The sequence below is a fragment of the Buteo buteo genome, chromosome 15 (assembly GCF_964188355.1).
Source record: "Buteo buteo chromosome 15, bButBut1.hap1.1, whole genome shotgun sequence".
Classification (NCBI taxonomy): Eukaryota; Metazoa; Chordata; class Aves; order Accipitriformes; family Accipitridae; genus Buteo; species Buteo buteo.
Window position 1 is genome coordinate 27,711,725 of NC_134185.1, and position 144,179 is coordinate 27,855,903.

The 144,179-nt window shown below is 37.6% G+C and overlaps 2 protein-coding genes across 3 annotated transcripts in view; one reads left to right on the forward strand and one right to left on the reverse strand.

Moving 5' to 3' along the window:
- Positions 1-5,300: 5,300 nt before the first annotated feature.
- Positions 5,301-94,217, reverse strand: TBC1D32 (TBC1 domain family member 32). 2 transcript variants are annotated; one of them, XM_075046849.1, is made up of 34 exons: positions 94,106-94,217; positions 91,641-91,795; positions 87,909-88,070; positions 84,888-85,065; positions 84,177-84,248; positions 82,832-82,957; positions 81,836-81,914; positions 81,590-81,690; positions 81,441-81,502; positions 80,827-80,971; positions 80,027-80,086; positions 78,461-78,560; positions 78,048-78,185; positions 76,564-76,656; positions 76,171-76,313; positions 70,426-70,553; positions 69,081-69,282; positions 66,002-66,084; positions 64,172-64,310; positions 63,380-63,467; positions 61,727-61,845; positions 60,986-61,102; positions 57,375-57,463; positions 44,554-44,676; positions 43,200-43,308; positions 42,249-42,342; positions 32,495-32,620; positions 24,770-24,853; positions 14,550-14,619; positions 13,702-13,817; positions 12,580-12,734; positions 11,260-11,400; positions 9,256-9,444; positions 5,301-6,014 (listed from the first exon to the last, which is right to left on the reverse strand). In XM_075046849.1, exons 2-34 carry the CDS (start codon positions 91,793-91,795, stop codon positions 5,895-5,897), a joined length of 3,906 nt encoding a protein of 1,301 aa, XP_074902950.1. In that variant the 5' UTR covers positions 94,106-94,217; the 3' UTR covers positions 5,301-5,894. The 2 variants fall into 2 exon arrangements, with proteins under 2 accessions (XP_074902950.1, XP_074902949.1); XM_075046848.1 differs by lacking the exon at positions 94,106-94,217 and adding an exon at positions 93,716-93,782.
- A 47,833-nt stretch (positions 94,218-142,050) lies between these two features.
- The window catches only part of GJA1 (gap junction protein alpha 1), a 9,343-nt gene continuing 7,214 nt past the window's right edge, over positions 142,051-144,179 (forward strand). The window contains exon 1 of the mRNA XM_075046850.1: positions 142,051-142,305. The gene's annotated coding sequence lies outside the window, so the exon portion shown is untranslated. The remainder of the gene's footprint in view (positions 142,306-144,179) is intronic.

Genomic DNA, 144,179 nt, shown 5'->3' on the forward strand with positions numbered 1-144,179 from the left:
TGACGGCCAGTCATGTACCTTTTTTCTCAAACATTGACAGACTCCCAGTTTCCTTCCTTGGGAAGCTGCTGCTGTAACTCACTGGTGAGCGAGGGACCTGCTGTAATCTGAGCATTGCTCTTAGAAGGGACAGAGAACACACGTATCCTGAAACTCTGCTGGTGCTAACTCCATTCTTCTTGCCAAATTTCTTGCCATCCTTGAAGCATCATCCCTGTATCAAGATTGCAAATGATTGAACCGAGTACCTGTTCACTGTTACTACCTGGACAAGCAGTAAAGGATGATTCTTGTGCCAGAGGTGATGAAATGCAAAGAGATTGACAACGAAGCACTGTGTCACCACTGGGCGTTATAAACACCACAGCTTTGCCTGTAGTCTGGCATTTTGTAACTTCCATCTGAATGTCAACACAGCAGTGCTTCTGCTTTTACTCTGTGTTGTGATCTCTTGTCGTTAATGATAACATTATGCTGAAATTCAGCCCATTTACCAGGATCTTTTAATGTTAATCAGACTTAGCTCCTTTCAAAATCTATGGAATATTGCTATGGATCAGCTAGAAGTTACTTTAAGACAACATAAAATAGTTTAGAGAAGCTGAGAATATTTGTTGACCTAGTGATTGCTTGAGTTGGACATCTTAAAAACAGTGGAAAACAGAGTTTAGAGTGTAACTACTTAACTTTGATCAATTTTTTTCCTACCAGATCTACAGGAGGTTATTTTTTTTAACCTTCCAGATGCTTCCACTGCTAGTATTTCTTTTGTTGCATGAACACTATATATGGTAATGGGGAAACCGTTTCCACCTGCAGAACTATCCAAAAGCATGTAAGTGTTACTTGTATTTTTTTAGATTGGTAGTCAAAGTTTTCAAAAGTAAAATAACTTGGCAAAAGGCAACATGGAAGACACGAATAGGTGAAAAAATATTTTGATAGATTATACATTTTATCCCAAAAGGCTGAGTCATGCTGCAGAGGCTGCTGAAGGAGGTGGCCTGGAATCTGCATGTCTCCCCCCCCCACCCCCTGCCATGGGATGAGGAGGAGAATTGAAAGAAAGAAGTAAAACTTGTGGATTGAGATAAGAACAGTTTAATTAATGAATGAAATTAATGAAAAGTTAGTAATAATGATGATGAAAAGGAAGATAACAAAAAGAGAGAGAAATAAAACCCAAGAAAAGACAAGTGATGCACAATGCAATTTCTCACCGCCCACTGACCGATGCCCGAGCAGCGATCTGCCCCCCTCCCGGCCAACTCCCCCCAGTTTATATACGGAGCATGACGTTCTATGGTATGGAATATCCCTTTGGCTAGTTCAGGTCAGTGGTCCTGGCCATGCTCCCTCCCAGCTTCTTGTGTTCCTGCTTGCTGGCAGAGCATGGGAAACTGAAAAATCCTTGACTTAGGCACTACTTAGCAACAACTAAAACATCAGTGTGTTATCATAAACCTTGTTCTCATGCTAAATCCAAAACACAGCACTAAACCAGCTACCAGGAAAATTGACTTTGTCCCAGCTGAAACCGGGACAGTCAGGACTGCTGACAGCTTATTTGGGGGGTGATGTCTTCCTACAACTGGCTTCTCAATTTTTCTAATTTGGGGTTTTATTTAGTGTTTGGGTTTCTGTTTTGATTTGGTTTTTTTCCCCCATTATGTTTATTTTAAATCATGTTTATTTACACATTTTAGGTACAAGCAAGGAATCACTTGTTATCCTTTAGTGCTTGGACTGTCACTGGGGATTGGGAACAATGAGACAGCTAAAAACAACAGAGAGAAAAAGCCTGCAAGAGGTAAATACAATCAAGATAGAAAGTAGGGAAAAAGAAGCTGGAAGAGGCAACCAGAAAAATATAGATAGATTTAGAGATAGAAAATGTCTACATCTCAGTAGAATCCAGTTCCCTGAAAGCAAATGGGGAGCTGAATGAAGGGACAAATTTACATATAAGCCAGCAAAGCTAGATGAGGGAGTCTTCAAACCAGAGGTAATACAGCATGTGAGCATGTCTTCAGGTATCTGTTGCTAAAATGGTCATTTGTTTTTAGACAGTGGTTGATCGAAAAAAGAGGTCATTGGTTTTCCTGACTGCCATCACTTCAGGCTCTGTTTCAGTCTACTTGTAACATGTGTCGCTGTCCTGTTTCTGTCATAGGGCACAACAGAATTTTATATTATAACCAGGTATTGAGATTTAGCATTTACATAGAATTTTCATGCAGTAAATGTTTTACAAATATTCTCTAATTAATCATCTCGGCACCTATGGACTGTATGAAAGTGTTGCTGTTTTGCAGATAGGGAAGCCAGCTGATTGAATTGCTGGAGGCAATGCAAAAAGTGCTTTTGTCAGTAGCAGCACTTGGTACTTGGGCTGTTTGGTTTATATTTGTATTTGACTTATCTTCCTGATTATTGTGTACTGTACCTCTTTGCATTGATTTGATGCAATATTGATGAAAGACATCCTTGTCGCTAAATTACAGACATGGGTTTGATGGATGGACCACTTGGTGGATAAGGAATTGGCTGGCTGGTCACATATACTGACCTGTTGGAGCGGGTCCAGAGGAGGGCCATGAAGATGATCAGAGGGCTGGAGCACCTCTCCTGAGACAGTTGGGGTTGTTCAGCCTGGGGAAGCGAAGGCTTCAGGGAGACCTTATAGCAGCCTGCCAGTACCTAAAGGGGGCTACAAGAAAGCTGGGGAGGGACTTTTTACAAGGGCGTGTAGTGATAGGACAAGGGGTAATGGCTTTAACCTGAAGGAGGGTAGATTTAGATTAGATATTAGGAATGAATTCTTCCCTGTGAGGGTGGTGAGGCACTGGGACAGGTTGCCCTGAGAGGTTGTGGCTGCCCCATCCCTGGCAGTGTTCAAGGCCAGGTTGGATGGGGCTTGGAGCAACCTGGTCTAGTGGAAGGTGTCCCTGCCCTTGGCAGGGGGGTGGAATTAAATGATCTTTAATGTTCCTTCCAACCCAAACCATTCTATGACTTTACGAGTCTATGACATTAAGGGTTAGCCCTGCAGTGCCTCTCTCTTCTTTGTTGGGGGATGAGGAATACAAAGTGGCAGCTATTTTGATGGCAAGAGTCCCTGGGTTATTCACATGCCTAGCACAAGAGCTAATTTTCTTGACAAATACCTGCTGCTGATAAAGGAACTGATGACTTCATAATTGGTAGCTTAATAAACTATGGTCTCTTTGAAAATGTATAGAATTTCTAGAAACACATATATATTAGTGTTCTATTGACCATCTGGATGTTTGTCACTTGGTTATTTTGAGGTATATGCCAAAAACATTATTTTAAAAATAGGACACTGCTATTAAGGTTAAAATAACAGACTTTATGGGAGTCTTAGCATTCTTTGACCCTGGTGTCAGGCAAATACTTGGTTCCATCAGTTGTCATAATTCTTTCCTCATACATGCCAGCCTCTTTTATTAATGTAGGTGAGCCAACACAGTTCACAAAAGTCCAAAAATATTTAAAACATTTTTTTTCTAGACAGGAAAAAAAGCTAAACCCATGAACTTATGAAATGCACAGTCAGGAAGAATTTAGTGGTAAAACCTTTGTCAGTGTTCACTCTTAGGTTGCATATAATTACAGAAATTTCACTGCAGCTTCTAACATATTTTATAATTTGAATTTGTGTGTGTGCTCACACATTCATTTTATTTAGTGAAGTTGTTTTTCCAAGAACTTTGCAGTAATGTTTAATTTGTCTCACAGGAATGCGGCAATGATATTGGATAAGTCTAAATTCAACATTTGTGGTTTCTGTTGGACTTATAAAACATTTATTGTATCACAAATTCTAATCAAAATATTTTGAGATTCCAGACATTCTGTAGAGAAAATGTTATTGCAGGTGTTGATAAAACATAGTATTTTCCCTACTTCTTTAACCAAATAAAGAACTACTCAATGCTTAACTTTCACTATGTAAAATCATCTGGTAATGTTGCCTACATACATAAGATGCATTTGTGGAATTTATACTGCTTAGTTACTAAACTAGCTACAGCAGGGACTCGACCAATTATGCTGGCTACCTACACTTCACAGTATAAAGACTTCTTCCTGTAAGAATACAGATGATAAGTAATTTTTTTGCTAGAGAAGCTGAATCTTGTTTCATTTGATAAAGCAGCAATGTCATTGGAATCATCAAGGTACTAGGAGTCTGGTATTACAATGCACAGGGCAATTTACCAACTTCCTATGCAAAATAATTATCAAGACCAAAAATCTCTTTAAAGGTAATTGCAGGAACAGGGCATGTCACTCTAAATTGAAGTGGTACAAATATTACTTTGGCTGAAATGAAACTGAAATCCTAAGAAAGAATAGATGTCCTAATAAAAAGATACTCTTCCATTTCAAGACATTAGTATAACAAATTTTAATAACTGTTCTAATTTCAGATTTTCTTTCCATGTGACTATGAATTTCTGCAGTTAGTAGGCTATCATCATAAATGTCTACTTTTCATCTAACCTCATGGGTGCATTGTAAAAGTTACATTTCTACTTGATATTTTCTTTTTTTGGAAATTTTGATGCAGATCTGACTGACTGTATGAAAAATATTAAATGGCCACAGGATAATACCTTGTCATTTGCCATTTACATCCTTCGATTACTTTCAAATACTGGGGGAAGGCCTCCTGCTTGCCAGTATCTATCATTTTATCAGCCATAATTTCAATCAAATAGAAATGCATTTATTAATTTTTGACAAGCCAACTGTAGTATTCATTTTAGGATGATGTTGTCATCTACTTGAGTATTATTTATTGACTCAACATCATGCCCAGTGTTTTGAAATTTGGATTAAAAAAAACAACTATTAACTGGTGCACAAATATATATTGATTTTTTTAATGATACTTAACAATGATATAATACGGAAAAGAAAGCTCCTAGAATGTTTCCTTAGCTGCCCACTGACTGTTACCTAAAACCTATCCTTACAGCAAATGGGATGCAGCACTCCTCAAGAAAACCATGTTTCTTGGGAATTTCGGTCAACTTCAACAATGTTGAAGTTTTACTTACACTGCACTGGTGTTAGAAAATATGTAGCAGCCTTAATTCTTGCTTTTCATTGATGATGAAAGGCAAACACAGATGAAGCTTCTTATTAGTTTTCCTGTCTGAATGAAACCAGAATCTTTAAAAACGATCATTTTCCAGAGATATGAAAACTAGGCCACTCAAGGACTTCTCATTCACTTATGCAGATAGAGACTGTATGTTACAAATAGATGCTTTATGACAAAATTATTTATTTAAAATAAAAAAAGACAGGAATATCAGTCTTTTTTCATTGCATGTGTTTGAACACCCCATTTTCTCAACTTTATCCACAAAGTCAGAACAGCTGCATAGAGGGAATTTGTTTTTCATTTGCTGACTTTTCATGCATATAAATATACACTAGGAGTTGTTTCTAAGAAAAATCACTTTGTCAGACCCTAGCAAAATATGCAGGTTTTAGGACTGTGCTACAAGGAGATGACAATAATGCAATGAGTTGGGAACAGGTTCAAGGCTTTATAAGGAAGACTTATGTTCTAAGGAAGACATTTCAGCACATCCTACAAGTGGGTTCTGAAGCTGCTAACGGAAAATGAGGCTGTGCATATAGTCTGTCTGAAAAAATGTGGTATTTTAGGTCATCAAACTTACTTAGATTAAGTCCTTTTGCAAAACTATATTCTGAAAACCCTCCTTACTTATTTTACAATATGTACATTTACACAGCATGACTTATTTTAGGTGAGACTGACATATCAATCAATCATCATCCTTTTAAAAGATGTAACCAAAACTAGAAAATGAAGTGCTTATTTGCTTCATCTATGTATTCTGCACTCTTATGCTCCTCATGTCTTTCAGCAGCATAGGTCTGTAGATTGCCTCCAAGCTTTCCATGTATTCTAAATAATCGCTCACTCGAAAACCATGGAGTGCTTCTTCCTGCACAAATACACACAGAAAACATGTATTAGCTAGGAAAAAAAATGCACAACTCAAATTTAATGAATTCCAAGCTTCTAAAGATAGCTCATCTTGTTCTGCTTGTCACAGCCTGGGTGTTTAAAATACTTTATTACATTTCATTTAGAAATTGGTAATAACTGCTTCCATACAGTTCTTTCTAATCACAGTCTTGGTAACAAATCTTTCAGGTGGACATTGTTCATGTCATTTTTAGAGAACATGCCATATAAAGATTTTTAAGGAAAACAAAGCAAGCTTTAAGAAGGCAAAGTCAGGTACTAAAATATTTTTTAAAAGATTTCTATACCGGCACATGGCATGCAAGAAGTTTGTTAATGTGGCTTTTATATCAAACTAGATTCTCAACAAAACCAGGAGAGTAACAGTAGATACTTGTTTTCAAAATCAATGATAAAGATCTTTATGAATTGCTTAAATAAAAACAGAATAAACACTTCTGCATCACCACAAACGATTAATTCTTACCTATTCCAAAACTTAGGAGTAAAAGAAGGTGCCCTCAGGAAAAAGAAGCCAACAGGCCATGTTCCTTCTCGTGACTACTATTTTAGAGGGAGAGGGAGGATGCACCGCAGAAAGCAGGGTCCTGAAGAACAGTCTAGGTAAAATGGGTGAATGTGTTGTTGCTTTGAAATGGAACAACTTGTGTGCCCACCACGTACTAAGCAGTATTACCACTGTTGGCAGCATGTGCTGCAAGCAGCTCTCTGGAGCCAGACAGTCTGTGTAGACACATGTTGTATCTGCTGGTGTATTGACTGTGCATCTCTGCTACCTAGAATTCTCCTGAGAACATCCACTCGGGCTTGGAAGGCTGCACTTTGGCATCTGAACAGGAATTTAAGATGGTCTTTATATTTCTCCTCCCCTACTCACCAGGGAAAGCAAAGGCATGATTTTACCTTCCAAGCTGCTCTTCATGCTCTGCACTGTGAGAAGGTTGACTACAGTGGAAAAGAAAACTGACTCCAATAGAGAACTGTAGCAGGTATTTAATTCTTTTTCTTTTTTTTTTTAAGCAGTCAAATTCTATATTGATTAAATGTGCGCATGTATTAAAGCATTAGTCAGCAACTTAGTTGTCAATAATATGGCCTATACTTACAGAAAATCAAGTGAAGAGTAGCTAAATTACTTACTGGTCTACACGTGCTATTACAACAAGTCACAAATCCTGTAGCCCCAGTTTCTCTAGCCGAATGAAACCAAGGTAGTCAAGACGGGTTTATTGAGGTGGCAGGTTACAGTATTCTTAGTTCACATATGGAAATTACAAAGCTATGCACATTCATCCTTCCATGAAAGGATTAATAAAAGACCAAGTAATAAATTTAAAATTCAGTTAATGCTGAAACTTCAAGATATCTCAAAGGGATCATAACTGTTAGTAACCCATCTCAGCTAATAGAAAGAACCAGAAAAAGGGAAAAAACGTTCATGGACAATTCGTTACTTCTACTTTTGTCTTTGCACAGAGGAAAGGCAAATTATAGACTAATAGATGATCTCTTTCACAGGTGGTCATCTGTTTTTTTATCACTAGAAGGACACATTGAAAGGGTGAATGTTTTACTTATTTGAAGTGCTAGGCATAATGTCATCTGAATTGACAGCAAAGTTGTCTCTCCAACTTCTTTTTTCATGTGCAAATGAAAGTATATTTATATTTTAAGAAAATATTTTTAATAGCTAGCCGGAACTACTTACCAGATAATAGCAACAAAGGTGTATTGCTATCAAATCATCATCTTTTCATTACAGATATAAAGCATTTTAGAAGCTTAAAAATAGAAAGTACTATTGGTTCTTGGAAGGAAAATAGGCAGCAGGACTTGTTCATATAGCAAATGACCACTGCTAGTATGAAGTTCGAGATGTGACATTACATTAAAAAAATATGTAATTAGTATTCAAAGGTTGTAGGTGTATTGTTTTTTTTCTTAACTTTGATTATGTTCTCAGCATAGTTTCTACTTCCACTTTTAAGAGAAACGCTCCACTAGAGTCATCCAAATTTGTGAATGTTGTGCTGAGAAACAGGCTAAACTTGAAACCGAATTTGGTTATTTCAATAAAAGGGCAGATGACTAATGCCTTTGCAAGTATTAAACCCAAGTAACCTCATATGAAACCCATAATATAGCTAAAATTGAATGAATACAATGACAGAATATTTTTTTTTTCTTTAGATGAATTAAGAGCTATCAAAACCAAGAGTACAGTTCAAGTATGGTATTAACTCCTCTTTATCTGCAGTAGTCACTCAATGAATTGTAAATACTCCAGTAGTGCATTAATATACAGTATTTTTCATTAATTTAAATTTTTGGCCTGTTTATACTGTAGGTGACAACATACAAATACTCTCTTCTATAGTTTACATAAACTGTCCCATCAAGATGAAGTAGTTTGTAAGCCACATTGACCAAAACCAGGTCAAACAAAACAATTGACTCATTAGACTGTGTACTAAACATTTTCAAGGAAAATGACTGAGCTGACATATTATTCATATTTAAGAATATCTAAGTTGGATGCAAACTAGTCAGAAAACTACTGTCGTTGGACAGACTAAGATGCAGATGTATAGCTCTCAAAAGAATTTTGACTAGAGGAAAAAACAAAAAAAGACCAGAGAAAAAACCAAAAACATCTCTGGAAAGAAGAGTCAAATATTTTTATCTATTCATGACTGCATTTATAGCTAAGCAGTACCCTGCAAAAACAATCCAATAACCAAATGTACTTTATAATATGGCAAAGAATGTGAAATTGTCAGGCTGGTGGTTGTACAGTAATTGGCCTCTGTTCAAAATAACAGCTCACTGAGCTTTGTACCACATCTCTTCAAACTTCAGTAGGAGACTACTGTGTAAACCCACCTTTCTGGAGAACATCTAGTTTAATGAGATTGAAGCCACATAGAACTGAATCAAATGCCCTCATGACTTAATGTGGCTATTTACTTTGCTTACAAAGGGAACTGATTGGGACAAAATGCAGGAAAGCTATTCTCTGGAAAAACCTATACCATGATTTCCTGCCAGGAAGTAAATAAAATTAAAGTATTATTTCACTCACTTAAAATCAGTAAGTGAAATTCAGTAAGAGCTTCGGATTAAGTAACATACCTATCTTCAGTATCAAGAGCTTTGCTTCCCATCAGCAATTGAAAAATTAAAAAAGAAACACTTACTTTAAGAAAAACCTGGAGATTTTGGTCTTCGGTGTGCTTCAGGATGTCTTGCTGTAGGTGTCTGAACACAGAAATACACATATATATTTGATAATCAGGACCAAGGAAAATACATATAGCAATGTAGTGACAGATCTCGCTCCAGTCCATGTAATTCCAGAAACACTGAGTTATCCATTGCAGACAAATCTAGATGAGAATGAAATTATATATAATTAAATTGCTGTAGACATTCAGTCATAATTGATCAGCTTTATGTCTTTTCTATACTATAGATCCTTTCTCCTACATTACCCTACTTATGAAAATAAAAGGGGTAAAGTACAAAAGCAGCCAAGAATCACCATTTTTTAAATCACAGACTCCTAATAGACTTTCAGTGAGTTCTGCTAAACATTAACACCCTGCATCCATGCATCTCACTTATCTGAGTATATTCTGGCAAATCCTGAGGTTGAGACATAAAACTCAAAGTCCAATGAAAGCGAAGGTGATTTTTTCAAGATTTTTTAAAAATATGGCCTGAAGGGTAATGAGGGTGATGAAGGTGTGTTGAACGTGGATTTTAAAGTAGTTCTTTGCCTTACAAATGAATGTTAGTTAGGTCCTTCCCTATGACATGTTTTCTTTTAATGAAGTGGGTATGGAACACACGTAGTGACTCCTTTTTCTAGTTCTAAATCACAATGTATTAAGATGTGTACAGCAGATTCCATTTAATTCTAGACCACAAATCTTCTGCTAATCAGTCCTTAAAGTGTTTAAAAATATGCAGCAGCAGAAGTTCCAAGATTCTAATTAGATGACTGCAGCCATACTCTGGCATTAAAACTGTTTTCAGGTATTTATTGATGCACACAAACACTTAAATACATCAGAGTTGTTTTCCCAGTTCAGGGTTTGTTTGGTTTTAATCCTGCAGAAGAACTGCAAAAATCACACAGAAGATACAGTGGCACCCACCAGTGGCATTTCAGTAACACATTAAATAAAAAAAAATAAAAAATCCCCAAACAAAAAATCTTTCAGTGGTTTAGAACACTAGTCTATTACTGAGTGCAAACAATAAAAAAAAAAGCATACTGTATAACTTATGCAAGAATAGTTGAGGAAGGAGCAACTGTCCCCGTGTGTTTTCCCATGCCAAAATGGGAAGCTTATTACAAGCACCTCACTCCTATCTCCTCTCCTCAAAGACCAAGCTGACTGTTTTAAGCAGTATCTGTACCACACTGGCATCTGGCCCCATTAAGAAGTCTCTTAAGCTGCAAATCTTGTGGCAAAAAGGAATTTTGAAGGCAAAAAATGAAAAATATTTTTCTTGCCTTGGAACAGCAATAAGCTTTCTTACTGTGGCGAGAGGTCCTTTGCATTGGCAATCTAACCTATTATTGCATGAAGCTATTTACGCTTCATCTTGACTGTAGTCTTTACAAGTAATGCTCCAAACATAGCATTCCATATTACCAAAGAATTGTGTTAAGAAGGTAAAATGAAAGCTAACATTATGGGTAAATATTCTTCTTTAGTAACATCTCTTTAATATAGAAGAATAGTGTGTTCTCTGATTGTAATAGTTATGGTAGCTCATATAAAATTAATTTTGCTCTAGTATCACCTGAACTGCTTCCTATTATACACCTATATCAAATTACTCATTTCCATCCTATGGAAATTTTAGAAAATTAATCCAGGGAATAAGATATTTTATTTATTTTTAATGATAAATCTGAAGTTTTAGTATATATTATTTTTGAGTTTTCTGCCCGAACATATAACGGAAGGTCATCAGCTGCAGTACACTGTCATTATTCTACCAAAGTCAGTTGCTTTCTATTTTCAGATGCTTTAAGTCACTGTGCATTCTATACTATCTCTTACCCCCAAGTTTCATAACTACCACACAAGTGCTGTATAGAAAAACCACAGTAGTTCCTGAATATTCTTGATTTTGTGGATTTCAGTAAAAAGTTGATGATATTTTGATATGTTTTCATCAGTTACCTGGGAAGGAGTGAAACCAGACATGTGGAAGGCTGAAAAGACAAGTGGCAACTCAGCTTTCAGCAACATTTCAATGTGGTGAGCACTGCAAAAATAGACTGGATGGATGCCAGATTCCACTGTGGTAATAGGCAGATGCATCTGATTAACAACAATAACATCATCAACAACAACAAAATTGAGGAAAAGGATTACAGACTACAAAAAAGTGTTATTTTAAAATACCTTGCCAAGAACAATATCTTACAAGTAAACGCATATATTTTTATATAAGTCATCCCAGTTATTTTAGAGACAGGAACTAGAATAAACAAAGAAGCTGGTGCTACCTACCATCAGGAAAAACATGTAGTTATTAAACGAAAGACAATTAAAAGTTAGAAGCTGTTATTAAATAGATCCTGACTATTCATTTGCATTAGCAATCTAGTTCTTTATTGCATGTAAGCTTTGTCAAAGCAGGGATGGAGAAACCGTTGTATTTTAAACAAAAGAACAGAAGGGAAAAAAAGACTACTTTCTGTTGGATTGGTTTTTTCCCCATCTACTGATGGATAGAACAGAACTTCTATGGTATTTAAAGTTGTTTTCTGTGTGCACATTTCTTTGTAGTATGCATGGCTGGTAGAATTTCACTATTTTGTGCAGCAAAAGGAGGAACAGAGGTTTTATCAGTATGGCAAGTTCTGGATATCAGTGCCTGGTTTCTAGGTAATGAATCCTTGGCTTGATGCTAGAAGGCCACGGTACATCCTTTGGAATTTTCCTCCTTCCTGCAGTAGGCAGCATCACAATCCACTGGCTGGGTAATTCCTCATTCATGTTTTGACATTTTATTTTAGTTTACATTCTGGTAGTTATGCAAATAGGTTAATTATTGAATCTTGTCTTTGTGTTTTCAAGGTACATTATGAAAAAGAAATCATTTAGGTATTGAGAATACTAATAATTTAAAATTGTCAAGCATTCAGTATTTGGGCAGTAATAATTTTTAAAATTCACTAAATACATTTTAGTGTATTTAGTAAATTTTAAACCTGATAGTTTTACTAAAAAAATCAAAAGGATGGACTTGCACACTGACTGTAGTAATAAAAAAAAGGTCATTCAACAGTATCGCAGCCTTCATACAGAATTTAATGCCACTAACAAAGTCTACTGCCAGCTTTAAAATTCAATAACATTGCCTTTACTATCAGCCTACCTGTTATCCCACTACTTTTAAACAACCATTTGAGCAAATGTCAAATCTATATTTTTCCGAGAGTATTCTTCAGGGTCATGTATTCAGTTAGAAAGAAACAGTTTTTAAATCCTTACAGATTTATGCAGTCTTGGGGGCCAGAGAAATGCTGAAACAAGAAGACGTGAAAATCGCTGAAGAAACATCAGTGTCTTCTCCCCGTCCCCTGACATTATGAGGAAGACAGAAGATGCAAACCAGTCGTAGCCAGCATAGCACTCCTTCAAGCAGCCTGCATGAAAAGGTTAAGGAACTCGGCCGAGATCTCCTCGCTGCCCTGCAGGAACTGCAGCCTTCCTCCTCCTCCCCAGGCCCATTCAACACAGACACAAGAGCTGGTTGGTTAGAGATGACACAAGGGGAATATAGCTGCACAGAAGGCAGCTTCTTGAGGCATGACTGCCTCGCAAACTGAATTAAGAGAAATGGTTTAAGCTATTTTCCCTATACACTACTTTTTTCCCAGTCCATAAGTAGTCAAGCCAAATCAACAAAAGTAAACAAAAGCCAAGTAAATGCAAAAAAACCCCGCACCAAAACAAGCGTGCTTATAGTACCAGAAAGGAGAATGGTGGAGGAGGAAAACACGAGTTGTGAAGATTATGGAAAAAAAACCCGAGGTAAAAGAAAAGCTTTAAAAAAGAGATTAAGCATATTCTGACTAATATACCTGAAGTGTATTTCAATAGTGACATGTAAGTCTAACACCTGAAGAATATAGCAAAGCTTGTTGGAAAGGGGTATCTGTTTTATTTTTTAAAAAAGTTCCACAGTAGATTTAAAAGAGTCAGAAGTCAAAACACTCCCGTTGATCAGATTACAGCCACATATCGTTACACAGGCAATACCATTAACAATGTTGGTATTGTGGGAGTACCACCAACGCTCATTAATGCTCAAAGGTGCATTGCTGCAGACTCTATCACATACAGAAAGATGTGATCCTACTCCAAGACAGTTTATGACAAAAATGAATGAGACTTACAATTTTAACAAAGTATAGGAACAAAAGGGTGAAGATTTTCTTGAATGTGTGGCGTGTGCGTTTTAAATTACCAAAATTTCAAAGTAAAAGTGCTGCTTTTTTTTTTCTTTCAGTATGTTTTACACATTTACACCACCATCAAAAGCCCAAATTGAGAGTTCAAATTCCACTGGCAATTTTAGGCAATATAATTTATGCCACCAAGGAAGGATACAAAGCGAGGATACCACAGTTCTTTGCTGTTTTTTCAGAAATTTCTCACAGTTCATTAACACAAAGCACAGCCCATTTTCAGCATGTTCTTTTAGCAAGTTTAGGTATTTTCCATATCTAGCACAAAAAGTTAAAAGCCAAAACTGTTTAAAGGTTAAATATTTAATTCCTAAAAAGCAAGAGCTCATATTTAATAGGCCTGTGAAAGTTAAGCTGTCATAACGCACCAAACATCTGCTACTCAGTGTTACAATTCCTCACCTAAATTCATTTTAGTTCAGTTTTAGAGACTGTGGTGGTAAGGACCAAGTACTCTAACAGAGACTACACATTTTCTTCATGTACCTGATTTAGAATTCCATCTAAGTATATTGTATGTGTAATTATTAGCATCTGAATTCAAATATTAATGCTAAAGATAACAATCTGTGGAAGTACAGATGCATTAGCTTTTCCTTCACCATGGCTCTGAAAATTACCAGCCAAATAAAATGTTGTTTAAATGGCATATAACTAAGCTTAGCTAAACAGAACCATTTAGAGAAGTAATGCGAGGAAAAAAAGGACACATAACTCATGATAATGTGATTTTATGGTAAATCTCACTAACAAGTTACAATTAGCCTTTACAACAATAAAGGATAATAACCTATATAATCTGTAAAGATAATTTAATTACGTACTAATACCTTTTTCATTTTCAAAGTTAGAATTCATTTTCTTAAAGACGATCTTTAGATTTAAACAGTACAAAGCATTGAGTTGACGGATTAAATATCATTAAAGTCACTCCATGAAAATCAAACAAATCCTAGAAATACACTAGGGAAATATTTTAATACCATGTACCTGACTGTCATTTCAACACCAAGCTGCTGCACAGATGAAAGGTTTTCACTCTTCATATCTGCATCCATGGCTAAAACAAAAGAAAAAATATAATAAAGTATTATCATAAATATGATTTTAACTGAATAGTAATGTAAAGCTTCTTTGATGTATGAATACCAAATCTGGAGAACTGTTTCTTATTTGAAATAAGTTTAGCAGTGTTTGCAAACGATGCGTCAGGAACCTGCATTCTTCGTGTACAGTTTGTCGTTTTGTTTGTTGTTTTTTTTTATTAAAATCACCTTCTTTATAAGGAAATCTTTGCTGTTAGTATGGTTATCAGTAGCTTTACAGCATGATGTAAACAAACAACATCTTTTTCAGTCCCATTTCTTAGTAGAGCTTTGTCCTTTCTGGCCAAGAAATCAGACAAAGCAGCATTTTCTGATCTACTTTCTTCCATTCCAGTGGTCTTAAAGTCTCCTAGCTGTAAAACCAACTTTATTAACAAAAACTCTATTTTGATACGAATCACAGAAAAGAAACTTTATAACTGATGGATCTAAAAAAATCCTGTATTTCTGCGCATTGTACTTTCACACAGTAATATATATCCCATTTTCTGCATTTGTTTAAATTAAAAATCCAAGTTAGACAAATTAATGAATCATGAATTAAAGCAACCTCTATTGTAATATTTTCCTCAAAATTTTAAATTCTAAATGCAATTAAAAATGGGGCATTGTTTCTCTCATGTACATATATCATCTAAGATAACTATACCTCAGGAAAAAAAATTACAGTCCAATAATATCACGTGTTACAAAGCTGAGGGTTTAAGACTTTAATATAATTCTTTCAAAGTGCTACTTAAAAAACAGTAACAAATGAAACAAATAAAAAAACCCTAACAACAGACATAATTTGTTAAAAATGTAAGTAACAGATATGGCAGCAGAAGTTAAGATATATTCATGTAAGTGATAAATGTAAAAATCTGATTAAACAGACACACAGTAACTTAATATGTATTTTTTTCTATGTCCTTCTCAGACAGATAGAGAAATCAAACTGAAGGATTCCCTGGTGTCCTGGTTTCAGCTGGGACAGAGTTAATTTTCTTCCTAGTAGCTGCTATAATGTTATATTTTGGATTTAGGATGAGGATTATGTTGACAACACATGGATGTTTTCAGTTGTTGCTAAGCCGTGTTTAGACCAAGTCAAGGGTTTTTCAGCTTCTCATGCCCAGCCAGCGAGAAGGCTGGAAGGGCACAAGAAGTTGGGAGGGGACACAGCCAGGACAGCTGACCCCAACTGGCCAAAGAGATATTCCATGCCATGTGACATCACGCCCAGGATATAAACTGGGGGGAGCCGGCTGGGAGGTGCAGATCGCTGCTCAGGGACTGGCTGAGCATCAGTCAGTGGGTGGTGAGCAATTGCATTGTGCATCCCTTGTCTTTCTTGGGTTATATTTCCCTCTCTTTCGGTTATCTTCCCTTTCATTGCTGCTATTATTATTATTATTATTTTATTTCAATTCTTAAACTGTTCCTATCTCAACCCACAAGTTTTAGTTGTTTTCAATTCTGGATAATGATCTAAGTGTTAGGGTCATGAGAAATTAACCCTGTATTTTGAAAAATACATTTATACATAAGAAAAATCAACTGGTCTTTGAGTAAAACAAATTTATTCAATAATCTGATGGGATTGAAATAGCAAACTCACATCAGAGAGGTTTTTTTACCCAAAGAACAGAAGTTCAAATACCTTCTGCATGGCATACCAGCAACACAATATTTGGAGGAATACATATAAAAATCACAAGGCATTTCAGTTAAAACCCCACAGAGATGAGTGACACAGTTCATATCTTTTTACAGCTCTTACTCCAAGTTACTTGTTTACTCAGGCTGCAATTACCATACTAAGTCAATTCATTTTCAGGTTTCTGTGTGCAACTGTGAAGGCAAGAGGCATACTTATATCCTAGAAACCAGGGGGAATTTGAATGAGTGGGCTACGACTGATGGCTAATTCAGTCCTAACCATATTTAATGGCAGGAGAGAGGCAAGCAGCGTAACAACCTCTAAGCCACATGGAAGCCCTGCACCCATTTTGAGGTGGATCCTCCTGTGGGTGGCAATGCAGGAACTGGTATCCCAGTCCAGCAAGGGTGTAATGAGGAACAGCTGTATCACAACCCACAACCTGACCCCAGTTTCCATTCTGTAATAGTTTACAGCAAGGACTGAATGCTTATTTCCCATTAACATTAAAAGAACATGACCGATTTCATTGATTCTCATTGCCTTTTCTTCTCTGTTGTAACAATTTCTTAGTTGCTGAAAAGAGTTTTCTCCTTATCAGTTTTCCTTTTGATATTTTCCCCTGTATTGTGAAAGAAGATAAAATTAACAGAGTTTGGATTGAATAATAATTCTATATTACACAGTACCTCATCAAGGCAAAAACTGGCAAGTACACCAGTGTATTTGATATAATCATAGCTTCGCATACTAGGCAGTCAAGTTGCTGCCAATCCACAACTCACAATGGGAACACACAAACTGTGGTTCTTTGTCCTAGGTCAAAAGTTTTGATTTTCCATTTTGTTTACCATGTAATACACTGAGAAGACTAGGCTTTAGAAAACTATAAAGTAATTAAGAATACACAAAGGACAACTTCCCACTGATTAAAAACTGGACCTAGAAACCATAAATATTCTATTAAGCTTAGAAAATTGTTATTAAGTGGAATATTGAAATACTGCATATTGCAATCCATGGATAAAAAGTTGACTAGTAAGCTTGCAGGAGTATGTTGTGATTGTACTATTGTAATGATGCTTATACCTCTGATTTAATACACTGAATTTAATTTTCTACAAAACTCATTTGACAGATATTCATCAATACACCTGATATAACTGTCTTGAAACACAATGGGTTTCATAACAAAAGGCATCGACAGATCAATTTTCTAAATAAGAATGCTGTTTATCCTCAAACAAAGGACAGAACACCTCTCTGAACTGTGAATTAGATAACAACATGATACAGCACTGTGGCTATTATTAAATGGAATGAGCAACATGCTTTGGCAACTTGCTTTTCATTTATCTAATAAAACAAAAAATTCTATGTTGAACAGGTATTTTACACTTCTTTCTTTAAAAATGTGAAACACTGTAAAATAGAAATTAAGCCAAAATTAAACTAGTGACTTGAAGGATATCAGAATTCTCTAGAAGCTGATTTACAATTAAACCCCCCCCCCACAATAGAAAGTTGAGTTTATCTCTCATCTCATTGTAAAATGCATTAAAAACCCCACAGCAGTAAGTATGGACCATTTTTAAGTATAAATGATATACTTTTTTTAGCCATGCAACTGCTGTTCATATTAACAATCTAACATACACACTTCAGATAAGCTAATCATAAGAAACATTGGCATGCCTGCTCTCAAATCTTTTTTTAAATCCACTATTTAACACAATCTTGTTCATTCAAAAGAGAAAATGCTTCCTTTGAAACACCAAGGACTGTAAACTATTAATTATCAGTGATAACTTTAAACAACAACAACAACAAAGTACACTACACATGAAAAATTGTAGAATATTATCTTTTTCTACAAGAAAGAAGTATTTCTTTTTCTGACTTGGTAATCATCTCCCTCTGGTTTCCAACCCTCCTACCACTAAATCAAATTCAGTGTTCCACAGAGAACCAAAAAGAGAGAATTAGGACCTCTGCTGCTTGAGTGGGGAAGCAGTGAGGGTCGGGAGCAGGGCAAAGGTGGCAAAGAGGGCTCACTGAGCAACTTGTCCCACCTGGTTCAGTTAGCCTAAATCTGGGATTCCTAGGGAAGGCATGCTTCACTGCCATTGCCTGTCTAGTCTTCATCTTTAAAGAGAAGCAATCCTGTGCATCCTGGATAGTTCCAGACGCAAATCAGGGGATCCTAGGGAGAGGTGAGGATTAACTTTGGCTTACAAACAAGCTCTTTCCTTATTTATTATTTATGCTCTTTCCTTATTTATTTATTGCAGAACAAAACCTAGTGGTGGAGAGGAATTAGAAGGTTTTCATCTTGTGTCAATAAGAAAAGATGGGCTGATTGTCCTCTGTGGTTTTTATCTTCCAGGTCTTCCTGCAAAACTCTGAGCAATCGTAAATCTCAAAAGTGATTAGGGGGAATGGGAAGAACAGGATGAAGGGAAGATGGGGAGCAGCTCTTTAATCAATCTTAGTGTTTCCTTGCTTCAGGGTCATGACTGATCATTCATACTAACTCTGATCATGCCCACTTCAAGCTCTCAATGGGCAGTACTTCTCAAAATGTTTTGTAGCATTCATGCAAAAGCACAGTCCCATAAGGCATGATTTGCAAAGGCAATTATTATTATTATTATGTATTATTATTAAACTCAATCTATAGCTACAGACACTATAGAGTAAGTTAACTGGCACGCACAGTCCAGTAGTATTCTTTCTGATCAGACTAGACTTCAATCGACTTTACAACTCATATGAAAGATTGCTTTCTTATTCATTTTCCCCTCTTACTACAAAGAAGCTTTTATGTGTTTAAGTCAGAAAATGGGCTACATTGCATTTATGCTGAAATGACAGGATGCCAAGCTGAAACAGCTTTACAGCATATTTCCTCAACTTGTATGGTCTTTAGGTAATAATTAATTTATTTCCCTGTTTAACGGCTGTTACCCCAAAGAAACTACTGGCTTCCCTTCTGTGTTAAGTGAAGAAAATTACTAAAGCTGTTGATCACATTATTTATTTAGCTTTTTCACTTCCCAGTGTCCAGGCCACATGTTTTTATGGCTATATAAATAATCTTTGCAAAATGTTAAATTTTAACTTCAGTGATGGTAAGTAAGATTAGTTTTCTTTGTATGGATGGAAAATACTTTTGATTCAAAGGAACCACGCAAGTAACAATACTGCAAACACCTGAAAATCCCATGATGGCCAGAGCTACCTGCATAATTCCTGCAGATGCTTCAAAAAGCTTTAAAGTACGTAGTTACATTTGCTATCAGATCTCTAGTCCTTGGCTTTGCCCATATAAACTGAAATTGTGGAACTCGCAACTTTTATTTTTACCAAAAAAGCAGGGTTTTTTACTTACTCTTCAACAGGTACCTAACTGTCAGTGGGCAGGTGCCCAAGCAGTGAGTATGGAACTTTTATATTTTGTCAGTACCTATCCTCTCTCCTTCTGATATCCTTATGAAAGTTTTCCATTTTAAAACATCACTTGGACTTGAGGCAGAAGTCATACGTTTCTCACTATATTCTCTTCTGCCATTTTGCTACCATTTTTTGATGGTGTCATCTCCTCCACCAGGCTAGTCATCTAGAGCACTTCTGACAGTCTGAATCTCATATTCATTGTTAGAATTGTCTATAAAAAAATCCTATTTTGAAGAAAATTATTATTATTGTTGGATTTGAACTGTGAATGGAGACAATGTAAATGGGATCCAAGAATAACTGCTGGAGAATGTTGTTGGCTTCTAATCAGAGCAAGATAATCTCATGTGCAATTCCACCTTGACTATTGAAAGTATCTGTTATGTCGTCAGTATGCTTGTCATAATACAAGATCAAAATATTCATACCTAGAACTTCTTCTTTATGTACTGGTCATCACAAAAACTCAGGCTATTTTTGGCAGCAGCATCATCAAGAATGAACCACTTTTTCAGTCCAGTTACATATAAACTGGCAAAGGGCAAAATGCTTTTTGCTAACAGCATCTTTAGAGTGGGCAGCCGTCTTTAAAGAATTCCACTCACCAAATGATGCAGGAAGAAGGGAAGAATGCCCTTCTTTCTCCTTCCCTTTCAGCCCAATTTGGGGTTGTAGTCCTGTATTTCTCATTTGCTACTCCTTCTGATCAGGTCTATACTGATAACTTCCCACTGGTGTTTTTAAAATTTCTCAGTTCATTACCCAACCCACCTGACCCTTAGAAGATTAAGAGCTCATTAAACAGTAGAAAGTTCCTATGAGATTTTGTTCAGTCAGAGAACTAAGCCTCATCTAGAGAGGGAACACACCGTGACTTCTGAGTTTTACAGCCAAGACCCAAAATCCCTGAGGTTCTGTCCCGTCGGCAGTACATGGCAGAGCTGTTTCAGAGACAAAGTCCAGTGGAAATAGAGAACTCAAATGCAAAGTCATCTGCGCAACCAGAGCTACGAAAAAAACCAGTTGATCCTGAAGGGTTGTAGCATTTCCAAGTTTGGGCAGTCTGCAACACAGGGTGGAGATCAATTAAGAAGTCCAGACACCAACACATTAGATGACTCTGCAAGTGGAATTCTTTAAGAAACGGGTTTGTTGGAACCTTGAGAAAACTAATACATTTCTGCAAAGCATTTATGTTGCAATGAACTGGAATTTGCTAACAGGAAGAGCAAGTGGCTATTTTAGCAACTTCATATCCCCAGTGCATCATACTTATTTTACCACTATAGCAAATTTCAGTTTCTTGCCATCGTATCGACTATTACAGCTAGACATCAATGATTTGGTTTTCAATGGTTCTGTTTTGTTTTGGGTTTTTGTTTGTTTGGTTGGTTTTTTAAGAAGAAAGAAAAATAAAAGCAACCTAGTAAGTATTAATTCTGGGAAAGGGGATAGCCAGAGTTCATTAACATTTAATATACATATTGTATGTTATTTCACTCATCTGAATCCACATCACAGCAGTATCATTGCTGCTAGCAGAAAGTAAACTTCAAGTAAGATTTGTGTTACCGTTTATAATTAAACACTGCAACTGCATAGTCGTTTATCAGATATCTTTCCTTCTCTCATCTCGAAAATGATAACAACCCAAACTAATTTGATTTTTCCATATTTGCAAATTTTATAATAGACTGAAATCCTGAGGGATTCCACAGCAGATGGATGACTGTGTTATTCTAATTACAACTACCGATGGGTTTAGAAAGCTGTCATTTTTTAAGATAATCAATTTCTCATTTCAAGAGACATGATAAACACTGAATATCTATGCATTGTACTGAATCCACTTTCATGAAAATCGTGGCTTCTCTTCATTAAAATGAAACAACTATTAGAAACTGTTTTTTCAGTTCCTCAGACCCAAATTTATTCAAGAGAATGGTGGACACACGCAATTGCCAAGTGCATGTTTGGCTTACTTAGATGTGCAGCTAGAAAGATGCCTCTGGAATATAGTTTACCTTCTAACAACTCATTAGCTTTACCTAATTCAGAAAAATGTCTCTACTGTAACAGCGGTTTTAGGATTTAGCTTAGATAGTGCTTACACATACATATATGGAAAAGATACTGTGAAATACGATGGCATTCAATAATTAATTGCTCTCCTTGGAGAAATTCCAACCCTTCATACACATCAGCAGAAAACCCAGGAAATGTATACAAATCTGATCAATCATTATTCAATCAGTGAGAAACCTAGTTTTAAGCAAATAAGGTCTAAAGATTTGAGCATGTTTTGTTTGTCCCTTCTGTACAAACATAGGAAGCATAATACAGACTTGGGTTCTCAAAGCGCATTCCCTGTCTTCATAGGAATGCCACACTGTATGTTTTGTGATGTAAAAAAGAACCCGAAATGAGTGTTAATTTAGCTATACAACTGATTCTTAGAATCAAGCCCTTTCACTGTTCCACAGAGAAGTATGATCATATATTCAATTTTAGAGCCAGATCTTTGTTTCACTTTCCTGTCAATCAGCATGAATTTATTGGTCTAAACTAGTTTCCCTGGACAACACTCATTGCTACACCTGTCTGAAAAAGGTGCTATGAAATTTTAGTAACTATTTTCCTATAAAACTTAAAGAAACCCTTGATGAAACATGCTGTTTGCCTGAGCAACACTCTTTACTGGACTGGAGAACTTCACAAAAAGCATCTGTGATCACGGTGTTGCTGGCAAGGAAAGAAAGCACTTAAGACAACACCAGCCCTTTGCCTACATTTCACATAAGTTTCTTACCACCAGACTACTGACTATCCTTGAGAAGGCTTCTCACTCTCCCATTTCCAAGCTTGTCTTCATTAAAGCATATGGAATATCAAAAGCATTTGTAAATGAAAATTGCTTATCAGCCAACCCTTCAATTTTGGAACTTTTATTTGAGAATTGAACAGGCAAATTTATCCAGAATTAATGTCCAATAGTGCCTGTATAAGACCGAATGAAAAAAATATTCATAAAACACAAAAAGGAGTATCATGCAGACTGGGTTATTTTATCATGGAAAAATCTGTCAAGCTCAAAAAAAAAAATCAAGAATTGAGGCTTTTATTATGTTATCTTTGTTTTGTTTCTGTACCTATTCTTTGGGATTTTCCATTCTAAAAAATTAATGTATACAATTGTCACAGGATTTTCAAACCTGGTGTTTCTTCAGAGTTGGCATTACATTTTAGATAAATAATGTAGCGTTGTTGCCACCTCCACCTAACCAATGGTTCATGGTGAAATCGCACATCAGTGAAGTGGAAGATCCAAGTTCAACCTTCCTGAACATGTTTTAAATCCTAGCTTTGACCAAAAGGTTGAGAAGAGTGGATTGAAACTAAGGTACTCGACATCTGAGCAAACAGAGTATGGACAACTGCTTCCCGTTGTTAGAGTTCTTCCACACTGGATGGAAGCACTTAGCTGCTATGATTAAGAAAAAGCAGGATGCTGTCTTTGCTGGACAAGGCATCCACTTGGAGGTTGCACAGTTAGACTTCTGTTCCTCCTCTAGTTAGTTTTTGCCTTATTCAAACCAAGCAGGTTTTCCTGTTTTTCTAACAGGAAACACTGAGATAACCTTGAACAGTTAGGTCTGCAGGCTATACTGTTCTCCAGAGAAATGCAACATAGGCATTCCCCAAGACAGAAAAGAAAAATACACCCAGGCCTTCTGTATCATTGGAGAATACGTGATACTTTGAACTGTGACTTAAAAAGAGAGATGTAAAGAGGGGCAGTCTAGGTTTCAAATAAATCACTTACATCATGAAGACATTATGTGGGCTTTTAAAAGGAACCATCAAAATCATCATTTGAATTGGGAAGTGTCAGAAATATGTAAATAGCAAGTATTATGAGTCCATGAAAAGATTTTTGTTGCTCATTATGCCTCCAGAGAAGTTGAAAAGTAAATGACAAACTAATGCAGGACAACAAAAAAACTCTTTAAGGATCTTTTAAGGAAAAATAAAATAGTGACAGAAAGAACTGTCACTTCAGCAACTCTCTTCATTACGCAAAGAGAGAGATTCTCAAATAAAATTAAGAGTATTCTGTTAGCAAGCTTTCAGAAGGTAAAGGCCACTACTTAAAAGAAAGAGATCCGCTAAATTACTAAGGGGGTTTTATGCTTTGAAACTTCAAAGGCAAGTCTGTGAAGTCTCCAAGGACACTATATTTGCATCCTATGGATGTGAGAATAAAATATCAGTATAAATAACAAACTGTCCCCAAAGCAGGCTTGGTTCTCCAGAGTTAGTGGCAGAATAAGTACTCTAAATGACTGAACTACAACCTCAGAGGAAAGTCCTGGACAGACAGTAAAGAAGGAAAGTGTATTTTCTGGCAGGTATTAACAATGCTTCTAAATCTTCTGATTTTGAATGTGCTTCAAAATATTAAAATGTATTACATTACACTCAGAATAAATTAACTTTATCATTCATCCTTTATTCTTGGCTCTAAGCACAACATCTGTACAAAACTAACACTCAGATTACTCTGCCAACAATAGCAGTTCTTTAATATATATCCTTTAATGCAATATAAATTGCATACCTTTGGGTTGATTATATATTATGGGGCTTTCAAAAAGTGAGGCAGATTGCTTACACCATCTTAAATGTTTATGCCACCAGGTTTGCAAATCATTCTATAATAGGTCTCAACAAATACTTTGAATCATATCCTCACCTGGTCTGCATCTCCATCTTTCCATTACACATACAGAAATATGAAAGCCCATCACTAATAATTATATCTGTACTGTTTACTCAAACACATCATCTTTTGCTCCAAAGTAAGGTACTTCCCACCAGTTAAGTAATGAATTTCTGAATTGTTAAATAACATATTAAACAATCCCCAAAACACTACAGATACATTTAAAAGGAAAGCAATTTAAATATGAAGAGGCTGCATGGCAAAAAGTTATTAGGAAACTGACCTTCATAGTTTCCTGTGCTGAAATAACAATCCGATCGGCTTTCAGAAAGATGTGACACGAACTTTTCAATTAATTCTGCCAAAACTGCAAGAAGTTAAAACATTAAAACATTAGAGGCAATGAACAAAATGTGGAACCACATTACCTAACAAAATGACAATATGTGAGAAACTAAAGCTATTTTAATTCCTGCATGTTTATTCATGTTTTTTATGGGGGAACAATTCAAAGCATGCATTGAGTTTTTGCATTCCTAACACCGTTCCAAATTAAATTAAATTTTAATGGCTTTACTGAGAATATATTCAGTGTAAACGGAAAGAAAATCCCATTTATATCCTCTAAGGATTACTTCAGAATTTGTTACACAGTTTCAATATGAAATGAAAATTAACTATAATTAAACTACAGTATCTTACCATATTTGTTGGTGTATGTAGACAGGAAAGAAAAAAACCCAAAACAACCCCCACACAACAAAAACCCCACACTACCCTAAAATGATGCTAACAAAAGTAAATGAAGTTTTAAGGGCTGTTTTAAAACACGATATAAAACTACCTATGCCATCCCAAGATAAAAATTATTCACTTAAAATTAAGCAATAGGAGCATCTCCTTTGGAAGATTCTGTATTTTATGACTAGGACCATTTCCATTGGGAAATTCTGTATTTTGTGATGACCATAATGTTCTTATTCAGTTCTTGCCATGGAACTTTGAGTCTGCAAATATTGCAAAAGTCAGTCAAATGTTGACATCTGGTCACTAGGTAGGAAATCGTATCTCCCAACTTAACAGCATGTTAGCCAGGAAGTTAGTGAGAACTCTCAGTAACAAATCATTAGCAAAAACTGTTGCCGATTCCTCAATTCTGCAAGTTTGAGGCTACTGCAACTGAGCACGCTACCAACCACCTTACAGATTTAAACAAAGGATACAAGGAAGCCTTTACGCATACTGCATGGAGGAAGCCCATATTGAGATGAGCCACATTAAGAATTTAAGAGAGCAACAACAAACATGTTTTGTACGTAAATACTATCCCAAAACAGCTGCTGTTGTAATGACAAATAGAATTTATAGAATACTGATATAAAATTCTTTTCACAGTAATGCATAGCAAGGAAATGTATGTGGAGGGTAACGAGTGCTGCTCCCCGTGGGATTTCCTGTTTTCAGTCGGCACGTTACCATATCCTTGGCAGCAGCTCAATTTAATTGCACTGAAGCTTCAGCCCCTAGTCACCCGCTCCTGCACATTTACTCCATGCACCTACACGTGGTATTGCCAGTTTTATACTGAATAATTCCACTTAACCATTTTAGTGGATAGCTGTAGGAGCAGCTGAATCAGCAGAAAGTGTAAACATCTGTGATGGAGGTGGCAATGGGGAAAGCTAGAGAACTCTTGAACTAGCCTTACTGACAGAAAAACTAACACAGGAGATTGCAGTGCAAGCTTTTTCGTGCATGAGGAGGAAGAGGAAGATGGCAGAACCTCCACTCACAGTCTGATGCTTCTTATGCCAGAAAAAAATGAAGAAAAAGATATCATAAAGGCAATTAACTCTTCTTCCAACCATTTTAAGCTAACATACTGGTATTAAATCATGATTTATTTTTTTTTTCTCGATTAGTTGTCTAAAACATTTAGAGAAATCAATTTATACTGAGAGAGTCTAGAAAAAGTTTTTAAAAGGTTGAGTTTTGGTAATACTATGTTGATGGGTAGGGCAAAGGAGAAAAGAAGTTTCACTGCAACAGCTAAACACGGATTTACAGTTAGAGGAGCCAACTCCAACAGTAACAAAATTAATTTTACATTGCAAAGGACTACTAAATCCAAACAAAAAAAATTACATATGTAATTTATATTCTTATGCATTTTTATGGAGACAAGAAACTGCTATTTAAATATAATATAGCTATTTTTAATCATGGTTAATAAACCACATGGGGCTAGCAAAAAGCAAATTATTTTATAGAAGAGTAACAGTTTATTCATTTTGTGAGAATAAACAACCTCACTAATCTTCACTAATATGCTTAGTGGAATTTGGTCCACAAAGAATATAACAAATATTTGTGTAAAATGAGAAAAGGTGTCTATACCTGGAGCTGTAGATTGCAAAAAGCAGAAATTAAACTTAAAATTTGTAACTAGCTAGATGTTTACTGTATGACTATTAGTATTGTGATTACTGAAATATGCCATACTATAATAACAAACAGGAACTATGTTAAAAAGAATAAAATACCACATAGTTCAGAAAAATTAAAACCAAGTCAGAACATTGTACATTTCTTCCCTTTTTGTTGGAAGGCATCCACACGCTTGACCTAGCAGTCGAGTATTTCAGTTCAGTGCTTGAGTTAATGGGAGAAGTGACAGCTCAACTGCTAAGCAATTTTTTGAAACTCAAGCACTAAATTGATTTCCACCATTTGAAAATATTTATCTAAGTGCCTATCAGGATCTTTGAAAAGCTTTTAATCAAGTTTGAGAGAGGAAGACACACATAAGAATTTATCAAAACAAATGTGGTTAATACATAAATAGAGGGTTTCACAGGACATTGTCTCTTCCAAAAGAAAGTCCATGTGAAATGACAAGTAGTTATTTTAATTTTTTTCTTTTAATACTAAGTCATTTAGCTGCCATTTGAACATTCCCTGAAAATCTTTATATAGGTGGAAATTGGTTCAGTGATTTTCATTTAATGGGAAAAGTAGACAAAAGAAATTTAGGAAAGTTCATTGCATAGTACAGTCAGTATTATAAAACCCCACATTCTCATGCAGAGGTTATATTCAGAGATAGAGATTAGGGCTGTGGCCTACCAACTCGGTGAAAATGTTGATTTTCTTAAATTATGGTAGCTTGGCTGTATTAACATTGAAGTTTTTGAGAGACTGGCAATTACCTCATGCAAATTTAATCCACAAAATTTTAATTTAGGAGTGTGTAATCATATACAAAATAAATGAGAGAGTTTTAAAATTCCCTAAATGATTGCAGTATGCTCATAAAACACCTGAATTCCTACAGGATGGTTTTTTTTCCTTGAGGAACTAATGTACAAAAGGAAGGTAATCAAAATGGCCTCTAAACTGTATAAGAGCACTGATTAAAAAAATCCATGTGATTAAAACTGTTTTAGTATGTAACCACCATGAGACGTTATCTAATTCCTACTCTTAAAGGCTTAAGCCAAAAAGGTAAAAAACTGCAAAAAGCATAAAATTTTTTTAGATCCTCTAATGTAACTAGTGTTACTGTATCATATTCTATACCAGTGCACAGATGCTTCAGAGGGGTTTAAAAGAAAAAAACCTTAATCTTAAGAGTTAACAGTAGTCTTGCTTGACTTGTGCTAGAGGTTAAAAATTCAAGAGTGAAAACCTTGGTCAGCTGACTTCTTTGTAAGAGTGGTGTCAGAAAATTTCAACTCCATCAACAATACTTCAGTTTAATAAATCTATGAAAAACACAGCTGGCAATTACACTCAATGGCAACAATAAGGAGGACTTTTTTGAATTCCTAAGATGATGGGAGAGACTTTAAATTATTGTACATTGAAATGGCAAAGGAACAACCTGCATTTTCTTTGAAAAGAAGAAAACAAGATCATAAAAATTCTGACAGTGCTTCCATTAGAGATGAAGGTCGCATATCTTATATACAAGTATCTTCCCTATTAATGGAAAAACCAGCCTTTCAAATCTTATTCAAATGTTGTAATCTTCACATACATACATGCACGTTCATGTGCGCTTACACTGCTTATGGGATATTCCTTTGGAAATTGCTCCAAACTGGTTTGGGAGACAGAAGTTTTTATTTGCAATCGTTCTTGCTGCGTAACATAAAAGACCCACTGTTCCACTCTAATTCTGAAACAAGCCTCCTTGAAAAATCAAGTAAGGACATAAAAAGGTAAACATCTTTTTTGTATTATTCTAAAAACCTCTTTTGTGAACGCAATATTTTTAAATTGTTCATACTGAAAAATGAGAGCAGACCACAGGCAGAATCTGAATGACTCCATGGAGGAAGTCACTTCAGCTGAGTTTATTAACCCTATCCATACCCACATACAGACATAAAGCTTGAGGAGAATAATTAGGATTTGGGGACTCAATATCTTTTGTTATGAAGGGAAGAATGTTAGCATATAATTAATTATATGATCCCTGCAACACCCTTAATTTCTCTTACTTGGGGTTTAAAGTCTCCTAAGAGAAGAAAGGATTATAGATGTTGAATCTGCCAAGACAGGAAAGCGGTCAGCTGCTCATACAACACTAACTGGGAACAGAAAAAAAACAAGTTGCTGGAGTTGAAAACAACAGAAATGCCTTCCGCCATGCCTGAATGACGAGAAGGGAGAGACAACTGAAAAAGGCATGGATGAAATAGTCAAGCTGAGATACTGGTTCAAAAAAAATACCTCCCAGTCATGTGAACAATTTGAACGTACAATATACTAAGCCTAGATACACACAGACTAATAATTTTCTACATAAATCTAAGCTATTGCTCAGACAAGTTGATTTGCCCATTTCTATTCCTGCCAAAGCTTAAATGCCAATACATAGAAAGCTCTTATCTAGATGTACTAAAGATGCTTCAGGGAGGCCACAAGTATTGCAAAGAGTAGTCCAAAAGAGGCCAAGACTTAACCTGACCAAGGGCTCTATTCGACAGTTCTCTAGCTGATCTAAGTGACCCAAAGACATAGGCAAAGCCACTCAACACCAAGCAGCTATATCCGTAGCATCCACAAACCTGTGGCACTTTAACAGAAGGAATGACTGGAAGAATGCCTTTGTCTTTGCTTATTGTGCTTAAAACCATAGAATGTAGAAGCTGATTGTCTACCATACGATTTGCTTTTAGATGACCAAGGAAAAACCCACGCTTTCAGTCCTGCCACACTAAAAGACATACAAGCCTAAGGAAGGTTTGTATCTCCTCTTAGCAGTTCAATAAAGCTATTCAAAACTGGATCTTGACGTTTGACCACAGAAATTACTTAAAAGCTACAGTCAGAGGTGATGCTTTAGCAGAGAAAACACCAATCTAGGGATGAAGATGGACATTCCCAAAAGTAATGCGATACCATAGCATTTTGCACAAAAACACTGATCAAGTCAATGTGATGGTAATCAACACCAGAAGAGTGAGTTAGAGATATTAATACTATATGGTTTGCTCAAGAATTTTCTGATGGAGTTCAGGCAGGTTCTATAGATTCAGCATCTGGTAATCCTGACACCAGATCAGAAAATATTTTAAAAATCAATACATGTTGCACTATACAGTCATTGAATCTAATGTCATCTTTGCTGATTATGTTCTGGCTCAACTGCTGTTAATATTAGTCTCCTTTAGAAATGGTGCAGTACATGAAGCGTAAGTATGCATCTTTGTCCTATAATCCTTGAAGTTTGTTCCATCTGTAACTAAAGAGAAAGTTTTGATTTCTTGGAATCTGGACAGAAGCCTCTCAGTCCTCTGAAATTTGGGAGAGCTTCACATGCTGCAAAAGATACAGAGCAGCACAGCTGTGTGTCATAAAATAGTTTCAATGATGTTGTCTCAAACCACACAGCTAGCAGATATTTTGCTGCTTCTGAAATATCTCCAAGCAGATATGCAACATTTGAACAGCTTCGCATCCACCTTAAATTACCAGTACTTAGACTGAATTTATAATATTACTACCCTTTTGTAGGGTGTTTTATTTATTTATTTATTTATTTATTGTGTCATTATGCTATTCTGTTTCTGTTTTCATACTCTACTTTTTTGTGTGGTTTGTGAAAGCACTTGCAGAAGTCCCTGTGAGGCTTAACAACAATTCCACAGATACTTTCCTGCTGACTTTTACTCCTGATTCCATCTCAGCTGGAAACGGTTATCCAGAAGCAAGCATAACGTTTTTATTTTGGGTTAACAAATCTTAATGACTCTCTCTAATCCTCATTCTAGCTTGTGGTACCTCCAACAAAGTTACAGAAAAACAACCTACACAGGTTTTGAGGCTGTGTATGGATACTACAAAGCACAAAAGGAAAGACTTTTTTTTCTTTGTAAGCCATCTACTTTAAATGTATGTTCCATTTTTCTGTAAAAATATGTTTTTTCAACAAATAATTCCTTTTAGATGCAGGAAGACAGACTAACAATTTTCAACAAAATTTTCATATAATCCAAGAAGAGAATAGTCTAGAAAATATGCTGCATTCAAACAAAACTGATTTTACAAAGACTAAATTTTTTGTGCTTCACAACATATAACACCAAAAAACCCCTCACTGAACTACTAGATCAGAGTCATGCAAGAAAAGTAAACATACAAGTTTTCCAGAAAAATCTAGGGTTTTTTTAATTGCTACTCCTCAATTTATTTTTCTTACACCAGCAGAAGCTCATATAAAATACATTCAGTTGTTTCTGAATGGTTATGAGTCTCTATTTGTTCACCTGTTTCACAGAGATGTCTGAATACATGCATTTGTGGACATGTACAATATAATGTATATTATAAGTACATATATGCATTATATACAAATATATATGTATTCTGTCTACACACACATTCTTCCAAACTGAAGGTAAAATTTCTGACTAGTTTACCATCACCTAAGACTATAGACTCAAGCTTGTTTCAAACAAGCAATAAGAACAAAAAGCTCAGAATTTAGAAACATTCAATAAGTACTAATTTTACCCACGTTATACAAATGACAAATTTCTTATTAACTATTTTAATACTAAATCAGTTCCTGTATAAATTACTTCCTTAAGGCTTCTGAAACCACCCTATAACTTTTATATTGCTATATAATTTATCATAAAATTCAGGTCTCTATAAAACACAAATGCTGGGTTACTTTGATCTCATATAGAAGATACTTCACCTGTCTTCACTCTCAGCTGTATTAATAGTTTACCTGAAGAATTTAAAGGGAAGCCTTTGGCATCTGTAAACAAAAAGTTCGACTACGTACTGACCATCTGACCATAATCAGAACTTATACAGAAATGGAAGCCAGTAATTTCTGAAAACACCTAGTTCTTTATTGCTACACAAGTTTATATGATATTACAAATTAATTATTGCATCTGATTTCTGATTATTTATGTCATATGGGTGATCACTGTTTTTGTTTTGGCTGTTGTTTTAACTGATCTATACCAATGCTCCTGCATGAGTGCACTCTTAAGTAGAAAATACATAAGAAAATGAAGATAAACCTGAATGAGTGGGTTCTTTGATGTTTAGTATGGCTTAATTCTGAAAATGTTTACTGAAATTGGCCATTAATGTTATTTCCCAACCCGTCTTAAAGTCATTCACTGATCTCTGGGAAATGTCTGTTTTCTCTCAGGCTCTCTTTTCCATTTTCTCAGCATCTCAGTAATGGACCCTTTAGAGATCTGAAACAAAGATTTATATTTGAGCCCTCTTTCTGTGTCAAATTTCACTGGAAACAGCCAACAGAGAGGGATGATGGCCATAAAGAGAGAAAAATAGGATGCGAGGCACAAACCTTGTTTTCTCAGGAAAATGCCATTGGAATAGTTTTTGCAATCAACACAAAATTATTGACTACTTGTATAGATAATGTAATCCTCAATGAAACTTTAAGAACGGTTGCTTACTAGTGGCCTTCTGTTTGCTTGCTTTGTTAAACTCAGTAAGTCATACTCACTTGTTCCACTGATGATATCTGGTCTGGCTTTCATGACTTTGCAGAACTGTTTTCTACAAATTTCTGTCCACCCGGTTTGCTTCTCTGGACTTTTAAATAGTGATAAGAGCTTGTCAAGATCTTTATCTAGAAGAAATTAAAAATGAGTGTTATTCTGTAATGATAATCTTGGCTCTTTTTTCTTTTTTTTTTTTTCCTTTCTTTTCAACTTACTATGTAAGTAATAAGAAGCTATTAGTTACAGAGTACCACAGAAACAAGTAGATGCATTCAGAAACTAGAAACCATTTTAATGAAGAACAGTAAAGTCAGATGCAGCTGAGAGCTCTCTTGTTTTCTGGTATTTTTGGCAGACCTCATACCTTAGGAAGAAAAGACTAAAAAAATACGCCTTATCCTATGACAATTAAACTGGAGAAGCAGTCCTAAAGCTGATGACATTCTACTTTACACAGAACAGAAATATTCATTCTACTTACTGCTGGGTTTTGAATATTTAAGATATTACTGAGGCACATTTTGTAACTGCCCTAAAGTTATTACTCCTCTTCTGAAATGGTAAGAATTGGAAAGACATTTCAAAGAATTACTACTACTTAAAGAAAGTAGTTTGGTATTTTCACGAAATTTCACCACTCTGAGAATCTAAAATAGAAGACAGGCAAAGATCCTCCACCAAATATCATTGGTTTAATAATAAAACCATGAGGTGGCAACACTATTGTAGAACATGAAATGAAACATGCAACATAACAGTGTTTCATAGAAAAATTCTGTTTCTTTCTATAAGCAGGTTTCCTTTAGATGCTTCCAATATGGACAGATTTTATGGCATATATGTGTATGCCTCCAGGTTGCTAGACAAACCTATCGAGTAAAATTTGCAAAAATACATTGGGCTGCCCATGCTATGAGAATTCTTATAATAGCTTTGCTGATAATCGCCAGCATTTCTCAACTTTAGCACAAGCACTTAAAACTGGGACAAAAGGTTACACCAAAGGTATGCTTTTGCTGTTGCTGAAATGTCACCTTGTAAGTTTTGTGTTAATATTTAGAGAAACTCAGAATTTTAAATTGAGTTTTCTGAAGAATTGAGGTGCACACAACATGCTCCAGTCCAGGGCCACAGGTTCTTTGTTAGTACTGTCAGAGGCTGCAACAATGTTAATTCAGGCATTTTCTAACTTCAGAATGCTTGACTTTTTACCTGAGCACTATTAAAACACAGTCTTTTGGTACAATTGCTATATATAAGGCACAAATATATCAGATAATGTTTCACATTATATGTTCAGCTTCCTTATAAAACAAATTTGTGGAACAGCTTACAAAAAGATCTTTATGAAAGATTCCTTTTAAATGCAAAGAAAGGATTTCAAAGATTGCTCCTTACTGCTACTCTTACCTTGTTATTAAAGAGACATTCTCCCTTTATAATAGGGAGACATGCCTTCAAAATTAAAATTGCCGTTGATGCAACGACAAAAGGACAGTAAGTATGTTCTCTCTCTTGGCTAAGAGTGATTTTTTTTTTTTTCTCTCTATTTTCTACTAAGGTAGAGGAAATTACACATACTCTACCAATTTTCTAGAATAAAATCTCACAGGCTGAGGCAGTAAATTTCACAACTAGCTGAGTCTCACAGAGGTTTGAAAACAGAGGAACCATAGCGACAAATGTAGAACCAGCATGTGTAATCGTAAATGAAAATGTTAAGTTGGCTTTCAACAATCAAAATGTCTATCTTGGAATTCACGCTGAACAATGAATACTAGCAAGCTACCATGACACATGATGACACAGCACACTGAATAATATATACAAGGTAGTGGTAAAAATAATGCATACATATGCTTTGGCAAATCAAAGAGAAATAATTTCTTTCCATATGCAACTTTTGTTAAAAAATGCTAATATATTGGGAGGGGATGACTATTCAAATTCTATCTGAAGGCAGAATAAATTTCAAGTTCAAATGCCAAGTCATTTTATAAAGCAATTTTGTGTAAGATAAAACTGATCAAATTCAGTTTTCTAACAGAAAATACTGACCCCTACAAAATGGAAACAATCAATTAGACTGCCTCTCCTCAGGCAACGTGCTTCCCAGAGTACTTGATCCTGCTATGAAATATTTTCTGGTCAACTCAAGGGGAACAATAAAAGGTGGTATCTGTAATAAGGTAAATGCAGATGCACTCCAGCTGTGCACAGTCCCTGTGCTGTGGGACCATACAGTTCCCATCATTACAAAAGGATCGTAGCCTACACCAATACTAACTATTCACTAAGGTGATAGAGGTTCTTCATACGTTGCAAGCCCTCCTTTGTTCTCTTTCTACATTTTGGACACCATGGAAATGAATTCTGTCACGAAAGGTGACTTCTGATTAAAGATTCAACATTTGTTTGAGCCAGCCTATGGCTATTTAGAATATTTGCAGTTACTTTTACTTCTTTATAGTATTTCAGTTTTCCAATAAAACTTGTTTCCACAAACAAAATACTATTTTAAAACTCTCTTATTCCTTTAAGATTATTAGAATAATTTCAACAGAATTACAATATTGCATATAATTTATTCCAAGCTGATCTAAAGACCTTAATGATTTATAATCAGTAAATTCTCTCCCTGTCATCAGAATTTATTATACAATACATAGTATTTCAAAAGAAGCTTATGATAGTAACTTAATTATTATCATTAATAATTATTCCAAATTAATTAACCTGAAATTCCTTTGTTATCCTCAAATAACTAAATTCTCAGTTAGTATCTTTCCAAATAACATGCACTGATGCTTAGAACAGCTTACATGAGTATGAAAACTTAATGAGAAGAAGGATTTACTCTTATAGTATTATCAGTAGGATTTCTAGTTGCTTCTCTGCCCTTTTCTGCTATTTCTATAACCAGTGAAGATTGAAGAAAATCTTAGAACTGCAAAGCAACATTCCTCTACAAGTTAAATAGTTATTTTACTTACTAAAGGATTGTAGTAATTCAGTTTGGCAGACAAGGATCAGCGACTACAAGCTGAGATTTAATCAGCCAGCTTACCAAAAAGAGACCAGGGTGAAACTTTGATCCCTCTGAAGGAAATAAAACTACTGAAAAAAAAATCCCCCAATAATTTCAAGAATGCAGGATTTCAAGATCATGGCCCATCTATCTCTGCTGCCTCCTTCCGTCTTCTTGATCTGACCCCTATTTTTCTTTGCACAGTTTGTCTCTTTAATATTCTTGCTCTCTTGCAGGTTTTACAAATTTAAATCTTTGGTTTGTGATTGCTGAAATGCACACATGCTAGTATCTAGCAGTGTCAATGCATCCAAAATTGTACTGTTTAAACATGTGACCTTTCACAATGTTAATTTATGCTCCAACAATAGGATAAGGAAATATAGATTACAGTACTACAGTCTTTTCTGAAATTTTGCTAAAGACCACGGACCACTGTATTTGTCTTAAGGTTCCTCTGGGAAGGTAGTATTTAATAAAAAAGGAACTTAAACAACTTAAAATATGTACCAAATGTAACTAATGCAGATACGTGTTCTGTCATCAGAATAGTGACAGGCAAGCAACCTACTGAAAACAAGAAATCATTTTTATCTAACCAGTGGATTTGCCCCCTCCCCCCCCCCCAGGAGGACACAAGACTTGGGATTCTCAGAGAGTGCACGGGAATTTTCAAACTCAAATGACAGAGAAACAAGCTTAAGATCCACGCAACCAAGATACTATAGCATAACCATGCATTTAATACATCCATTACATACTGTAACTGGTATCATATTGTGGCAACTTACAGCATCTTATTTTCTTCCAGCTAAACCACTTGCTTCTCTAACAGCTTGTCATTAACCATGGACTATCACTTTCTCCAGCAGGTCACCACAGTACCAAAAAAAAAAAAAAAAAAAAGAAAAAAAAAAAAAAGAAAAAAAAAAAAAGAGAGAACCTGGGGGGGGGGGGAGGGGGGGGATGTTGAATGAAAAATGCTTCCAAAAAACTCATACCAAATAAATGCCAGCTCACTTTCACAAGTTAGTAGGCAACTATAACTTGCCCAATGGTATTACTATACAGCTGGAACTACAACTACCACACAGTCCTGGGCTATGCACATTGCTTGCTACTGAGGGTGGCCTTTCACACTGTTGTTGGAGGTGTTCTAAACGCATGCCGATGCCAAAAGAGAGAAGTCCTGCTCTTCTTTCCTCTCTTTTCTGGTACGTCACTAAATGGGTTCATTAATTATCCTACATTAATGACTTGATTTTTTTTTTTTTCTGGAAGAAGTACCAGAACTGCTGAAGGACAGAAGGTGAGGGAACAGAGGAAGAAAAAAACCCAAACAAACAAACAAAAAAACCCCCAGCAATAGAAATTTAAAAAAAAGGTGAGGAAGGATATGAGTAAGATCTTCCTTTTCTGATGATAGTGAGCTTTTAAATATGCTCAACCCTAACAGTGTGATTGAAGAGAAGCTTATGTCAATTTAATTAATCTGCTGCAGTCCTGCCTTCTTCCTCGTATGTGGTTATATTTTGCCATTGCATCCCTTCCTTTGTGCTAGCACTGGTTGCTCTGTGTAACCTTGTCAAAAAAAAAAAAAAACCCAACCCAAAAAACCCAAAAAAAACCCCCAAAAAACCCCAAACCAAAAAAAACCCAAACAAACCACATTTACTAGTTTATGAAGCTATGGAACTGCACTGTAAATATCCTACAGTTACCTGCACGTATGAGATTTGAACCACCACACCATAACTTTCTGCAAGTTTAAACCGATCTCATTCCCTAAAAGATGCTGCTTTATAATTCTTCAAATAATTCTTCAGCTAGCTTTTATGTCTAAAGCAGCTAAGACCTAGGAAAATTCATAAAAGTTTTAGAAAATGTCAGAAATGCCACAAGCCTTTTCTCATCTGATTTTGTTTTGTGATAAAAGTGTTTTTCTGTGGATAAGAAAGTAAGATCTGTAAATCCATGTGTATCTTACTCAAAATCTAAATTTAGAGATAGTGAATAACCTGACTATATTATATTTGACTGCTACATGAAAACAAATCCAGGTAAGGATATATATATTTTAGCAAAGCCCATGTACATTTCTGATAGACCTGTCCACTTACTTCTCTTTCATTTTTCATTAATTGAGTGGACTTCTTAAAGAGTAGAAGACAACAGGCTTATACATGAATCCTGAGCCAAATATAAAAAGGAGGACAAGTCAAAGAAGTACATGTGATGAAAACATTCATGTGAAGTTCTAAGGGATAACAGGAAAGCTAATATAGCTGGTTCTTTGGCAGAGAAAGTTTAAAAAAAATTTAGAAAGACAGACTGCTAGTTTTAGGCAGATATAAAAGAAAAAAAAACAAAACAAAAAACAAAACATGGCTGAAAAGAAATTCAATTAAAAAAAAAAACAACAAAAAAAAACCCAAACAGAAACATGGCAGCATGTTCCCATTCAAGTTAAGAGTATAAAGCAAAGAACTCAGAGAATAGCGGCTGAGACAAAAAAATCAAATGTCTTTAAGAACATTATCACTTAAGATATTTGGTAGTAATTCTGGACTGTACAAGCCAGGAAAAGAGTAAGATTAATGAATGATGGGGTGCCTATGTATTTGGAAATGGTAAGCAGTGAATGCATCATTGCAGGACAATTATGGACACTATTCTTCAGTCACACTCATCATCAACTGTTGTAACTGCAGAGCTAGGAAAAGAAAAGGAAAACAGATCTGTGCAAATACGAGAGTGAATATTACAGTTTGATATGGTTCTAAAAAGTTTAACTTTTAATAACCTACAGTGTAGCTAATATTACAAGTAAAAAAATCATTATTTTTAATAGTTGTATCCTGAATAACAAAAGACTGTATCACTCTTTGAAAACCACTTAATATTTCTTCCTTAAATTATCTTACTGAAATAATAATTGAACAATTAAGACAAAAGAAAAGCAACAGGGTATCTTGCTGCAGTGTAAACAGGTGGTAATGGCATAATTAATTTCCACATGTAAATAATGATCCGCATAAATCATTTGAAGCTTCACTATAAATTATCTTTGGCAGAAGTGAACCATTAGTATACTGCTATCCAGTAGTTTTCCAACTCTAAATACTGGCTGAAATAATTAATGCATATTAACACACAATGAGGCAAGTTTATTTTTCCATATAACCTTTTCTACAGACACATATACCATACCGGCAAATGCCTAACATCTGCAAAAACAGGGCAGATATTTGTAAAGAGTGAAGCACTACAGATTTTCCTCAAATACAATATACATTTTGGGTGAGTCTACCCATTCAAAGTGTCATTGTGAAATGGAGGAATTACTCCACTACTCCAATGTAGTTACTAATTTTACCAGCATAAATTAAGATAGCTTCATTTTTGATCTAGTGAAGCAAAATATCCAGTTGCCAGTGTCTGTGAGCAAAAAAAGTTCTCTAAGATGCAGCCTTCAAGCCTTGGTGCTGGGAAACACATGTTCCAGACTGCAGTTAGCACTGCCCTTCTTTTTCTTACAGCTAATTAGTAACCTCCTCTCTTTCCCCCCTAAACTGAACAACCAAAAAGGTGCCAGTGATGCATGCTTACCACTGTCCTTCAACAGAATGTAGAGAGGGAAGAAAAAAAACCTATTTCTTGGGTTTTCTCCATAGAAAACTCAGTGAGAATAAGTCCTTTTCAGTGACCACCCGTCATGTGTTACTTTAAGCTTTGTCTCTGGCTTCCATTGTACTAGATGCAGTCACAGGCTACAGGAGGTCTAGGGCTCTGGAAATGAAGCTTCCTGTTCCCTGACCTCAGTAGTACATAAACTTTTCAGCAAGCAACAGCCACACTAATTCCAAAACATTCAGTGAGTAACATCAGTTTGCACTCAGAAAGGCAACTTCCATTAGTTGAGAGACATCCCTGGGAAACAAAGGTTCTCTTACTGCATCTGTCTTTCAATCCCATCTGAAGGGAGGGTCAGAAGAGAAACATGTTCAGAGACAGCAATATCGTATCTGAGTGCACACCTGTAATTACGCCCCCCCCCCCAGCCATCTCCAATATCTGTTCTACAGATATATTTAACAAAAAAAATAATCAACTCCAGTTATGTTTTTACAGCTGACATCACGATTACGTGACTGTCACAGGACCAATTTTCAAAGGAGAAAGAAAAGGTATGCTTCTCTTCAGGTGTCCATGTCACCTGGGTAATAAGAGAGGAGGTAAGAGATCAGGACAGACAGAATAAAACCTACAGTTACAGCCTTTTCAGCCAATGCAACTACGTTCTTTAACAGTACTAAGAATCCAGTAGTCTCAATTATTCATGTAATATAAACGCCCCAAAAAGAGGACAGGAATGATACCGCACAAGTTACATAATGAAACACCGCAGCACGAAACCTGAACACAGACAGCTTCAGGGAATCGCAGAAACATTGTGCTGGCCTTTGACCCTTGCTGACAGATACAACAAAGCAGTCATGCATTCCCACTCATAGGATGCACAGGTGTTTGCGTGGTTGCAGAACTCTTGCGACTCAGAAGACAACTGTGTCAACCCTGTCCCGTCTCCTTGCACTGAAGCAGAATTAAAATTTAACAAGTATTTGTCTGAACTGTTTTTAAAACCTCCAGGCAAGTTGTGTAAGTAACACACAACATAAATTCTGAATATTCACAACGTCAAAGAAGTTGTTCTTAAAACCTCCAATGATGATTTCATGACTTCCAGATGTAGCCTACTAGAATTTTTTTTAATTAAGTTGTAACAAACCTTTATTGCCAAGTAAGCCAACTATTCCTTTTTCTGCACAGGGACATAGAAAACAATCAGTCTGCCCTCCTTATAACTGCTTTCAACATACTAAGAGACTTGCATGACCTCTGTCTTTTCAGCATCAGCCAGTTCCAATTATTTCAATCTATACTTGCGTATTGCGTTTCAAAGTCACGATCTGTAGCTGCGCTTTAGAATCCCTCAGATGTATCTATTTTCTTTAGACTGCAGTGTCCATGCTAGAAGTACTCCAACCCAAGGACTCAACACCTTCAGCTGACAAATATCATCTTCTGTCTTGTATAAATGTAACTCACAGATCTTCCTTGTAATCACATTTTTAACCTCTTTTCTGAAAGAGCACTTCTATCACTGCCATACTGTAGTGCTGAAGAATACAGTTCAGATATTCCCCATCTTCTACTCATGCTCTTGATTTCTTTTTTTCCAAGCACTGGAAATAGCAATTTATGAATTTCATTTTCGATCTACTTATTCTGATACTTTCTTTCAAAATAATTTAGACTTCCTGAAAGCTGCAGTGTGACAAAACAGATATTCACAGTTTGGTGGAAGAATCTTTTTTTTTTTTTAATGACAACTGAAAAGGAAAACAAAACATTGAAAGTGGTGGGTTTTTTTTTTTCAAACAGCAAACAAAATATTTTGTTTTGACTATGAAACTAAATGTTCTGTTCATTTTTCAGTTATATAGTCTTTTACTTCAGTTACTGTTAATATAAAAAATGCCATTTCAAATTAAAATATTTCAATACTTCATCAAACATTTGCAAACCTTTGAAACTGCATTTCAGCAAACTCACTGTTTACCAAAAAGTTTTACCCAGGCTTTCCTAGCTGGTTGTCATCCACAAAAATGACAACTACAATCTCTATTCCATTATCCCACTGGTTAATGATGAGCAACAGAATTGCTCTGAACAAGAGAACAGAGAAATTCTGTGGCATATAATAAAATATGCTTTTCCAATTTAAGAGCAATACTACCTGCTTCCTTGAATACATATTTGAAACAACTGGGCATCCACTTTATACCAATTTGATTGTTGTCTTACAAAAATTGCCTTAGGAAGCCTGGAATGGTATTACTAAAATTAAGATACAGAAAACTCCCTTCTTTTATAACTACATGACCTTTCCTCTTGTCAGAGAAGGGAATCACTTTTTTTTTTTTCCCCTAGATATCTTTTAAACAGACTATTTTGTATGCTACAGTTAATGTAGAATTTCTATCACTTTTGAAAATCTCTATCTGCTAAGAAAATTCACAAATAATTTCTAGTAAGTACATCTCAAGGATACAGTAAACATGAACAAATAGAAACAATGATTTATTTACTATGAACCATTCATCAGATTCTTTTGCATTGTCTACTCAAATTAAAACCTTAAAACGGTTTCTCTGTATGAATTAAACTGCTTTGCCTAGATAGTTCTTCAAAGAATTCTTTAGTCTGCCCACATTCCAAATTGATGTTCAATGTGGAAACCAACTATCCTAAACGCTGTCTATTTCACACTCCACCAAGCTTTGTAAACAGAGGGATCTGAATCAGGGAAATAGTGTACAAAAAATTTGTAGCTTAACCATACTGTCTTGCTTCAGTTACTAGAGAGATGATATAAATGTATCTCATGAGTCACCCACCTGAGATGAGCCAAAAGGTTAATCTTGAAGTTTGCATAAGAATTAGATTACTAAACAGAGCTTTGCAGATTGACAGTTGCACAAAGCCAGACAAGCAAAACCAAACCAACTTATTTAGCTACAAATGCAGCCAACAATAAAAAATCCTTAAATACTTAGAAGATTATAATCTGGGGGATGGGGGACAGGGAGGAAGGGAAAAAAAAATTTAAAAATCAACAGAGATGCTTGTTTGACATCTGCACTGCTTGCATGCTTTGTATGTACCTTGTCTGAATTCAGCTTTCCTAGGAATTTCTGCAAGATAGCACTTTGGCAAAGGGAACGATGAAAACATTGGCCAAGGATATGGATCACTGCCCTAGAAACAGGAACAGAAAAAAATTAGTTTAGGAGAAGAATTAATAGCACTTGCTCGATTAACACACAGGTAAAGTTCCCAGAATTATTGCCTATGCACCAAAATTATGCTTGATAGTACAATTTGCAATGAGACATTCCATAACTAAAAAAAACAGTTGAAGGATACAAAATCCAAAAAGCATTTGAGCCAGATTTTTTTCCAGTATATGCCACTGACAGTTTTGATTTTACAGTTATTTTTTCAACCAAAAAGGAAATTGCAGTTTTTATAAAAACAAACACCCCCCCCCCAAATTCTATTTCCAACTTTATACATTGATCTAGCTGTCTTTGCTGTGCTGACATTAATTTGCATTTCATCTTTATGAGACTGACAGCTAGTGAGAAGCAGAACATTTAAAGGAGCTGCTTAACAAACACTGTATTGTTAGAAGATCGATGAAAGCTCCAGGTATTAGATACTGCAGATGAAAGCCCAAGCACAGAAAAAAATACCAAATAAAAGGAAGACACAAAAAATGGAAAGCTAATAAAAAACCCACAGAAATATAAAAGTAAAAAAGAAGACAAATTGCATTCACTTCTGTAGTAGGAAAAGTAACATTAAAATGGAGTGATATAAACATTTCATCTGAATACGGTATGTCCTAGACACATGCCAATCCCCAGATAGTGGGAACAATCTATTTTTTCAGTGTACCACTTCTTAAAAATTTTAGTCCTTTATAAAGCTAAAGGTGGACCGGTATTTCTTAATGTTAAATAATTTTCTACATGCTGAATTATCAGCAAAAATGTTCAATTAATGAAGGCAGAAGTTATGGAAAGAGAAACTGTTGAACTCTAGATTCTAACCTTATTTAGTACTCTCAAAGGCAAAATCCTTTCCTGTGGTCCTCCAATCAGATTTATCCTTACAAGAACATGGTTTCTCTCCACTGATAGACCATCAATTATAAAATCTCTGGGGAAAAAAACCAAACAAACAAAACCCAAAAACCTCCAAAAATCAGAACCACTTTAATTTACCAACTGTTCAATTCAGAAAACTTTAACGAGCACGAATACCTTGAGAGACATACTGGAGTTAAAACACAACCTGGAAAACACATAGGCATAAAGAAATAAACAGAAACATGAAGTATTTTGAGATGTCTCCAAGCCTTATCCTAACTTTGTACCTCCCTACCTACTGCTGATTGGAAACATCTGAGCAATTACTGGACACAAAGGAGTAGAAAACTTCGCAAGCTTTGTTATGCCCACGTGCTCAGTAATTAGGGCAGAGACAGTTAATGGACCATCACGATTTGCTCCTTATTTGGCCTACCACCAAATTTCTGCTGTCTCAAATAGAGTTATTCATAACTTAGCACACAGTCAACTTGCTGTCTGAATTCACTGTGTAGCCCAAGGTACAAAATTTCTTAAAAGGAACAAAAATCTGATTTCATATACCAAGTTTCTTACAACTTTTTCCTTAGTAAGGAAATAGTAGGTTTCATCCTTAAAAGGTAAACAACAATCATCTGTATCTGCTGAGATTTCACCCATACTGTTTGATTTAAACTCTGTACTGGTGCCATACAGCAAACAGTAAGAGGAAAGTTCTTAAAATTCAGCATGCTGAAAGAAAGGACAAAGTGTCTGTGACTAAATGACTGTCCACTTCTGTCCCCAAAATACACTTTTCTTTTTGAAAGGATGCATTGTGCAATTTTATTTAGAAGTCAGCAATGGAAAGTCACAGAAGTTGGAGTGTTGACTAAGTTATAAATTAATTAAATAAACCCAAAACCAAAGTACTGATGATGCCTTTACTGCATGAACATTAAAATAATACTCTAATTATATATTATATAGGTAAAAGAATAATATAAAATAAAAATTAAAAGGCATATTTACATCCACAAATTTTGCACTTTTTTTTTTTTAAGAAACAACTTGAGATTAATAGAAATAAAAATGAGAAAAATATTTCCTTTTTTATTTCTTACACTTTTGAGGTGGATGTGGGAAAAAGAACAAGCGCTGTCTCTTTACATAATTTAAGATTGATGACAAACCTGCATGTAAGTAAACTTATGCACATTAGAAGCCAACTTCAGTGAGAGTATTTGTATGTTTAAAGCCACTAAGGTATGCATGTGTTTGTTCTCAGGAGAAAAGTTTGATAGTTAAAATAACATTTACATCAGTCACTTCTTACCCTCGTCCTTCCGAAGTTTCTGTGACATTTTCCTCCTGAGCAGTTAGTAAAACTTGTGACACTTTATACTGAGACTCCAAGAGTAAAAGGGTATTGAGCTCACAGCATAGCACGTTTAACAACCTGCAGAAGGACACATTGACATGATAGTACATCAGTCAGGAATCCAGCAATGCAGAGTAAGACAAAGGTGAACATGTTTATGAGATCTCAAAATGGAGAAGAAGAAAAAAAAAAAACAAACAAAACCCCAAAAACTTAAAGTGTCTGAAAAATACCCAGACAGAACTGGGTCAGGAACACTCCTTTATATCCTTTTTAGCCACTCATGTGGCACAGCCTTGAGCAAACAGGGAATAGTTCCCAACAGATTTTTCATGTGCACTGAACAGGCAGAGAAAATATTCACTGGCCAGTGCAGTCTGCTTTTGAGTTCATATCACAGAATAACAAAAGTGACGCTAACTTAATACGACAATGTGAAGAAATTATACAATAATAGGCTGGTAAGGCAACTCAGAATCAGGTTGTCCAAAGCAAGGGGAAAGGGAGGGAGACAAAAATGCATCTTTCCTTTAGAAAACAGGCTTTTAGAGCACTTCCATATAATCAAATTTAACACAGTTCAAAAGCAATAAAAGATTTAACATATAACAAAACATGCTGTATTTTTTTATTTGAGAGAAACACAAAACAATGGTAAATGAAATTAATAATCACAAAAGCGCATTACAGCACATTACATACAATTTTCTTTTATAACTACAGGGCAAATTAACAATAAAAGTACTCCAATATATTTCATGTAACTCTGATGTAGGGCAATCCAAATCTTTTCTTTTTTATTTTTTTAAATAACCTATTCACTCGAACACAGCAACAGAGTAATGTCATTGAAGGCTTCCTGTTCATGGAAAATAATATGACTAAACATTCTTGTTGCTATTTTTATTTTCTATCACAGTCATAAAACACAATATAAATTAAGTCTGATCACCATTATATTTTGCATTCACGTAAGACTTGATAGGAACTAGAGAAGACATATTGTTTGAAGTTTGCAGTCTATTAGTCAATGTTTATTTTTTTCCATGTAATTCCCAATACACTTCTACTGACAACAGCAAAAATTTGCAAGCCATTCTCTGGATAATATAACACCAATTCACAGAATTGTGGCCAAGGATTAAATAGTCAAGGTGATAATATGTCTTTTTTTTTTTCTGTTGCTTTTTTAATATAACTTGATCTGTTCAGTTTCAGTCCTTTTCAAGTTTTATTTATTTTGCATTAACTGTTTCCTGACATTGATTTGTTCTCAGTACTTTTCTTAATCACAGAAGAAGAAATGACAGTTCAACTATAATTTTTTTTATGATTATATAGAAGAAAAATCCACAGAAAGAGCACTGAAACCATTATGAAGATGGACCATTTCTTCTGTTAAGTACGATGACTTTAAATGGCAAAGAACCTGTTTCCAGCAGTTAAAAACCACTTGGGAGAAGACTGATAGCTGAGAATGCTTATAATGTCTCCTCTGGTACACGAGGCAGAGCAAAAAATAAAACAAACCATGAGCAAATAAAATTAGGTGGAAGGGATAGTGGCAGGAGAAATGACAAAATATACGGGATCCAACATAAGCAGACTCTGTGGGGGCATTCAAGTGAAATTTTCATCTACATGGAAAAATCCATTTAAAAATACTGTCACTGAAGTACAGATATTTGGTTAAAGGTAATACTCCATTGCTTTACCTTCCAAAGTCATAAATGTATAGACTAAAGTTTGAAACTAAAAAAAAAAAAAAAAAAAAAAAAAAAAAAAAAGACATTTTCTGGTGTGTATATTTGTGAGCATGCTTGAATATGGCTGTGGAGTTTTTCCTTTTTTGTTTGTTTTTAATTGCACTGGGAAAATAAGAATTGGATCAGACTGTCCAGCTCAGTATCCTAAGGAGTGCATGCTTATGAAAAGGCATAAAACGTCGACAGACGTAACACAAGAAAATCAAAGCATATATGCTTTGACCTAAGGTCTTGTACCTTGGAAGTAATAACCCCATGCAACAGTACAGGCTGGGGACTGACCAGTTAAAGCAGCTTTTTCAGACAAGGACATGGGGGTCCTGGTGAACAATAGGTTGAACATGAGACAGCAAAGTGCCCTTGAAGGCCAACAGCATCCTGGGCTGTGGAAGGAAGAGAGAGGTGGCCCTTGCCCTCTTATCAGTACTGGTGGGGTCATCCCCAGAGTGCTGGGTCCAGTTCTGGGCTCCCCAGTAAAAGCATGACATGGATGCACTGGAGCAGGTCCAGCAAAAGGCCATGAAGATGATGAAGGGCTTGGGCCATCTGACATAGGGAAAGAGGCTGAGAGAGCTGGGACTCCTCAGCCTGGAGAAAAGAAGGCTCAGGGGCAATCTCGTCAATGTGTACAATACCAGCCAGGAGGGTTTGGAGACAGAGCCAGACTCTTCTCAGTGACACCCAGTGAAAGGACAAGAGGCAATGGGCATGAATTGAAACACTGGAAATTCCATTTTAACATACTGTGACGGTGGTGAAAGTGCAACAAGTTGCCCAGAGATGTTGCAGCATCGCCGGCCTTGTAGATGTTCTAAACCAGAATGGACACAGCCCTGAGTAATGCTGTCTAGTAGAACCCACTTTGAGCAGAGCAGTTGAAATACACTATCTTCAATCTCCCTTTCAACCCCAACTCTATAATTCAGTGAAAACTACTACTAAGATATACCATATTCCCAGGAACAAACTGCAATACATGTAAAATAAAAGGTTAGCTGAAGGCAGTTTTTATAGAACAGTAAGTTTAAACAAATTCAGAAAAATCAAAATACATATCATAGTTGTGGAAATATGGTAGTAATAAGTAATTTTGTTTGAATTCTGCATTTCCTGTCCGATGTCATCCCTGTCTTTCTTGGAGGGTGCTCCCTAGATTCTCCCACTTCAACTATAATTTCACAACTAATATTTCACTGCAGAAAACTCTAGTCTGAAAGAAGGCATGCTAACTAGTACTTGTGTACCTATGTAAACTGACTACCTCCTTAGTCTTGGTAGGTAGAATCATAATGACTTTTTCAATTATGGCAGAACAGAAGGTCCTTCATGGGATATAAAACAGCTAGTAAATAATTCTAGCTGCTAAAAAAAACCCGCTTGTTAATTTTTATGTTGCCTCTCTAAATTTTTTCATAATACAAATAATATATTTGAAATATGAAATATTGAAAAAATGAAAATAACTAAGCCACCTATGAATTTCTCTGAGTTGCTAAAAACACTTATTATGAGGATATCTTATTATCATTGTTTTCAATATTTTTTTCTACAAGTTCCTTTTAAGAACACAAAATAATATGGTGTTCCCTGTACTCCCATTTTCTCCGTTGTCTTGCCCTCCCTGCCCCCAACTCCAAATCACACCTCTCTCAAACACCACCTTTATTATGGTAAAGCCAATTCTAGTCTTCTGTAGTTCCCATAGACTATTCTTCCTTACTTTCATAACTTAACATTCTTTCCAAAGCCAATCTCTGTCCTCACTTCAGGGATGCCTGCAAATGCTTGCATCAGTGACAGATGCAAGATACTGTTCTTCGATACAGCAGCTGTAGTAGTCTGTGGTGGGTTGACACCAGCCAGCAACTAAGCACCCACCCAGTTGCTCGCTCACTTCCCCCAAGCAGACCAGTGCCCAGCCAGTCTCTGAGCAATGGCGACCTGCAAGACCACCGCCCCCTCCCCCCCAGTTTTTATTGCTGAATGCGATGTTATGCAGTATGGAACATCCCTTTGGTCAATTCAGGTCAGCTGTCCCAGCTGCATTCACCCCCAGCCTCTTGCACACCCCTGGTCTGCTTGCTGGGCAGTGGGGTAGAGGAAAAAAAACAAACAAACAAAGAGGAGAGCCCTGCTGCTGAGCAGTGCTTGCAGTGTCAGCCTAAATACAGGTGTATTATCAATACTGTTTTAGTCACACATCCAAAATACAGCACCACCTGGGCTGCTATGAAGAAAATTAACTCCATCCCAGCAGTACATAGTCTCAGCAAAAGAGAAAATTTCATGCTATAAGCCGCAGTCCATCCACCATAGGGAAGAATGGAACTGGCAGATCCAAAGTAAACTATACTGCAACCTCAGTAATATATGTGTCCAGGCAGTGTGCAATGGCTAACGAAACCTGAACTGCTTGCGTCTATGCTGTCTATAAGGTGTTGCAGTGATGTGACCCTGAAATGGAGGACTAAACAGGTCTTTAGTAAAAGGTTTTCTTCTGCCTTGCAGTTACTGCCTTCTATACATACAAGCATGGCGGATTCAGGCCAGTGCAAAACATACAGCATGACATTTGTAGAGAGCTCAGCTATGGGACAAGGTAAGGTCTTTCTTTTTCTCCCAGGAATTAATATTAAAAACATAAGTGGAAACAAACAAAGACTGGAACCTCTTTACAGTAGCAGGATCTCCTTGTTGCTAAATGCATATGTATAAAAACAGAGAAACCCAAAGCAAAATTTTCATTAAATAATTCCAGTGTCATCAACATGGGGGCCAGTCTCAAAACATTTAACATCAGAGCCTCTGTTACCAATTTGATTTATTCTTTATTATGCTTTGAGTAGCGGCCTGAGCTCCAATGAGAACACTGATCCAAACAGCAAGTGGCAATTACTATCATGTGTGCCAGACCAGTAGACAAAGGCAAATAGCTAGGGAAAAACAAACAAACAAACACCCCCCCCCCCCAAAAAAAAAAAAAAAAAGCCAAAAGCTACCTGGTCAGCATTACAACACAAAGGGCACTTGGAAGTTTCAGCCATGCAAAGCTTTACATGCTGCCTTTGCAGACTGAACAAAGGGTATTAGTAATCAACAGAGAGAACATGCCTCTGCGTGTAGTCTTGCTAAAGAATCAAGGCTTTTAATTGTCCCACTGAAGGCAATGCTCATAGTGGCTTTGAAAAATATGAGATCTTATGGATACAGAGTATTTATCAATACCCCAAGTACACCTCTGATGCCTGGGGCACTGGAACCTACTACCTCAGGGCAGTCATGTTTCTCCCAATAAGAAAACTCAGGGACTGATATGTTCCTTACGATGTTCTCTACATAAAAAGATTTTCAAAAGAGCACCTACAGCACTTTAGCTACCCAATGTACTTACAAATCACATGTAATGTGATTGCTAATGGTAAAAGAGTTTCCCTAGCTAAACAAAAATGCTTTTCATGAGCATCACTTGCCAGCCTAGAGGACTCAGAAATGAAGCAGATTTTAAATTGCAGGAAATGAAGCATTTTAATTTCCCTCAGTGAAGTAAAGAAGAAAAAAAATAATCAACAAATAAGTGTAATAATCCTATCACAGAACCTGCTGTTGCTATTTTATTAATTATAAATTATTTTAAATTAATAAGCCTCAAAAACTTCTATTAACATATAAACTAAGAAAAAACTGAACTAACTGTATAACTATATGATGTGGAAGCATGCCAACATAATCCTGTTGCAAATCCCCATCACTACTAATGTAGACTCTGTCCTCTTTTACCTTCCAATTATTAAACAGGGGTCAAAGATTTACAGGACACATGCACTCTCCAGCAATCACTACTGCAGAAGTCTTTTCCTCACACACATCCAGCATGCACACTTGCAAGGAAGAGGTTCATTTCCAAAGAACTGTATGTCACTTACTAAACACAAAACACACTTAAAAGAATAGAAAATGTGTCATTAATTAACTCAATCAAGTCTCCTTATTTAATTGAAAAAGGTTTGGTAGAAAATAACTGGAGGACTACATAGTCTTTCATGCTTCTAACATAAGATAATTCAAATCTGGCGGATTCGGAGAAAGAAAGAAATACTGCTAGGCTCAATTCCTCCCCTCTCTCACCATACTCCTCCCTCCCTTCGAGAGGAGGAACTCTATGAACATGGCTTTCTTCCATTCACAAAGACATAAGGGTGTTGAATGCCACAGGACGTGGCATGAGAAGGATTTCGTCAGTACATATCCAGTCAATAGCACCATAAATCTTGTTGCAAACGTACCAGCCAGTCGTTCAAATGTTAGTGATCAAAAAGATTCGTCAGTGACATTAGTTTTCATGGGCCATGACAATATATTTAAGATAAAGGTATGTGAAAAGCAAGAGGTACAGCCTTATTTCTGCCTCTGCAAGGAAGATGGAAAAGAAAACATGAAAATAGTAAAAAAAAAAAAAAAAAAAAAAGCACCATGTTTTCTAAAGGGGAAACTGAATTTGTTTAAAACCAGTGTTAAATATAAATAAAGTCTTGCTTCAACTTATAATGAATGAGATTTTAAAGAATTATATACAAACATTTTCAAAAAGCTTCTGCTACTCATAATGCTTTTTAATAAAGAGAAAGAGGGGACAAATCTAAACAGCATGTTGACCTGAGGAAAAAGAATGATCAGGATTCGTATCTTCTACCTTTAGAAAATACAATAATTAATGCTCCTTCCATTGTGTTGCAAATCACACATTCTCTTAATTAATGATAGACATAATGTAAGTACAATTAAGGGAACAAATTATTTCATATGCTGAAGCTACCTCATTATTAAAAGACAATTATATATAAGAGGGCGTGTTTACAATGCAGATGAAAACACAATGGAAAAGAACGCAGGGGTGTTTGTTACCTCTATTTCCTAAACCCATAAAGTTCTCTCTTGTCTATCGCATGCTGCTTCATCTCCCAGCTCCTGTAGGATTTAATTCATTCACCTGGATTTCACAGGAGTGCACTAGACAAAATTTTGACTAATACATACTGCTTTGAGGCAAATTTCAAGACACTGATTGATTTTGATGTCAGTATAGAATAAGCCATTTAAATTCTTTTTCCTAAATCTTTGTCTTACTAGTTTTGTAGGCCAACAGAAATAGATAGAATGCATTTTTATCATCTGCACCCATTCAGCAAGCAAGCAAATGAGTATTATAAGAAAAAACATATTCACCATGATATTTTATATGACAAAAAAAAAAGTCACTTAACAATGTAAAAATATTTGTTATCTAAATCTGAAAATAACAAGCCCATATTCTTTTTCTATCTGCAGGAGGCTCTGTAGCTCTACAGTCCAGGGGCTGATATTGATGAACATGCAACTTAGACTAATATTTACAATTTTCTATAATTTCAGAGAAACATAAATGCATTTAGACAATTCACAGAGCACTGTAATAAATACTATTTTCCAGCCTTATCTTACACAGGCCTAAAATAAAGCTATTTTTGATTGCAGTTCAAAATACGATTCTACAAAATAGGTTCTCTTCAGATATCTCTAATGCTAAGCAAGCACACTGTGTCTTTAAAATTGAACAGTCCCAATTTGCATATCTAAAGGAAAAGGATTTACTCTCAGTGTTCTCCAGGTATTTTCCTGCAGAAAGTCAAACTCTCGAACAGAGCGCTGTCCTTGTTGCTTGATTCCCATTAGCGTGAGGCGTTTCAGTGAACAAGTGTGGGACTAACAAAGATTTTTCCAATTCAGAATGTAAAATCACAGAATCATAGAATGGTTTGGGTTGGAAAGCACCTTAAAGATCACCTAGTTCCAACCCCCCGGCCATGGGCAGGGACACCTTCCACTAGACCAGGTTGCCCAAAGCCCCATCCAACCTGGCCTTGAACACTGCCAGGGATGGGGCAGCCACAACCTCTCTGGGCAACCTGTCCCAGTGCCTCACCACCCTCACAGGGAAGAACTTCTTCCTTACACCTAATCCGAATCTACCCTCTTTCAAAGCCATTTGTGTGCCTTTAAAGTCATTATCCCTTGTCCTATCACTACACGCCCTTGTAACAAGTCCCTCTCCAGCTTTCTTGTCAGCCCCCTTTAGGTACTGGCAGGCTGCTCTAAGGTCTCCCCAGAGCCTTCTCTTCTCCAGGCTGAACAACCCCAACTCTCTCAGCTTGTCTTTGTAGAAGAGGTGCTCCAGCCCTCTGATCATCTTCATGGCCCTCCTCTGGACCCACTCAAGCAGGTCCGTGTCCTTCTAATGCTGGGGGCCCCAGAGCTGAACGCAGTACTGCAGGTGGGGTCTCACCAGAGCAGAGTAGAGGGGGATGTATGTATGTACATACAAAAGATCTTTGGACCTCATAATAAAAAAAAAACAAAAACAAAAAAGAAAAACCACACCAAAAACTCTGTAGTGGCATATGTATAAGATAACCAAAGAAAAAATGGGGTTTTTTTTACTTTTTAAGCTGTTTGGATGCCTATTACTACCATATAAGTATATATCCATTTAAAATAAATAAATAAATACATAAATTCCAGGACAGTATATGTTATAAAATACTCTGTTAAACGACTGGAATTTTTTCAAAGTTGCCTGTAGACCAACTCTGATGCCCTCCCACTGCCCACAGTCTATGCCTATTCCCAGTAACGCTGTTTCTCCTGTTTTTTATGCAAGCCAATACTAATGGAGTATCTTTGAAATTTTTTTTGGAGTATTGATACTTTTTAGGGACAGGTGGTTGGTTACTGAGGGTAAATATTTGGTACTTTGCTACATTTTAATCCAGCTAACAAACACAGTGTCACTAATATTCACAGAAAAGTCAGTTTCTGAATAGAGAGAACAGCAATATGTAAATGCGTGAATAATGCTTTAGGCAGAGACTTTGAAAATATATATTATGCATATATTTTCTTGGCAGGCTGTAAAAGCTCACAATTCATGGATGTATTCACCATACTGAAATACTAGATAAGTTGTGATACCATATAATTCATCAGTCTGAAAGAAAAAGTATGTTACTGCTGTTTACTTAATTCCTTTGTTAATACAAGTTACAGAGATTCAAAGAGCTTGGCCTTGAAAGGGAGGTCATTAAGATCTCTAGTGTCACTCCTTTATGAGAATTGTTCTTTCTCACATCCAGTAACTTTTAAGATCAACAGGTACAGTTGTATCAGAGAAATAAAGCTGACCATTAAATTAAGAAAATTCTCTGTTTAGTATGTTAAAAATTTATTACTTTAATTACTGCTGTGAATTTCCTTTCTCTAGGATTTGTGCTCTGATGTCAATTTAAGTTCAGAATCTTCTAAAACAGAAAGACTATTGAGAATTTTTGCATTAGTTCCTGTGCATCCAGATTTTCAGTCTGCACAAAAGAGTGGCTGAGTCAGCCTTCAGTGTTCTTTTATCAACCAATATTGGCTGATGGAGAGACTTCCTGATTCTAAATAGGTGCAAATCTGCTTTGAAGTTGAAAGTTGAACTGACACTTTGAAAATCTTTCTATACACAAATTAGGAACTGTCTATATACTTTCACTTTTCTATTCTTATCTCCAACTTCTTGCCTAAAGTTTCTCTTTAATAATTAATAGTAATAGTAATTTTTTTTTAATTAGTTTAAAAGGACCTTCATGTGAATAAATCTTGTCTTCAAAGCATGCAACAGCTGCAATTAAAGGAATGCCAGATCAGTGTCTGTGAAACTACTAAAGAATCCTAGGCCAAGATACTTCCAAGTTAAGAATTACAAAAAAATACGTTTGCACTAAGCTACAGCTTGCCGTGGAACTGAGTATTTTACCTTGATCACAGAGGACCTAGTCTGTATGAATGCACTCTAGGGACCATTCTTTATAGACTGAGAAATATCGGCTATGTAAAACCATATCTAGCTTCCTTACATTTTCCTTTGATTTCTACTGCATAAACACCACTTTTCAGAGCGGGCAAGCTTGAAAAGGAAAGTTGACAGCAAAGTCTCTGCAGGACTGTCCTTCAAAATAATAATTCAGAATTCATACTTATTCAAAATTAAGACAATCATCCACCAGAAAATGCAATGTTAACATTAAAAACATAAATAGATACACCTATGGGTTTTGGATTAAACAGACTGTGGAAATACCTAGGTATTCTATACGTAGTTACACAGCTAGTAGCCAAAATAAATTTCAGTCACTGAAGCACAGTATACACGTGAAGAAAAATGTACATCTAAATTGCAGAAGTTGCTTAACATTCAAGTAAGCAAATCTGTAACTCTTTTGAAGAATAAAAGCAGGTTACAGGACCTCAGAGTATAACCTATAAGTTACAACAGATCTGAAGTTCAGCACTCAGCTTTGGGTGAGCCACATGTACAAATAACAAAGTATATGGCTGTGTAGATCTGTGAATGATTAAAAGAATGTCGGTCTGGCTGTGCTATTGGTATTCGGTCTAGCGGAAAGAAATGTTTCTAGACAAATATTTCACCAAAATCATTAGGTCACAAAACTGTTTGATTTTCAGTGTTGCAGTTATCATAAACATTTAATATTTTATTTCTACATAGCAGCAAAGAGAAATGTAGATCTTTTGCTCTTTCTAATTTACTTGCTGAATTTTCACATCTGTTAAGCATCTGATATTATTTGATCTAACTGCTGCTGAATTTGGTATTCTTGATGGAATTTGGTCAAGAAGCAAATCAACTACACAAGGCAAGGTTCACTTTACAGAACACAGATGTCTGTAGTCAGCAGCACTCACAGAAAAGCTCATGGAACTTGGTTTCAAAAGGTATTTTAAATGAATTGTATACCTCCCATATTCAGATAATATAGCCCAGGGTTTCTTGCAAGTCGATCCTATAAACAATACAGTAGGCATGACAAATTCCAGAATCATCCAGAATTCTGGCATCATTTTAATAGGCAACTTTGAATAACTATGTAAGAATAAAAATTCTCTTTGTGCAGGCAGTTGAATTAGTCCTAATAAAAGGCTTACATGTGCCAATTCTCCATTATTTCCAAAAAACATTTGTACTGCAAGCCCCACATGCTCATGAAAAGGAATTTAATCAATAAGAAAACATACTCTTACATTATCTGTGGTATACACAGGCCCACGTTAAAATCCCTCAAGCTGTATCTACCTTTCTTTTACAGGAAAGGCAAAGAAAGGAGGGGGGGAAGGGAACAGGGGTTTTGAACAACCTGTTCAAAAAAACAACAAAAAAAAGCCCACACAAACAAACAAAAAAGACGACTGAATCTGTTAAAAATGAAGTTAAATATGAGGTCCTAGGTATCACCAAGATTCCAAAAGTCCCTGCAGAACACAAAGCCTCTACTGAAAATGATATTTGAAAGTTTTAAAAATTTTTCCTTTACCTGATTACTACTTAATTATTACAATATCTACCACTTTTATGAGTAGGTTTCCACACTGAAAATACTACTTAATGTTTTCTTGAAATCTGGCAGTTTGATTGGATTTTCACTTGGTTTTTGACTTTCATTGTCCAGCAGAAAACGCGATTACCACAGTGAACAATAAAGCTCATCTTATCTGTGTAACAACGTAGCTTCTTTTACATGAAAACAGATGAGCTTTTTATATTTCTCATATGTGTACTTAGGGGTAGTTCTGTTGCTTCACAGGGTATAGGCCTTGTTAAAAATATTGTAAGCATTCAACACAACTTCCAACGCGATCCATGTATTTGTGTACCAGTCTCTGTCTTACAGCATGGGAGTCAACCACTTACACAGTCAGATTAAATAACTCATTTTTGCCTATACCTTACAAGGGTTCCTAATGTCATTGTAGGAGAAACCTGTTTTTTTACCTTATAAAGGTAGAACACAATCTAAAAGTAAATTATTATTTTAAACTGTAAAACATCTCACTTTCCCTTATACTTAATTAAATCAGTGGGACTTCTGTCAAGCTTTTTAAGGAGTCAGTATAACCTAAATGAAGAATAATACCTTATTTTTCAAATTTCATCTTAGGACTTCTCATTCCTATCCAACTAGTGTTTTCCTCCAAAGCAGCATTTACAACTTCTGATTTATACAACAAAATCATGTATCTCCCAACTCCAAATTCTGTCACTGTTCATCTCCTCCACGCTCAGCCTTATCAGCAAATTATACTGTATCTTATGGTTATTCACACATAGTATGAAATAATTTTACCATGATATCAAACTACAAATACCGCGCAGAAAGCTAACATTGCAGTACTTAATCAATTGGGTTATATCTTGCCTAAGCAAGGTTATCAAAATTTTCCATACTATGAAGTACAATCCAGCAAGATCTTTTATTTCAATTGCACAAAATATGTCAATAACAGAAATGTGAATTCAAGGATTTATATACTTAACTTTGGAAAACAGAAAAAATACAGAGACTAACTTCTGTGTTAAAATATTATAAAGCACTTAATATTACAAAACATGAGCATGATGGTATGAGCATATTGTAAGTGTTCCATCAGGTTCTAGAAATATTTGGGATCAAATGGTACTCTCCTTTGCAAAATAAGTTTTGGTAGAATTGGTGATAATTAAACTAACACATTAAAAAATAATTTTACCTACAGGGAGACTAGATAAACCAAACTCTGATATAAACATGGTAAAAAATTACTTTGTTTATTTTGCTATTTTGGTACAATTTTTGGTTTATGCACTACAATGGATGTACCACATGTACTTTTCAATCAACTAGGCAAAATAATAACATGCAATTTCTATTACTGCTTATCAGATTACAATATATCCACTTACAGGTAATAAGATTAGTTCATCACTATTCTCATTCTGTAGGCCATTTTTCATTTAATCTTCTTATGTTTAAATAAAGGGGGGAATTTCACCTTCATGCATAACAAAAACCAAACAATGTTATCTTATCAGAAGCAACACATTCAAGCATGTTACATCCTATTTAGTTAATGTGACCAGAGAATAAAAAACAAGCATCTTACCTGAGACCAAAGATATGTGATTGTTCATAACTGAATAAGGAATGAATTTTAGCATCTGAATTCAAAATTATAAGCCTGTCAATGATATCCTGCCAAAGGAAGACAAATGTAAAAAAACTCATGTATGATTTTATATTTTATGCACATAATGATTTCATTGGAATGTTTACTATAAAATCAAACCTATTACTAAAACACACATTGAAATTATTTCTGTAAGAAGAGGTGCTTTCCACCATAAAAGTCAGTAGCAAAAAGAAACCATACAGAAGGTCGGAGGGGGGGGGGACATAGGACAAGATGGAAAAAAAAAAAAAAAAAAACCAAAAAACAAACCATCACTAAACATACAAAAAGAACCTAGCATGTCAAGTATCCTACTTCTTATTTAGTATTAAACCACAACAAAAACGTTAAACTGGTTCTTTATATGTTTGAAATGTGTATACATCTATTTTAATGAAATGAACAGCAAACCCTTTAGTGTATTACCCTTTCTAACACTGGTTAGTACTACATGCTTCAAAACAAGGCCATTTATTCTCAGTGTAGCAAGGCTTGGCTTGGATGTTGAGGCTTACATCTTTCATCTTACAGCATCTCATGTAATAGACAATGAGCTGTGGCTGCTTCCCACTTCTTCCACAAATCCAACCTAATTATCTTTCCCTCTGGTTCACTGCATATCCAAACTGCTTCTGAAGAAATAATTTCATTAAAAGACTAAGAAATGCATAAAAACATTCACTGATGTTATCATCTGAGACAGATTGCTGTGCTATGGTCAGAAGAAACAAACTACAAAGTCCTTATGGGCTTTATTTAATCTGGATTAAATCCAAACTTTTATTTTCTCCATGTTTAAGAAGTATAGTTTCAGAGACAGCAGAGGGAGTTATTATTCAACTGGTTAGATCAATGAGTCATTTCAATATGATATGAGAGAAAAGTTAGGATTCATACTTTCATGAATCAACCAAAAATCTGGTTTTCAACAGACAGAAAAGTAAACAACACAAATAAAACTCCTAGTAGTAGAAAAAAAAATCTAGAACTTGTCAAAAGTAAACTGTCTTCATAAAATGCATTCTTATTTAAAATACAGTGAAACCATGTTTTCCCTGTTACATTTTTTTGGGCAGTAGGGGAGACAGCTGTGAAGAATGTACTTTTTCCACATAGTATGTTCACAATAAAATTCACAATAAAACAATTCAACTCAAACCTCAACGCTGTTCATAAAATCGGTTATGCAAGGAATTGATTTGTTTGAGGTTTAAGGCTTTTTAGATATTTACATGTACAAAGAGTTAAATGCCAAGGGATATTTCTCCAGCAACAACCTTATTCTCTCATCTATACATCAAAGCTTGGAGCATGCAAAAGAGTAGAAAGAGCAGGCACAGAGAGAGGACTATTGAGAAAGCAGACCAAGCTCTGATTTGGGAAATTAGGAAGGAAGATAATGAACTAGGTGCAACACAAGGTTTGATCGGAAAAACGTGCAGATAGACCTGCACTGCTCAACTACAGAGCATAGCTTAAATATTACAGGTAGGATGTCATCTACTTTGAATACCTAAGATACACCATCTAAATATAAGATTCTCCATAATCACTGGAGGGGAAAAAATAAAAAAAAAAAAAGAAGAATTTCACCTGCTTTAACATGTCTTTCAAAGCTACAGATCTGGAGGGTACCTTCCAAGCTAGATTACCTTGCATCCCTTGCATATGTGTACTGTAGAACCTCTCAAAGGAAGAGTGGAGGCAGGCAGAAGGACCCTGATTCATCTGCTCCACTTTCTAAAATATTTTTATATGGCAAACAGAGTAAAAAAAAAAAAAAAATCTGGCATGTATTAAGAAAAATTTTCCTAAGGACACAAAACAAAAACCTGAAAACCTGATTAGTCAACAGTTAAAAGTAGTAGAAGCCCAAATTATAATCTGTTCAGTCAATCACGCAACTAGTTAGCCAAAAATACAAAGGAGGAAAAAAATGTTTAAATCCTGTGTGTTTAAGAATTAAAGGGCATACAAAGATGATTAAGTTCTGTACATTATCAAATATAGTTCAGCATAAATATTACAAGTCAGATTCTGTGGCAATGTGACATGATTCAGAAATATAGGAAAAAAAAAAGCACACAAAGCAATTGGGTCTTCTAACCAAATCTTCTAGTGGCACTGAAATTGCTTTTACTTTGCTTTCTAACCATAGTTACATCTGGTCAAATCTTTTACCTTTAGCTTTCTGCAATCACTGCCCAAAAACGTGGTTATAACAAATCTATATGTGTGCTTAACCTCAGAAGTTTTCCGAGTACTTAGACTTAGCCATTATATGTTAAATTAACATCAGATGAACTGTTTCCGTTCTGTTAAGTACATAATCTTGGATGTCTAGCTTAGGCTTAAAAAACCCACAGTTGCACAGTAGTTAAGTGAGACAAACCCCATCCAAAACATCTGTAGCTGTTCAGGGAACTTTGAACAATTGTACCAGTATTGCTATTTCTGGAAACCTACAGAATTCTATCAAAACGCTGAAGTGCCTCAACAGCAAAAACAACATAGGCGTTCAAAAGTCACAAAAATCATTACTTAAGATCTACTCCAATCTGAAAGCTCTCATATATGTATCACCTTCAACATACATCTACCTCACCTGCTCCCAGTGCCTCAGAAAACTTGATGACTGAACAGAACTATCTATCGGTGGACAGACCAACATTGAGTGGACTCGAAAAGTGAAATTTATTAACCCATTTCCTCCTGAAATCATCAAAACAGTATTACAAAAGAGAACTACAAAAATCCCTTCCAAACATAACATACACTATTATGATGTACTCTGTCTACACAACTTACACTATCACCAATCCAGAGCTTGTGCTAAACAGACACTTTAGCACAACAGCAATTCAAAGTACTAGCTCGTTAGAAAAAACAAACTGATTTTAACTGCCACTCAAGGTCACTGATTAAATTTGCCTATGCTTTATAGATGAGAAAAAAACCTAATGGATTGCAGATGGATGAACTAATACAAAATACTACTAAATACAGGAATGGTGATACTATTTTTCTTAGGACTGAAATATGTCTTAATTAGTAACTTTCCAATTAGTGATTTTTTCTGCGAGTCATCTGTGCTATTAAGAAAGCCTGAGGTTTTTCAATTTTCTCTTTTTTTTTTTTAATTTTTTGTTTAAATCCACAGACAGTGTGATGGAGCAATATTATATAAAATACAAGTATGGATATTTTCCAGCATTTTCCAGTATGTAACTGCATGCACATAAAGAGGTGTTTATGTATGTCACTTTTCTTTCCATGGAAAAAACACAATCCTAACACAAGCCAGGAAAGATGATCCTTAAATTAGGCATCAAATTTTATCTTTAGGACTTCAAAATGAAAATTTAGGTTAACATGAAGTGATATGTGCATATACTGCCCTCATGCTGTATATAATACAAAATGCAGAAAATTTCAAAATCTTTCAGTAAGAAAAAACTTATTCTATTATTACAGTAACATTTTCTCAGGAAAAAATATCTTCACAGAAGTACTTATTTTTCTTTCAAAACAAAAACTATACTTACAATAATATCTGTAGGTACTTCACGAAGTGAATATATTGGTTTGTTTGGTATATCTTTTTTACTCAGGAGCTCAAAAACTGCAGGGTAAGTAAGCAAGTTTATCAGAGACAGAAAAGACTAGAGAAAGAAAAAAAGGGGGGACAAAAGGGAATGTTAATCAGTTAAGTATAACCAAGTAAACATTAAAAAATATTTGCCATTTACTTTAAGTTTGTTCCTATCCTTTGTAGGCTGAACTTGACATAAATAGAGCTGCCCAAAATAGAACTGCAAACCCTGGCAGGTGTCTATATAATCTAAAAGAGCAGCAGCAGCATCTGTGAAATATGTATTATCTATCAAATTGTAAAAGCAATTTTGAAAATTACAATATTTTCATTACCACATAATTCTAAAATCTAGAGACACAGCACACTCTAAAACACGCCACTCTCCCTCATCTTACTACAGTAATCAGAGACATGAATACTGATGGCCAGTATTTTAAGACTTTCACTTTTGTCATGACTGTTATTTATTATTTTATATTGACTTTAATGGATCCTTGGCATTGTGACCTGCCATGCAACACAAGAATCCTTTCAATCAGTCATCATTTGACTAGTTTATTATACTAATTTTGCCCCACATGCCAAGAAGCAGGTATAGTTGCAATAAAAATTTACAGAAAGGTATGTATCACCGTATCTGAAATACAGCACTTTTTCCCATGCCAATACAGAAGATTAAGTAATTTCTCACCTTCTGACAGTTTTGGTCAATAGGGTCAACTGGAGTAGATTTGGGTTGGGTTATCCTCAAATCATCTTTTCCACACTCCAAAAGAGTCCACAATTCAGTTACAAGTGCCTTTATAAAGCCTAAAACAATTTTTTGTTTTAATTGTGAGAATTGCAAGAATACCCAAAAAAACATTTTGATATTAAAAAACATTTTACACCACAATTCTAACTCAGATTCTCAAAATTCTCTACACTGTGGACTAAAGTTTCACCAGACTGCCTGAGGGTTACTCTCCCTGCTATTCTTAATCCTTTAGTCAAACTACCTTTATATTCAATCTAAAATATACAGCAAGAGTTTGCAAAGACTATTATACTAGAGTAGGATGATATTTATATATCTTCCATGTAAAGGAGCTGCTGACCATCTTTAAGAAGTTAACTGCTACAGATCAAGGCTTAGCTGGTATTGGCTCTGTGGTTTTAAAAATACAGATTTACTATAACTCATTAATAAATGAAAAGACACCACAATGAAAAGTTAAGGACTCAAAAAAATCTTTTTAAGAGAAGTACTACTAGCTGAAATTAAAATGTTAAATATTAAAATAGAACAGGAAGGATAGCCATTTAACTCTGAAATCTCCAAATGTAAATTATAGCCTTAATACAAACTTTATGTACACTACACAACCTCCTCTCAGGGTTGAAGACCAATGCTGATTATTTTTGGTCTACCATTTGTCTTTGACGCCAAGGGCCATAAGAAGCAACTTGGCTGAGAACCTTAGACAGGACAGATGAGTTACTCCTCAAGCAGATCTTCTCCCTGCTTTCTGAAAGATCCCAGAGGCATAAATAATAAGCAACCAACAATCAGTTTCCTTGACTGGCAGAATTTGCCTGCCTTTCTGACAGTCTTTCACAGTTAAGTCATTTTAATTACACACCAGCCACTCCTAGATACTTAGAATATTTGCAACTTTTGTACCTCATGGAGTTCCTTAGCAACTTAAGACAGTAGCTTTACTTTATTGGTAACATTCTAGTTTTAACATAACAACTACCTAAACTGCTCGGTGGTATGGCAACAGTTGAGTTATCTGAGAATGAATCCGAAGGGACTTTGTGGTATGGGTTGACACATGAGAAGAATTGTCCATTCAGACAATCTCAATTCCATCTCACTGTCGTATAAAAGTGCCAACGACATTCAGACCTTTGAAGTTTCTCACTCTTTGAGCAGTCAGTAACCACAGAAAAGTACATACAAATTACATAAATCAACAGTTATTCTGATCTGTAGATGAATAAGAAGCACTTGCAAATTGTTAGCAACTTTTGTTTTGTTTTGTTTTTAACAGATATAAATGTCTTCATGCACATACAGGAAATTTCTGGAAATCCAATCCAATGAAGTAAAGATTTTGCATAATTCAAGGGGAAAAAAAAAGCCACCCCAAAACAAAATCCTGCATCAAGATAAGTGAATGTTAAAAGTTGGAAACAATAAATTTACATGAAGAAGAAATCAACAGACATTTAAGCAGTCTTTGCTAATACTGTGCAATTATTCCACTCAGTTGATCTTTTTTAACAGCTTTCTCACAGTCTTTTTCTAATATGCAAGACTATAGCATGTAACTATTCATAATATTATTCTTCAATTTACCTGAACTCTGTAGAGCTACTGCACCTGTTGGTGTTGTTGCCATTTGTGTAACAATCACTCTATTACCAAACTCTTCATATTCATTTGTCTGTTAGTAATAAACATAAAAGCACAGTGTTAGTTATTTGGAGGGCATGAAACTATCGAATGATCTCTTAAATATTAATCTTTCCTACACTTGTTTACAGAATTTAATGCACTGTATGGTTAGTCTTGAACAGTTTGTAGATATTATCCTCTAAAGACTTACCAGGGTCAAATTCCAAACCAAACATCTTTACTGAGTATCTTATCAAAATCTAAATGCAAAATACTATGGTTGAGACATGCAACATCACCGAAGAATAAAAACGTTAGTATTATAATGGGTTTTGCACACATTCAGTAGGATGTCTGTAACATTATGTTTTTTCTCCTAAAATGCACATTACACAATTTTTGGTTACATGTCAAGTATTGTCTAGCATATCTAGATTTCAATACCACCTACCAACATGGACTACAAAAACTGGCACTTAGAAGAAAAAAAAATATTTTTCCTAGCATTTCAAACTTTATAGTAAAAAGTCAGAAAAACTAAATATATGCCTGACATTCTGAAGATGAGTAACATCCAACAAACTTAAATCAGTGTGGCACCAATATCAAAGATGATAAGCTACATTTTACATTCATTTTTGCAAAAATTAAGTGAAAAAAAATGGTTTCTGAATTTATTTTCTTATTATTATCTCTCTATTTTATTATAATCATTAAAAGAAAGAAAAACTGTACGGACTCTGTAATGCTTACCTGGAGTTTTTTTGATAAACTGCTGAACATAAAGTTCACACAGTCATTCATAGCACCTGTACTATGAAGCAGAAATAGTCCTTTGGGTGTGACAGAAAAATTCAGCAAGGCATCTAACAAAGTCTCTTCCCATAACAAACTGCAAAAGTAGCAAAATAACAATTAAAAAAGATATGTAAAAAAGCATGGAGAAAAACTACAATTTCTGACTTTGAAAAACAACACAACTTCATTCACTGGACTCTTTATATGTTTACTCTATGTTAGTTAAAAAAATATTTGGGAAAGTTATATATATATGTCATAATATGTATATGACTGTATTTTGTACAAACATTCAAACTCACTCTGGCAAAACTAGGGTTAGATAGGAACACAGAACAGAAAGATGATATAATGGGGAACCCAAAAGACCTATGCCATCCTTAAACATACTTATCAATTACTACCTGACTCTAGACAAGTCTTAAGGTATTAATGTGGCAGTTACAAATTGGCAAAGCAGGCACAGCATTTCTCACCAATGTAAAAACACTATGAGGAACTAGTAAAAACCTCACATTTGAGGAGATGAAGGCTCCTGCTAGATATCAGTACAGAATTATGAAAATAAGGTGCTATATATACACAATAGCTTCATATACTAACAGCATTAAATGGAAAATATTTTCTACAGACATGGGAGGAAGAACAGCAATTGCAAGAATGAAGTATGATTGTACCCTCTGCCCTACAAAATATTCTACACCCTAAAAAGAAAAGTGAAGCAATGATATCACCTTTAACTAGGTACCATCCCTGCAGGTATCACTGGACTCTTGTCATTCTGCTTCTCTAAAAGCATTTGCTTACTGGATTCTCATCTCTAGTTCTCATTTCTCATTTTTGACTCCTACCACCAGCAAGCAGCATGCAGCTTTCCTTGTAGCAGTCAACCATTACCCCAAACTTTAATCACTTCTGCAGAACCCCTGCCATGTCATGTTCAGAGGCAAAAATTTCACCCAGAAATATATCAGCATTCCATAGTTAAATGAAAAATCTAGATGCTAGGAGGAAATTGTAGCTTATGTCAATAGTAGCGATTAGTAACAGTCTCCTCAGTCAGAGCTTGGTATCCCTAGATTTCTTTTTACCACTAGATTTGAACTGCTATAACCAGTTCACATGCCACCACCACAGACCAAAGTAATAACTGTTGAGGTATCTTTGCAAATTATACATGAAATCTAAGGTAAAGTATAAACAAGAATCTACTTAACTAACTAGGTTCTGCACTAACACCAATATCACCCTGAATTTTCAGGCCCACAAATATTTGTGTATTTCTCGTCTTAACGCATACAAACTTCTATAAAGGGACATTCAGTTTGAGTATAAAAGGAAGGATGCCTTTCACTTAATATGTATCAGGCTTTCAGCTAGAATGCTGCCAATCTTGCTACATAATATTCTGAAGGTGTAGATACCATTCAGCAGAACAGCATTTTAAATTAACACCACATCAAAGCCATAAGATAAACTCTGACAGCTATTTTGTTTTATGCTTTCTAATTCACATTTTCCTCAAACCAATTTCTGTAGTCAGAGAGAATCAACTCTAAGTCAATTTTACATAGATTAGACACAACTCTGTAAGCCAAAAAAGTCCTGAAAGGTCAAGAACAATTTTGTAACTCTACTGAGACCTATGCTAGGATGATTTCACTCCCTCTACGTACCACTATGCTTTTGGCAAAAAGAGACAGGTTTGTAAGGTGCCTCAATCGCAGATAAAGTAGCAGTGTGTGTTCATACTTGTGCATGTGCATAAATTAAGCATCAACTTACAGGTTTTTTGACTCTAGACTTATTGATGAAGTTGAGTCCGCACCAGTTACAGGAGTGGGTACTCTTTCTGAAAGCAAACTTGTCTGTGAAATAAAAAATAAATAAATACCTCCTTACTGTTTATTTACACCATTTTCAAACTCCAGATCTTGCTTGTTCTCTTGTTATATATTTAAAAAAACAAACAAACAAACAAACAAAAAAAACCAACCAGTGATCAGGTTGTAGTCTAGCCTTTGGCACAGAATAGACTATTCCACTACATTTTTTTATTCTAGAAAAGCTTATTTTTTTATTTCTTCCCTGGATATAAACCATTTGAAAGCTAGTACATTCTTTTAAACTTTTATTAGAATTCTTAAAATAAAAAACTCTTTATAGTTTTTAACTGGAGACTCCCAAAGTAAAAATCAGCATTAAAAAAAAAAAGAAAGAAAAAAATCAGAAAGCAACCCTTTACTTCTGCCACAGGTAATGGAAACAACAGCCTCTGCAGTCAACGACTCAATACCAAATTTATTAAGTAATTCTGCCAATTTTTATTTTATTTATTTATAAACTATATAAATTTATCTATATTGGTAAGGATATAATTAGAGCTACATAGATAAATAGATATACATATTTTTATATTTGATGGAGTTTCCAATTTAAATTATATTTGAAAATAATTGGTGTGAAAACCACTGTATATTGAAGATAAATTATTTAAGTTGTTTTATGTTTCTAGGCATAAAAAGCAAATTCACAATTCAAATGACAGTGAGTAGTCATTAATTTACTCTCTTATCAATGTGATCTAATAAATCCACAAAAGATTCCTCTATTAACAGATCCAAGACAAATAACTAGTTTAAGTTCCCCTTTTATTATCATTTGTACAAATTCTGTCCCAGAATTCCAGCAGAATCTGCCAAGAAAAAAAATTGTTTCTCCATCAGTCTTAAAACTCCAAGAGACATGTAAAATAGGGGGAAACAAATTACCAGACTATCCATTAAAAAAATTGTCACTACCGCTTGGACAGAGTCCACCAAAGTCCACCATTTTTGCTACACTATAAATGGTAGAATACTTATAAACTGCAGTTGTTTTAAAATTGAACAGTGACAGAAAATAATTTTAAGATTAATCAAGATGGCAGAGTTGAAAATGTGGCTTTCCTGTACTAACTTGTCGATTCCTGAAGTCTTCAATATGTACATTCCACTTCAGTCTCAATCTGACCTCCAAAGTGATGTGAAGAAATAGCATTTTGTCAGATAAATGTTTCATGATTTTTTTTTAAATTCAACACATTCAACCTACTTATCTTTTATGTGTCAAAACAATTTTTCTAAATGATGTTCTATACCATAATAAAGGATTTTAATGTGCAAAGAAGTCTTTTGCGCATGTGTAAATGCTGTGGTGTTTTACAGCAAATAACTGGAAAAGCCCATCAAAAGCATGTAACAGTCTGCCCGTCATAAACATTAAACAGAATAACAGGCTAGTTCAAGACTGACTAGTTACACAATAGGAAAGCACAAAAAGACAGATTGTTGAGTCATGTAAATTACAGCATGATTCAAGTGAACTAAACTCCTTAATACAATAAAATCATACAGTTCTCAATGCAAGGAAGACCTTAAGTTTCAAAACCAACATTCTTTGATGAGAAACAGAGTTTACTGTGATATAATTAGGATTTTAAGTAATAATATATTTTGTTTTCAATCAAAATGTACGCTTTCATGATAATATTCATATATAAAAGCAGTGAGAAATACCCACAAGCTGCTGATTTAATGTCTCTCTTCTATACATGTTCTATCTTTCTGGTATTTTCTGCCTCAGTTTACATTACGACTGTATTTTTAAAATTTCTAATCATACTAAAAGCATACAGCATTTGACAGAAAGAATAGCTATTCATTCTCTTTCCCTTGAATTCAATCTCTCTCCTGCTTCCTCACCTAAAAAAAGAAAAAAAAAAAAAAAAATCTTTAGTCTTTTAGCCAATTTTTTCTTCCAGCTTGGTCTGATCCTTCTCTAAGAAAATATTTTACAGTCACTGGAGGAAAAAAGAGATGGTTCCATTTTTCAGTATAAAGTGAAACAACACAGCTAAATTTTGGGTTTCCACTAAGAGTTCTAATACCTGTAGTTTAAACATGCTTTCAAGTTTAGCTGGAAGTCAAAGTTGAAGCTTAGTATGCTACCCTTACCTAAATGCTGCCAATGTTACTTTAATGATTCAAACGCCTGTTTGAATTTTACTTCGCTGTGAACTTTTTCAAAACTGTTCTTGCAGCATCTGCTGTCACTTTTCCATCTTAACTATAATTTTATAATAGTTAAGAATTTTCACATTGCATATGGCTATCAGAACAATGAAAATGGAAAAGTTTAGTGAAAAAAGCAGAGATCCATATACCTTGTTCAGTAAATTTATAACAGAAAGCAGAACACAATGAACAGTTGGACTCAAGTTCTTTTATGCAGAAAAAGCATTAGACTCACAATCAAACTGAAGTTGAAGTACAGAGTCTGCACTTCATAAGATATCCAAGCACACAGGTAAGACAAGAACTCCTGTCTGGCACTTCTCATGGTTTCTTGAAAATATTTCAATGGCATCCAGCTATTTAAGTCAAATAATTGGAATCTCCTTTTTTTCCTCCGTATCTCTCACCAAAATGAACTAGTTTAACCTAAAAATTACTAAGACCACATCTCAGGAGTTTTTCCTTTCAAAATATCTCAAACCAAGAGTGAAGACAAGATCTGTGGTGACACTGGCTATCATGACATCAAGTGACTTCTAGCATCAAGGACAATGAATGATAGGTCTATCAAAGCATCTTGAGAGTTCCTGGTTTAATCTTAAGGCACAGAAGTCTCAAACTAAGCTTCTGCTAGGTTCACATACAGAAGGAAAATTTGAAAAGTAGAACTTCACTTTTAGAACAATTCCAAGCATTATCTCACTAGTTAAATATAAGCAACCTGAAGCAAAGAACAACTGTTACATAAACTGAACCTCTTACAGTAAGATTTTTTTTTTCCAATCTTCCTAATCCAATACAAGATTTACCTTTTTCCAGGCGTCTCCAATAGATTCATGCAAGCCATAAGGAATCAGCATCTGCAGGCCTTCACAAGTTCTGTACATCTGACGACATACAAAAATGAAAGCTCCTTTAACAACTGGCAAATGCTCGGATCCAGATAAGAGAGAAATGTCGTCATGAAGAAGTTTCTTTGTAAACTGAACAATTACATGAACAGCTGTAGGACTAGAAATAAAATAACACTTTTAAAATTTTGTTTTGTAGTTATCAATAAGCCTTGTAACAAATCCTCTAACTAAACTTATTTAAATTTTTCTAGGGGAAAAGAAACTATGGAAAGAAACTATGACCCACTATGGAGGGGCCAACTATATTATAGCTTGTAACACCAGGCAGAGGAAGAGAAATGTACAGCAAGTGATTTTACTTTGGCTACATAAAGCAAAAACGCATCCATTGTCTTCCATCCAGCCCGGATGGCCATGAATTACACAGACTGTGTGTTTTATAGGAGTCCAACTGGGAAGAGTAACAAGACAATCATTTTAGCTTCTGCTTAATCAGTGTTAAGGATATCACTACAAGGAAAAATTTGTCCTTGTTCTTCCTTTTTCCTACCCGAGATCTCCCTCTGAAGTCTTCTGGGTTTGCAATGCAAAGGACAACTCTTTCTCCAAAATATTATCTTTTACTTCCAACCCCGCCTTAAAAACATATGCAACTTCTGAGATTCCTCCACTTAGAAGACATACATTCCAAACATTTTCACAACCTGCAGCTTAGATATTTTTAAAGACCAGTCTCAATTTTACTGCCCTGTTTCAAGTTTTACATCAGCTAACAATATACAACCTGTAGGATCTCACAGATCCAAAGTTAGGTACAGTGTTACGAATGACAGCTTCTGATACAAGATCTGTCTCTACCACATATATTGAAAAGTGAATGAATGCTACATTAAATCTATTCTTCCAGTAAGTCACATTGATTTTTAATATTTATTCTAAAAACAAACAAAAAAACAGAGAAGAGAGGCCTTTGGCCTGAATAGTAGCACTATGAATATAATGGAACTACATTCAGATAAATGAAAGCTCTCCATCAATAAGAAAAACAAGTAAACCATGGAAATCCCCCTTAATAAAGAGTATTTCTTTAAAATGTCATTTCACCTGATTGTACCCATAAGTGTCTCCCTAATACATTGTCCAAAACACTTACTACTTTACTTGATAATTAGATATTTTATTCCAAACATCAACAAAACATACAACATCATAGATAAATGAAAAAAGAGAAAATTAGTCTCATAAGACTAATGTAACTCATTGAAGTACTCAATAATGCCATTCATTAATGCATTCTTACCTATCATCTTTGGCAGTTTTTTCATTTTCTCCATAAAGAAGAAGAGAAAGACCATCTTCTACAGCAGCAATCCTTGCCAAAATATCAGCTACATCAATTAAAGTGGTTTCAAGACAATTTATATGCATCTATTTGGAAGAAAAAAGAAGAAGAAAAAAATTTAAAATTCAGTGCTTTTGTGAAAGCTGTTTATTCAAGTCTGGCTTATGTATACAGAACTTGAAGGTCACCTTTCTGATGATTGCTTAATGGCTTAAACAAAATAAGTAAACTACCTATGTTCAAACAACACATAGAAATCTTCATCACAAATGGTAGTAATTGCCACTTCTAATGACGATGGCAGAAGTCCAACAACTGAAGGGATATAGAGAACAGACCTTTTTAAACTCCTTTTTCTCTTTTCCCACCATGAATGTGGAAAGGCTCTTGATAGGCCATCTAGGGGTATAAGAACAATACCTGAATCAAGGGGAGAAACATGTTAATTCCCTCATTGCTGCATACATATTGGCAATTCTTTGGCTAGAAATGGAATTCCAGTTCCTAAGATCTTTGGTGTCCACCTCACTTCTAGGCTGCAGGAGGACCAAACAGCCATTTGCTTTGGAATCACGATGAAAGTCTTCTCCACTGGAGCAAAGCAAAAGTCCTCTACCAGTTTCTTCCTGCAGAGCACTCTATAGCCACAACTAGGCTGTAATCAAGCAGACTTGAACATTTAACACTGGGATTCAGACTGTTCAGTACAGTACCATGACTAACGAATGTACTACCCAAATTAACGTTAAATTGGTCATTGTTTATTAATAAGTGAAGTCAATATTCCAATGGTGGACAAGTAGAACATAGGTGTTCCATGAAGAACCTGTCAGGGAGCAGCAAGGGCAGGATGCTCTGCAAGGACAAGAAGCCAGGTGCTGAGCTTGATAACGAGGCATGCAGAGCCAATGTTTTGCTATTGAATGGGTAGGCACTCCCACTATACCCAAGCAAGGTGAGCAGATGAGGTCCAGTGATAGTAAGCGGGTTCACCCAACAGTCCAGATCCCCTCCACAGTGATGAGGGAGGTCCAAGGTTAAGCGAGGAAGCCAAGTCAGTGAGTTGGGGTCAGCTGCAAACATAGTAACCAGGGTCAGATACAGCCCAATGATCACCACACATCTGGATTTATAGTGACAAAGCAGGTCTGAGGTGAAGCGAACCAAGAAATCAAGTCTGTGGGTCAAGGTTCAGATCAATAGGACAGTAGGCTTCAATACTGCTACAACATAGTACCGGCAGAGAATGAGGACAAGAACGTCATTTTAAAAAACAGTAAGCGGAAGGTGGAGCAAGTCCACACTGAGGCTTATTGGCAGAGTCATCGCTGGGGGGATCTCTGCCAAGGCTTCCTAGCAGAGCTTCCTCAAAAAGCTCTCTTCAAGGCTTGACATCCACACCATTACCCATGCTGGCCCTGAGCCCAGGCTGCCAAGACCAAGGGAGGGGAACCTAGGGGGCAGATGTGCTGAGGGCCTGACAGTAGACAGTAGCTGCAATTCTGCAGGACTTACACAGTGTCCTAGAGGTGCTCACCAAAACTCTGCTCCTGCCCACATGCCTCAATAATCCAGTCATGAGATAGCCAGAGTGTACCTTCTCACCCAGGGACTGAGAAACACTCCCAATTCCTAGGATTTATGCATAAACATACTTACAAAGAAGGAGAATAGTTTTCAAAGTGAGAAGTCCCCTTTGGTAACTACCCCCTATCCACACCCAGCACAACTCAGTGGAGTCACCAGCGAGATGACTTTTAGGCAAGGATGAGCTAGGAGGGAGTACTGTTCCCAGTAACACTTGTTAAATATCTAGTATGTCAGAATGGGGAATAAAGCACCACTCTCCTGAAGTTGAAGTCCACTACTTAAATCTTTTCCCCTCTTCTATTGCTCATCAAGGACAGCTGGACTCACAAGAGAAATTATTTTTAAAATGCTATGCAATCCAGCTCCCGCTTCTTCTCTTACAGGTAGCTCTACAATTTATATAGTGCACAGAGAAAAAATAAATAGTCTTCCTACCTTAAAATTTAAAGAATTTACTTTTAATGCCAGTGGTCAAAGTAACCCAAGAGAAAAATACAAATTCAACTTTGTTTTTTTAGTTAAAATTTTCAGTGATAAGAGAGTTAAAAATCTCCCTGACCTTTTATTTTTAGGTTACTGGGTATCATTGTTCAGAATTCTAAGAAAGGAACATTCTGTGCTGTCACTGTTTCTTCAAGAGTGTTATTATTTTGCTTTGCCTGTGCAACACAAAAAAAAAAAAAAAGGTACTTTATTTAAAATGTGGATGCAATGTTCTGCATCAGCTATGCTTCAGCAACAACTCAGAGGCTACAGAGCCCAAAAGATCAATACTGTTGCCCACAAACTGATCCTTCTGACAACTCCTGCTCATAGCCACTGAGTTTCTCCTCCCCCCTCTACTACAGATAAACAATAGTACTCTGCGTAAAAGGCAAGTAAAGCTTGTACTTACCTGAGAGAATTCACAGCTCAAATGTAAAATAACAGCATTGTGTTTGCTCATTAGGCCCACCGTACAACCAAGGAGCCCCATATGCAGCTCCAGTGCTACCTGCCTCCCAATCCCAGCTGAAGGAAGATGTATGCGTGGCCATAGCCTTCCTTTTGAGACAGGCATGGTCCAGTACTAGAGTCCAGCACTAGGATTCTTGGGTGTCTAAGAAATGCCAATGGTCTGGTTGGGAAGCAAAACCAGTTCAAATTCTTGTAAGAGAGGAAGAGGGTCACTCTGACTTGGTCTACCTTTTCTAGCTATTGGTTTGCCAGATGCAATACAAAACAATTTGCTCCTTTGTTAGAATAGCTATGACATATTCCAGATTCACAACACATAACCAACCTACTACAGCTACTGTGCATTAAATATTCCTGAACATGACCTGATTTTTTTAAACAGACCAGTTACTAAGTCACAGGAGGGCTTACAATTTGTAGGTAGCTGAACTCTTAACAAGAGACAGCTGAGCATGGCATAAACAAAAGGGAAGAACTGCTAAACTTTGAGATAATTTCTTTTTTAACTACTAATGTAAAATAAAGAAGAGAGACAGCTGTATATGCTTTAGAATACCACGTGACCATAGAGATTGCCTACGGGATTACACAGGCCTCCATCACAGCAAATCAATGAAGTATTGCCTTAGTACTCTTCTTAAATTTGACTATCAGTGTTCAAAGCATATGCAGGCTCAGTCATTTTTTTGTATTTGTAAAAATTTGCGCTAAATTTTTCCAATGTATAGTAAAAAAAAAAGCGTTAATCTTGCAAAAGCATACACATAGCCTTATAATGTATAAGTAAATGTATACTTATGTATACTTAAATGTATAAGTAATGCTACTGTACTCGGTACAGATACTCACAGAAGAGCTAAATTATTGACATGATCAAATTTTTACAGGACTATGGTTTTAAGCTTTACAGAAATACATACTTTAAAATGTTTACTTGGAAACTGATTGTTTACACTTTTGAAATAGCACTGGAATATTTTTGTATAGGTAAAAATATATTCAGGAATTAATACAAAGAGTCTTTTCTGAAAAATAAACAAACTGCACTGAAAAAATAATCAGAAGGATACTTACAAAATTCAACTTTAAGAACCTAGATGAGGTATTTAACTTAGGAACCCAGACTGTCTTTGCAAGCATGAGTCTCAGGAAGTAAATTCAAAACTTCTCAACTGTTGTGACAGCCAACATGGCTTCACTAAGGGCAAATCATGCTTCACAAATATTCTGGCCTTCTACAATGGGGTTACAGCATCGGTGGATAAGGGAAGAGCAACAGATGTCATCTACCTGGACTTGTGCAAAGCGTTTGATGCTGTCCCACACAACATCCTTGTCTCTAAATTGGAAAGACATGGGTTTGATGGATGGACCACTCGGTGGATAAGGAATTGGCTGGATGGTCACACTCAAAGAGTTGCGGTCAACGGTTCGATGTCTAAGTGGAGACCAGTGACAAGTGGCGTTCCTCAGGGGTTGGTACTGGGACCAGCACTGTTTAACATCTTTGCCGGTGACATGGACAGTGGGATTGAGCGCACCCTCAGCAAGTTTGCTGACACCAAGCTGTGTGGTGCAGTCAACTCACTGCAGGGAAGGGATGCCATCCAGAGGGGCTTTGACAGGCTTGAGAGGTGGGCCCATGCAAAACTCATGAAGTTTAACATGGCCAAGTGCAAGGTCCTGCACAGGGGTCGGGGCAATCCCAAGCACAACTACAGGCTGGGCGATGAGTGGACTGAGAGCAGCCCCAAGGAAAAAGACCTGGAGGTGTTTGTTGACAAGAAGCTCAACATGACCCGGCAATGTGTGCTTACAGCCCAGAAAGCCAACTATATCCTGGGCTGCATCACAAGAAGCATGACCAGCAGGTCAAGGGAGGGGATTCTCCCCCTCTGCTCCGCTATTCTGAAACCCCACCTGCAGTACTGCATTCAGCTCTGGGACCTCCAGCATTAGAAGGACATGGACCTGCTTGAGTGGGTCCAGAGGAGGGCCATGAAGATGATCAGAGGGCTGGAGCACCTCTTCTACAAAGACAACCTGAGAGAGATGGGGTTGTTCAGCCTGGAGAAGAGAAGGCTCCGGGGAGACATTACAGCAGCCTTCCAGTACCTAAAGGGGGCTGACAAGAAAGCTGGGGAGGGACTTGTTACAAGGGCGTGTAGTGATAGGACAAGGGGTAATGGTTTTAAACTGAAAGAGGGTAGATTCAGATTAGGTGTAAGGAAGAAGTTCTTCCCTGTGAGGGTGGTGAGGCACTGGGACAGGTTGCCCTGAGTGGTTGTGGCTGCCCCATCCCTGGCAGTGTTCAAGGCCAGGCTGGATGGGGCTTGGAGCAACCTGGTCTGTGGAAGGTGTCCCTGCCCATGGCCAGGGGCTTGGAACTAGGTGATCTTTAAGGTGCCTTCCAACCCAAACCATTCTATGATTCTATGATTAGTTTCTCTCAAAGTGTCTTTATGTAAGACAGCTCAGGCTCTTCTATGGGCATTTCAGACCCTCAGCCTCTCTGTCTCGAGACTTACAGTCACGTAAATCAATTAAGTCATCTCAGTCAAAACAACAGCAATAGGACAGGCAGAAACTATAACTAGACTTTCAAGTACCTAGAGGTAGATAATTTTTCCCAAGATTTTTACAGTTCTTATAGAAATGTTTAAAAAACAAACAAAAAAAAAAAAAACAAAAGAGCCCACAGACACCTCTTCCTTTTACCATTTCAGAAAATAATAATTTTCTATGAAGAACTGCATGTTTTACCTATACTAATTATTGAGAACATTTAACTTCAAGTTGCCAGCAGAATTTAAAAAGGAATAAAAGTAGGTTGCCTTTTAAATGGCAGATAGAGCAAATAAGTATTCAAGAAATATCCAAAAGACACACAGAAACATTGCAAGAAAAAAAAAATTAAGCGATGTGAAGAGAACGGTCTCACTACAGCACGATTTTTGCTAATATTCACAAGATTTCAAGAAAATCAAGTTTGCCAGGCCAACAATAACGACAGCCTACGCTATTTAAGGCATACTATAATAGCTAATGTAGAAAATACTACAGAAGTTACCATGTGACTAAGTCTTCTACACAGTAAATACATAAAAATGATAATATTCTATAGATTTAAGAATTATTTCAAAGATTACTACAAACCTCTGTGCCACTCAGTAAGCTTTGAACAGGATGAAGTAGGGCATCTATCACTGCATCCGTATATAAACATTCAGCAGCAGATCCTGTTTGATCACAAAAAACTTGCAGAATCTCCATAACAAGACTTGCTGGAGAATAATTGTCTGGTGAACACAAAAAGCATTTGTTTATATTTTAACTTACACAAACATACCTATATGGCTTATGTAGATGCTTCTGAATTATAACTTTGTTAAGCACTGATTTAATACAGTTAGAGGGAAGAAGGAAAGGTAAGGGACGAAGGGAAGAGAAGAATCTGCACAAATAACAGACCCAAATTAAAAACTGCAAAAGAAGTTACCACATGCCTCATTATATATATATTAGCATATATTAAAAACAAACATTTACCTGTATGCACTGCCAACGCTGTCTTTGGGTAACTTGGAGAGTAATAAATAAGCTGAGTAAATAATACCAACAGATCGGTAATGGATACACCATCTATTTAAAAAAGAAAAAAAAAAAAAAAGGAAGTACTCTGCAAATTGAAGTGCAACTTTAATTTCAGAAATAAAATGGATTTTGTAACTATACGTAAACAATGCTTTGCTTTATTGAGGAAAACAACATACGTACAACTCAAAGCAAAGGAGATGCATGTCCCTGGGACTCTACCAAGGTATTTCACAATCAACTTAAAAGGCTTTATCTTGCTCCCAGTTTAGCCATTTGCAATTTTACCATGTCTTCCACTGAAACAAATGGCCGCCAAAGTTTGAGAATGCCAAATATACACGGCTGTAGGAAAAAGCATTACCTTGCTATTAGATTAAGTAAAACAACTGGAAAAGAGACAACTCTTCCTCAGGCCTGAAACAAAAACAACAAACATGTAGCTAAATGCAGGTTGGGAACTATTGCTCCAAGTTTAATGTAATTAAGTTAATAAATCAGACAATTTGTGAGGAAAGGGTTGCTATCTATGAAGCTGAGAAGGAGACTATTAAGAAGACAGATGGTGTTATTGTTACTTTTGTAGGGGAGAGAGAAAAGCAACCATCACCAATGGATCACTGCTTGAATGGTGTTATACAGATAATCCATAAATGACAAAAGCACTCGATTAGTAGATGTTTCTTCCTCACAACTGTTCTACATTGGATCTATTAAGTCCTGATCCTCAAACCAGAGGGACAAAATACCTTCAAAAGACAAGTCTCAGAATTAGTATCCAGTAATGTTTTGAATTCTACACGGAATTAATAGAGATATTAATGTAATGGAACACTACAATTGTTCTCACACACCTGCATTTGCCAACCTGCACAACATATCACCATATGCAGATTTCTCTGGATGTCCAAGGGCTTTTCCATCTCATATATCGTATCCTTATTAATACCTCTGTGCCACAGGTATCGACCTTTTCCTGTACCATTGTTTTACCTTAATTATATTAATAGGTTAAACTCAGAGCAATTGTCTTCAATTCGCAATTAGCTTGAAATACTGATTTTGTTTCACACCTGACAAACAGTTTTGGTCCCTGGATGTGTCTCTCTTCCAGCCAATTCTATCAATCCGTTTGACAAAAGGTATTACTCATACCTAGAAAGACTGAATCACTTACACACTGATCCAACTCTTCTTCAACATGAAATTAATATAGTAAACATAAGGATAAAAGCAATTTATTCAACCACATCCATCAAAGATTAAAAAAACGTTGATGCTCAAAATTACCTATACCTTCTTTTAAGAAAGGTTTCCAAGCACAAAATCACTGAACAGAGTATTGTCCTATAATGTCCACAATATTGCAGTGGAAACATGTATCAAGTATGGACAAAGTGTTGCTCAACAGGTTCCATTTTCATCAGCCCTCCTCTTACCTGTTTTATTTTTCAGCTGTACTGGAAAGAGATTTTGGCCTTGCTTATAGATCAACAATCTTCCTAGAAGGCACAGTGAATGAACAAAATAGATGTACTGCAATTCTGGTCCAGTGTAAGAAAAGTTCTGGTTATCACCTTTAACAACAAAACAAAAAAATCAGAACTTGACTCTTTTAGTTTACTTCACAGTATCTAGCTAATACCTGAAACGTACACGGATCATTTTGCTTACAAAGACAGACAGTTTAAGTAATTAACCACTGCTATTAGTGTTCTCTCAAAAGATGGATATACAATATTTTGGGAAGAAAAAGAACAGATAGAACGTCTTCCTCTTGAGGTAGCACGCTCAAAGACCTAGAGAATGTGGATGTATGTGCATATAATGCAAGACATGCAAAGATACTCACTACAATGCTGCTGGGAGAAATCATTGACTCTGGAATTTTTATTAACTGCTGCCTTGCAAAATTCAAAATAATCAAGACATTGCTGGACAGCTGCATTAATCTGTGGAAAAAAAAGCACAAAATAATAAAATACCTGGTATTTTACAATTTAAGTCATTCTCCCTTGTATCCAAGGACTGTCCTTTAACACAAGAACCTAAACATCCACTTCACTGCAATTACCTCATGTTTCAGTGCTTTAGATAGGCTAACCAACAGAAGGCCAAATTTTACAGGGCTATTAAAACACACTGCCACTATTATTACGTTATAACACTACCAGGTCTATAAGCATTAAGACAATCTATAAAAGAGAGTACAGAAAACATGCAAGTATTTTGAGAAGTTAATAGCAATCTGTGATTGCCATATTGTTATTACCATGGAAGATTTTCATCTTCCACACGTGAAAAACTTTGACTTGAATACACTTACTAAACTGTAAGTTTGGTTGTTGGGTGCTGTCAGTGCTTTTAATTTCTTTGCAGAAGAGTTGTATCATTATCATCTAATCAATGTATATGAAAGTTTAAAAATTATCAGCATGGATTTAGAATTTAATCACAAATACAGCACATAAACAAAGTACATTTAGATTTATTACAGTTTGGAGGTGCTAAGATTTACTCACAAGTGTAAGTAAAATATACAGACATACCCAATAAATAAAAAAAAAAACACTTAATTGAATGTTTACTTTATGCTTATAAATTAGATTAGACTACCCTGCTCATGGACTTCCTATTATAAACTTATTGTTGCATGGAACATGCTTTATTCCATGCTCTCTTCTATGAATACAGATAAACAAGACAAACGTCTTTTATAGCTGTCTGTATCCTTGTCTCCCATCTCAAGGTTTTATCAGTTACATATATTTTACATTATATTCCATTTGTATTACAAGATTTTACAAAACATAGCCAAAGTCCTGTCTATATCAGTGGATCTCACATATATATTGGTCTTACTGAAAACAATGAAACTTCCACCCCGGTGAAGAGATCTGCCCACACAGAATATGTGATAGGATTAACGCCTACGTCACTGAAGATGTTTTCCTAGTTTGATTTATTTTGCTGACATTTTGAATCCTTAATGCTTCATATCCTAACTTAAAGAACACAATGGCGGTTTTTTAGTCTCTTTCCACCAAAAATCCAAATTCAGCATAGTATTTTTGTGATTTTTTTCATGCACCATTTGCTATTTTTATACATTGTCAGAAATAATTCTAAATATGAATGCAACATAAGGAATTAATAAATAATAATCCTAATTAAACACCTTCTACAAAACATCCAAATTTCCCCTTACTCAGAGCTGTCACATACCCTTCTTTGCACTTAACAATGATTCATTTAAGCAAAGAGAAAGTTAAAAAAAAAAAATTAAAATCAATAAGGTTCATCTAGCTAAACAACATGGAACAGCTCTGACAAAAGGGGAAAAGGAAAAAAAAATGCTCAAACCACAATGTGCAAAGCAAGAACAAGTTCCAAGTAAATTTGCCTTGGGTATACTTACCAAAGATTTATACTTCTTTTCCAAAAGCCTAAATACCACTGTTCTGCTGTAATACGCATGCTAAAATGACAAAGAAGACCTAATGTCAACTTCAAACATGTAAGTTTTATTTTCTAATTAAGAAGTAGAAATCATCTCTGATTCTGTTCTATTAGGGATCCTGTGCACAGTATATATTCAATGTATTGAACTCCAGCTTGTATAAACCAGTATTAAACTCAATGGAGCCTTTTGTTCGCACTACATCTAAGATGACAAAAAAAACTAAGTCATTCGAAAAATGTGTAGCAGAACATGCAATAAACAGAAAAATAACTACACTGAAATGTAAGACTATGTGTTCTGACATTGCCATGTAAATCCCAAATTATAAGTTTATATACGGTAGGCTGCAAAAAGCTCTAAAGTCCACTGGAGGTTCGCAATTCGGGTGCAGCATATCACATATGTAACTGCACTTTCACACTCATCACTCCTTCCAGAAAAATATTTCTATCTTTTGATAGCTGTCAGTCAATTATGACAAAGGGACTGAAGTACCAAAGCGCAGTAAGTTCTCAGAAATTTTATGAAAACTAGTAACTGAATAGAAATGGAGGGAGAGAGTAGTGCTAAAGGGCAAAGGACATAAATGAGTAAAAAAACCCAAAACCCAGACTTCCTTAATGACAGTGCTCATTATAGGTTGTTATCAGGTCACAATAGGTCTGTGATAACAACAGTCATAAATCAAACTTTTCAAAATATATGTTAGACATGAACAAGTTACGGGGTTGTTGGGTTGGGATTTTTTTGCTTACCGTCCACTTTTTAAACCATACTGCTTTGATATCTAGCAGAGCCAAGAAGTAGACTGGACTCAGAAAATCTGGAGAGGCAGGATGATTAGGCTCGTGTTTTACTGACAAAAGTGACAATGTACTCTCCACTACTTCTTCCATGTACCTTATGACACAAATAGGAAAAAATGAACAGAAAACAAAAATCACTTAAATCTTTCCACCAGTAATACTCAGGAACAAATTTCTGGTAAAACCTCATTGTTCAGAGAAATCATAAATATTGACATTATCTTTAACTTAATCTTGTCAGGACATAAAATTAATAACATACATGTGTATTCTGCTACATGATAACATATTTTACTACACTTGTTACTTCATAATACTTCAAATCCAAATTATTTTTGTTAAAAAGCACTTCAAAAGCTAAGTAAGCAGCTTAATATGACCCATGACTACTTCTATGCAACTTGCCTATTCCACTTTTCCCACCCTCTATTCATATTTCCCCCCCTTATCACTGACCAGTCATCTGTGCATCCTGTAATCAAACTTCTGCTAAATTTATATGCATCTATATGTTGAAAATCATTAAATTAAGAAACAATGACAGGTTTTTTAAGGTGACATACTTTTCTGGATGACGTATCCAGGAAGATGGAGCTTCCTTTTGGTACTCATTTAAAAGGCGGACCTGAAAACATAATTATTAAAATTAAAAAATAAAAGAATGCATGATCTTTCAGTAATGACAAAAAAGGTATGGAAAGTTCATTTATACCTTTTTAAGTAAACGATTTATGTCTGTGTTAGATACATCCAGACCAGCTGAAATACGAAGAGAGTATTCTCCAGAAAGAAAGTACAACTCCAAGTGTCTTGCTAAAAAAGAAGGAAAAAAGACCAACCTCACCTCCATGACAACAGTGGCAAAACAGACTGTATTATACAGCTTCATTACAAAAGTTAACTGATTTTCAGGAAGTACATGGCTCATGAAGCCTTAAATGTAATTAAAGGCACGTACCTAAACTTGTATAGACTTCTCTTGTCATATTAAATGGAGAAGAAGAAAATGTTTTTGCATAGAACCTAAGAATTTTCTCCTAAGAGAGAAAAAGTAAGCAATGTATGAAACAGTCACGTAACTGCATTTTTATTGCAAAATAATCAATATGTAGTGGCATTATTCTTAACATTACATATTGCTGAGATATCTCTAAAGATGTGAAGCATATTTTATAAAAATATACAGTTTGGGACCACAGAAACCTACAGTCCAAAGGAAATTTTACGCAAACACTTCAAATGACAGCACTAATGCAAAGCCTTACTGAGATACAAAGAAGCAGATCAGGGAATATTGTTGTACTTTGCCATTAACATTAATGTTTTCATGTTATTAAATGTACTGATGACTTGTAAATAGCACTGTTTCAAAAAAAATTGTAGACCTTCTAAGCTGAAAGAGAAATACATGACAGCAGCTGGGGCAACTTTCATATGTATTTGATTATCACTTTAAAATTCAAAGAAAAAGAAAAAAAAAGGTTTAATTGGCATAATAAATAATCTAAACGCAGTTTAAGCATCTGCCATTTTTTTTCTTCATCAGGGCCTGTGTAATATTACTATGTATCATCTTCTTATGATCATGGAGGATATACCTGACTTATATAGGAAATATTAACATGACATATTTTACAGAAGAGTTTTGTCAATTTTTTTATATATGTTTGCTGAAAGATGTTCTAACCTTTTCATTCCCATTAAAAGATATGTAAATGAATACTCCAGTATCTAAAAATCCTATTGAAATCCTGTTGTAATCCTTTAAATCAAGACCTATTGGAATCATATAGTTCTTTTACTTCAAAAAGAGTTTATCTGATATATACACAAATAATAAAATGTCTTGGGACCCTGCTGGACTACTCATAATACATATGTAACTTCTTATTCCTCTTCAGTACTCTCTAGTAAGGCTACACATCTGATAACTAAATACAGAACATTAGCTTACACTGAATGTTGCATCAGGATCTGACAGAGACATCATTAGATGCTTACGCAGATTTGGCCAACACTCAGAGTTCAGTATATCAGAGGGAGGGGCAAAGCACAGTGTCTGCAATGCTTCCTGGCGAACCTGAAGTGGTCAAAAAGATAAACACCACAAATGTGTTCACAGCAACCTCTCAAATATGTAATTCACAATATAATTTGGAGGAAGAAAGGAACAGGACCTGGGTGCAGAACAGATAAGGAATTCCAGAATACTTACCTTCTGCTATATTTTGTATGGTAATTTAGACCAAACACTACATCACTACATATTTGAAGAAGCGACAAACCATTTTATATAGGTTTTCAATAATGAATGCAAGGATTATGTTCTACTTTCTGCTTGTAATCAAATATTTTATTACCAGGGAATACAGGAAACTATCATCAAATACTACAAATGTGCCTAGCAGCTCTATAAAATGTCAGTAAAGGAAAATGGAAACAGAATTACCAGACACTATGTTTTACTGCTGAATTTTCATCAGCATTATAATCTAAATTTCAAATAACTTTTTTTTTGTTCTATTCGTAGACAACTGTAATCTCTAGTAATTTATTTCATATTCCTGAAACAAACTGTAGGAAATTTGAACTATATTTAAGAGCATCAGACTTTTTACTTGGTTTTCTAGTAAAACTCAAGTCACAATGTTCATACCAGGGTTCGTACCAGTTCCCACCTGCCTTTTTCAACTGCCAGACAATCCCAAACAAATCTTACTGAGACAACACTCTCAAAATGATGCTTCTCCAAGCTTCAAAAATATCAGCAGCTGGTGCTGATTGGTGGTTAGAGACCCAAATTAGTACTGCCACTGACAGGAAAGCAAACCTAACTTGGACTTTATATATTCCATCTGGCAGCAGCTTGTTGGCAAATCAGCAGGCATCTCTCTCTTCTGATGGGGGTAACGCAAAGGACAACATAGAAGTTACCAAGAAGGGCAAGGGGCACGTATACAGGAAGATAAGCTTCAATAACTTTACTTCTCACAGAACAACTTTTTTCAAACTAAAAATGCCCACCTATAGCACATAAACTCCTAAGGAAAAAAAAAAAAAAAAGATACTTGCTGAAACACAAAAGATATTTGCTGCAACACTAGTTTTTGAACCAGATGGTTATGAACAATGAAATACTGCACTGCAGAGCAGTTGCTGCACTGAAGCTAAGATACATGAACCAACAAAGACAAGATTCCACCCAGGTACATATGAACTCTTATGTATATACAGTCTGTTTTCCAATATACCATAAACATTCATCCGTATTAACATTTTTTTTCTTCTTTTAAACTTACTTCCTTAGGCTGAACAGGGTCAAGCCTTTCTGCAAGCAGCTGCAATTGTTCTTGACTCATGAACGCGTAACTCTGTAATACACATTATAAAACGATCATTTGTATATTTTATTAAACTGAACAGCAAAAGATTAAAATCATCAGTCTTTCTGATATCTAATTTACTTTTAATAATTAGGACTTCAACATTTACACTAATTTAACATTAAAGTCAACATTCTAAATGTTTTCTGCCATTTGCCCAAAGCTAAATTTACAGCAACAAAATTACTGTTACATATTTTACTTTGCTTTACTTAAGTTTCCTGTGTCTTCATAAAATCCCTTATAATAGTTCATTCAGTAAATATTATAGCATAGTGCAGCTGCCTGGAAATGAACTGCACATACTTGGCTCCTAAAGTAAAATCACAGAAAGTTAGACTAGCTTTTACCATTATTTTATCTTTTTCTATGCAGTACTTGCATAGGTACTTTAGAGCACATGGGCATCATATTAATGTCATCTAGGATATGCTGTCTAAAGATTAGATAGCTAGTACAAGCTTAGTACTTCAGAGTGAAAGAAAAGTAATTAATTCATTTCAGGATATATCAAAGATAGCAAGGATGAATCTTTTTTTAGGGCTGTTCTCAATCTCCACTGACAGAAACTTCACAATTTTGCAGTACCATGCTTATTTCATAACACAGAGAGAAAACACATTGTACTTGGTTGAATGAGGAGTCACTGTCAGAACAGTTGTCTGTATAATAGCCACTCTGACGTTCGTTCTTTGTTTTACCATCCAGCTCCTTATTACGCATCCGATCTTCTTCAAACTTGTTAATCAAAGATTCTACCACAACCATCATGACATTCTTCAAGGCATGCATCATTTCTCTGTATCTGAGAAGTAAAAATGATTTTAATATTAAAGAGCATCAAAATCATTAATTAAAAAAAAAAAATCATTAAATCATGAGTAACTGAATATGGCATAATGCTACTTAGACACAAACTCACTGAATTTACAGAAATGAATGAAAAAGAAATGCAAATCCAAAATGAGCAACAAAATATGTATGTATCTTAAATGTTTCAGATAACTATATTTTGAAATTATAATAAAATTCCTTTTTGCCCTTCTAAAAGCATTCAATAAAATAACTAACATAATCCTGTTCTGGTAGATTCTTAAGAAAGAACAATGTGAATCCACTAAAAGGGAGAATCTGTCCCTGAGAAAACAGGCCAGTTCTCATCGTTGTTACTGTTACGTTTCTTCAAGTTCAACATCCAATTCTTCTTCTGCTATAAGCCTCAAGCAGAACCAATAAAAGAGAACACATTATCCTGATTCAAGATCTTGAGTACAGGTCACACACACAAAACAATTTTGTTTCAACAAAACCAAAACCAGGGTTTTTCTAAGTTACATAAATTGAATAATAATATCCACAAGGAAACAATTCAAAATAAAAGCTGCTTCAGAAAAACCTCCTATTGTAAAATGTTGATATTTTATTTCCAATTATTTTTTACTTTAAGGCTATTATTTATTTTACAGTCACCAAAGATATAAATTACCATATTGTGTATCCTCCTACCTCTCATATTAAAAATATAAGATACAGACATATTTAGTTCATTGGAGCTTCTTCTACCAACTTTAACAAGCACAAGAACCCTAAGGTCCTGATCCTCAAAACAAAAAGACACAAAGAGCATAACATGAAAAACAGTCATCCTAACATCTATTTTCTAGGTGAAAATAAAAGCCAAGTGTAGATGATTAAGAACTGCTTTCTAACACAAATGACTGTACTACGAAAATACAGAATGTATCACTAAGGAGTTAAATTCCTTAGCACATTTTTCTCCATAAATACTTTTAAGCATCCTACCTACCACAGAAAATGAGTAATTGTAATGAACAAAACTGGAACTTTGAATGATCCTGAAATGGTAACAAGACCACCACAGTGAGACCCAATAATGCTCAATCAGAGTTCAGAATGCTTGCAGACAGGTTACAAGAAAAGGACCCTATAAAAGCATGGTTCATAAAACATATTTCTGTGTACTTCTAGATAAGAAACCTGAAAACAAACAGAAAATAAAATCTCCTAGAACAGAAACATACACTATTTTTTAATTCCTTTCTTACTGAGGACACATAGGAAACAATAGGTATCACAATAAAATCCTAGTTCCACTAAAAAGAGAGATGGAGATGAAGTTAAGATTGTGTAAAAAAATGAGTGAAAAAAATAGTTTGGCTGAAGTAGTGTACAAAATCATTTTAGTGGCTAAAATATGAGATTCAAAAATTGCCTTTTTTGTTTTCTTCCTCTGCAACACAAAAATGACCACCGATGCTAAAATAGTGGAGGGTTGCTTGGTTGTTTTTCATTTTTCAACATTCACCATTTCAGGTGCTCAATTTAATTTCATTGTTTATACATTGTAATGGTTTGACCTCAGTAAAGCTCTCATCATGACTCTCTGTGACAATTAAAGAGGCAAGGACCCGATTCACTGTGATGACAAAAGTATACTGTCTATTTTAGTTAAAGAAACAATACTTTTAAAACTGCTTTAAGCATTATGATGTAGCTAGATTTTGTACAGGAATTCCAAAAACAATGCGATGCATAGACTAAACTTTTGAAGTTTTACGTATTTTCTAGAAAAAACAGCTGTATATACTAAAATTCATTTTATAAGTACTACTAACTACTGCTTTAAAGAGTCATGGCTATTATCTGCTTATGCAAATTTGAAATCCAAAGCATGAAAATTCAGTAAGAGAGCTACCAGCCTCTGTATTCCAAGGAAAAGTTATTTTAATGGCCACAGAAAGGTGAATAGAGTTAGTAGGGAAGAGATGACTAAGAAAAGAATTTTACTGGTAGTCACAGAGGTTTTTCTATTTAAGGCTTCTTTACTAAATACAGTGTTCAAAACCAATTAATCTCGTCCACAGACCCTATAGTATGCTGATATGTGTTTTTGCACACCTACTGATTTCTGGCCATCTGACAGTCTGAGTCAAAAAGATCTTGGATAATTATACACAGTTGGTTCACATACCAATTCTACATTATACAGCCAGCACTGTGGAAGTATCTTTGCATGTACACTAAAATACAAAGCAAGATAGCTCAAACTTCAATTTTTAAACTACTCAATGAAAGCAGATCTGACTAAACATATTACTCTCACAGGACACCTGGTTAGATCCCAAGGAAGCAATCTTAAAAAAAACCAAAACACACACATATTCTTATTTCTTTATTTAGAAAACAACATTGTCGTGCAGACTCTCCATATATATCTAAGGAAATTATCAAACTTTACTACCTGAAAAAAACAATTTTCCTTTAGGCCAACTTCCATATCACAACTGAATTTGATTTGCAGCTAGTGAATAGCATGAATTAGTGATTCTTCTCTCAAATCTTACCCCTGCCCAACTCCAGACCTAGATACCTCAAGAACTTCATACATTTGCTACCAATCTTTTTACGCAATGGTTCATAATCTTAATTCCAGAGTGAGATGAAGCATGAGAAATTGCAATGTAGGGTGGGAATATCTGAATTGCTTAGCACTGATTTTTGAAAGCAAAGAATCACTTTTGTTACCCATCGGTTCAGAATTTGTTTTTTCAAGACAAGTTCCGGAAAGGAGAAAGGAAGGCAAAGACCTAGAAGAAACAAAAATGTGAATTACATTTATATACTCACTCTTTTGATTCACGGGTCTTCTTAGTAACATGTTGGACAAGCGTGTCATAGCCAGATACTTCACCCTGATTCTGAGCAGAAGTACATTTTTCTGTTTCTTCTTCAATCACAGATCCCACAGTATTATTTATATATTGTCTAAGGTATTTTACAAACTCATAGCTGCAACAAATATACAAAATTAAAATGTAACAAATTTCCTTGAGTTCACCATCAGACATTTTCAACTTTGTATCAACATTCGCTACTTGCAACAGCAGACCTGTTACTTTAAGGTAAGGGTTTATGACTTGCAGAAAAATAAACTTCAATGGTGTAAAAAAACACAATAAAGTTTGATTTTCTTCAATATGGTCATTATCAGCCTATTCCAGGAAGAAACAATAACAAATACTTTCTAATTTCTTTTTGTGCTTCTTCTAAATGTAAAAACCTTCTCAGACAAAAGTTTAAGGTTTTGTAGACAAAAATCATAGAATATCAAGAAAACTCAAATTTAAAATTCCAAAAGAAACATTACTTGGAGCATTCTGAACATAGAACTGTCTTATGGTAGATCCATCTGGTATTATTATTTACGCAGTATACATGCAAACTGAGAAGAAACACAGAAAACACAATTTATAAATTCTAGCATATAAGCATGTCTAAGGCTTATGAAAGTCTGTGTGTCAGGACAGTATGAGGAAGATCTCAGTCAAACCGACAAACTAGCTGTCTGTGATTACATGGACATGTTAAACATAAGGAAATCAGCACTTTACGCTCTTATTATTAGATACTCACAGAAACTTGTTTAAACAAAAGAATAATCAGAGGGGGATTTCCAAATGAAACACTCACTGGGTCCTTTCTGTATTAGCTATAGAAATTGCTAAAAAGTAGTGCTCAGAATATATAAACTTTTTTGTTTTGTTAGTCTTCTGATTTGTATAAAGGACAAGGCAAACAAACACAGAAAAAAGTTATACATAAACAGTAGAGTATCATTATATTTTCATTACATCAAATGCAGATGTGCAACTACTTCCTGTTAATTTGGATAAATACAGAGTGAGAAAAATGCAAATAAAAAAGTCAGTTCACCATGTAGGTACAGAGTCCAAAGCTATAAAATGCAAATGTAAATGTAAATAAAAGCAGCTGTTACAACAGGCAGCAGCTTTTGCCTTTCTTGGGTACTAAAAAAAAAGAAAAAATATCAGACTACATTCAAGATACATAAAAAGAAAAAAAAAAGCACAGAGAATTGTGTCTTGTATCATACATACTTCCTCACTGCTAGATTGCCTACCTCAAGTTCCATCAGATATAAAGTTCTGTTCTCTTTTTTTTCTGTCATTTACCACTTATTTCCATTCCTACATCACTTTTGTTCTCAATGAAAGTAACAGAAATACATCTCAAGAAAGATGCAAACATGTTTATTTGCATTTTCATTTGTCTTCAAGGCTGGCTTTTTACTTCTGCAATAATGAAATTGCACATGACTATCCACTGAATGAAAGCTTTCATAAAACTTTCTCCCATTTGTTTTATGACAGTAACATTTCCAGGGTATACATTTTTGCAGTGACTGCGTTGCTCTGAAATACAAAGCAATTACATCATTATTCATGCCACTAAGTTTATGTCTGCTTGATGTCCTAGCCTTGATCTTCTGCATCATTCTTCCACCTTAAAAATGTTTTGTAAAAAATAAGTGTTTCAGCAACGACAGAACTACTACTTCACATACAGAATCAAGGCAGACTGATCTGCTTGAGCTTACAAAGGAAGCACAGGGAGGGGGGGAAGTGTTAAAAAAAACTCTAGGACATTAAGGAAAAAAATACAACAGAAAACACACTACTTATACAGTTAAAAATCCTGATTTCTACTACTGCACATAAATTTTGAACTTGATTCAATTTTCCTTTTTATTAGCTTTTTGAGGATCCTGTGTTTCTGTCTTTTCTATGTCAAAGTGGGAACACAGGATAAAGTAAGGCCTCAAAATCTGATATAATTACTGAGGCAAAACAACCATGAGGCAGAAACAGTGCTGATCAAAATACTGAGCTTAAGTAGCATGTTGGACAATCCAAAAGCACACACTACTAATAAAGGAGCTTGCAGTCTGGATGGATGGGGTAATGGTCAAGGAGAAAGTTTCTTAATGGTCTCACTAATAAATGGCCATATGACCTCCCTGACCTTCCATGAAAACCAACCTATACTGCTGTGGGTCATGAACAAGACTAGAATACCTCCAGAAATATTCCAGCACCAGAGAGTAACGCTCACATTCTGCATTCAAAGCGTACTTGATTTTCCATTAAATGTAAGTTAAAACTTCTCATGAAATAAAAGTATCTTTAGGATCACCAATTTTTTAACATACCAGAAAGAGTAACGGATGCCATGGTTTCACTATTCTAAAGGGGAAAGCTATGTATGCATTATTTCCAGCAGCTGTAGAATTTACTCCTTCATCCCAAGTATTCTCCTAATAAGTCCTCAGAAGAAATACTGACAGAAGTCATTTCATAGGGTTTTGGTTGTTTGAGCTTTTTTACTGTATATATCTTCCTTTAAATAAAAAAGTTTTTCTTTCAAAACTACATGTAATTTTCAACTTTGATATGTTTATAACAAATTTTTTTATGCTGCTACTTGTCACCTGGTAACACGGTGCTCAAAATTCACAAGACTACCAACAAAAGTGTTACCTGTTACAATTTGTAATACAAATTAAACTTGAGCTAAAAAACATTTTAAAGGATTTAGCATCTTCAGAAGATACAAGAGCATTAAAGTTTTAAAATCACAGTGAGATTTTAGATAAACCCTAGTTCTATTTCACTTATTTACTTTTACCTAACTTCTACCACTGACAAAGCAATGCTAAAACCCAGACAAATTTAAGAGAATGTAGATAGCGCCACTTCTGAAAAAACTGGCAGGGAACGAGCTTTATCAGAAGTCAGGTCACAGAACTCTGGTCCTTATTAAAACGTCTTCAGGGTTATTTCAGCTTGATACTCTCTTGACTTGTCATAAATGCATACTAAAAATCTCCCCATGTGTTAAAAAAACAAGTTAGAATACCATGGAAGGGAAAGGAGTGTGGGCTCCAGAAATGTAATTGCATGTAAGTGAGGTCACACTGTCAAGTCTGATTTAACAGAAGTGTGATGGGGATGCTTTATTCTGCTTTATTCAAAACATAAAAGAATGACTACCTGATAAGATACACAAGGGTTCAGTAATATAAGCCAGAGAGATGAAATATGGAAGCCAAGTAGCCTTCTGAAAATTTACCTTATTTTGAAAAACAAACTTATATTATCTGGCAGGTGTCAAAAATATTGCCTGACAGCCTTCAGTGAGAATTTCTTCTAGCTTCTGTTCGCATGTGCATTTAGTACATTGGACATACACATGCATCTGAGCTGGTTAAGTTAGGTAGTTTTTTTAAGTTCCTCTCTCACAAACAGCTCATCAATTACTACTACAGTAAAAATATATTACCAAGAATTGAAAAAAAAAAGAAAAAACTGAGAAAAACAGCAAAATTAATTTTATTCTCTAAATTAGCATCTTTTGAGAGTTGATTAGTGACAGGAATATCTATGCATATAAATGCATACACATTCACACAGCAATATAAATTGTAAACATTTACCAGGAATAATATAGTAACACATTTCACCTCCTTTAATGTATTAAAAATAGCAAAAATATTTTTACTTGTGAAAATTCTCATCTGTTTCCTCCAAATGCAAGAGAATCTCTTCTGCACATTCTACTGATGGGGCTCCAGTGATTTTTTCCTTCACACTCTGCAGCAACTGCCTAAGCATAGACTGTAACAGAGCTTCATCTTCACTTGTAAAGTGAGACATCTGTATAAAGCAAATATAAGAATAACAAGCTCTCAGTTTGGGTTTTTTTCTACCCTTCAAGATGGTAAGAAAAGCATAAATCCCTTAAATTGCTACTTTTTTCCTGTTATCAACAACATGAGATTTTCTATCAAAAGACATGAGCACAGACAGGAAACATTTGATAGAGCTTATCTTCAGACAAACTGGAAACAAAATAATCAACTCAGTTTTAATAAAAGTTATCTTAGTACAATGCTCTTAAATGAGATATTGCATTAAGAAAAGCCTGAGTATTCCTGTTCATAGTCGCTTAAGGACTTGCCCATCAAATAGGCACAAGACTACAGTCTAATTTAAAAAAGTGGGGGGTTTACAGCTGTAATGACTGTTATTTTGATGAGAAACCTCTACAAGTCTCTCAGCTGCTCCTCATTCACTATTACTAGGCAGTTCTGACATTTGGATCCCTCTACTCAGAGCTGTTGCTGTGCTGGTGATGGAAGATGCTGGCAGCTTTTGCAAGGGCCAGGTGGAATTATCAGAACCATTTAATATCCCTATAGTAATCACCTGCAGTGACCTGACAAAGTCCTGTCAATTTAACCCTACAGCTACAGGGAAAAAGTGGGAGAAGCAGCAGCAGTGAGAAACTGGAAACATCTGTCAAGTCCAGAAGACAGCATCTTATCACTTTTATTTTCAAGGGTTGCAAAGAAACCCAAAAGCTCCATTTCTATCTTGATTAATTAATTAACCTGAATTCATGGCTTAAAGTTCTTTATATGCCAAGGAATACTTCCAACGCCCAGTGGCAGTTCTACCTCATATATTTCTAGTCTATTTGAGGAAGAACAATGTAGAGACCTTTGACTTTTTTTTAATTTAAAAAGAAAAAAGTCAATCAATGACTCTATAAGCACCTGTGAATAAAAATACGCACACTTGGAAGAGACTATATAATAAATCACTTCTTCAGACTTAAACACTATTAACTAACAAAAAAAAAATCGAAGCCATACAGCACCAGCTGGAGGAGTTACCCTTTATGAGAGGTAACGGTTCCTTGAGTTAGCAGTTCTCTCTGGTAAGGAGCACAGTTGCAGAACATTTTACTGTGATCAAACATTATTCAGCATTAACTCAATCATCTTACCAGAAATAGCATTAAAATAAAGTTAAAAACAAAACAACAAGAAAACACACAAAACACTTGTAATAAACTTAACTCCACAATTTGCAGTCCTCTTTCTTATAAATTAGCATCTCAAGATATTTAATCAAAGTCAATGCATTTTTAGGTCCATATAAACCACTCTCATAAGTCTTACATTTTGACCTTAGCATTGAACAATATCCTAATCCCCTGCAAAAAACTTCACTCAGTATTTTGGTCCGACGAGGCATTTTTAGAAGTGCAAGTATCTGGATACCGGTTGGCAATCAGTGCAAAGCCCCACTCAATTTATTCATAATTGCAAATCATGAGTGTTGCAGTTTCACCTCCAGTTTGCTTTGAAAACTCTTACTTGACTTATGTACTAACAGAGATGGTTATCTTTAATTTGTAAAGGTTTGTGGTTTGTTGTGTTTGGGTTTTGGTGGTGTTTGTTTGGGGTTTTTTTTTCTTCCTCAGCAGGTATATCCCCTATTCAGTTTCTGGGTAAAATTTAAAGGACCATTTTCTCCCTAGAAGACCTCTACCCCAAGCCCACTTTGTGCAGTCTTTTCAAGCTCAAATTCATTTTCCCGGCACCATCCCACAACGGCAAATTCTGCCCCAAAACCCAGGGGATGATTCAGAAGCGGCCTGTCATTGCCAGCATTTATCCTTTCACAAGCCTTTCCCTGAGCAAGGCTTTGCACAGAGAATCCGATAATTTTAGCAACAAACCAAACGGCAGCAGTTACCAGAAATACGAGTAGCGCGAGAATTCCTACCCCTTCTCGATTTGTACCGCCAGTCATTCGACCCCCTACCGGTTTTTCGGCACTGAACAGATTTCTAGTGGCAACTCGCCTACGAGAGCGGCTTGTCCTTTCAGAAGCGCCAGGCGAAGAGGCTAATGCCCTCACCAGCCCCTTCCCTCACGCTATCGCTAAAAGCGCGGAGGGGCGAGCCCGCCTCAGCACCGCGGCTGCCGCAGCCGCCCTCCCCTCACCCCGCGGGGAGCTCTCCGAGAACGTCCCGGCCCCAGCGGCCCACACTCCGGGTTCCGCCCAGCCCCAGGCTCCGGCCGGGCCCCGCGGAAAGCGGCGTTCGCCGTGCGCCGCCCTCCGCCCCGAGCCTTCCCCACACACACACACACACCCCGGGCCGGCGGGAATCACCTTGAGGCGGCGGCGGCCGCGCAGTTTCCCCGGGCGGCGGCCCTTAGCAACCGGCGGCGCCCGCCGCCCAGTCTCGCAGGCCCCTTAGCAACATCGCGAGAGGCCCGCCTCGGCCCGCCTCGGCCCGCCTCGGCCCGCCTCGGCCCGCCTCGGCCCGCCTCGGCCCGCCTCGGCCCGCCTCGGCCCGCCTCGGCCCGCCTCGGCCCGCCTCGGCCCGCCTCGGCCCGCCTCGGCCCGCCTCGGCCCGCCTCGGCCCGCCTCGGCCCGCCTCGGCCCGCCGGTGTTGGCGGCCAAATTACGCAGAGCGAGGGTGCTGAGGAACAGCGCTGACCTAGAAGATTAATCTGCCCTCTCCGCTCTTTTTCAAGGGAAAGCCCGTGGCTTGGGTGACTGGGACAAGTTTATCAGTAAGGGGTCGTCGTCGCCCAGCAGAACTCTTAATTAAACATTCAGCTGCTGATAACTTGGCTCTCCCTGTCTCCAGGCTGGTGGTCAGGGCTCACCCTTGCCTGGCCCGTGGTGGCCCCCAGCCTTCGGTGTGGTGTAGGTTTTTCCCCTGTAACCAAAGGAATTTACATCAGCAAGGGAGCAGGTTGTCTCAATAAATAAAAATGTGAATGGCGAGGTATTTTCCAGTGCTTTTTAACTCTCCGTCCCTTCCTGGGATGGAGGAAATACTACAAAAAGAGAAAATAGTATTTTTTTCTGTTCGACAAATAAAGGTGTAACACAGAACAGTGAAAGCATTTACATTTGAAATCATTTTCCATTAGCTTAGCTATAACAAGCTGGAAATGAGTTATAATAAACACTCATAATGATGTTTGACAGTGCTTGCATGTAAGGTGACATGAAAAATTGTACATTTTTATCCCTTACTCCTGCTTTTTTCTAACGATTTTGGTAATGTCAGTAATGCTAATCTTCCATGACAACATGCTGCTGTAAATGTATCTGTAGCCCCTTCAGGTAACAGAGCTCTACCTAAGTGTGGGGATCCAGTCTCTCACAGTAGAACTACTAGCACGTTGGCTCCCAGCACGTAAAGTGCAGTATTTGTGTTGAAAAGTGATGATTCAGGAATTGAAACATAAACCTGTCTTACTGCTCATTCCTCAGAAAGAAGGTTTTGATCAGTTGCAATGGAGTCGCTGCGGTACTTTTAACGCCGTTCTCTTCAGCGCTGTGAAGTGGCCGGTGCCCTCAGGTACCCACAAAACAAAAACTGGAACAATTGTCTGCTGACTGCTGCTTGCAAAGGATCTTGAGTAAACTCACCAGAGTCCTCAGCTCAGCCACGCACTCATCACATCTTCTAAGTAAGTGCACTGTTTGGAATGGGCTACAGGTGACAGCAGCTTATTCTTCGCCCATGCCAGGGTCTTCTTTCATACGCAACAGAGCATTTTGCTTCTTTTCTGTCCCCATACCAAATGGGAAGTGCTGTGCTGTGTTACAGCACTTCTAATTCCTCTATCACTTCACAAGCGCTGATTCAAGTGACAGCATCTCAATTTCATGGCTGCTGTGGAATAAAGAAACAGTATATATAACATTCAGCATTCCTGGTCCTTACTGAAAGAGCCTCCATTTTAGCATGCCTTTCCTATCTTATAAACCACCTTGTAAGACAAATTGCAGTTGTAGTGGCAACACGGAAAGATGTTGTCATGGTACCTGTGGTGTTTCTGAAATCCTTCCATTCCTTTTTACTCTCTTCCACCTTCCGTATTTCATCCAGCTTCTTTTGCCACATGTTTTGCAGCAATTGGAACCTGGAGCCCTTTCTTCTGAGCCGAGCTGGCAGATCTCAGCTGCCATTTGGCATGAATCATTAGCGTGCATCCAGGCAGATACCTTCTGAGGGTGATATTCCAGGGTAAGCAACACTATTCTGAAGTACATTATGTTTACATGGATGGATGTCAGTCACATGAGAGAGGGTGCAATCACTGTGAAATTGCTCATGCGGATTTCACACTGGTGAAATTCCACTGTCTCTTAGACCAAGGCATCCTTCTCATTGGCAAAAATATTCCAGATGGTCTCTCCCAGGTGTACAAACAGGAAAACCCCTGGCTCCTAACCCTAGCTCAGGGAGACATGAGTTACAAACAAGTCTTCTTAGGATTTCAGTGTTCATAGAAAGTCACAGTGATGACTTCTATAATTTCAGAAACTTAGAGGAAACAGCAAATGCACCAGTTCTTAGAGTGTGTAGCATATAAGGTAAGCAAAGTTTCAAACTGTGAAACATTACAGGGATGTGAGTCATTTAAGTATTACAGAGCAGTTTAATTTCCATACCTCATGATTAATAAGAAGATTCCCTCCCCATACCTTGAATATGTCCCAAAATTTGAATTACCAGTTTATTCCAAATTTCTGTAAATTTAAAATATTCTTGCAGTGTCTCCAATGTGGCAGTTCAGAAAGGAGGAAACTGTGGACAACAAAGAAATCTTTACAGCTAATGGTAGCAGTGGGAACAGCTGGTCATAGTGCTAATGTCATTACACCAGGGACATAATTTCTCTCCCCTCCTCTCTTTCTGCTCTGTTCTGCCCTGCCTTTTCTCTTTTCCTTCATTGTAACTGTCCACAAGACCACCCTTTTGTGGATGGCTCACAAAGGCCTACAGATATTGTGATTTTATGTAGTTGATGCACAGCCGTTAGTGTCTCCAAGAATGTTTCACTAAGACTTTCAGCAACTCAGTAGGACCTTTATTTTAGCAAACTAATGGGATCATTTTTTAGTATCTGATAGAATAAGTTACCAAAAACAGTATGTATTGAAATCCCACTCTATGCTTTTCCTTGGCTGATATGGTTTTCAAGGGAGTATATACCAAAGAAGAACTTAAGGGGAGGGCAAACTACACTTGACAAAAAACCAAAACAAAACCAACTTTCTATACTCCATTCCAGAGCTAAATCAAGACCAGGAGGAGCCAGGATAACCCCACTTTAGAGTTTCCCAAACTAGGACTAAGAGAGATGTCAGACTAGGAGAAGTAAGTGTGAAATCTGGCTCTGGAGATAACACAAGAAGCCTGCCCCAGCTTTCTGAGTACCCTGACATGCCTCTAGGCAGTTCTTGAGCCACCAAATAAAAGATTAAGACACTTCATCAACCCTTTTATGACCACTGTGGCATTTGTTGCCCTCTTGCATCACTATTCATGGCAGTTCCCAAATTTGGAGGAACAATGAGCATGTTTTGAGACATCATTAGATCATAATCTAATCATAAATATCAAAAAGGAAACTGCTTAAAATATTACTGCTGATGGGAAAGTCTTTTTAAATAATCTCCAAAGGAAATTTTCTATTTTGGAGACCATCTGTCCTTTCCTCCCTGTGCACTCTGGGGAAATACTAACCCCTTACTAGATGTTTCCGTTAAAACAAACAATAAGGAATTGGTGGGTAAATGGGCATGAGGGTCACAGGCTGGATCACTTCATACTACCAATCAGCTGCACTTGGAAGGCTTGTGTTAAAACACATCCATACAGAATTTACATCGGTTCCATTACAAAAAAACATAAAGTATCATGACTTTAGGCTAAAGTTACATCAGATGAGTTTGTACCTTACTACTGAGAGCTAAGCTGATATGAGATGCATGTAAGCTCTTATAGGAATCAAAAAATAAAATTGGGTCAGTTTACTTATTTGGTAATTAAACTTCAGTTATGCTGACATTTCATAAAGACTGGAGATCTAACATTGCTATTCCTGATTTCTTTTGTATGAGAAAAAGAAGTGAGAAACTGGCAGGGGATCGATAGGACTCTTGCATAACATTGTAAAGCACCAACACAGAACCATCCTGCCCAATAACAATCAGGAATGTTATTGATTAAAAATTTAACTTAGTGAATATATAGACACTGATTTTTCCATCTGTATTTTATGACCCAGTTTTCAATAGATACTCTGCATGTGGTTGTAAAAATAACTACTGGAACTGAAGTTCAGTGCTGGTGATAAAATCTACACTGCAATGCTAAGTAACTGCCTCAATGAATTAAAGATAAAATAAGCTTCAATGATAATATAAATATCCAAATGCCAATAAAATGATTTTCTGATCCACAAATCTTTCTTGGTGAAACTTCAAGGAGCTGAGGATATATGTGTCACTGGCTCTGATTGGCCTTAGGCAAATCTCTTAACATTGGACTTAAGTCTTTATTGGAAATTGAGGATAATAAAATTATCTTTATATGCCATTATGAAAATTAATGTCAAAGAAGTACAATATAATAACCAAGTGGCACCATAAATCTCTGATTTATTTGCCATTTCTTTTCTAATTAGTATTTTGGTCTTTTTTTATCATGTGTTTCCTGAAGGTGGCAGCAATATTCAAGAGTTGCATGAATGTCTGACTTTTGAACCTATTGACCTGTAATACAGCATTTCTTTCAATGTAAATTTATTTGTATTTGTGGCTATTTATAATATGCTAAAATCAAACTTTGATGGCATAGATATTGTAGTTGTGGACATATGATGTACAATATCACCACAGAATATGAAGAAAATATGTTGACCTGGGGTGATGGTGATTGCTTACTCTTTCCTCTGGTAAAAATTCAGAAGCTAAAGGAATATTCCTAAAGTATTAAATATTTTTAATTAACATTTTACTGTTCCCTGTAGTTAAAGTTATCCATTTCATTGGCTTCAGTGAAGTCTGGATCATGTACGTTTCTGAAGGGAACTGTCAGTTCATTTGTGGGCACTACATTAGCACTTCAAAACACTACAAATATTATCTGTGATCACTGAAGGAAGATTACAGCCTGTCTACAGGGTTCCTTTCAGTTCCATTCCTTCATTTGATCTTAATCGTTTATAATCACTGCTGGAGCCACTCAGGCCAACTGTATCTCACACCAGGGTTTTAATTCAAAAAGAATCTTTAACACTTCTTTTGCCTTAGACTCAATACACTTTGCATTACTGTGAAATGGTTTTGCTACTGAGGCGAGGCAATTACATCACCATTAGAAATAGGAAACAATTTAGAGAACTCTCGTCTCCTTTCATTTTGCTAGCAGTTGCCTGGTCAGGGACTTGCAGATCCCAGCTGCGGTCCGAATGGAGAATCATGGAAGCCAGCAAAGACATCTCTGCCACAGGGCTCTCCTCCCCTTCATCTTTCACCCCAGGACTGCATAATGTTAGGTGATTCTCATGCCTGCAAGTCTTCTGTTCGCTCCAGGTCTGCTCTCACAACCCATCCAGGACAGGGGCCCAAGTTCTGCTGCTGCTGTCCCAGAAAGGCCCCTTTTGAGGAAAGGAATTGCATGGCTGCTGATGGCCGTGCTGCCAAAGGAGGTGCAAAACGGAGGCAGAGGCTTCCCTGCGGGTCTTCACTGGTTCAAATGGACTTCCCAAATCCTCTCATACTTTCCGAGCTGAATGCTTCATTCTGAGAGAAAAGGAAGGAGGAAACTGCCTTTGTTTTAAATGTAATCTCCCCTCCTAAATGTGCATGGAACACAAAAGCTACAGTTTTAAATTATGCTAACGGAGTTTAGTGTATTGTGCTTCCTAAGGAGTCTGCTCAGCAAACCTGGTGGCCTTTTTTGTAGCGGTACATGAATATTCCTGTGCCTTAGAATTGTCAGTCTTTCTTCTTGTCCTCCCCAATTACTGTCTGTGCTACCTTGCAAACCACTACTTTGATATCCTGAAGCTGAATATTTTTATAATTGCTTGTTTTTATGCTCATCTTTTGTACAGTATTGCTGAAGTAACTTCCTTCAGATTTCCTCCCAAGATTAGCATTAGTTCCTGCACCCGTCACACTGACATTTCAGAATTCATTCATCAGCTCTTCTGAGCTGCTGATGTGGTATTCTGTTGCAGACACCGACAGCTATTCCTTTTGGATTTCTATCTGTCTTAGATTTCCCTAAAGTGTGTCATTGCTATCACTTCCTTTATTACACCATGTGTACTATAAAGCCTGCATAAGTGTTTTTCTGTTGAGCCACTGCACCTTCTCTATCCTCTTTTTCCCATCTGTATGCTGAAAATCATATTCGTCCGGATAAACCACAGCTCTCCTTACCCAATGGCTTACCCTTCTCTAGTTCTGAATCCCACTATCAAGCACAATACAATTTGCTTCCTGCACTGTCACATCAAGTGCTTTCTGTACTCCTTATATTTGCAGGGAGTCAAGTACTTGAGACATTTGCTACGTAAGCTGTTGTTTTATATTCTTTTGTTAATGTAAGTTATAGTCTTGTTTTTAACAGTTTCTTCTAGAAGTACAAATTAACCTAGCCAGATGTGACGCACAGAAAACTTTGTTCTCTTCATTTTTGGAATGCTGTAAAATGCTTGAAAAGTAAGCAAATCATGCTCTTTGCTGTTCATTTGAAGCTATACTCTTTTGTAAGACTTGCCCAGGAGGACAGAATTTGGCCCGTGCTTTGCCATGCTTTATTCCTCTGTGTACTTACAGCAACATGAGCTGTATGCTTTGTTTGTCAAATATTTTGTGTCCTAGCAAACTGTGACCTCCTCAAACATCAAAGTGATGTTTTAAGGAAATAGTAAGAGCATTGCTTGGTAACAATGCTGTTTATTTAAATTCCAGAAAGCACTTTTTTTATTTTTTCTTTTATTTCACTTAGATAATGTCTGGGATCCTAACATAATTTTACATCTGAGAAAAGTTTTTGGAGCTCCTCTAAGCAAATAGCATGTCTGAAGTAAAGAAAGATGGATGAAGAAAAACACCAGTCCCGAATGTCTTCACACACAAAAAAATGATGTTTTCTTGAAAACTGATTTTAAGATTGTTGTGTAACAGAATCTGTTATGCAATGGAATCTCACTGGTAACACACAGAAGATAATCCCTTAAGATAATGAATCTCATTTCTTTGGAAAAGTGAAAAAATGTGTTGTAGTTTTGTATTATTGAAGTCAATATGCCACCCTCATCTCTGGTATAATTCCAGTGAATTTTAGTGTTAAGGATGAATTTGATTCAGTAAGTCTGCAAATACGTTTCTCTGACATGAATAATAATCTCTGAGCAACAACCTGAATACTGAATATTTTCATTGATATTTATTTTAGTGCTCTCATGGCGTGAGTAAAATTCCAATAGAGACATGGTTTTATCAAACTCATTTCAGTGAGGAGTAAGACAAATACTTCTTTATCTTGACACACCTCTGCAGTAACTGTTACAAATTTTGTAATGCATATTTTATCCCAGACTAAATCATTGTCCCCAAAAGATATTGGCAAGTAAATAAAATATTAGCCATATATTACTTTATTTTAGTATTTTGAGAAAAAAAGTAATTTTCATGAAAGCCATATGGCTTGCAGCAAAATGAAGAAATCTATCCACAGAGCAGGCATAACAGAAATTACTAGGGCTCTCTGCCAGCGCTTCAGGATGCAAAAGTGCAAAGCTACATTCAACTGGACAGGTCTTGCCTCCCACGGATCAGGACTTTGAATGTTACAGCCTGTTTGACGGGAAATGTCCTGGTTTTTTTAATCTCCATCTGTAAACTCAGAAGAAAATTGAACAGCCTGCAAAAAAATCTATCCCCCCTCTTCTTCAGTTCAGAAAACTCATCTCTTCAATTCTTTTTTAGGGGAACCACCTCCTCCATCCAGGCAATTGTACTTACACATACCCATTTGGGGCAACTACCAGAAAAAACATAAACCGAGTCCCTGTTCTCCCGAGTCAGCAGTTTATTTAAATCCACAAGGTGGGACTCAGGTCCCTTGATTCAGGAGGTACCTTTCTGTGAATAGTCTTGTTTACTGCACCAGACCTACGTGGTGCTGAGCTGGTAGAGAGCTGTGGTTCTGGGGTGGGAGAAGTCAGCTACTGCTGGGGGTTGGAACTTCATAACCTGGCTTTACGGTCAAAGAAAATGCGAGCATATCCTGTTTTGATAAGGCATAGCGTAATCTTCAGTCCTTTCACATAATGAATATCTCATCTGTAAAATGGGTTTTGTGAACTTGTAATGACTTGATTGAAGACTGATTATTCTGCTTGGAATCCTTGAAGCACTCCCATAGCAATGCAAAGTATGCTAATAATGTGATAATTACTATTTTAAAGTCTGTTTCCCTTTTGGCGCACTCTTTCTGCTTAACTAGGTTCCTGGGCTTGCACTGAAGAATAATGCGATAGCTAAAGGGAAGAATCCTTGTGGGTGTAGACTCTAAGCTGGTGTATATTGATTAACTTGATTTATGCTGATGGATCTTTCTTAAATTACAGCAGTGGAGGATTCAACCCCGGTTTTAAGGGGTTGAACTACTCACAGCTGAGTAGTTCTTGGCAAAGTTCTCAAAAAACTTTAAAAATACATTCCTGCTTAGTTTTCAGCATAATTTTGCTAGCTACTCTGATGCTTTATGGTGTTTATAGCACTAAATAATTGTAATGCCATTGTGTTTTTATATTCTTTATTTTACTGCTTATGCACCATATGGTATTGATGTGTATTATATTGCATATAACTCAATACAATAAACATAGCATTACAAAAAAGAGTTGCTGCATTTTTTTTTTATTACAGGTAGGTTACCTACTGTGATGAAAATAATATAAAAATATAGGGAAATTATTGTTCCCTTTCTTCCTACTTTTTATTCAAGAAATAACCCATGGTAAATTAGGTGCAATTTTCATGAAATTTTATACAAACATAGATCTTGGTGTAAAACAGTAAATAAGCTCTGCTAGAATTTTATGGGTTTTACACCTGATTTTTAAAATTAGCTTATGTTTGTAATGCTTTGCCTCAGAGGTTACTTGAAGATCAGTCCTGAGGGTCATTGCACATTCTCAGTTGTTTCTGAAGGCAACGGATGCCAAGAATCACACTTTGCAGAACTGAACCATTTATTCTTTCTGTTATTTACCCATATGGAGAATTTTTTGCATTTTAACCAGGACGCTCCAATTCCTATCCATCAGAGACTGAAATACTTAGCTAAGCTTACTGCGATGAGCTGTCCTCTGCAGATGACAGTAATTACTTACAGATATATACTGCATGGCTCTCATTTTGTGGTCTTGTTTCCAGAATGGGACCTGATATCCAAAAGGGACCGTTGAAATAGCATTTTTTAGGCAGTACATGGGAAAGTTCAGTGGCCCAAGGCCCTCAGCTCATTCTTACTGGGTGGTTTTTTTTTTTTTCCTTCCCCCAACATACTGAACAAGGAAGAAGCAGGCAGAAAATACAAAATTAAGGACTGTCCCTTAAATCCTGCTCTGGAGCTTAGGTGCCTTATTCAGGGCTGCAGGTACATGCCCCTCTACTTTTGGTATCCAGAGTCCATACTCTCTCCAGAGGGTAAGTGCCCATCAAAATGGCTTGAATAATCTAGGCAAAGCTCCTGGTGTCTTTTCAGAGCGTGCCCTTGCTCTGTCTGAGGAGAGATTAGCAGTGGTGGATCTGCATATTAGGCATCCTCCAGCTGAGGGACCCCAAACCTTCCTTTCTCGGCAAAGTCCCTATCAGCAGTCTGGAACGTGAGAGCCGCAGGGAGGGGAAGGAAGGTTCCCAAAGCAATCCTAAATTCCTGTAGCTGAAAAGCACATACAGGGATGGAGCTTGACTGTAGCATTGTGGTTAAGTACCGATGTGTGTCGGTACTTTTCCTTTTATTCTCAAGTCCAGTGACTGTTTAATATAGAATGCATGATCAGTCCTGACAGTAGAGACAGTCTCATCGTTTCACTCCTACCTATGTGTCCCAGTGGCTCTGCAGAGCCAACCTCCCCCTCCTTGGCTTTCCCTCCCTCTTTGACAGATCCTGACCTCCTTCACCAGTCCCCACCAGGAGAAGAGGACGGTCCTGCTCAGCCTAGCCTACTCCTCACCAACGATAAAACTCTCCTCGGAGCAGGTTTGTGTTGAATTCCCAGTTTCTACAGCTGAGCTAGATAGCGTCAGTGTGCACTGTGAGACTGAAGCGGGAAGAGGTGTGTGGGCATTGGGGATCTTCAGAGCCAAACAGGAGGTTGCATCCTAATTTTCAGTTTGGGGTATAAAGTTTACCAAGTCCTGTTTATACCAGAGTTCCTTCTTTATCTGGTCCTAAATATTTTCCATTTTTCACATGGGCCTCTTTCTCTACTCAGTTCTCTCTAGGTCAATGACAGTTCTTATTCCAATTTCTGATACCTAGGGTAAAATAATATGGATAGGATGTAGAAGATGTCTCATATCATTGTATAAGCATAATGCTCTTTTTCAGATTGTCACTTATTTTGTATAAATGAAAGGCTTTTTATCAGACAGATGTTATAGCAAATTACAACCTACATGGGTACAGAAGGGAGTGAAAAGCAATTTGGATCAAATGTACAAGGAACTGCTTATATATACTGTATTTAGAAGTTTATCTAAAAGAGAGGCAACCTGTAGGAAAATTTCAGCCAGCCTGTCACATCATCTGTCTGTCAAAGATGATTTGTGTGTTATTTAATAAGTTAGCAGAACCTGTCATCTCCCAACACTACATATTGCTTGTATCAGAGCACCAAAGCCTTGATTCATAATACATTATGCAGATAAATTTGTCCTGGATAATTTTTCCAATGTCAGTAACACTAGCTCTGTCTTAACACTCTGAACTATTTAACAGCATGTCACAACCGGCGCTGGACAGACCAGGAAGGGGTTGTGGTGAGTTCGGAATTCCCTCGGGCTAAATTAAGGTGAAGCAGCACCAAACGATCAGTTCAACGTTTTATTTATGGCAGAAGCAACCTGAACTTGGAAGGGGTAACAGTAGGTGGTGTGGTTTCTCACAACAAGAATTGGCATGAAACTACCTCAGTTAACCGTAACCACATATATATAAATTCAGGGAAGAAAATAAGGCGAGCCCTCCCGTTGGGTCGGGAGGTTCAGAGCAGACCCCCTTGCTTTCCAGACTCCTCCTCGGAGAGGAGCCTAGGGACGGCTGGATCCAGTCCTAGTCCCAGACTTGGTCAACAGTTTATGTCTAAAGGGATGAGGTGTAGGGATGATGGGCAAAAAGAGAGAGAGAGAAAAGAGAAAGATTTCACCAGCCCTGGGTCCAGCGTCGGTCCAGCCAGCCGAGGGGTCCAGTTCTGGAGGGTGCGCACACGTGGGGCTTCAAGTCCTGTCCTTTTATCATCTCCTTGCCCCTCCTTCGGGCGGGCACTCAAACTCATTGGGCTAATTAGGTGTGATGCCTGGTTTGTTCTTCCAGAACATTCGGGAAATGGGTCGGTGGGCTTGGGGGGTGTTTGGGGAGTAACTTCTCCCTCCCTGCAGGCACGACCATTGTTTGGCCATGCGCGGTGAGCTGCCCTGCTCCGCGTACCCAAACAGGGAACTGCGCACCCTCCGGCACGGCCTCCTGTTGCTGACCAGCTTCTTCACCTCCAGTTCATTGTTATGCAGGTTCATTGTCAAGCCTGCGTACAATGTTTGAGACGTTCACTCTTTCAGTCCCTCACACCTGGTGTTGCTCTGCAGCCTTGCAAGCAAGTTCCATTCCTTCCCTCAACCAAAAAGCCAGGCCCCGGTCTCTGTCCATCAGGACGGGTGCTTGAGGCATTAACTCCATCCAGTCTCTCACATAGCGACACAAGATCAGTGCAGCTACCTCACCTGAATCCTCCTTCTCTTCACTTTTGTACTGGTGTAACTCAGCTGTCAGAAAGAAATCACATCTATCTACCCCAGCATTGGTGACCTAGTCATGCTTGGTACGGTCGAAGCACGTGGTGCAGGTCCCGTGGAAGGAGGCTGGGGGCTCCGGCTCCCTGCAGTCATCGCTATTCAGCCTGCAGCAACTGCGACCCCCCTGGAATTTTAAACAGAGACACTGCAGCGGCTCATTGGGAACAAGTGAAGCTGTTCAAGTGCTGATTATTCCAGCAGAGCCTGAGAAAATTAATTAATAATTAGGTGTGAAATTAATGTACACCTTCTGTTTTCCCTAGTACTTTTCCCGTGTTGCTAATTTGCTTCTGGACCACCAAGGGACAAAGTAGATTTAAAGAACATATGTGGCAATGAGCTAGAAGTCTCCCCAGGTAAACCTTGTTACATTTGATAGCTTTTTTAGTCTCGGATAGAGCTTTGTCTTAACTCTTTAAGATGTCTGACTCCTTAAATCCTAAATATTTTTAGTGCCTGTTTAAACAAGACTTAATTTGCTGATGAGAAAGAGAAACAAGTGCTTTGTCTTTATATTATACTATATAGATATATAGTATATTATTTCATTTTGTCTTGTCCTGTATGTTTGCATTTCAAATGCATTGTTTATATAGGATGTACTAACTGAAAATGGTGTGAGTTGATGTTAAGGCTGCAGTATAATGTAGCAGCGTGTTGTTGGAGGGATCTTAAATGTTTCTGTATGTTAAGTAGAAGGTTTTACTCAGAGTGTTTTGTGAATCTTTACAATGAGAAATACATAAATGAGTGGACCTCACAGCCTCCATAGGAGCACTTAATTATAGACTGCACCAAAATGCAGCGTGAATATTACAGACATTTCAGTGAAATGATAGCTTTGACTGTCAGCTGCAATATAGGGTATGGGAAGTTCTCTTGGAAATCTGAGGTGACATGAGATGAAGTTTGAATCTCTCTGTTCCTCTTAAAATGTGAAGTCAGGGACTTTTTGCTCTAACTGGCCATCTCTGGGCCCTTTACTATGTGTAAGGCTATACCTATCTTTGTCTTAGTGCTCATTCTGTTAACTCAGACTGGGTTTTTTTGTATTCTGTAGTCTTACTGACTTTTTTGACCATTCCAGGCTACTGGACAGGGATGAAGATATCTGTAGCACAAGGGAAATTATGTGTAAGTGTAGAAACTTCCATGAGAGTGGGTAGAAGCAAAACTTACCTTAAGAAGTTTAAGAAGCATCCATTACTGTAGGAGCAACACATGGCACATAAGGAGATGAAAGGTTCTTCCCTTTTTCATAGAAGGGAATAGGAAATGCTTCTTTCCTAAGGAGAAGGATGTCTGCAGTTCCCTTCCCACTCTTACCTCTTCCTGAATGTATGTGACCTGGTAGGGAAGCTTAGCAGGTCTTTACAAGATTGCTTTGTTGCTTGTTCTGACTTTGGTGCTATTCAGGTATCTCACTTCTGCTCCAGTCAGGAGTACCATTTTAGTCAACTAGGTACATCAAAAGGTGAAATGACTTTTGACACACTCTAGCAGTCTTTGAAGTAGCTCATTTATAATGCAGATAATTTCCCAAACTGTTCTTATTGCATATGCTAAGCAAATAATCTGAACAAAATCGAGCTAACCCATCTTGTTCAGATTAGCCTTCTTGCCAGCATGTTAGCAAAGGGACTTTTGTGGTCCCCAAGCTTGTTTATTTTAGTGATGTACCAAAAGGTAGCACTTTTCTTTCTTTGGATGCTATTTACCATCAAAAGCTCTAGGAATAATCTGAAAGGTACATAGTTGTAAACTGCGGTAAGAATATATGCCAACATTTAGGTTTACAAAGAGTAGTATTTGCATATAAATCCAAAGAACAGTTTATGTAAAGATTTTTAAAAGACCAATTCATCAAAAATCAGTTACAAAAATATATTAGGATTAAATAGATTCTAAATGTTATGGCTGGACGTAAGTGGCTTGATTATACTTTTAAATGTCTAGCACTCTGTTTCCACAGTCTAATAAACTGAATTTCTACTTCTTCCAAAGACTGTTTCTGATGTTTATCCCATTTGAATAAATATTTGTGCTTGGACTGGCGGACAGGGGGAGGGAGGCAGGCAAAACCCTTCCACTGACATCAACTGATGGTGAAAGCCCTGAGCAGCACCTGCCACGTGGAACACGGCACGTGCCCAGGTGAGGGACCGTCCCCTCGGCGGTAGTTACAGAGTTGGTCTGTGACCGCTGAGGCTTGTCACCTCCCAGGAAGACAAATTTTAAGGCTCTCCTCTGTGTAGTCTTAGGTTAAAACATTGTTAGTGCAAGCTTATTATTATTATTATTATTATTATGGATGTCACCAGTTTTCTGATGTGGATGTTTTGTTTCTTCCCTTCTCTTCTCATAATGCCTTTTTAAGGCCACCCATTCTGCTACATCCATGCAGGGGGAATCTTCTAAGTAAAATAGGGCCATTTATTTCATGCCCATGTTTAATCATCTTTTCTGATTATGGATCCTTCACTTCAACCAGAAAGATTTTTTCTGGGCAAAAACCTTCTCTTCGGTGTTAACTTATCAATATATACAGGTGTACCTATGGCTGTGTAGAATAGCTATTCATAATTATATTAATATTCCCTGACTTCATCAAATTAACAAAATTGGCCTTTATTAATAACCCAGGTCACTTTTTGCTTTTCACTTTCTTTGATTTATTCACTTGGTTTATGAGTGGAAAAGGTCCCTCTGTTTAGCTTTGTCTCTCATCAAATATAGTAGATAGGTAGATAGATACATCTGGGAATAAGAAATTTAACTTAAGCATCTGTATCCCACTGAAGAGGAAGAATAAGTTTTACTGAACTAACTGGAATGCTTGTAGTCTGCGGTTGCTCTGTGCCTGTGCCATGTCATACGTGATTTTTCAGTGGCAGAATCGGCTGCAGGTTTGTATCCCCACCTCTGTGAGGCACAAGCCCTGTGACAGGGAAAGACGTTAAAATCCCTACAACTGAGGAGCAGGAGAGAATGTGTGACGTGCTCCAAATTTTCATTTCCACCACCTGAAGTCGGTGGCGTGTGTTGGGGGCAAGCAAAGCGGCCGGTCTGAGGTGGGACCCTCCGGGTGGGCTGGCTGTGCACTGCTGAGCGCGTGTCAGCCGAGAGAGCGACAAAGGGAGGGCAGGGACTGTCCTCCTTTTGACACACCACTTGCCACCACACCATTTCTCATTCTCCACCTTCTGATGCAGTATTACGTCTGATTACATCAGATTTAGGACTACATCTCTCTCTGACACCGAGCGGTTACTGCTTTCAGTGCTTGGATGAGAAAAAGAACCAAATGTCATTATCTGTTGAAAAAGATCAAACATGAGAACATATCTTTCTTCCCCCTCATTTCTTATGTCATATACACTTCCCAATCTTTCCAGTCTCTGTGTAGTTCAGAGAAGCTTTGGGTGCCTAACAGCACTGAAGTTCACAGTATTACAGTATATGCTACTATAGTAGCAGGATAAAAGATGCTGCATTTATATGTCTGGGATTTGCTTTATTGTTTTTTTCCTTATAATTGGCCTACTTTCTTTCTCTTGCCACCAAAGCAAAGCCTTTCCTCTTTGTCTCCTCTGCTTTTTTGCTTTCTGTTTTGCTTGAATTTGTAATGGAAATAGGAAAGTGGGAGAGATTCATAAGGTACTTGGAGGATCTCAAATCCCCGCCTTCCCTATCAGTTTGGAGCAGACCCCCATCATGTATCATGACCTTAGACATGCCCCAGGCTAGAAAGCCCAAAGTTGCTATTCCTCTTCACAAGGCCTGCCTGGCCTCCTCCCTTAATATTTTTTTTTTCCCCCTTGTTAGGCTTAGAAAGGTCAGGCCCTTGTCCTCTGAGCTTTCCTGAACTTTGGGCACTAGCCATAAGTTCATTTCACTATGAGAGAACATCAGAGTCTATTTAAGTCAGTGGAAAGACTCCTGATGATTTCGGAGAGGTTTGGGTAATGGCTGTGAGACCACAGGATGGGTTGTGTTCGTCAGAATCTCTTTCTGTAGCAGTCCTACCCAGCAAGCCAGAGGAATGCCATGGCTCACCCTAATTCCCCAGAACACTTGCTTGCTCTTATAGTCAGTGGTAACTAGAGCAACAGTGAGGAGCTCTTTCCTGACCTGTGTCTTGAGCTATCTGAAAAGTAATTCCTTTTCTGTGATGGTAGTATTGAGAATTTTTGCTCCCTTTTCACCACCACCACCCTTTTTTTTTTTTTTTTTCATAAAGGCAGTGGCCAACTGAGTCATGCAACCCATCTGCACTTTTACAATGATGCCTCATGTACCAAATATTCCCAGGCTATGCAACTTCCTTTATTTTTCATCAAGAAAACCAGAAAACACTCATTCTCACTTTTTGTTGATATTTAGCCAAATTTTTCCAGCATTATTTTATCCATATCATATTGAGGTTAATATTTGTAAAAAAATATCAGTGACTATGGTTACATTATCCCTCAGTCAACCCTTTGCTAAGTTTGATGTATTTAGCAGTTTTATTTGTAGCTTATAATTAGTCCCAGTGTTCTGACCATTTCTGTTACTCTCACTGAACCTGTTCTTCATTTAGTAATGTTTTTCTGCTTATTGAAATTAATTTTAAAACTCTCAACCTATTAGCTAAGTTGTCCCATTCAAATTTCAACATTTGACTGGTAAATTGATGCAACAAGGTGGGCATTTACATTAATGTTTTTAATGAACTATTGAAGAAATGACTTTGCAAACCTTGGAGCTCCTAATTTTCTTCTTGGCATATACCTCCTAACTATGCACACGTGGGTATTCATGAGTTCCTGGCTTAACTTTCACAACAAGATCTTTCCTATGTAAACGTTTTTTGCCAGTTACTTCTGACCTCAAGATGCAATTTTGCAATTTTTTTCCATCCTTTAAGACTAAATTAGAGTATCCTCTGGGATCTTTTATGTCTTCCTAATAACTACAGTCTTGTATGGTTTTAAATACTTGTGTGTCATGTGCTGGATCTGTGCTTTAAAGTTATGTCTAATGAAGATAGTACAAAATCTATGCAAGTTGACCCACAAATTGTGTTTTGTTGGTTGATATTTATAATCCTTTCCTCTCATTTTATTATGATTTCTCAACTGTGAAATTTTTCTTGTTCTGTATCTCTGCTAACTTATATGTTCAAAGTAATTTAGTTTAGAAAAAAAATCAGCATGATCTTTCATCAAGGAGAAAAGGGGTGGCTGCAACAACGGTAATTTCGCTATTTTAGACAGCCAGAAGTCACACAGTCAAAGAATGGCAATGTGTGGCAGATAAGCCATTTGTTCAGCACTGACTGTGAATTGGAGCCAGGACAGAAGACACAATCATTCATGTCAAAACCAAATCCTCAAATAATTTATCATATCTGATTTAGAGTCCAAGAGAATTGTAAAGAGGATGAGACAAAGGAGATAATCAAACATTTTGGAGAGATGTCTGATGTTATCTCATTCAGGCAAGCAAATGGTGAACTGTACCGTCTGTTTCTCAATTTCAGGCTTGGATGGGATTCCTGCAGGTCTTACATTTAAAAAAAACCCAAAACAACAAAACCACAAACAAAAAAAAAACCCACCTGTCTTTCTTTAAGACATGCTGAGACCTGTATCATTGGAAGCTGAGAAATGACACCAACCAACCTCTGCCATTTTTGCCTTACACTGGGTAAGAAAGCGACACTATGGAGCCTAATAGAAAGGGGAACAATTGGCCCACCATTTCCATCTAGGTTTGTCCGGGGATGAATTTGACTTCTTTTCTTATTCTCATGAGGAGAAGCTGCTAGTGTGATGCTCTCTGGAGGATGCTGTGTGTTAACAGCAAGACTGTGTGGACATTTTCTTAATCAAAAATGCATGTCCAAATGTTGGCAAAAACCTTAGTGTAGTTTGGATCATAGAATAATAGAACAGCCCAAGTTGGAAGACACCCCCAAAGATCATCTGGTCCAACGTTTCATGGAAAAGAGAGCCTAGATGAGGTTATCTAGCACCCTCTCCAGTCATGTCTTGAAAACCTCCAGTGGTGGGTACTCCACCAGTTCCCTGGGGAAGTTGTTCCAGAGAAGGATTGTTCTTACTGTAAAAAATGGTCTTTCTTATACAAAGATGAAACCTTTCCTGGTACAACTTGTACCTGTTACCCTTTGTCATCTCCATGTGGCGCCTGGTGAAAAGAGCCTCCATCCTCTTTGTAGCCACCCTTTAAGTACTGGAAAACTGTGATGAGTTCATATCCGAGCCTTCTCTTCTCCAGGGAGAAAAGACCTAACTCCTTCAGTCTTTCCTCACAGGGCAGGTTCTCCAGCCCTTAATCATCTTCGTGGCCTTCCTTTGGACCCTCTCCAGTCTGTGCGTGTCTTTTTTGAATTATGGAGACCAAAACTGGACACAGTACTCCAGGTGTGGCCTGGCAAGCGCTGAGTAGAGTGGGATGCTCACATCTCTATCTCTGCTAGTAACGTCCTTGTGGATGCAGCCCCGCATCTGATTTGCCTTTGTTGTTGCAGCAACGTACTGCTGACTTACGTCCAGCTTGTCGTCCCCCAGGACCCCCAGGTCCCTTTCAGCAGGGCTGCTCCCCAGCCGCAGGGATCCTAGCCTGTACTGGGCTCTTGGGTTATTTTGTCCCAGGTGCGGGACCTTGCACTTGTCTTTGTTAAACTCCATACTCTGCTTGCTTGTCCACTCTTCCAGCCTGTCCAGCTCTCTCTGTAAGATGGCTCGCCCTTCTGAAATGTTCACCTCTCCACCCCGTTTAGTGTCATCAGAAAACTTGGTGAGGGTGTTTTCAATCCCATTTATGAAGGTGGTAAACAGCGTGAGACCCAGTATTGATACCTGGGGGATCCCACTTGTGACAGGCTCCCAGCCTGAGTAAAAACCATTGATCATCAGATTATTCATTGATCATCAGATTATCAGGATAAGAACAGATTCCCTAAAATCTTTCTCTGTCACTCTACCCTATTACTGGTTTAAAATTTTTAGCAATTAACATCTCTGATTTTTCTTTGATATATCTTTTTGCTGTGTCCCCAAGCTTTCTGTGATAGCTTCACAAGAATAGTGGGTAGAACACAAATGCTAGATCTTGCCTTAAGAACATGGAGGAAGGTTCCTTCTTTCTTTTCCTCATCAGCAATTTGCTTTCCTTATCTTAGGGCACCTTCATTTATGAAATTCGTTGGAGAGTAAGGAGCCTACTTAGCAGTCTCTCGTTACTTTAGTGAGGAGTTTTATTTGTTTGTTTGTTTAATCTACTCATCAAGATCCCTGCTGGATATCTTTTCAGTAGTAGCCTTGGGTTTGGACATGGCTCTGAGAACCAACATTTGGAGAAAAGGTCCTTACTAAATATAAGGCTTTAAAGCTGGGAAGCTAAATTGCCATCTTCCTTGGAGTCCAAGTGTTCTCACAATATGTGTGTAGTGGCCTGCAGCAGTTTTTATAAGGGAGAAAAGGAGACACCACTGAAATATGCAAGGCAGGTGATAAAAATTTTTTCAAGGCTATGAAAGCCAGGAAATATTAAAAAGCTAAATAACCTGAATGATCAGACCAGGAAGTTTACCCATAGGCAGAAGGTAAAGGGATATGCAGGATTTTTTGTCTGTGTCCTATTTAAAACCATCTTCTTGAAAAATGATGAACAGATTATATGGGGAAAAAAATGGAGGGATGGAGATATGAACTGAATGGAAAATAAAAAAGTTATTGTCTGGAGTTAAAAAATAAATATTTTCTGTGGAGATGTTTGCTGGTTGAACTTCTTACTTGGTGCTCCAGAGGCTGTGTTCATAGAAGTCAGTATTGATTTTAAATAAAACTCTGTAAAACAGCATCTTTTGCAGTTTTGTCCATTTTGTTTCAAAAGTGTTTGAGCAAATGCATCTTTGGAGACCACACCATTGAATATGATTCAGTAAGATTATTCCAGGCATTCAATTTAACCTGTTGGCTCATAAACTCTCTTTTATCAAATTCCTGATGTAATTTAAGCCAAATAAAGGCTGTTCTTTAATGAATGCAATGTTGAATATTGCTGAAGCACATCCTTATTTGTGTTGGCTAATGGCACAGTTGTGGATAGCCTTCAGAAATGTATTTAAGATTTGCTATATGATATTTTCCTTTTCATGCTGTTTGCAGGAGGATTGTGAGGAGAACTTACAGTTAATGAAATATTTCTTTGTTCTGTTAAATTCTGGTGAACTGCTGCTGAGATGTAAATTCTTGATATTGCCGTTTCCCTTCTTTCACCCATGCACCACAAGAAAAAACTATGACAGCAAGCTGAAATATTTACAAACCATGAAACTCTGTGGCTGGGCTGATTCAGAAGCCAAAGCAGAAAAGTTTTCTTTCTAATGCAATCCATGTGTGATGCCAAAATACACTGTTAAAAGAGTGGAGTGAGATCTACCTCCCCGTCTGCTGCAGGACACCCCCCGAATCCATGTATTTCCCTGCAGTATGATATAGAGAGGGAGAAGGAGAGAAGAAAATCCAAGTTCTTAACTATCTCTCAGGCCCGTGTACGGGCAGACTAGGTAATTACAATCCTCATTTCCTCATATGAAGGTAAGTGGGTATGGAGAAGGGAAGGAAGAAAAGGAAGTTATGGCAAAATCAAGTTGGGCAGTGACACATAACCTAGAAGTGTCTCAGAACTTAGCAGCTGTGTTTAGCTGTTACTTATCCTTCCCTTTCACTATTGCCAGGAGCCTCAGTGGTTCACCAGGGCTGCGTTGCCCCAGGTGCTGAATAAACACAGAACAGAAAGACAGTCCCTGTCACAGTTTACAATCACAGCAGAAAACTAACAAGAGCAAGCAAGAAGCCATATGCTTAAAAAAAAAATAATTATGCATTTTCTGAGTTGAGATTTGGAAATGTCAGGTGAAGTTCTCCTGCAAAACTGTCTTTCAAACACCTCAGTAGGCACTTATGTATACTAGGATTGGCCATATACCCCAAACACAAGTTTAATACGCAAAGCGATGTAAAAGGTAGTATTTCCTAACTTTTTCATGTTTAACATTTCAAACCATAGCTCAGGTTTGTTCAACATATTTTAAAATATGCAAATAAATGTATATGTACAATTCAAATAATAAATGAAACTAAACGCATTGTTTTGATAATGAATTAATGAATTAGGGTCACCACTTGTTTTCTGGAAAAAAAAGCTGCCCTCAGCTATATTCACAGATTTCAGCAGCTTTGGTGGGATTTTTACAGCCCAAGCCTCAAATTCCACTGCCAAGCAATGGACAAAAGATCTCGTGAAAGAAGCGGAATTTAATGAATGGGGTTCCTGAAGACACCAACTTAAAATGAAGTTGAGCAATTAAGCAAATGTTGTATCCACTCTGAAGATTTCAAATCTGTCTAGTAGCATAGAAGGGAATGCGATACAATTTATTTTACATGGAAGTTGGAACAATTTCTAGCAACAGAGTAGTCTCCAGGACTCTCCAATCCCTTGGAAAACCACGGAGCAAGTCTTCTTGGTAGACATTTCTGGGCACATGAAGGAGAAGGAGGTGATTGGCAACAGCCAGCATGGATTTTCCAGGGAGTAATCATGCCTGACCAACCTGACTGACTTTTATGTTAAAATGACTAGTTTTGTGGACCGGGGAGAGTGGATCTCATTTACCTTGACTTTAGCAAGGCTTCCAACAGCGTCTCCTACAATATTCTTGTACTAGGTTGGACGTTACAGTGTGGACGGCTGGTCAGTGAGTTGGTTGAGAAGCAGGTGGATGGTTGAGCTCAAAGGACAGTGATTAATAGATTTTATTTACCTGAAGGCTGGTGACGGTGAGTACCCCAGGGTTGTGCCGTGGGACCCGTTCTGTGTAACATCACCGGAGCAGCCCGCTCTGCCCTCAGTCAGCCCCGAGCCTGCTGCAGAGGAGCTGGACCAGGGACCTCCCAAGCATTTTTATGGTGTAGCCTTTGTACGACTGTCAATGTCTGCATTCTGGAAAGCACATGTTTAGAAATGACGCTAGGTTTTTGCTTTGAAAGCCTGTTTTTAGAACGTAAGTAACTTTTAAACTGCACCAGGCATCACTGAGAGCTATGAAGGCTGAGCAATATGTTACCTACACCTGAAAATTTAATCTAATGTGGACTCTAAACAGTTCTTAGAAATGAGGGTTTGATTTTTAATTTAAGAAAAAAGAAACCAAAATCAAAGTGGAGTAGGAATAGATCTACTTACTAATAAAAAAACCTGCTAAGTGGCAACTCTGCTTACTAAAAATTGAATTTATTTGCCAGAATGAGTGCTGAGTCAGAAAAAGTCATTGTGAAACCAGCTGAACACAAAAAGCCAAATTCAGCATTCAAATGCATTCACACAGCTATCATTGACTGGGAGCAGGATTGGCTCAGAGCATGGAAATGAATAAACCTTTGCCAAGCAAAGAAAAACTAAGCCAAATTTCAGAAACCGCATCACAGGAACATTTCCCCACTGTGCCTGTGGTTGTGGTCTGGTGGTCTGCTGAAGTGAGGGAGAAGAGAGAAGCATGAAATCAGCCAGACAGATGTGTCTGCAGGCACTGAGCAGCAAGAGGGTTGCAGAATAGTGGCAAGGTGCCTCACTGACTGTAACTCTTTCTTAAAAAGCTGAAACTGCACAGAAAAAAAAAGTTTATTAATTCTTTACAGGCATTTAAAGAATTATGCATGGGCATGCTTTTACAAAAAGTGATTCCCTGCTTGTTGAATCATAGATGTACTCCTCCTGAACAGGCATTTTGCTTCGCTGCATTGTTTTTTCCTCTCCGCATCTGTGACAATAGATAACTTGAGTTATGGGAAGAGTCATTCTATAGACCTGTTTTCACTGTGTTACTGAAGGATGCTTTAAATGGCGTTATCAACAGTAAGGAAAATGAAACTAATTTTACATGAAAATATAACTTACTGTGTGGTGAACTAACAGTTATTTAATATATTTTGAAGATAAGGTTGGTGGTATTATTGTCCCCATATGAACTGAATCAGCCTGGACAAAGTAGTGGGGAAAAACAAACCAACAAAGCCTAAATGTGCCTAGACTTTCAGGACAAAACAGTAAATCTAAACCAGTAATGAATATTTGATTAAGATTTGGGGGGACAGCGGAAGAGAATCCTGAGAGAAATTCTTATTCTTTATGTCCTGGTTTCAGCTGATTAACTCTATCCCAGCTGAAACCAGGACACTTTAAAATTACTAAATGATTACTGGACAAGACAGAGTTAATTTCATTCATACGCCTACATTTTTTTCTAGGCTGCAAAATCTTTTCCAGCTATTTTCAGTGGGACCAGATAGTGACAAAAGCTCCCACTCTCGATGCTCCTGAGCAGACCTGCAGGTGGCACTTAGCAAGTCTAATGGGCCTGGGGAGATGCGGCTGCAGCCATCGCGGAGCTGCATTTCGGTACGGTCGACAGCTCTGAGCGCTGGAGCTTCCTTTCCTTGCTATTTTTTTCTGTGGAGAAAAACCCAAAGAGTCAGCAATGTGAGTCTATCTCAAGCTGCTAAACTTTATTATTTACCCAAAGGATAAAGAAGGATATTCACAGAAATGAAGCCGTTCACAAGCTAAATGCTGACTGTGCTCTCTAGGCACAAGGTGCCTGCAATGGAAAGCGGGTCCCAGGAACCCAGGACAGGATTCCTGCCTACCTGGAGGCTTTCTCCCTTGGTAATGATGAGCTCTGCCTAACGATGTGCACAGGATAGCACACGTCATACAGTCATCTATACTGATGCCAATGCCTGTGGCTGCCGATCTGGGTGCAAACAGCCGTCGTTAGACCGACGCTGACTATGCATGTACTGAGTAGGAGATTACCAGTGAGAGCAACAGCAGCTGCTCTGTCTAGTGGTGTAAGGACGTGATGGTGGCAGAAATACTTAGGAAGAAATAGGTGTTTCCATTGCTTTAGGCTTTTCCTTCAGCACGGCACCGTACTGCCCCATAGCCCTAGTCACACGCTATGCAAGTGTACTGCAAACATTTTAATTTTCCATCATGTGTACCACAAATAATGCTTCCACCATTAATGTATAATAGCATAACCTTCCCTGCCATGAAACATTCAGCTTGCACCTAGCTGGTATGAAGAACAGAAAACCACGGTCCATTGAAGAAAACAAGCAGGCGGCTGTGCTGCATACCGCTGCCTGTTAACCACTGGCTGTACACCTTGCTGTGTGTGCTGTGTCTCTGTAGTCAATTTAGGAAAAAGCCACAGCATCCTCTCCTCTGTCTGTTGGGGATGCTTTTCTGTCCCATAGTACAACTTCCATCGGAATAATATAAAAAAATGGGAAGCATGAAAAATTGATGAGACTCTGTGTTCACTTTTAAAAAGCACTAGCATAATGTATAATAAAATGAAATGTGAGAAAATACTTTTTCTTTGCTAATTAAAAAAAGCTATGCAGATACTGTAGTTATGGGTTGGTCTTTTCTACACTTACCTCATTTTTGCATGTTGCTTCTAGCTAAGATTTCCTCTTGATTCTGGGGTTTTGGCATTGTTTAGTGCAGCTATAACCCTTAGGGAACAGCCAGCCCTCACTGCGCACTAAGAATGTCTTTGGAGGACAGGGAGAACAAAAAATGAGTTATGGCTACCCAGCGATTTCTCAATACATTTTAATGGCAAGACTGGGTACAAAGAAAGCGCAATCTATGGCCTGAGTGACACGACAGCAGTGATTGCATCGAGGACAGAGGAAAGGCAGGGAGGCTGGGCTTGTATTTGAACGGTGAGGTCATTTCTGCCACGTGGATTTTGCAGTGGTTGCTGGAGGAAACAGGTGGCTTGAAATAAAACACCACCTGAAATTGGTTATTTAAAGTGGTAGCGGTGGCTTCTTTAATGCAACAAGCCTCACTGTGGTTCTCCTGTTCGTTTTGATCACCTTATAAGTGACTTGACTAACTTCAGCGTGTAGGGGAGAAGCTTCCACTAGCAGGAGAAAGGGGATGGTCCTTCAGAGCTCCCTCCGAGTGCTCCTTCAGAGTGACACAGTGTGAGGACAATAAAATGCTAAGACCAGGGTTTTCCAAAAAGAGAGTTGACTTTTGGGGTGCTGAAGTATTTTTCAGGAAGCTTCGGTGGGCTCTGGTTTTTAGGAAGCGCTGTGTATCCATGCCCTGCAGCTCCCTGCACGTCTCTCTTGCACACACAGCTGCCACCTACTGCTGAAACTCTCAGGCCATCTACTTGCATCAATTCTAGGTGATGAGAGAAGCCTCCCAAAACTAATTAAAAGAGCCATTGCGGCATCACAAGAAAAACCATGCTTCGTGAATAAAACACTCCAACTTCTGTTTGTACCCCCTTCCTCTCCAACTAATGGCATCTGTTCTGTGAGCGTGCCAGTATATCCTGTGGTGCTTGTCCATAACAGCAGGAAATTGAAAGCTGAAATTTCTATTTAAGGAAGCTGAATAAAGAGTTTGCATTCTTTCAGTTTAACTATTTTCGAAAATCAAGCCACAGTTTAAGGATGCCAGAAAGCACAGTAAAACCTGCAGCCTCTTGCAGAACAGATGCTTTTGGCTGGACTAAGAGGGCAGAAAGAGAGAGAAAGACCAGCATGAAAGACCGGGAGAAAAAGAGGAAAAGATTTGGGGGAGCTACAAAGAAGGAGGTAAGTTGAAGACAGGGCCACAATGAAATTAAAGTTGGCATTATAAATAAATAACGGCATAATTTTCCTGGTAGCGCAAAGCTGCGAGCCTGCTGATGGAGTAAACTCCTTGCTTAGTGCCATCTGCACTTGCTGATGGAAACTGTGTCTTGCTGGATGTAGAGCGTGGAACGTTCCTGAATATGTTAATGCTATAAACCGTTCAGAGATTAGCATATGCTGTCAGAGAAACACTTGAATTAGAGAAGGAAATGACCTGTCATACCAACTTTACAAGAGTCCTTAATGGCCTCTTGCAGATCTACTGCATACAAGTGAGTGACTGACCCAGCAGTGATCTGAGAACATTGTAAAATCTTATCTGCAAGCGTAGATCCTGTTTGTGCCTGCAGGCAGCATACTCAATTTACAGCCGAAGCTGAAAGCCCTTTGAAAGTTGGCCCTTAAGGTCATACCCTCTGTCCTCAAGTCTGTCAAGGATTTTTCCCCTACAAGATATTCCAGGAGGTTTTCCTAGTGCATGCTTGTCTTGTTTTTTCTTTTTGATGTGGCAGAAACAACAACCTTTGGGACAGTTCAGACAATCAGATTTACATTTTGTTTACCCAGTCTTACTGCTGCTATCTTGAAAATAATTCCCAATATAGTTTTATACTCCAATTCATTATCATAGTATCTGATCATCTTTCATGCTAAACGATAACAACAAAGAAGTTCCTAAAGGAATTCAAAGAGTCCCTGGCATTTTCTTTTCTCTGGCATTTTTCTTTTTCAGTGTAGGTCTTTGCTTAGGCTGTGTGATTTTTAACTTCTGAGATTCTAATAATTTGGTTTACTGATTTTTTTCTTCAGATTCCTGCAGTTCAGGTTGGAGGCAGGGAGCATTAATGTTTCTCGGTACAAAGCAGCATGGCTCTTAGATGGAGCAGAGAGTCTCTTCTGTTTAAGGTTTTGCTGTGTTTCCTAAAGTAATTCAGATTATAATATTTTCTGATTTGTTTTCTTTTACCATAACTGGATCCCTTCTGTGAGGAATGCTTTGTCCCCATACTCTGACAGGCTTTGTCCTGTGCTTTTCAGCTTGGCACTGCTATAAAACAGCTTTCTCTATAGTGGGTATTTTACCCTTTAAATGTTTGCATACATTTAGCACCTCTCTTCAAAAGTGTCACACCACAGCTACTGAGCTTTTTCAGTTTAATATTTTGCCATGACTTTCTCAGCCTTCAAGGTTCTTTAATTTACCTGTTTTAACTCTGTAAACTCACTGATTTGCATCCTTCTTGTATTACTATTAAGTATCCTGCTGGGTAAATCTGAATACTTTTAGAACTGTAAACCTCAAACCCGATCAAGGCAGAACACTTCATTTCTTTAAAGTATTTACATCAATGAAAACTGCTCAGTGGAAGTGGAGTATAAACCAGCTAGTTTATAAAATACTGAAGTCAGCCCTTTTAGATGATTCTAGGGGTCTAAGAATAACAAACAAGGCAAAATTACATTCTTTAATTGAGAAGATGCTATCTAGAAGAATAAACAAAACAGATTCAGAAGGGGGTTAGTGGCCCACTGGTAAATGGATAGAATGCACGTAGGCAATCTAAAATTATTTGATTTCTTTCCTTGTTTTTGCTTATTTTGCACTAGTAAGTTAGTCCATTGGAAGTCATCCTTAATTTATAATATTGTAACTGATGGGAGAATCTGGCTGAAATAAACTTTCAAAATCCCCATAAGTATGAATCACATAACCAGGGGCCAAAAGAAAACACAAACTGAATTACCTAGGGTGTGGTCCATGTTAAGACATGGACTCATAGACTTCACGTTAAATGTTTTTTCTGCTAGACCTCTTTTGGTATGTAACTGCTTAGCCCTTTCCCTGACAGACTGTCTGCGACAGGAGTGCACAAGTGCTCAGAGGCTCTTGCAGCAATCACTAGCCTTTGCTTCAGCTCTGTCTGCATCTGGGTCATTAATTTCCACATCATCAGTGCTGAGAATGAAAATACAATTAACAATTAATGAAAACATTCTGTTTAGTGAACTCAAAGGAATCTCCTAAAATTGTTTCCAGCCCTACCTGGGCTCTTAGTGGTAGCGTATGGGCAAGTGTTACTCTGTTGGCTACATGAAACACGCTGCTGTGCAGAACTGGGCAAAGCAAAACCATCTTGCTTGGTATTTGCAAGTTGTTGTTGGCGATGAGGACTGGAAAGTACCCTGCAGATGTACTGAACGTGCTTTGGAACAATGTTAAGATAACAACGGGAAAATAATCCATCTGTTAACAAAATCCAGTTTTCATTCTGGACCGCTTCACATGAAAATGCCTTGGTTACGTGTGGCCTTCTTTTGGTATATTACAATGCATTATTGTGGCTAATGGTTTTGAAAGTTTTTGGGGGGCAATAAGCAGCAAATTTGGTTGTCTAAAAATGGCATTTAGTGTTGTTTGAGATGTCCTCGGGCACAGTGTGTGGTATCCAGCTGCTCCAGAACAGGGTAGGCATCCTCTTTGTCCTGTGTCACATCTGCCAGACACATGTGCATGTCTCAAATGCCCCAGGGCATCTTAAATGGCACTAGATGCCTGGTTTAGTCCACTGAACCAAACCCTCCGTTTCTTTCAGGTGAGCTTAAATTGAAGGTGAGCTTAAGAGGAACTTAAGCTTTAAGGTGAACTTAAAGGCAAGTCTTGCCAGAGAGCTGAGCATCTCTATTTCTATGATTTTCTCCCAGTCCCACAGATATCCTAAGTGCACCAAATGGCCCTAGCCACCTGTAAATATCGGCAGTTTCACCATGTGCAGTTCATGCAACTGGATTTCATCCTTAACATCTACTTAATTCCTGTTTAGGCTCCTACATCCTGTGTATAAAACAGTACCTGTCATTTCAATCTAACATGTTCCGTCTATTTGCTTTCCACCAGTATGCTCAGCCCACTTAACTTTAAGGCACTTCATGCAGAAATGTATTACAGTGTAGGATCAGAGCTGTGAATACAGAAGTTAAACAAATGAAAATTAAAGACAATCAAGTCCTTTTTTTTTATGTTTTAAATAAAATACAAGGGCTTATGATTTCTGATGGGAGGATCAATTTAACCTTAGCAGTGTCTTATTTAACGTGCTTTCTAGCACAGAAAAAACCTGCTGTCATGGAAGTTTTTTCCTCCAAGTTACATCTCTATTGGAGTCTGTTATTCTTAGCAATATTGAATTTTCCCGGGTAAGGTGAAAATTCATCATTTTGAAGTGATGTTATCACTCAAATTAGAATCCATAGTTTTTGTTTTCCAGGGAGGCCAAGAAAAAAAAAAAATAGACAGCTAGTTTTCTATATCAAGAAAATACTCCTTCATAGATGACAGGAAAAAGAAGCATAGGTGTTTGGCATATTAGAATCTGACTGTAGTTATATTTCAAAGAATGAATGCACAAGGTAGAAATGTGATACTTGTCAGGTTCCTAATACAAAAGCATATTTCAAAGCTGCACAGTTCAACTCACCTTGAAGAACTCTTTACCCAGCTCTAGGAAGAGCTCCGCTTCAATGCACATCAAAATGGTGGGAGTTTCGTAGTGAAAACACAACACTTAGTTCAATCCACTCAAGGACAAACCTGGGCAAAAGCTTCAGGGTGTGTCAGTAGAAACAATTTTATAATATTCTAGCACCAAATTAGGAACTAATATTGTTCCGTATTGTACTTATGTAAATTTGACCATTACTATGGACCAACGAGAGACTGGTGTTTGAAAACTGGGCACCGTACTGCTGCCAGTGAGGTCCCTGAGCTGTGTCAAGGGCGGTCCACAAGCGGTATTCCATAAAAATAAACCCATGCCCTGCAGCTGCCACCGCAGAAGAGGTAGGGTCAACAGGGAGACGTGGTGGTGGCTGGATGGGTCAGACAAGGAGACGGGTGTCTCCGATATAAAATCATAGTGCTGGGGTGGCAAACTGCTTCAGTGCAGCTCCCCCTTACTAAAATTCCTGGTGCGCAGATAGAAATTCTAAGTCCTGCCGATGGCAAATTATCAAAAAGACAAACTATTATTTGTAAAGAAAGATTATCTTATCCTCGGTTTTTCTCACCTTTTTGCTCCTGATTCTTTCTCCATACCAACGTCTGCCAACCTTTCTCAGCAGAACAGTCTCTTGCCCTGGAAGTCATTCCGCTGAAACTCTGTAGGAGTTCCGGGGCAGAAAGATGCTATTCGTTTCACTAAAATCATCTGGAAGATGAAGAGTACCTGCGGAGTAGGCTGTGTCTCCACGACTCTCACTGAGACAGCAGCATATGCGGCAATTTGACGGCGACATTAAGCCCGTGCACCCTGCGCAATCAGGCAGGTGACGTTGTTAGACGGATATTGCCCAGCTTCTGGCAATTTCCCAGCTTGTGCAGCTGTCGGGAACATATGGACCTTAACGTTTCTGTAGTTAGCGATTCTTCCGCCTCCTTTTCCTTAACGTATACGCGCACATCCTGCAGCCTGGCTCTACTGAACACCCTGAACATTCAAATAACAGATTTGCTTTCAGAACAATATAGTAATGGATTCAACTCGCCTTAATTATTGAATAGCTTCATTGCCTTGGAACAAATCTGAATGTATTGCCAGGTCTGTGATCTGCTTCTTTGATACTGGTAAAGCTTTTATTTGTGAGTGCATTCAGCTAGGTATGTAGGAGAATCTGAAAACTCTGAGCTGAGGCACAACTTGCTTCTTCCTGATTGTCTTGAACATTTACAGGTATGGAAACATGCTGCATTTTAGCTGGCTACAGTAATTTAGGTGGAAAGGTAGGTCCTGCAAATTTCAGTGCTAATTAAACAATTTTGACATTAGGAGAAAGTGATATGCCCTGTTCTTCCAAATATGGGTTCAGTTCAATCTGTCTTTTTAATTGGACTGCAACAGATTATTAAACAATTCAGGTAAATAATGGAAGCAGACTTCAACCAAAATCCTGCTGAAGGGGAAACTGCCTTTTATTAAAATGGTTTCATATTATTTAATTCTGCATTCTGACAAATGCACAGCCATCGATATTCTTGCCCCAGTATGACAGAAATTGTTCAGATTAATAGCTGGCTACTTGGGTCTCGGTATGAATTTCTATTAAAAACGTTGATAAAATTGCCATCACGTTTTTAAATGGGCACACCATGAACAACTGCATTACCCTGCAGCGTTACTTAATAATGCAGCAAATTCAAATATATAGCGATCTTCAGAATTTTAGTAATTAAACTCCAAAGTGAAGCACATGTGTAAGCCAGCTGTCTTCTCATGCCCCAATTCAAGGCAGAAAGAAAATTCAACAGTCTTACCTTTTGGCAAATTATGCTTTTGAGGGAAGAACACTAGGAACAGAAATTGAAGGTTAATCCTTCAATAGCTGAGTTATTTTGGAAATGATCTGAGAAGAAATCATATGCCTCTATTTGTGTTTACAGCTGGGGGAAAAGTTGGGTGTAACGCAACCAGCTCCGAGAATCACGTAGAGAATGACTGCTAGGAAAATCCCTGTCTCCACAAAAATGAGTTTTACTTACAATTGGTCTCAGAAAGTGAAAAAGTTTTCATTTTAAACTATCGGTATTAAGATATGGGAATGAGATATGAATCTGTTGATCATCTGTTTAACATGTTTGTCAGTGACAAGGACAATGGGATTGCGTGGACCCTCAGCAAGTTTGGTGATGTCACCAAGCTGTGTGATGCTGTCGACACGCTGGAGGGAAGGGATGCCGTCCAGAGGGACCTGGACAGGCTTGAGAGGTGGGCCTGTGCAAAACTCATGAGGTTCAACAAGGCCAAGTGCAAGGTCCTGCACAGGGGTCGGGGCAATCCCAAGCACAACTACAGGCTGGGCGATGAGTGGACTGAGAGCAGCCCCAAGGAAAAGGACCTGGAGGTGTTGGTTGACGAGAAGCTCAACATGACCCAGCAATGTCATATGGCAACTGTACCCTGGGCTGCATCCCAAGCAGCGTGACCAGCAGGTCAAGGGGGGGGATTCTGCCCCTCTGCTCCCATCGGGTGAGACCCCCCCTGCAGTACTGCCTTCAGCTCGGGGGGGGGGCAACATAAGAAGGACACGGACCTGTTGGAGCGAGTCCAGAGAGGGGCCACCAAGATGATCAGAGGACTGGAGCACCTCTCCTGTGAGGACAGGCTGAGACAGTTGGGGTTGTTCAGCCTGGGGAAGGGAAGGCTTCAGGGAGACCTTATAGCAGCCTGCCAGTACCTAAAGGGGGGCTACAAGAAAGCTGGGGAGGGACTTTTTACACAGGCATGTAGTGATAGGACAAGGGGTAATGGCTTTAACCTGAAAGAGGGCAGATTTAGGTTAGATGTAAGGAAGAAGTTCTTCGCTGTGAGGGTGGTGAGGCACTGGGACAGGTTGTCCAGAGAGGTTGTGGCTGCCCCATCCCTGGCAGTGTTCAAGGCCAGGTTGGATGGGGCTTGGAGCAACCTGGTCTGTGGAAGGTGTCCCTGCCCATGGCCGGGGGGTGGAACTAGGTGATCTTTAAGGTTCCTTCCAACCCAAACCATTCTGTGATTCTGTGATTCTCTGATTCTGTGATTCATCCGGCAAACCACATTAGTGAATTCACCTGTGCAAAAGCACAGCCTTGAAACAATTCTTGGGTAACAATCTGAGCATGGGAAGGGCTAATCTACAGGAGAAATTAGATCAGGGGATAACTGGAAGACTGGTGGACCTTCAGCTTTAGGAGAAGGCATCAAGACTGATAGGGTCCCTACAGACTTGAATATCCTTCCGTGTTCAGTTATCGCAATCCCCAAATGGCCTTCTTGTTCTCCTTTCACCTCCAAGATAAAAGTTTGCACATGCTTACCAGATGTTACTAATTATTCTGATTTTTCTAGTTGTGAGTTTTAAGGCAGGCTATCTGTCCCAGATACAGTAGATACAATTGTGCCACAGAAATTTTATGTCGAAAAAAGTTGAATCTGTCATTTAATCCAACCACTTTCATAGCTATGTCTTCCTTCCATATGTTGCCAGAGGTGGTACGTGTAGAATATAACCCTGCTTGACAAAAAAAGAATAGTTTCCAAAAGGTGGGGAAAAAAGGCAACCAAACGAGCAAGAGCAAGACCTACCCAAACCATTAATGGCATGGCACTGCATATGTGCACTCCATGACTGCATAAAATTCATAATGGAGCTACATTTCTTACTGATTCTGTCCAAACACTAGATCTTACATTAATGAGATACTTTTAGGAATTCTTTTTCAAAGTAAGTCCTTACAGCTGAGATATTTCCCATGTCCTTTATCCATTATTTTCTCCTCCCTGAGCCAGGATTCAAGTCCAAGTTGTTTGGATAGCTCAGTCTGATTTTGAGAACTATGTTAATCCAGAAGAGTTCTTAATAATGAGCAGGGAACACTGCTCATTATGAAACCAAATGGAGAACAAAGTAAAAAGACAAACAAAAAACCACCAAACCCTAAACTGAAAAGGCAAACTGAAAATCTAAGTCAGTGTGATGATCACAATGGAACAAATACCTCAGTCTGGTTATTTTGAGAAAAATCAGATTACATTTACAGAAGTATAATCCATATTGAAGCATTAATCATATCACTGTCTGTTGTGTATCATTAATATTTCATACAAACCTATGTGCATTTTTCTTCCATGAAAATCTCTCTCACTCCTGTACGATGCACCACTATTAAGTGCAATTCTGTGTTGATGAGTCTTTCCAGCTACTGGAAATTCTACAATATCACAGCATCTTTTCTAAAGAGATAATAGTTTACTAGAAATTGCCATGGCAAAGTCTGCTTTGAATAAGTTTGTGCACATCCATCATGCAGCACATGGCTTTCAATAAGAGGTTTTCATCTTTATGGGATACATTTCTTTTTCAGATTGTTTCACCTTCTTTGACTTGATGTTTAAAAATCACCCATGACTTTGGCAATATCTCTTTATACTGTTCACTTCATGGAGATTAATCTCCACAGCCTTCAGAGAGGACACAAGAAGTAGATATCCCTGATTTTCAAATGACTCTGTTTCAGCTCTCCCCTCTACAATGAAGGAGGAGGAATTGAGGAATTGTTGAAATACAAAATCAGAAGATTTAGAGCTGGAAATAGCTTTCATTAGGTCCTCTCATCTATGGTTTAGCCATTTCAGAATTGCTGTCTTTCAAGGGCTTTTGTCCGAGTTAGTTATAAACAACTCAGGCCATACAAAGACTGAGAACAAAGGCATGACTTTTTAGTTTCACTTCACTGATGGTTGGAAAAGATTTTCCTTCATTCAAGAGCATCTTTAGTAGTCTACCTTCTATCTTCAATTCTTGTTTTTTCTCACCTTCCCTGCAGAAAACCAAATAATCAGGCAAACAGGAAAATCCCAAATTTTGCCATTATTCTTCATTTCAATTTGTATTACTGGCTTGGAGTGTACTGTTCTGCCTACTGTCTTGGTTTGTCTGTATGTAATTCAGATGCAGCCAGCATTGGAAGGTTTGTCATAGACACAAAAACCTTCTGCAGCACAATTTCTGTGAAAATGTGTTTTTTAATTAAAATTCGTATCTGCTTCATTATCATCAATGGAGTCATAAAGCTTATGGCCAAGAGAGGAGAATAGATTATTTTGACTTCCTAAGTACTATACCTATTATGCCTTTTTTTTTTTTTTAATCCTTATAGCTTTGTAGTGAGACAAATAACTCAAGATTTTACCAGCGTTTTCTACACTTTCTTAAGGACAGTCATACAGGATAAGCCTTATTATCAGGGACTTTTGCTGAAAATCAAATATTTGAATCAAATGAATGTGGCTTTGTACGTATCTTTTTATTAAGGGTGAACTAGAGGAGTACACATGATCTTCTGTAGGGTCCCTTGTGGGTTTAAGATGAAATCAATCAAGCAGCAGAAATAATAGCAACACAAACTGTAGCCTACAAATGACTCATGTTGGAAACAAGGGCTGGAATGATGAGTATCATGAGCATTCCTGAAGTACATTAATGTAAACATTTAAATGGATAATTTTGAACAATGAGTACATTTTTAGTTATCAAACTGTGCCTGGAAATATCATGTAAAGATGGAAAACATCTAAATTAATTAGATATACTATTTACTATGGCTATTGCAGTCAACATTGCACGACTGCAACAACTTAAGACTGATGGAAGTGTAATATTGTTCACTTTTTGCAAATTTGTTTCCCTTAACATTAACTTGTATCTACAGTACAAGTGGAGGGATGCCTGTGATTTGATTATATTATAAATAGTAATAAGAAAAGGTTTTAATTCCTGCTGCTTGCATCTGCCAGTGACTCCACATGTTACCTATGGTTATTTACCTTCCACATATTTTTTTTTATGTCCCAAACACATACAGTGCATTTTCTGGAAGTGACATCAAGTGGCAGCATGTCCTTAGGTATCATTATTGACTGATATTAACTTAATGCTTCTAGAGATAATTAGATCTCAAGTGATATAAGTACCCAGGTTTACTGCAGGTGAACACAATCTCCAGATGAAAAAGTTAAGACTTCACATACATTCTCTGAAATTGAAATTGTTGTTAAAACAATTGCTCTATCATATTGCCCAGAAGGAATTGACCAAAACAATTGTAAGTAATCACTCACGTCATACACAGCTGACTGACACCTTTAATGAAAAGTGTCTGTGTTGTAGGTTTATTGACAAAAGGATACAACATAGTGCTCCCAGAAGAGCCAGAACAATATGAATGATAGTAAAGAACCTGGAAGACAATTAATGACAATTAATTAGTTGTACTAATAGACCTTGAAAGCTGTGGTGTCCTAGCCAAATCACTACGTTATATACATTTTGTATTTCACATGTAATGCAGAAATCCTGGTGCAAGAGGAAAAATAAGGACTGGCCTTCTGAGATGTACTTGCCTTTGGTAAAAGCTGATTGATTTTGCAGCTATTCTAAGCTGATAGATAGTGGAGCAAACACTCCTGCAACTTCTCTTGGCTGGCCCTGGAAAACTAAAACCAAACCAAAATTGTTGATCAGCTGGTCAAAGTCTGAAAATGTTATGGCAAGTACATGTCATAGACCATGATATAAAAGACTTTGAAACAGATTTCAAGAGTCACTACTGTTTCAGGTGGAAACCCTCCAAAACTCACTAGTTTCAAATCCTCAGATATTCATTCCTGAAATAAGAAAAGAATGGCCATAACGAACCAATGCTTTTAATGTCCAGGTGACATTTTTAAATATTTATAGTTTATTCTCACATTCATGAATGTTTTGTGGTTGGTTTTATTTGGGGGGGGGGGGGTAGATCCACAAAAATACATCTTGTTTTTACTAGATATTATAAAAAGGGTTTAATTGTGTGTGCATACACGAGCGTAGGTATAGGCTGATGGAGGTGCAAGGAATCACTGAAAACAGCAAGGCTTCTGATGGGAAGCGGGTTCAGATACAGGGGGTTCACTGCTGCGGCCAGAGCGGGGGCATCCCTGCGGGCACCGCTCCCACGGCTCCCTGCGCCCTGCTTCCACTCCCGGCTTTTTTCCTTCGTCCCCACCAAACCTGACCCCCTTCCACCCACGGCTGAGCAAGCCGCCTTGCAGCAGCACAGGGACCGCGGTGGCCGAAGGTCTGCTGGACCTCCTGTGCCCCCAGACCCTCACCTCTCCCTTCTATCAAAGCTTTGCTTGTTAAGCCTTAGCCTCGAATAAAATCACAATCATTCTCGGTCATCTTTAAAGTATTTAGAGTAATAATATAGCCACCGATGAAACTTTTTAAAATGAAAAGGATCTACTTTTCGAACATTTTATTGTGCTTTCATGTGGTTCTTTTTTTCCCAAGTATAGAGCTTCTTTTATATTTAGATGTGCTGCAAATCTGAATAAGGACAAAATGGAAATTCCCGTGTGCTGTCCTTCAGTGTCTTCCAAGTTAGTTTGCCATGTTTGCAGATGACACTTTTTCCTAGCCACCAAACCTTCAAACCCTGGTTAGGATTGGGATGTTAAACAATCCATCAGGCATTTCGCCCAGTAGCAGTTATTCTTCTTGGCACAACCTGAAAATTGTGTCTAATATCTATCTGCAACCTCAGTTTGCAGAGCTGCATAGAAATGTGAGCTTGTAGTAAAACCGGTAATTAACAGTGACATAAAGAAAGATTACATTTCAGCATAACATTTAGAATCAAGATAAAGATTTTGGCTTAAAGACTCACAATGTTCCTGGTGCTGAATTATGTTTTAGGTCTTTCTGTACTGCTGTAATAGTCTGGAAGCTCCCAGTCAGCAATTGCCATGTCTGGAGGCACCTGATTTTCTGAGAAGTCCCTTAATTCCTTCCTGCTGTGACTGCGTAGCAGCGTACTGGTGTTGAGAGCTCGAAGCTGCTTGGTGCCTCGGTCTGTGGAGTCTGTGTAAGGAAAGCACCTTTCTAAGCTAGAAGAGGAATTGGAATAAGTTGCTTTTGTGGTGATCATCAATGTGGCCGCACTGATTAGCACTGCAGCGTTAGGATCCTTTTTATGGATTTGAGCCTCAAAGCTCATTGCTGTCCTGCTTTCCTGGATATTTTTAGTATCTTCAAGAATAAGACTGCTGATGATGCTCTATTGTTTGTTCATTCTTGTTCTGTTTTGTTTTCACGCCTAAGTTGAAAACACTGGCAGCCAACCGTAGGTGTATGGGAATAAACCTTCCTCAGGACAATTTATAGAACAAAAGAAGCATAAATAAAATATGCTTTTGCCTACAGGTCCTGCACTGGGGAGTTTGCAAGGGAGCCAAAAGAAGTTTCACACATTTTTAAGTGCATAGTATTGCCTTAAATGTGTGTCCCTAGATTTCATGAATATTCAGAATAATTATATGCAATATATAGTCAATTCCCAGTTGCCTGTCTGACGTTAAATCTACACATATCCACCAACAGAGCAAAACACTTCTTTAAAAACTCGTGGTGAGTTGTTACAGCAAAGACCACTGGTAGAAGTGAGCTGGTTTGTGATGGTATATAACACCAGGGCTTCCAAAACATAGGCCAGCACTTTTCAGACGTAGTCTTCGGATCAAGCAAATTGCATATCAAGGACTTTTACAATTTCACACTGAGACTTCTACATTTCCATTTCAAAGGCTGGCAGACCCCCTATTTGTTCTTGATGTTGAATTCCTATTTGAAATCAAATGGTATTGAGGGCAGGGAACAAAAGTTGAATAAGTAACGAAGATCTATTTATGTGCCATGGAAAGAAAAAGAATCATGCAGGTGCATCGGCATCACTTGACTCTGTGTGAATTCATAAAATGATCTGTGCTTTACGTAGCAGTTTCATGAAGTAATCCAAAGAGATTTTACTTTGTTTTTAGCATTTTCCTTGCAGTTTATAGTGTGTGTTTCCCTTTCCTATACCTGAGATTAGCCCTCATTTTCTGGCTCATTTGGCTAATCAGCATGATCTTCCTTTATCAGTAAACATTTTCGGCAGTTTCTTCTACAGTTAACAGCTTAACTGGCTTCATACCTGTGACTACTTTCCAGGTTTTGGAAAAGGAATTTACCCAGAGGGGTATAAACAGTGGCTAAAGGAGTTCATCCGAAATGTAGTTGTCACTCACAGCTTCCAGAAACCAGTGTGCAACGGGTGGCAAAAGGAGTACTCAGGCTCATGTAGATTGTGTCAGCTTGTGCTGTGCCCATCTGACATTGTCAGACATAAATATACTTTCTTCAACACCATGTGGTGATGAGTATTTTTGAAAAAGCTGTTAAGAAAAGCAAGTTGTGAGTCTTCTGGATTCTAAGTTTCCAAAAACGTAAAAGCAGCTTTCTCACATAGTGTGTTGTGAAAGACTTTGGATTTCTACCTTGCATCTTGCAGTTAGTGAAACTTAAAAAAAAAAAAAGGAAATATACTACACCGATGATCCAAATTTCCTCAAATTTCATTTCTGAAGTATTATTAATTTAATATTTTTATTTTTCAATGATTGGAAACAATGAACGTCAGATAATTCAGTACCTGAAGAAAGACACTTCTTGCTTACAAGTTCTTGCTTACTGCTTGGAAAACGTGCACGTTCTTCTGTATGAACAGAGGGATGGGCAGTCAGCTTTTCTAAGCCTTTTGTGAGACAGGTAAGAGAGGAAACCTACTGTTTCACACCCTTTTTTTTTAATATGTTAAAAAAAAAAAAATTGAAGAGCAATATTTTCACAAGATATTAAAACTACATTGGCAAACTGCTACTATGTGAATTTTGTAGTGACCACAAAATAAATTCCTGACATAGACCTTCAAAACATATATATATATGAAAGATATTTAAATATGTATCAACAATTTTTTATATATATATATCATCTTTGCTTCCTCAAACTGTGAGCTTCTGGACTGAAATAGAGACTTAATGAAAACAGTGGGGAAAAAAGGACACTTGCAGGGTGAAGAAAACTTCACTTTCTGCCTTAGTGGTTTGAGTGCTTGGCAGGGTGAAGAGAAGTCAGAATCTTGTTTCTTCCACGGGGATTGCTTCTCTGCGTGGCATTAAACTGCTAGTAGCAGTGATACAATACCATCTCTCAGCCATTAGACAGAGTTTCTTTGGCTCGTCGTCCTCTGTGTGAAGGAGGGAGCTCAGGTTCCCTGGGAAGAGATGTCACCCCGCTCCTGGAGTTTCTGCACACACTCAGAGAAAACAGGGATAAAATGGGGAGGCTGAGCTGCACAGCTGAGGGCTCAAGTGCTGGTTCAAACAGAAGCCTGCTTGTATTCTGTAAATATTCTCACATTTATTTTTTTTTAATGAATTATTTCTCAGGTTAATGAGCTTTTCAATTCTTTTTCATGGAATCATAGAATCACTTAGGTTGGAAAAGACCTTTAAGGTCATCGAGTCCAACCATCAACCTAATGCTGCCAAGTCCACCACTAAACCATGTCCCTAAGTGCCACATTTTTGCAAAATCATGCAGCTTTCTCTACAGGGATAAAAGATGCATCCGTTTTCCTTCAGTTGTCCCCTGTCTTGCTAATTAAAGCACTGGCTTGGAAAGCTAAAGAAACTCTTTTGAACTTTAGTCTCAGCAGGGCTTGCAAGCAAGTTTACCACTTTGGGGGCAAGTGGTCCGATCACTAAATAATTAGCAAAAACCTCAGCAGCGGGCAGGAGCAGAATCCCAAGTGGCCTCAGCCAGGCAGAAGCGCGTGGCGTGGGAAGCCCCACGGGGGACCCCGTCCTGGGCTGCTCCGGAAAATACACGGCGAAACGGGGCCGAGGGAGGGAGATGGGGGGACCTCTGGTTTCTCGGGGGTTTTGGCCGGAGCGAGGATGGGAAGGGGGCTCCGGGCAGCACAAGGTGGGGTGGTTGGGGGCACGGCCAGCACCGCCGGTGCTGCCTGAGGTTTGCAGGAGATCGCGCTTTTCCAGGGCTTGGTCATCACTGGGGGAAGGCTGCTGGGCCAGAAATTAGGACTTGTGTGCCTCAGTTCCCTGTGTCTGTAGTAGGACCTAAATTCTGCATTCCTTCTCATCCTCAGTGCTTACACAAAATCACCCTTAAAAAGCACCCCTATAAGGATGCGCTTTTTTTTTCCACAGGAGATGATAACATCTTACTGGCTTTGCCTACCAATTTTTACTTAGATTTTAGACAGAACAATTTGCAAGATATAACCTTGATTGACTGCGAGAACGCTGAATTCATTCTTACATTCCTACCTTCTGAAAATATTCTGTAAACATGGAATAGTCTGAGATTATTGGTACTCATTTGGGGTTTTATTGTGATCAAGTTTACAAGAACTATGCTCGTGGATAATATGCCAGTGTTTGTTAGTTTTGAGGGCAGGTAATTGAAAGTTGTTTCTTTTGAATGCAGCCTCAGAAAGTTGTAAAGCTGCTGGGTTTTATTATTCAAAGTTGACATGTAAAAGTTAACCCTTAATTTAATGCTCGATACCTTATGGCTAATTTTTCTCACTTTATTGAACTGATTTTATTCTGTATGCTTTTAGCATGCTTTTGGTATAATGTAGTTTGTATTAAAGTTTAATAGCTGAAAGACATTGTTCTCTCTTATATGATGTTTTCCCTTATGCATGATTCACATTTGCCGAACAGTGCTAGCAATAGCTAACGAGCAGTTCCCAGCCAGGGAAGTCAGGGATATTTAGGTTCTTTATGCCTCATTTGTACATGTCATTAAATTACTGATACACTGTGTAACTCGACTACTTTTTTTTTTTTTTCAGTTAATTTTAAAGTTTCTGAGAAAAATGAGTGTACATACATTTACATTCAAAGCAGACTACTGGACATGATGTTCTTCACTGCCTGGGAAAAGGACTCGTGGATTATACTGGAAGATCCCTTTCTGGGAAAATTTTATAACAGATACTGCTAATTCCAGTAGATTAATTTTCCAGTTCTTTTCCCAAAGCTGTTCTTATGGGAACCCCCTCATTAGTAGTATATTTTTAATCAGGTTTTGTTTTTACCGGCAGTCAACCCTATTAATAATTTTTTCCTTGCTTTTCTGTAAAATTTCTTGATGTTCAGTTCTTTGCAGACCCTTTCGTGTCTACGAGACAGTTAATCCTACAGACTGCCAAAAGAAAGAAGCAATTATGCTCCCCAAATGGTTCTGGCCAACATATATGCAGCTGGACGGCAAATGGCAATGGGGAAAATGAGAGGGAAGCCTTGAAATGTTCATGTCCTCAAACCCCCTGTGATGTTATCAGAAACCCAGCGAGCGTGCCTCTGCCAGGAACATCCCAGGCACCCTGCCTCTGTCTTTCAGAAATCTTTTGAAATAGGGTCCTTCAGGCCCCTTCTCTTAGGTGACGCTACATTTCTCTTGTCTGCAGCCGAAAAAACCCCACTTAAAGTGAGAGGAAAGCTGATCCTCTTTATTTCCATGGCAGTCGTGTGGGGAGAAGACTCTAAACCGACCAGCACAGGCTGTCTGCAGGTGAGTGAGCAGTCACTCAGCTGAATGCGAATGAACCCACACGTCAGACTAAAAATGATTGTATCGACTGGAAAAGGCTGCCCACGAGCATTCTCTACTCTCGCGATGAATAAAAAAAAATGAAATTAAACAAATCATGTGATTAACAAATCTTATTCAGATGTATGGAGTAATAAATGAGAGTGGTGAAATAATTTATTCTAGTTCTGTCTCTGTGTAGAAAGTGGTAGATAAAAGGGACTTATTTCCAAATATTAAACAATTTGTAGACCTACATAAATAAAACGTTAATTTTGATTTTCTGGATAAAAAGTACTTTTGGCAAGTCTTCAATGCTTATTGAAGTATTGAAGCAGCTCGATTTAATTCACTGTAACCAATGACATTGCCTAACTAAATGTAAAAATATTGCTCTGTGACTAAAGTGCAGTACCTCCTATTACCAAATTCATTCAAATGCTGAGTGAAACTCTGGAATGATTTAAATAATGAGATGACCAAAAATAAAAATGAAATAAAACCTGAGCATATTCTGAGATCAGGACAGAAAAGGCAAGATTTCTCGAGGGGAAGAGAGCTCACCCGTTTCCCCTTTGCTCTTCTGACATGGCCAAACTTTCTGTCCCTCGGTTCAGCCACATGTGGAAAACTCATCTAGCTCTACAAGATTTCAAAGACTACCACAGAAAGGCAGTTGCTGCTTGTAAAGACCGGATAAAAAGTATTAGAATTATGTCAAAACCACTCACTTTTTCTAAACATCCAAAGCACAACAATTATTGCACAGCTGATTTTCTGCTTGGTAATGAAGAAAATATTTTTCATCGATAAAGGTCCAAAAGTATCTTCAGCTGGGTAGGTATTTTGGGGGAGTTAGCTGCTCTGGTTTTCTTTTATTTGTGCAGGTTTCTATTTTGGAGTTTGGCTGTATAGCCTTTATTTACATTGCTGGGTAGTACTTAATGTGTGCAGATTTATTGGATTCAGTGAGATTACCCATCACAGTAAGTAGCAGATGGTGTCAATACATATTCTGAAATTTTGTTTTATTTCATCTCTAATGTGTTCAGTCATTGCAAGACCCCCTGAAGAAATTTAAAGACTGTTTTGTGAAAGACTACGTTACTTTCACACTATGTTACTCTATGGTTTGAAAACCTGAAATGGCCACATTTGTTTTAAAAAAAAACATCCTTTGGAACCAAATGGCTGGAAAACCTCACCACCAATATAGAGAGGTAAAAGCTCACAAAATACTGTGAGACCATCTCAGTGCAGGATTTTTGAAAGTCAAATGGAAAATAAAATAAACAAAAAGCTTAGCTGACATTCAAGCTCCAATTTAATTCATGTTTATTTTCACTGTGTACAGAAGGTGGAGCCAAATTCATAAGGATCTCTGAACTCCATTCTTTGTTTGAATGGTTTTCTAGTGTCTTTCTAGAGGGGCAGTTAGCTCAGAAGAGATATTGACTGGAATCAGTCACAACGTTGGGATAAATCCTTCGGAGACCAACTTTTTTTGGTGTTTAAGCTGTCTGTAATGAGGTTTAGAAGTTCCTTGGCACAGCCTCCATGTATTACCTTTCTCCCTTTCTGTCCATCAGTGAGCCAGGAGTGAATTCGTATTTCTAAATGTAGCATGGGAAAGTGAGCAAGCTGAGTACCACCATGGACAAGTTGGGGTGAGATGTTGGGGGTATGAAGTGCCGGGCACCGACCAGCACAAAGACCAGAAGGGAAACAATCACCCCAAACTTGGAACACTTACTTTCCTTCTCTGCGATCCTCATCAATTTTAAAAAGAAACACCCATTTAGCTGTTTTCGCTGCTAGCTGAAATTTCAAAAAGCAACTAGAAAATAGGACAGAATAATTTGGGGCTTAAAGGATGGAGACTAGCATTAAGAAATTTTGCTCCTCATCCTGGTTTTGCCATGAGCTGTCTATGACTCAGAAGAGCTGCTGATATTCTCCATGACAAACTTCCCATCTCTGTAAAAGAGGTTAATATAATGTAACTTGTTCTATGTTGATATTTATAAAACACTCTGAGATTCTAGACAGATGACTGTGCAACAGTGCAAAATATTTCCGGAGAATAGTGACTATTTGCTAGGCTGGGCTCCGATCCGATGGCATCTGTCACGGAGAACTTCAGTCTTGATGCATTTCCACAGGGTCTCTTTTAAAACAGCAGTTTTTTTTCTTTTGCAGGCAGATCAGTAAGAGCAGAAGCTATCTTACGCTGACTAAGCCTCCTTTTCCCCTGGGGAATATCTAGCTTTAATAGCCCCGTAGCAAATGAATCTGAGAGACCAGTTTCAACAAGGAATGGCAAGCGTGCTCACTACGAGACAGGCTTGTGATCATCCTACTTTCTGTTATTACTGTCCTTACGATGAACAGAAAATATTCTCTTATATGCTGGGTGCTGTGCCACCCAAGTGGGAACAGCTACTGCCTTGAGGGATGACAATCGCCTTTAATTGCCTTTGCTTTGAACGAGCGATGACCCTTTGAAACTGGCTGTGTTTTGCAGACCCGAGGGTGCTGGGTGCAGGTTCCAGTGGGCTCCAGCCCAGTCACCCCAGCCGAGAGAACGTGCAAGCGCTGTGGCCAGCAACTTCAAAGCTGTGTTATATTTCTGCGTGATGTAAATTCCTTAAACAAGCGAAAACCACTGGCTGCTTTTTTTAAAAAAAAAATCATTAGTCTGCACATTTATGTGCTTAGGTAATCAAGAAATACCGCATTATTGTTCCTTGGATGTTCTGAGCAGCTTTTCCTCAACAGGGCATGAAACAGGGCCGCGCATTATTCACAAGTCTGTCTTTAAAGCCAAATGTGTGAGAAGGGATATCGGCGAAAACGTGCCGAAGCTTACGTGCCATCCAGGGACGTGGGTGACTGCACAGCTGCCTTGAAAGGCACCCAAGAAAATCTGTATTGCATGTGTATATTCCTCTCAGTTTACTGTGTATTCAGCTCAGTTTACTCGGTCCATGGACTCCGCTCCCAAATTGCACGGGACGAGAGCACTGCTGTGCATGGGAGTACTGGGAAGTGAATTTGCAAACAAATTGAAAACAAGTGAAGACATGCTATTTGCCTTAAGAGCTCCCTAAATCACAGACATGCTTAACTGGGAGTAGACCATGAACCCCACTGGTATCAACGGGAAATTTTGTAATGGTCAAAGGACTGGAGAGCCTTCCAAATGAAACATGCACTAGGGCTTTCCTGGCGAATCAGGTTACTAAAATATTTTTGAAGGAGTATTTGGAGGCAATATGAGGAAAAAGTTTCTGTATAGAATTCTGTACTTGTGTTCGGGTAATAAATAGAAAGAAAACAGTGGACTAAGTTCTGTATTAACCATGAATCTGTGTCAAAGGCTGCAAATACTAAATAATCCAATTTATGGTTCCCTTTGGTAAATCTGTGTAGAAAAGCAGCAGCGGTACTATGGGCTCTGAACTGTTTCACTGATTCAGCTGAGGTTTCAGCAGAGAGTGGACAGAAACCCTGTGGAAGCCACCCCAAGGTTCAGTCCCAGAGATGCACTTGATGGAGCCTGGGCTCCAGCACCGATTTGGGTCGCGGTGCGAACGTGCACTTACGGGTTGTGCTGCAGCCTGCCAAAGCAGAGGCAAACAGGTTCTGGAGTCCGAGCAATGCCACGCTGAAAGGTTGTTTCACAAGACAACCCTGTTTGCTCCAGAAGGCAAAATGTCAATAGTCGGGAAAATAGGTCCCAGAGAGCTCTGGGCCCAAAAACCTTCATGCCTATCGAGGAAAAAGAGTCTGTGTTCCACAATACAAGGCTTCAAATCGAACGGTGATCTTCTTACCCGTCTCTTAGTCCGTAATTAAGAACAGACTTGCAAATACCTCAGGTCTGACACCCCTGTGCTTTCCTGTTGAACACAGCTTCAGCTGAAGAGGGGTTGTGCGTGAAGACATTTGTTCAATCTGAAAAGCTTATTTCCATTGCGATGCAAATCAGTGTGAGACTTTCTGGTAACCTTGTGAAATGGTAGATCATTGCATCATCTGAAGCTGAATATGTTCTGGTAATAGGCTGTGAAACATGATCACGGAGACATATTTCCAAACTCTAAGAGACATTTCCAAAGCATTTTTATCAGGACTGTTAATAGTTCTTCCTAATTCTACACAGTATCACGGTGGAGACTTGAAAAAATTTCCCTTTTCATGTGGATAATGCCGTAGCAAAGCCAAGTGTTATGCTTATTATTGCTGCAAAATTATTCTTCCCTTGTTACTAACATACGTTTTAGTTTTCCAAAGTGGACTTTAAGAATCTTGGGCTTCTCACAAATACTGTTTGTTTATGTAGGTGGAGAAATAGTTCTCGGTCTTTCTTTTAAAAACAGAATGTTTGAAAAATTTCAAAGCCTATACAGGAAGATACACAGAAAAATGCAAGACTGGGCAAGCTGGACCCTGTGATTCTGCTGGCTTTGACAGGGAATAATAGCATTGTATTCTAGCATGCTATAATTCAAGTTTTTTCCTAGCAAAATTCTGCTTTCCTAAGGGGCAGCTTTTTCAGCACCAACATATACGACATCCCAAATCTCCATTTTCTCAGCATCGGCACACACATTAGCCATGTTAGTGGCGTTTTGTACTTTGCTCTGGAATAACCAGTGTTTTATGGGGCAGGAGCAGCAGCGTTGTGTGTACTCTGCTCACCGTCTCTGCCATTGTCTTGAAGGCAGTGAAATGCTATCGTTTGTATATTACAATTTTTTGATTCTAATGAACAAGGGCCCACAGCCTGTTAAGCACAAAGCTCCATTTCTCCCTTACTGTGAAGAGAAAAAGCAACTTTAAAACAACACTCGGAGAACATGAAGAAAAAGTTTCTTTTTGCCATATGGCTTGGACAACTGTAAAAACTACAAAAGCTGTCAAAACTAACAGCTAGTATCAAAGGAAAGGGGGCAAGCTAGGGAAATCAGCCGTCTCTGTCGGTAGCCGGAGGAAGGAGAGTGGAAGGTGTACAGTTGTAGTGTACTAGCTCTTTTTCTCAAACAGGAGGCAGTGTGGTCTGCTACAAACAGCTCCAGAGCAAGAACCACGACCGTGTGCTTGTTCCCAAGCTTCAAAGCTTCCCACTGAGTATCTTTCTACAAAGATCTTGTCTTAGTTCTCTGCTCCGGAGAGTTCTAGGTGAAAAGCAGTAGGTAAGGGCTGTGAAAAATAAGCAGTAATATCTAGGTCGTGTTGTAGAGTGTAACATTCATTATTTCAAGAAGAAAACTTAAAAAGGACCTTTATTTGGGAACCTTTCTATGGCTATTACTGGACTTCTCCCCTCCTTTATAGCATTTAAAGAGCAAAAATGCTTATCCACGCTACTGAGCCCAGAAATAGCCCATGAGAAGAACATGAATTGAAACCCAAATGAGTCTGGTACAACCCAAAATTTGAAACTTCACTGAGAACTATCTAACCACGTACAGTTCTAGAGAAGCTCTTAAGCAGTCCCACAGAGGAGCGAATACCCCATGACACAAACACGTCCGAGACCAATGTCTAATGCAGTTTGGACTCCATGTGTGAGGAGCTTAACACAGGCAGAGAAATAAATTAATCTCTGTTCTACATTTTTCAAGGAGTGTTTAACCAGGGACTGGTCAGGAGCAAAGCCAAAGTAGTTTGTTCTAATTGAATAGATCAGCTTCGGAGCACGCTTTTATCCTGTAAAATGTGCTCAAAAATTACCAGGAGCATTTCTTCTCACTATTGAAGACTGTTTCTCTGTACTATGCTTTATTTTCTGAAGTTTCCTGGAAAGAGTTTCCTGGAATGTGAGATCATTTCTTCATTTCTCCCATGGGATGGACACACACACACACACACACACACACACAAATAATAATAAAAAAATGTGTGATGGGTATCTCCTGTAGAAACAAACATGCTGCTCCTGGTGTGTACTTTCATGTGTGCACGTAAAGGAAACAGACCTAAGCGAACAAAGCTGGGTTCACAACAAGAAGTCGAGAGGGCTGGAGGGGGCTTCCTCTAATACGTGGTGGCCAGGAGCGCGGGGAGACAGCAGCTCTGCGGTCCAGCCCCAGCATCCAGGAGGTTCACGCTGGTTACCCATTAATCCCTTCCACGCATTTTTCCCTTTCCTTGGAGCAAAACTCCGAAACTCGGTTGCATCCATCCGGGGCCAGCCCAGCTCTGGACCAAGTGCCACCCAGGTGCCCTCAGTGACCGGGGGGGGGGGGGGGGGGGAGGTTGTGGGGTGCCTGCTGACTGCCCTTCTATTTGTTTTGCTACATCAGCAGGAGTGGACTCCGATGCCTTGGCTCTCTCCTTCTCCCCAGGCTGGTTTTTTGCTGTGCCTTCACTTCTTTCCCTCCTCCCCCACCTTCCTCCTCTCCATTTGCAGGCAGCCCCTCCTCCTGGGCTGCTACCCCTCCTTCTCCCCTCCTCTTTCACAGTCAGAGGCTTGAAAACTTGTTAAAAGCTCTCCCAGTGTCCAACTTAGAAAAAACTTTTACGAGGTATCAGCACTTTTCTTTCATTAGTGGGGAAGGAAGGATGAAAAATAGAAAACAGCAGTAGACTTTTAAAGTTTAAATAGACAGGTCTGAGTGCCTGAACGTGCTCTTCCATTTTACTTTAACCCCCCAAAGAAGTATTCTGATCCAGTTTCACTGCTGAGCAGCGAGGGTAAGTTGAAAGTTTTCCTTCTTCATCTTTCTGTGTATCACTTTTTCTGAAAAGGCTTATTTTTCACCCTGAGAATTTTGTGTTGTTGCGCCGACGGTTGAACGTGTTTAAAAATACCCATCTATAAAAGGTTAAGTTCTCTTAAAGTGCTAAGTTCGAACTTGTAGGAATGCTTTGCTTTCTTTTGTCATATTTCTACACAGTTCTTCAAACATTACACTTTTACAGCTTCTAACCTCGTTCCACTGAAGGAGAAGCTGCGGTGAAGTTGTAACTGCCGGGCTGAGTCGCGGACTTGTTGCAGTGTTTGGGTGAAATCGCTGCTCTCTGTACTTGTCTCAAGACTAAATGAGCTCCTTTAAAGAAAAAACAAAACCTCGAGGTGCGCTTCGGTCTCCTCTGTGGGACCGAAATTGCATCAGAAGTTAGTAACAGGGAGACCTTGTCCTGAGTGGGTCCCATTTCTGCCCCACGCATTTTGCTTTCATATGGAAATCCTGATTGATGCCTAATAGTTTGTGCCGAGTAAGGTTCTTAATTAGGTGCTTTGTTAAATGCTGCAGCTACTAAAGTGGTGACTTTCACATGGTCTTCCTGATAAGTTTTCCCCTTTTCTTTTAAAATGGTGTGATAAAATCCAGACGTGGGTTATGGATTTTTAACCTGGTTTGTGTATAGTTACTCTGTTTTAGCAACCTCGGTGAGGGATTTTAGCGAAGGAATGTGAGATATCATGATATGCCTTACCACGCTGGCAATGTCTGTGAGAGTCCTGGGTAGATACAAATGAAAGTTGTGTAGGAAGAACCGTGCAAGAATATCCACAGTATGTGTCATAATCCCAATATGACACATTCCCTTTACATTACCTTGAAGGCTTAAATACCAAAATGCAGAGGAAAAACTGCTTGAGCAGCATCTCTTGGAGAACTAAAAAGCTTTTTACTTTGCAAGACTTGGAGTGATTCCTTAGAGCAGTTGTTGCCTGCTGCTTGCCAGTAGTTAAAGAGCAACACGAGGAGGCAGGAGAAAAAGCCTTCAGCTGAAAGGCAGACGAAGCGCAGAGTCTATCTTATCGAGTAACACCTTCTCCTCTTAAACAAGAATATTGTGTGCTTATGTGTGTCCTCACGTTTTGCCTTGAGATAACCAGCGAGCCTCATCCAGTGGCATATTTTGTCTGAGGAGTTCCTTTTGGTTTTCATACGTGAGATTTCTGATGAAAACCCCTGGTAACGGGGACAAAAATGGGCTACAGCCACCTCGTGCCCGACTTCTGTGTGTGTGCGTGTGCACATAGGGAGCAAGTCGGAGGACTTGCGTGAAGCTTTCATCCTGCCATTTTTAACATCTGGACAGCACACTACGCTGCAGAATTTAAGCCTCTAGTCTTTGGGATGTTTACTGAAGTGTTTCCTTCAGAAACTTCAAAGCCAAACACTGGCACTGACCCATGATACCTAACAAGCATACAAATGGGAGAAGGGCGAGCAGCAGGCTGGGTTCAGGAGAGGGGAGAGAGGGACACAGGGGATTTGATTTGCGACGTAAATCTGAATGCTTCTGCGCTCAGGAGCGCACAGATTCAACACTGTATAGTTATCTCAGCTCTCGTATTATGCAAGCCCGAAAGATTAATTTTATTTGTCTCTGAAATGAACATCGGTTTAGGCCAAGGATTCCTGTGGGCATGAGGAAGGTTAGATGACATTGAGCAATGTATCTGTTTCATCAGATAAGTTGCTCTCTTTCACCCAGTCTCTGGTGTTTCCCCCCCCCTCGTAACCCACTGAATTTCTCTCGCATGGAGGCACCTGGTCTGTTGTTTATGCCACACGTACGTTTTAGAAGTCCAGATTTTAAAATCTGCAAGC

Excerpts from the sequence above, each read along its gene's own strand:
- TBC1D32 (XM_075046848.1), bottom strand. The coding sequence starts at position 93,742 with ATGACTGGCGGTACAAATCGAGAAGGG. Across the intron at positions 84,249-84,887 it reads GTGACTCCTCATTCAACCAA|AGTTACGCGTTCATGAGTCA; the intron begins GTACAATGTGTT and ends TGTGTATTACAG. Across the intron at positions 80,972-81,440 it reads TGGATACGTCATCCAGAAAA|GTACATGGAAGAAGTAGTGG; the intron begins GTATGTCACCTT and ends TTGTGTCATAAG.